General features: G+C 43.1%; 1 protein-coding gene across 4 annotated transcripts; it reads left to right on the top strand.

Annotated features, from left to right (window-relative positions):
• The first annotated feature begins 2,880 nt into the window (after positions 1 to 2,880).
• On the top strand, positions 2,881 to 116,718 carry KIZ (kizuna centrosomal protein). 4 transcript variants are annotated; one of them, XM_022594206.3, is made up of 14 exons: positions 2,881 to 3,093; positions 8,672 to 8,734; positions 12,161 to 12,323; positions 20,944 to 21,036; positions 45,706 to 46,351; positions 46,731 to 47,046; positions 72,745 to 72,858; positions 80,053 to 80,203; positions 88,112 to 88,277; positions 89,141 to 89,206; positions 100,285 to 100,386; positions 103,790 to 103,886; positions 114,801 to 114,844; positions 116,519 to 116,692. In XM_022594206.3, exons 1-14 carry the CDS (start codon positions 3,005 to 3,007, stop codon positions 116,623 to 116,625), a joined length of 2,217 nt encoding a protein of 738 aa, XP_022449914.2. In that variant the 5' UTR covers positions 2,881 to 3,004; the 3' UTR covers positions 116,626 to 116,692. The 4 variants fall into 4 exon arrangements, 3 of the variants coding, with proteins under 3 accessions (XP_022449914.2, XP_022449915.2, XP_089752640.1); XM_022594207.3 differs by lacking the exon at positions 72,745 to 72,858 and having other exon boundaries at positions 2,909 to 3,093; positions 116,519 to 116,687; XM_089896514.1 differs by lacking the exons at positions 2,881 to 3,093; positions 8,672 to 8,734; positions 12,161 to 12,323 and adding an exon at positions 34,736 to 34,814 and having other exon boundaries at positions 20,946 to 21,036; positions 116,519 to 116,718.
• The last annotated feature ends 26,295 nt before the right edge of the window (positions 116,719 to 143,013 follow it).

Consider the following 143,013-nt stretch of genomic DNA (forward strand, 5'->3'; position numbering starts at 1 on the left):
TGTGGTACTCTATCATGGCAGGCCTAGGAAACTAATATAATATCCAAGCAGTTATTGACTCATATACACAGAATTTAATCTTTAAATTGCAGGTGTTCACATTTTTGTAAAATGCTAATTTCAACATATTTCCAAAATCAATTTTCCATCCATTAATTCAACTGTTTTAGAGCTACAAAAACAGCAACTTCGTAGGGGTCACCCTAAGATCCATATGAGTACCGGGATGAAACATTGGCTTTTCTTGCTGTTTGCTTAATGGGGCTGTTAGGGACCTATCTTTGGAACTAGGCTCATTAATATTACACAAATGACCGGTTGTATGACCTTAGCCAAGTCCCTTGTCTGCCCTGAACTCTTTTCCTCCTCTAAAAAATACGAGAGTGAAGCTACATTCCTTAACTAACTTCCAGCTAAGATATTCTTTGGCTTAAAAGAAACCTGGCCCATCTAGGAAGACTTGATGGCCTGTGGTCCAGGTGAGCTGAAAGCAGAACTGCTTACAGAAATCAGCTCTGCTAATATAAGGGGATTTAAGAACAATGTTAAAGGAGAGTGCACCAGCAAATTAAATATTCAAAGTGAAGAACTCTGAATTTATTAAAAGCCTGTCACCATTGAGAACGCATAATTTTAGCATAAATACTCTAGAAATATTCATTTAATTTGCTAGGTGTTACTGTTAATAAATGGATCCTGCATCTAGATTGTCATATGTCATTAATAAATCAACCAAAGAATGCAAATTATAATTATTTTGAATTATCTAGTTACTGCTCAATTATATTTAATTTTAGACTCTCCTAAAATGGCCGAATAAAAATTTTGGATGCTAAATGACTGTCTTATCTGCTTACTCTGTGTATTTGCTGAAAATAATTAGTTATATTAATTGGGGATTTTTTTCCTTAAAAAACTAATATGGGTAGGGATGGTCCTAAATAAAATATCGCCATACATGCATTTTTTTGGCCAGGGTTGTAGTAAAATATTGTTTGCACTAAAATCAGTAAGCAAACCTTTGCTCACTACCATGGGATCAACTTGGTATAATATGACATAACAACTAAATAAAAGTAACATCAGTACTACCCTTAGATTCAGGCAAGAGGCCCTACCTGGGCTTCTATACGTTACAGAGCCTGTTCTGGACTTTGTCTGGCCATGCCACTCCATACAAGGCGAGGAGGCCCCAGGGCCAGGGGACATGCCTGCCTGGAGGTCTCACACACACACACACACACACACACACACACACACACACACGTCCTTCTAGGACACACTCCAGGTGTCCATCACCCAGACATCCCCTGGTCAAAGGGGCCTAAGCTCCTTTCCAAGGCCTTTAAAGACCTCTTTCCTGGGTCCTTCTTGCTAGGATGACCGTCACTGGTGTGCTTACCCTTCAGCCTGAGAAGTGGCCAAGAGGAGGCTGAGGTGGGGATGAGGACAGAGCTAGGACTTGTGGACTGGTATGGGGAGGGGGACACTGGGGTGGGGGCCGGTAAGGCTGGGTAAGGAGTCAGAAAACTAAATTCCCCTGTATGAATTCTCCTCTTTTATGAAGGCACATTGGTCAAGGTAGGAGGGACCATATTTTATCTACAATTTGTCATCTTGATTTTTAATTGTTTAATATTTTGACAGATGGCATGAGGGTCTCCATTCATCCTCTTGCCCTGGACCTAGCAAATGTGAAGAGAAGGCTGAGTAACATCATCATTTTACACTGCAGACCTTTGAATGGCCCATCTCTCTTGCTGATGATCTATTTCCCAGTTTGTCACACCTAGCACACAAGTAAGTGAAATTAATGACAAAGAAAAAACAAAAGAAGTGAAGAATAAGAGACTAAAGAAATTCTATAGTTTCTTTTTTCCTGCCCTGTGGGTTTCAGAATACAGTTACGGTTCTTCAGAAAGCTTTTCCCCCAAGTTGGTGATGATGATGATGATAAAAACTGATGCTTCTTCCTATGTGCTGGGACCCCTTCTAAACACCTACACACATTAATGAATCTCATCATTATAGAAACGACATAGGTGGGTCCTGTAGTAACAGCCTCCCAGTTTTACATACGAGGAACCCTGGGGCTAAAGAGGGTGATTTGTACGTGGTCACACAGCTGGGCAGTGGAAGAAGGGATTGGAGCTCAGGCAGCGGGCTCCAGAGTCCCTGATGAAGTATTGTACAGGGCGTTTGTCCACTGAGCTCTGTCTGCACAAATGTCAGCTTTGCAAGCAACTTGCTGGCAACTTCCCCCTCTTCACCAGCCAGCAATGTGATCTGTAGCCTTAGCCACAGCCTCAGGGTCAGCACGGGCTTTCAGCTAACGGGGTCTACTCTCAGGGTTGAGCATAGCTGCTTAGGACTGAGGATTTTGTCTTCTTCGTGTTTTGTTTTGCTTTTAAGCGCTGGTAAGAAAACAAACAGCACTGTGCCCAGCACTCAGCAAATACTGGTAAGAAGGGAAGGAAGGAGAGAATGCACCTGGTAAAGTTAAAGCAGTTTGATGCCAAAGACAAAAATGATCACGTGATTACTCCCGCCCAGCCTCCATCCTCTACCTAGGGGGCGGGGATCACGGGGTCGGCTTCAGACCTGGCCTTCAGAGAAGGGACCCGCCCGAAGGAGGGCCAGGGTCTCTCCCACGAGAACTCCGAACGGTTGGGGTAGAAGAAGACTCCAGCCTCGAAGCAAAGAGGCCTGGGCACTGAGTCGCAACGCCGCCTCTTCTTCGCCGGCGTGCACCCCGCCCTCTCCCACGGCGCCCTGCCCCTCCTAGCCGTCTGCCCCGCCTCCTCCCCGCCCCTCAAGGGCGCCACGACCCCAGGAAGTTGCCCCACCCCTCACGGCGCCGTGCCCCCGCCCCTCCGCGGCGCCCCGCCCCACCCCGTGCGGCGTCTGGGCGCAGCGTCTACCCGCGGTGCATGGTGGGGTCGTTGCTTTGGACAACTCGACCCTCGGCCGCCCGGAGGCTGTGAGGAGTGGTTGCGGCGGCGGAATGCACCAGGCCTCCGCGCCGTCCGCGCTCCTGGCGAGCCCCGACTACTACGAAAGGCTGGGCCGGCTGCAGCACGGGCTGCGGGACAGGTACGGTCTACCCGGGGCGGGGGCGGGGAGTCGGCCGGCCCGAGGGTCCGCCGGAGCCCTGGCCCCTGTTCCTTTCTGCTGCCCCCGCCCGCGGTTCCCCTGGGCCCGGGTCCAGTCCCGCGACGCCCCCCGCCCTCCCCCCTCCCCCCCCCCCTCCGCCTCGAGCTCCCGGAGGGGCCTGGAGGACGGAGTTTACCAAGAGACACCTCCTTATGGGCAGTATCCCGCGGGAGCGTGCGGCCGTGTCACTGAATGTGCCCAGAGGTGAGAGCGGGAGTCTCCTGCCTGTCACTCTCAATCCAGCCCGTGAATTTCTCTGGTCCCCTTCCACACGCCCCCTCCCCGGCTCTTCACATTCTCATCCCACCCTGACAGCTGCGCTGCATCAGTGATGACAGGTCCAGGAACGCAGGCGGGAGAGTGTGTGTGTTTGTCAAACATGTGCCCTGTTTAAATGAAGGAGGCTTTTTTGTGGGGCCAGATCTCCAGCGAAGGGATGACATTTCCAGCGGGAGAAGCCCAGCTTTCAGAGGGTTCATGATACCTTGATTAAGACATGAAAGATGAGAACCACTGAAGAACAGCTTGATCACATAAAGAGAGAAAATTATAAAGCAATTTACTATAAATAACTGCATAAAAGATAGGCTGTTGAAATTATTATTCAGTTGCTAAATTAATTGGAGTTGGAAATCTCATTAGTTGACAAGAAAGGAAATAGATTTTTGGATCTCTTGATAAACAAAACGTTTAATGAGTGTTAAAAGTTACAAAATCATTTTAGTGAAGAGAGCTGTGTGTGTGATGATTCTAAAATGACAATAATTACATGGAAGGTAAAGCCAGAAGTTACTGGTTTTGAAAAGGAATTATATTCAATCTATGCTAGAGTTAATTCTTGTTTAGTATTTATAGAGCATCTGCAAGAGGCCTCCTTAACCATTCTCACTGTATTTACCCCTGAACCCTTTTCTACATCCTGTTTTCTTTCTGTCATACCACTACTCACCCACCCACTCACCTCACCTCCAACTTAAAAAAAAAATCACTTCCTGCAGTGCCTTCATTAAGAGACAAGATAGTGCTCTGTGCTTTGGTACACTTACAGTGCTCTGTGTTCTGTTAAAAGAGTGGCTTAGTTACCCCAGGCCTTTAGTTATTTGTATTTCTTAACCCAAGTTCTAATTTTAAAATGTTACTGGTTCAAATGGCATTTTTTTAAAAAAACTAATTGTGAGTTATCATTTTTGTTTCCTGTGCTAGGAACACCTGGCTGTTTATAGTCCTTATGGTATAATTTCTGTGTAATGATTATTACTTTATGTCTAACATGTAATGCTTTCACTGTTAAGCAAGGTGAGGCTGTTGAAATTATATAAGGAATTTGAGTCAAATTTTACAGCCTATTCATGGTTCTGCATTTGGAGGTTTGTTTCATTTTTAAGTCAGTACAAATTTGTTACTGTGTGTATTCATTTTTCATTTTAAAAGTCCATAACTAGGGCTTCCCTGGTGACGCAGTGGTTGAGAGTCCACCTGCCGATGCAGGGGACTCGGGTTCGTGCCGTGGTCTGGGAAGATCCCACATGCCGCGGTGTGGCTGGGCCCGCGAGCCATGGCCGCTGAGCCTGCGCGTCCGGAGCCTGTGCTCCGCGACGGGAGAGGCCACAACAGTGAGAGGCCCACGTACCGCAAAAAAAAAAAAAGTCCATAACTAACTCTAATGCATAGTTAATAAGTACAGAGGCAAGTCACTTCGGATACAAAGAAAACTGCAGGACAGCTGTGGAAACCTAGGTTCTAGTCCACCAACAGTTGTGTGACCTTGAGCTGGTCATTCAGCTCCCCTGACCTGCCATCGTCACCAGAAATGAGGGGCCTTGAATATTATGTAAAGTAAGGCCACAGATTTTTTTTCTCTAGTAGAGCAATGAGCCTTAAAGTAAAAAAAAGTCTAAAGCTGTTAGTTTTGCAAAGCAGCAAGCAATGAATATTATCGTCTGTATCCCATCTGAGTATTTGTATGTACCTGTTCGTTTGTTTGACCAATCCCCGTGACCATAAGGACCTTTATCTCCTTAAAACTCTAGAGTCATTTTAAAGGCTGCAACCCCGGGTAGTCACAGCTGATTTGTCAGTCTGAAAATGTCCTGGGAATGGTAGAGAAAAACAACTTACCCTTTCTTAGTCCTCTTAGAGGTGGGTTATTGCAATGTTAGCTGGTCTAATAACTGGGCCTTCCCCTTGTAAGTGGTGTATTTCTAACCCAAATTGTCTTAGCCGTACTCACACATAGATGTAATTTTATATTCTGAATTTTTTCCTTTTTGTATACAGTGTTTTCTCTGCATCATGGCAAAAGCCAGTCACTGGATCTAAAACAGCCTGATGGAGTGACTTGTTACAGTGTGTTCAGTGCCACAAGCATGGTAGCAACATGAAAGTGGAATCAACTCTTACAATTATATAAAAACATCCCTTGAAAAGGCCCATTAACCAGCCCCAGTTTTTTCAATGCCAATATTGATTCAGAGTGAGATATCATAATAGTCCAGAAATTGATGCTGAGATATTAGTTGAGTAAAGCTGAAGATGGTATTGAGACAAAAATAGAATAATAAGCAGCTTACAAGGAGAAAACTAAACCCCGTGGCTATACTTTAAGGAGCACCCAGCTGTGTAAAACTTTGAAAGATCCAGGTCAGAGGTGCAGGTGATTGAAACCAGGGCCTATGGATACACATCTCAGGGCTGGGTGTTTAAAGATTCTGAAATAGAGATTTAAGATGCAGCAGTTCGGGCTTCCCTGGTGGCGCAGTGGTTGAGAGTCCGCCTGCCGATGCAGGGGACATGGGTTTGTGCCCCGGTCCGGGAAGATCCCACATGCCGCGGAGTGGCTGGGCCTGTGAGCCATGGCCGCTGAGCCTGCACGTCCAGAACCTGTGCGGAGAGGCCACAGCAGTGAGAGGCCCGCATACCAAAAAAAAAAAAAAAAAAAAAGATGCAGCAGTTCTAAGATGATCTTCCCAATAAGCCTTTCTCTGGCTTTTTTATTGGGGTAAATATCTTATTTTAAGTCTTGAATTTAAAATAGATATGAAAGTCAGTGTCAGGGGCACTGCAGCTTGGATGTGTTTAGACAATGGGCCTGTAAAGAAGAGTTAATGAGATCAGCATCATTTTGCCTGGAATTAGAAGGCCAAGAGGTGTTTGTGATTTTTCAGTGTTTGAAGGGTCGCAGTAGAGAAGTAAGACCAGTGGACATCTGTATGTACTGAAGACAGAGCAGGAACACGGAAGTTTTACATTCATTATTGAAAAGAACTTTCTGCTTGGGAGGTGATGGATTCCCATAAAGCTGGTGGTCCTTTTTCGTTCGAGGTCACGGGCAAATTTTTAAAATTATTTTGAAAAAAGTTCAAGCTTACAGAAAAGTTGCAAGAATAGGACAAAGACCTCTAATATTCCCCTCACCCAGATTCCTCAACTCCTTAACATTTTATTTCTTTTTCCCTTTCTGTTTGTCTCTCTGCCTGTCTATGTGAAAGCATGAGACTTCTTTGAACCATTTGAGAATTGCAGATATGATGTCCCTTACATGATCACTGTATAACCCTTCTAATCAGAAAACTAACATTGATATACCAATCCACAGGCCCCAGTCACAGTTCACCAACTGTCCTAACACTTTTTTCTTTTCTGGTCCAGGACCCACCTGTGAACCAGTGTTGCCATGTCTCTCCATTCTATCCCAGTCTGGAACCATTCCTCCATCCTACCCTGTCTTTCGTGTTCCTGACAGTTTCATAGAATAAAGCTCTCATCCCAGAGGGTGATCCTCAAGCTGGGTCCGTCTGATGGTTCCTCATGACCAGACAGTGATCATGTTTTCTTGGCAGGAATATCACAGAAGTGAATCATGACATCACGGGCAAGGTCACAACTGCATTTAAGGGTTTTTCTGTGCCCATAATTTAATGGCAAATTGCTTACACTGTCCAGTCAATGACTCTTCATTATCATATTGATCATGAAACCTTAGAAGGGGAATAAATATTTCTAACAGGGAAGCAGTTATACCACGTTTCCTTTACTTCTCTTCCAAGTCCAGTCTTCTTAATGAGAAAGTAAAGATCTGTGTGAAGCTACTAATTTAAAAATTTGTGATTCTGTAATCTTTTTCTTGTTTAAACATAGGTACACCCCAACCAAGGAATGGATTGTGTTCCCCAAGCAAAGACTAGGTGTTTGGATTTTGGACACCATTGTCCCTTTAAAAGAATTTTGGTTAAATAGTGGTTTCCATTCTAGATTACAATAAGCAGAAAAATTTACTAAACCTATAATATAGCTAACAGGGTTTTTTTTATAGGAAAAAATCGACTGAAGGAAAACAGAAGCTAATAATTAAGGGCTCCCAAGTGGACGTGGCCTCGGCCCTTTCCCTCAGGAGGCCAGCCTGAGCGCCCATCCTCCTCTGGACTCCTTTGATTCACAGTCTTTTGTTTTGTTTTGTTTTGTTTTTTTAGCATTTTTCTCTTAGACATTATGTGATTTCTCATTCAGCCTTGCTTAATTAATGTCAGCTTAGATTACCAGTTTGACTTCAGTTGAAGCTTGTACTTCGGTGGTCTTTGAGCAGAGCCATCTGTGGTTAAACCTCCAAGGACTCTTTTTGAGACTGGGATGGCTTGCTGTTCAGCAGTTTTACCCTCTAGCCCCTTGGTTTTGGCTGCTGCCACCTTTTCTGCTGTCCAGTTTCGCCTGCTTCTTGCCCAGGCTGGGTGTGCAGGTGGGCATGTCAGCTCTGTTCTCTAGCTTCCTGCCAGCACTTACCTGAACATCACAAGCTGTCTCTACTGGCGGTACCTCCGGGGACTAGCAGTCAGTGACGAATCATGGCGATGTTATCAAGTTATAAAAGGAAATGCCTTCAGTTCCAAGTAGTGGTGTCAGGGGACCTGGTCTCCCCCAAATGTGAGTAAGGCCAAGTCTGCTTCTCAGAGATCTCTTCCTAACTCAGCCACATGGCCCTGCCCAGGCCTGTCTGGTTGAGAGCAGAGCGAGCCCCCAGCCTTCAGTCCAGGATGGATTTATGGAAGCCTTGTGTGTGGAACCCCCATTGTTCTCAGAGATGCTGGCCATGTTGTATTTTGCATATTTATCTTGTTTATTGTCTGCCCTTCCCCCTTGAATGTCACTGCCTGAGGGCAGGGACCTTGGTTGGCTCATTTACCAGGTCAGTCTTCACCTAGAGCAGAGCCTGGCTCACCACTGCACTCAATAAATAACTCTTGCTGAATGAATGAACCTGCTTCCCAGCCTTTTCTCACTACGTTTCCCCATTTACTTTGAGAATCTTGTTCTTTTTGCTTCATATTGGTGTCCTTTTTGCCTTTTAGACTTCCCTAGTGACTGCTAAGTACTTCTGTGTCTTGAGTTCCAAATGCAGCTGGCATTTTCTGCTTCTCAGAGAGACCAGAGAAGCATTCTCACGAAGGAGATCGTGTTCTAGATCTGCCTGCCTGTTACCGATCAGTGTAATTTATTCATAAAATATATTCTTTCTGTATTATAGTGAAAAGAAGAGATTGGACCTGGAAGGGAAACTCTATGAATATAATCAATCTGATACATGCAGGTAAGATATGACAAAGTTTTAAAACCAATTTGCCTATATTAATCAAAATTTAACCCTAATATCAATATGTTACAAATACCATAGTTGTAGTCCTGTTGCCATTCCTTATTTCTAATGTGTAATCGTTTCAAGTCAACACTGCAATTTAATACAATCACTATTAAGTGTAAGAATAAATTTGATGAAAGTATAAGATAAAAATTATTGTATTTTCATTATTTGATAATTTGTGTTATTTCAGGAATCTTTTGCTTAAAAAGCTTAAGAATAAGACACATTATAGTCTTACTTATCTTTTTGGTCACAATTTAAACACATTGAATCAGTGAATGATTGAGTCATAATTATTACAGCTGACCTTTCAACAAACTGTTGTAGGCAGGGTTACGTGGTGTCTCATTTGTTCATGGGTGTATGACAATGACTGTTAAAATTATTCTGAGCAGTGGATAATATACATATTATCCTTTTTAGGTTACTTACTCTAACATTAAGAGCAAACTCTTAATATTTTTAATTATATTTTAAGGAAACTGAACTTTATCCTTAAGCCAAATATATGGTGTAACCTCCAATATTACTCATAGGAAAGTTTTCTGGCTGTGATAGAGTTAAGTTTGTGACGTATCCACTTCACAGCACGAGTGAGAAATGAAAACATCTCATCCAGAAGAGAGAGAAACCAAGAATACTTTAAAACCAAAGCACCCATCAGGTCCATTTTTCCTCATCTCCAAAATTATTCTTTCGCTTTGCTTAGTGTCCATACTTCCAAAGCTACCAGAGTAGACAGCCATGTGTTTCTAGCGGCTCCAAAAGAGACAGGGAGAGTCAGCAAGACAGTGGAAGAAATAGCAGTGATGTGGATGCCGTGGCCTCAGAAGTGGGCCCTAAGTCTGAGAGGATCGTGGCAGTTGCCATATTTCTAGCCCCTGACTACAGGGACAGAAGACAGGGCATAGACTCTTCCTACAGCCTGTTCCCAGGTGGCTTCCCGGCATAACGGTGGTAGGCTGGGTGAGATGAGAGACCAGTGGGAATCTTCACCAAGCTTCGGCTGGCTGAATTTGTTCCCCTCTCTCACCCTCTTGTTTCCTGGAAGACAGAGGGTATGGTTTACTAAAAATATGCTTTCTTTGCCCATAGGATAAAATCCAAACCATCTAACATGGCTGCCTCAACCTGATTCCCCCAGAAGGCAGAGTCTGAGACAAGGGTTAGTGTGTAGGTGGTCGTTTATTTTAGGAAGTGGTCACATAAAGGGCTGGGAAGAATGGAGTAGGAGCTGGTAACTGCTGTGGGCACCTGTGGCTCCATCTCTCTGCTCCTCCCAAGCATCCATTCAAGGGAAGGAAGAGGGGGGCTCTTTACCTTTCGGTTCCTGACCCCCGTTGGTCAGGGCCATCTCAGGAGGTGTTAACTCCTCCGCACCTCCAGGCTTTCCCTGCTGCAAATTCAGAAAAGCAGCCCCGGGAAAGCAAGATACCATGGGCGGCAGATGCAGGTGCTGCCAGGTTGCTGCAGCCGTGGCTGCAGGAAGAAAAGCTAGGCCAGGAGGAGGTGAGGTGGTGCGGTGGTATACCAGAGCTTCTATTATCTGTCCCGGTTTAGTTTCCATCATTACTATCTCTTGCCAGCCTCTCCCTAAAATTCTTCATGGACTGAATCCTCGGTTTCTGGAACGTGACAAGGTCTTGTATAGTGAAGCAGGTAGACTTTCTTGCCAGGTGCCTCTGTTTAGTCTCAGCCTTGCCAGCACTTAGCCAGGCAACCATGGGACAGTAACTTCAGTATTCTGTGCCTCTGTTTCTTCATCTGTCAAATGGGGATGGAGATAGTTATGAGAACTTAATAGAGCCTTAAAGCAGGGTCTGACCCAGAGTAAGAGTCAATAATTTATTGTTCCTGACCATTTTTTGTCAGTATCACTGTTACTCTTATTTATTGCCTCTGAGCTTTCCAACATGCTCTTTCCTCTGCCGGAATGTTTTCCCCTCATCTTCTCTCTCTTGCTTTCCCCAATTTTGGGTTAACTGTTAATTCATCCTTCATATCTCAGCTGAAAATTAATTTCCACTGGGAAGGCCTCCTGGGCCCCTTCAGCTAGGTCACATTGCCCAGTCTTTAAGAGTCCCTTGCCGTTTCCCTCATAGCAGCCATCACACTATATTGTGTGTATCTAAGTTTTGTTACCCTGTTGTCCCAAGCTGCATGGCTTTTGTATGCAGAGTGCTGACTGTATGAATGACTGCATGGAGGGCTGGATGATTTGATGCGGTCAGCTTCGAGGGTTAACGTGAGGGCAGGAGTGAAGCTAGACTTTGGGTGGAGAAGGCTTGGTTCCTATTGTACCTACTCCAGGGGGACTCTGGTCGCAGCCAGCAGCCTCCCCAGGTGCCTGTGTGGGAAAGTATGTCGGGTTCCACCTCTGTTACCGTCACTTGTGTCGAAAACGGCAGGCATGGGCAGCAATACACCCAGTCCTGAGTTTTTTGTTCAGAAGGAAAAATGGGGACAGCCAACCAAGATCAAAGCACAGAATTATTAGCACGATAAAGAGTTTCTTGAAAATTATTGGCTTAGAGGTGGGAGTTTAAGGTCTATTGTTGTTTAATTTTTAACATCTCCAGCGTCTCTGCAAATCTGATTTTGAGGGTGAACATTTTTGTAGTTTGCAACTTATTTTCGCTTGATGAGAGAATGTTGAATAATTAATTGAGCCAACAGTGGAAATGCTACATACCAGGTGTTCTTATGACTTAAATACTTGTGAAGATGAAAGAGCTGAGAGGAGCAGTGTTGGTAATGAGGGGAGAGGGGCTGCACAGTTCTAGCCGCCCGCTGTGTCTTTTGGATGAGAGTCTCCAAAGGTTTCTTCACAATTTGAGTAGAGTGACAATCCATATATTGTTATAAAATATTTTCATAATACAGTATGTTATTGCAGTTTCTAAAAAAAATTTTAAATACCTAAATGAGAACTTTTGGGGCATTTTAAATTTCAAAATTTCTTAATGTTTGTGGATTGTGGTGCATAGTTTGATTCTATTTCTGTATGAGCAGGTAGTTTTGAAATTGTCACATAAAAGAATGCCATTGGGCTGTTCATCTGAAAAGGGCCACCTAGGCACGGCTCTTGACACCACACTTAATTTTGAGAAAGAAATCCATATAAATCTTTATGTGTGAGTGGTGTAATGTGGTCTGGTATCCATTTCTCAGGAGAGTTATGCCTAGAGGTGATACCTCAGTGATGCTGCATTAATTTCTTCTCTAAAAATGCACATGCATCCTATCCTTTAGGCTGCAGCGTTTGGGTAAAATATCTTAGAATACATTGTCTCATTAACAATTTTGTTAAATTCTCCTCCTTAGAGTTGTTCAAGTCTAACTCCATCGTTTAAAAATCTGCTTTTATTCTTATAGAGTTAAGCTGAAGTATTTAAAACTAAAGAAATACCTGAAGGAGATATGTGAATCAGAAAAGAAGGCTCGTACTCGAAACCAAGAATATTTAAAGCGGCTTGAGCAGGTCCAGGCTCACGTTGGACACTTTACCACAAGTTCAGAGAAGCTGCAAGAACTGAAGGTGACATTTTGTACTGTTTTCTTTTGTCCTTTTTAGCTAAGATTGGGACTAGTGAGTAGTAAGTTTCTGGTCCGTGGCAGTCACTGATGTTCAGTTGTTCACCCGTAAGTTAACTGTCAGTTTTCTCTGGGAATTACTTACCATGTGACCAGATTTTGATCAGAGAACCGGAGATTGCATTTTCTCAGATTTCTACTTTAGTTGAGGAATTACTGGAACATCTATACTTTGTTACTCTACACAGGTAGTTAAACGGGCACGGCCTCTGGCCACACCTGACCTGGCGCCTGGCACATGGGATCTCTTGGCCTCAGGACTGAATTTGAGCAACATCAGGTTCCCTGTGGAGCCTGCTTCCTTCTTCAGAGATTCTTTTTCTGTGGCCTGAGCCCCACTGTTCTGGGCAGGCCGGGTGTCAGGGGGAGACTGGGGGGAAGAACTGGCCCAAGGACTTCACCCTCATGCCCGTCGACTCTGCGAGCCAGAACAGCCACGCCTTCCCTGCCCTCTCTGACCCTGGCCCCCACTCCCTTAGGCTGCCTGGCAACCTTCTGCTCTACAAACTGTGTCAAGCATGGAGGGCTAGGCCTTGTTTCTCACCATTTGTGCTGCTCAAGGCTTTTGCCCAACTTAACCCACCTGCGTACTGGTTACCGGAGAAGTTGGCTTCAGCACTTCCCTTCCTTTTTTTTCCTCTCACAGTTTTCCCCTAGCCGTGTATAATACAGATTTTAAGTACACAGGAAAAGAATTATTATAATGAACATTCATGCTGTGGTCTGAATGTTTGTGTCTCCCTGCCCAAATTCATATGTTGAAATCCTAACCTCCAAAAGTGATGTTATTAGTGGATGGGGCCTTTGAGAGGTGCTTAAATCACGAGGGTGGAGCTCTCATGAGCAGGATTAGTGCCTTGTAACAGAGGCTCCAGGGCACTCCTGGCCCCTTCCACCAGGTGAGGACACAGTGAGAAGGTGGTAGCTCTGAACCAGGAGGGGTCTGTCTCCAGAAGGCAGCCGTGCTGACATCTTGATCTTGGACTTCCAGCCTCCACAACTGTGAGCAATACGTATCAGTTGTTTATAAGGCACCCAGCCAGTGCAGTTTTATTACAGCAGCCTAAATGGACTAAGACAGCTCATGATCTAACCAGATGCAACAGTTGTAAATATTTTGCTATATTTGCTTTGCCTGTGTCTGTGTATGTATATTTTTTCCTGAGCCATTGAAAGTATGCAGCAGAACCCATGACATTTCTCCCCTAAATACTTGAGTGTGGATCCCTTAAGAACAAGAACAGTCTCCTCCATAATCATACCATTATCACACCAAAGAAAATTACTAATGATTCCATAATATTATTTAGTATTCAGCCAATATTTCAGTTTCCACAGTTCCCTTCAGAAGTCTGTTTTTCCAGACCAGGAGCCAACTAGGGTACACATTACATTTGTTATTGTGTCTTTTTTAGTCTCTTAATCTAATTTGATTTCCTACCAGTCTTGTTTTGTTTTGTTTTGTTTTTTTAAATGATACTGGCTTTTTGAAGAAGCCAGGCCAGTTGCTTGTAGAATGACTTACATTCTGAATTTGACTGGTTATTTTAACTTGTGTAGCATCCCCTGTGTTTCCTGTAAACTGGAAATTTGGTCTCTAGACTAGCACTGCCCAGTAGAACTTTGTGGTGATGGGAACCTTCTGTCTCGGTACTGATGCCATCTAATACAGTAGCCACTAGCCGTACATGGCTCCTGAGCACTTAAAATGTAGCTTGTGACACTGAGGACTGAGTTTTTGTGTTAAATTTAGTTAATTAAATTTAAATAGTCACAGCTGAGGTTATACATTCTACTGCATCCCGTCAGGAGGCTCATGAGCCATGATGTCAGGTGGTCTTGTTTGAGCCAGGCTGAGTTTGATGCCTTTGTTAACATGGTGACTTCTAGGCCTCTCTATTGTAAGGTACCTTTTTTCCCTTTGTAAATTAGTAAATAATCTGTGGAGTGGTGGCTTGACATCTTGGGAATACCTTGTTCCTCAATAGCCTTTTTTGCCTAGTGGTTTTAGAATCCATTAATGATGCCTGAATCAGTTATAGTGGAGGTTGTGAAATGGTGATTTTCTAATTTGATCTCGTCTTTTACATTTGTTAGCTGGCGTTCTTCTTTTTCTCCCTCTCTCTGTCTAAATGTCACTCTGGGCTTGTGAATCTTTATTTAGTCATTGTATTATCAATTACTGTAATTATTCTTTTGTTGCTTACATTCTCCCAAATTTTGCCAGTGAGAGTCTCTTCCAGTTGGCTCCTGTGTCCTTTTGACAAGATGTTCCAGGTTTACCTTATACTTCCCTGCCTCAGACTTGGAATTAGCTTCTTATCTGAGGAGCTGTGGTTCCTTTGGGTGGGAAGGGGTATTTAGAAACCAAGATCTGGAGGCTAGATGTGCTCAAGCAATAGTGAGTCTTAGCTACAGCACTCCAGGTTTTTCCTCCTAGTGTTCAAGTAGAATGCTTAAGGCTCAAAAAGCAATTGTTATCAACATTGTAAACCTCTTTTCTTTTCAGAGTTCAAAGAGAAAATAAAAGTGGTGGACAAAGCAGGGAATTTCTTCTCAGTGGAATAAAGGAAATAATAGAAGTTTTCCTCTTATTTTCATATTGATGCTTTACTTAATTATTGATTTCTCATTATAACCAAATGTGAGAGGGAGGAATTTGAAAGGAAGTATCATCCTTTGTAAATATTTTAATATTGAGAGCATTTGTTGTGTATAGTATAATGTGTTAAAAAAAAAAAAAACTTGTCTCATGAGCTACTAAAGAATATCAGCATAGGGGACCATTTTCAAGAAAAGAATGATAAACTGTATTTCTGGTTTACAGATAAACTGTAAAGCTTTATTCATAAATATCATTTAAAAATGACACAGATATTCCTTTTTGAATTTTGGAGAAGGAATGCCTTTTAAAAAATCTGCTGATGGCATAAAAGGGCAGGTCATGTAGCTGCAGTTGGGAAACATACGTGTTCTGTGGAAAACTGTACATTGGCTGTGAACCAGCCAGTGATGCCGGTGACACCACCAACTCAGCAAGCTGTGCCGTGAGTGGAGTGTCCAAGCAGTGGGGGTCGTCGTGTTTCTTCCTGCCTCTTCCTTTGTGCCACGGCCAGTTGTGGCCTTAGGAATACCAGAGCCACTTGTCTCCCTTAATCCCACCCCACTCCCATGTCACATCTTCAGCTCATGGAAGTCTTAGGAGAGAGGTATTCTGGTCAGCACCTACGTGGTGTATTTGCCACACACCCCAGAATGCCTGGGGCGTTTTCCCTTGACTAGAGTATAGTTAGTGTGAATGAACTTCTAACTGGTGGAAGTCCAGAAAGTGAAACAAGGTGAAGCATTGTGAGAGAAGTGGGGATTTTGCCCAAATTATATTAAGTGAATTTCTCCCTCTTTGTAAGACGAGGCCCACTTAATTGTAGAATGTTAAAATCTTTTAAAATGGGCTGAAAAACTTTTTGAAAAGCCATTTCAACTGATTTTATGAATTATACTACTTTATTTGGGGTCCTATAATAATTTTCAGGGCTTTATAAGGATAGTGATATATCATGTAGTTTTGTAAATACAGTTTTGTGGCCATATTGCTACTTGTCAGATGGATAAAGAGGGTGAATAAACTCAGTTCACGAATATAAATAGGAGAATCACCGGTGCTGTGAAGAGGATGCCCCTCTCTCCCTCTTCTTGCCCCCTCACCGCCTCTCCCCACCCCGCCCACTTCACCTCTGTTTCCCCTCCCTCCTCACACTCCCCACCTTGGCAGCTTTAGTGGAAGGGCCCAGCTGGTACTTAGAGCAGTTTTCCTCAGGTGCCCTTTGCTCTTGTCTCAGGTTGGCTTTTCTCTGAAGCTGACCCTGAGACAAGGGTTCGGATGTAAGTGGCTTATTTGGGAAGTGCAAGGATGCTGGGAGGCAAGTGGGGAGCTGAGACAGCGAAGGACAAGTGGCCGGATGGGGGTATTAAGTCAACTACCACAGTCGGCACCTGGAGCTTAATTCCGCAGGGGAACTCCACCAAATGGTTCAGAGCATTTGGGAGATGCATAGCCGGGCTCCTGAGCATCACTGATTGAGGACTGCTGGGGGAAGGGCACAGGTGTGGGGAGCTCATTAACCGTGTGCTCCTGTAGGCAGAGCAGCCTCCCCAGGCTCTGAGGGGCCTTAAGCACAGAGACAGGGGTACTGGAACTTAGGAGCACTGAGAAAGGTCCCATGGCCACGTGTGGAGCATTGCCAGCATCTGCTTTGGCCTCCTGCATTCAAGTGCTGGGCTTGGGGCTGGCATGTCAGGGCTCAGGGAGGGTCCCTGGCCGGGAGCGGGTCATCATCTGGTCATGTCTCCCCTCTGCCTGAAATCCTTGAGTGCGCAGCCTTCTCGGGATAAAGCCCAGGCGCTGATCTCTGCCTGCCAACTACCCACAGCTTCAGCCTTCTGACCACACACAAGTTCTGTTCTCTCTCTGTCCCTCTCACACAGCTATACGGATGTGCACATTTTCTCTCCCCACCCTGTCCCCTTCCACCCTCTCCCTCCATCCCCACCCCTCGCTCCTGTCTCCCCTGCTCCCCTATCCCAGTCTTCCTCCTGCCATCTCCCCTCCCCTCCTCCACACCTCCATGTCTTCCCCTCTCTCTCCCACCGCATGTCTTCGCACCATGCCTCCACATCTTTATCTCCCACACATGCACGTCTGCACTCTCTGCTACACACGTGCTGAATGGTTTGTAATTCCTTGAATGCGCCACACTCTGTCCTACGTCCTTCGACTCGGAGGACATAGAGGAGACCTTGCTCCCTCTATGCTGCTGTAGGTCTATGTCATATGATCTACATAAGCACCTCCTTCACGGTACTGTCATTGTTGCGTGTCTTTTTCCCCACCTCACCGTGAGTTCCTTGTCTTACTATTTCAGTGCTCTCAGTGGCACATAGTAAGTGCTCAGTAAGCACTGACTGAAAAGTAATTCTTCCATATTCTTGTTTTCTCTTATGGACCGTAAACAACTATGTGAGGATGAACGTGTGTGATTGGATCCATGGCAAACCACCCAGGAGCATTTGTGTTTGATAGCAGAGGCATTTTGAAGACATAATGTCATTATTTAAAGATGTGATCTTGTTGAAAATTCAGTCATCAGGTTACATGTGCCTATAGGGCATAAAATTTGAAGAGAACAAATCTTTTGAGCTCTCATACAATTCCTGCTAAGCACTGTGACAGCCACTGTGGGCAGAGCATGACCTTCTGGCTCCTGAAGACAAAGTCTGTAGCAAACCCCATTTTTTTGCCTGTTAATATGTCCTAGTTGAATAAATAAATATTCCTCCGTATCTTTTGGTAAAAGTTCCACATTTAAGAGGAAGCCCATATACTGGAAAAAAATAGGAGAGGGAAAAACAAAAAGACTGTGAATCTCTCATATTCATCTGAGAGTCACATTAGTTTATTTAACTCTCTGTAGCCATCCTTCAACTGTAATGTGCAGAGGCCAGGCCAGCTGATCTTCAATGTCAATTCAGCTCTGCAGCTGAGAATTACTGTACAATTTCAAAGACCAGTGAAAAAAGGAAGCTTATGAAAAAGGTAATAGTGGCACTTTCAGGCAAGTGGTTATGTGACGAGGGAAAACTGAAGGAATGTAGGTGAGAATACAGGAGAAAAGAAGGAAACAATGAAAACTGGGGCACATTGTGAGTATGGAGAGATCCCAGACATGCCAGGACCTCCAACTCCTCTTCCCACGACCCCAGATTACCGTCAGCAGATTTCATTAGTTGAGCTGAAATGAATCACCTGTGCAGAGTAAGGAAGTGAGTAGGAAAGGCCTCCTAAATTTAGGTGGGCAACAGCAAATCCAGTGCTGTGAAGCAGTACAGGACAGGAAGTTCCTGATTGGGAGATGAGAGGATTGTCCTTAGAGAGGCTCTAGGCCAGCAGATGCTACTGAGGCGTGAGTCGTTTGGCCTCTGAAGCAGCAGCTCTGACTGTGAGGAATCTAGGCCACGTGGCAAGAAGGGAACAGGGACCTCAGTCTGCACCCAAGAGAAAGGATGCAGTGCAAGCCCTCCTGTATTGTGGAGATAGAAGAGGCCCATGGGACCTGATTCAGAGACGAAATAGGGAATAAGACGTGAAAGACTGATGGTCAGAGAAATAGATGTACATGAGGACACATATTCTACTGCTTCATCAGGCATTTTTAGCTGGAAAGTCTTGGAGAGATTCATCTGTGCAATGTTTCCCAAACTTTAAAAAAAAAAAAAAAACAACCTTTTAAACATAGTATAACCCTTTGTTTAAATGCAGATAAAGGAGGAAGTAGAAATGGGGAGCCCTGTGGGTTGAGAGTCCCTGCTCTCCAGTGTTCAGGAGGTGGATTGGATGTATAATAACCAAGTACTGTATGTATAAATAAAAGGCAAAGAAGGAGAGCAAAGACAGTTGTAGGTGCAAACCCACGGTCCTAGGTCATGCAGAGTTACAGTTTGTGTCGATTATCAGTTTATCATAGTAACTTGTAAAATTTCGAATACATTGTATAGTGTTTATTTGCATCATTAATTTGGAAGAGTAGCTACAGTTCAGATGTTTCATATGCATTGAGAACAATCTGCATTGGACTTTTTTTTTTTTTTAATTTTTTTTTTGCAGCACGTGGCTCTTCATTGCGGTGAGTGGGCTTCTCTCTAGCTGTGGCATGCGGGCTTCAGAGTGCGAGGGCTCAGTAGTTGTGGTGCTCAGGCTTAGTTGCCCCGCGGCATATGGGATCTTAGTAGCCCCACCAGGGATCAAACCAGCATCCCCTGTATTGCAAGACAGATTCTCAACCACTGGATCACCAGGGAGGTCACCCTGCATTGGACCCTTGAAGATAGTTTCCCTGCTGTTCTTTATGAAGTCCTGAAGCAGTTAGCACTTTTTTGCTTCAGTAAAATGAATTGAATAATACTCTTATATTTCCATGAGAAAGTGCTCTGTCTTTTGGAGTTGTGGCTCTGAAATGATCCCATAATGAGGAAATCAGGTACAATGCCTGTTGCATGTTTATAACTGATCTCAAAGAGCATAAGAAAACATTTGTAGCCACAGGAACAAAGAATTTTTGTTTAAGGTTTATTATTTAATAAACCTCTGTTTACTTTGTTTGTCTATTTTGTACATCACCCCTCATCTCTTTTTAAAGGTATTTTCTCTTGGAATCTGTAGAGTGTGCCTGTATAAAGCTCTTGGGGTTAAAAATTAAATATCTGTTGAGTTCAAAGGAGTAGATATAGCACAGAGAGATGTAAATTGTATTTTCTTAATTGCCTTCTTTCTTTATCTTTTCTTGGCTTGTTTTGCCATTTTTACTGGCCTTATGAAACGTTGATTTAATTAGGTCTCTATTTATATCATTACTGCCAATCTACTGTGTTAATAGCATTCTGATAGAGAAAAAAGAAATCCCTGCTTAACATATTAAAAATGGGGCAGCATATAATACCTTTTAAGATAGTTTGAGGGAGACAAGTCAATTTTGGTTATTGTCTGTTCACTTCTTGTGTGTCAAAACAAAAGTTTGGGCCTATTTTATCTTCAGACTGAGAACTAAGAAAACAGTTTTCTAATTTGGTTATCTTATAGGTGTGTTTCCAATTGCAGTACATCACTGCCTCATTTAGAAAATGTTCTGATACTTATCTGTGATGGACCACAAGCAGAGACTTTTTAAGGCTTTACTTAGTAACATATGAATCAAAGTGCTTTTTATGCGTTGCTTTTAAGAAAAAGTCGTTTTATGATGGAATCACTTTCATCAATTATAGTGTGGTAATGACACAGACATCTTTATGAGTTATTAGCATGAGAGCAAACTTGATGCCTGTGGTACTGATCATTGACATCTACAGTGTATTTGTATCCATAAAAAATGGAGTTTGCAGGGGACACGGGTTCGTGCCCTGGTCCGGGAAGATCCCACATGCCGCGGAGCAGCTAGGCCCATGAGCCATGGCCGCCGAGCCTGCACGTCTGGAGCCTGTGCTCCACAACGGGAGAGGCCACAACACTGAGAGACCCGCGTACCGGAAAAAAAAAATGGAGTTTGTTTCCAGTTGATGATCTAGCAAATAATATACTCAGTTGCTATGACAAGTAGGACCATGATATTATGTGGATACCATACAGATAAGAAATCAGTAGGATTGCTTTCTCTTCCTTTTTTTAGGGCAGAACTTTTCAGAAGAAGCACCGTCAAATGTGTAACTTTCATGATAAAGTAACTGGATTTTTCATGATAGCTTAATATATCAAGGTTTTATTTCCTAGATTGATGAAGGACTAAGTGAAAATCCATCAAATGTTATTTTATTTAAAACATGTAACATGTTATAGAATTCAGCTTTTGATGTGTTATTTGTGAAATTGTCTGTTTTCTAAGATAAATTGAATTTCTCAGCAGTATCAGTTTTTACTTTCTCTTTACTGTTCCTTTTATGCTGTAAAGTCTGAAAAATATAAATAGGTGCTAGTTGTCGTAATATCCTCCACAAAATCAAACTTTGTTTATATTTAGATTGAATATGAGACTCAAATTAAGAAGATGCGGCTACTCTCAAAAGATAGCCTGGGAAAAAAAGGTGAACTGAAAGATGAAGACAGAGAAAAGGTAATAAATTAAAATGATAAACTTTCTGTTAACGGAGGATTTTTGGCGTGTTCATCTTTTAGGATACTGTTGTAAATAAAATCGTCTTATTACAAAGATCTTTTTGATTAAACTTTAAGTGATTATTTAAAGACATTTGCTTATAGAGTATTGCTTTAATGTATAATTCAATTAAATTTGCTGAAAGGCAGTCACTGTGGCTGTAAGAGATAGATTCCAAAGAAAACCTCAGTGTTGTTAGTAGGTGAAATTTTGTTTTTCTAAATAATGCTTTGTAGCTGCCTTTTTCTTAGTTCCAGAAATGTTTTAAATGAGAAGTAAATGAAATGTGGCATTTTGCTTCTTTCCTTTGTATACGTAATTTTGTACATTTTAACCTTTTCATAGATAAAGTGGAAAGAAAGGATTGCATATCTCAGCAACAGACAAAATGAATGGCAAGGAATACTTAAATAAATTCTGCTATGTATCTGCCGTAATGCAGGCTTCTAATCCTCCCGCCTATCTCCATATAAATGATGCTGCTCAAGACCATAGATGTTTTCTTCACTAAAAGCAGGAAAGCTCTTTTAGATGAAATGTCTAAAAACATCTTGTAATAACTTGGAGCATGCTGGCAAGAGTAGTCACTTGTGACTATGTGTGAAACCCCCTCAGCCAGTCGATATTGTAATAAGCAAAAATGGGAGCATCACTCCATTATTCAGAGAAGCCAACAGCGTGCTTCCTCCTTAGGCTGCAGCATTCATTAAGAAAAGCTTACTGGGCTGAAAGCTGGAAACAGATGATAACGGGATATGATTTTCATATTTAATGCTTTCCTTGGAAGAGTATGTGTGCTACAGATTGATAGAAGAATCAACTGCTACTTTACTAAAAGACTTTCAGGTTTGCCCTATAGCTACCGATGGAATCATTCAGCCAAGAAATTAACTTTTTCTCCTTTTACCTGTTTTATATATCTGCTAAGCAGGCTGCCGGGCTGCCAGTAAATGTTATTATGCAGTTAACTGTTTGGTATTTAAGACTCTTATCAGAAAAGAAACAGAGGCCACACTATTTTGTTTTTATAGTAGGAGCAAGGTTTTAGTTTTTCTTTTTTCCGTGCATTAACAGGCATTAATCTGAGTTTATAGGAAGTTTTAGTTTTCCTTCCCAGAGATTAAAAAGTTAAAAAACCTAGAACTTTAGAGCGTTCTTTAAACTGTAAGATACAAAACACCAAGCCCCAGCAACCCTGACCTATATAAAAAGGCCTTTAATGATAAATGATTTCTCTGCCATTAGATGTATACCAAATGTGGTATGATGTGATAGACTTCTGAGACATTCAGGCAGTTTTTCTGTTTGACGTTTGGTCATGAAATAATTGACGTGTTTTTTAATCTATAATCTAGTTTGTTCTTTCTGTGCTGTTCCTGATAGACACCTTGTTAGTATGACAGTGTCAATGGTACTTAAATAAAACAGGAGACTTTTTTTAATATTTGCACTACTGATTCCTTACCTTACATATAGTTATATAGTTTCCTTTTAAGTCATATTTAAAATTAGGGCAAGAGACATATAGCTGACAGCTCCTTAAAATGTTACATAGAATAACTAGAAGTGTTTCCTTTTTACTGGAATGTGTCATCTCCTTAAAAACTTTGACTTTTGACTGTATGTAAGACTCAATTAGGTAACGTTTTGAGACATAGCTTGCCTTTTTCAATTTCCCATTGATGTTCTATCAATTAAAAGGTAAAAATATTTCAGCAGAACCCTGAATTAGTTAACACTTATTATACACTAAACCAGAACAATTCCTTACCGTATGGGGTATGTTTTATCTTTCAGCAGTCACATGAGTTAGTCTCTGTGCCCAGAGCGCTGGTCTCCAGGGACTGGCCAGAGCACGGTGGTTGAATTCAGTAGATCGTTGCTGAGTGAGTGCTCTGTTTGAGAAGCTGCAGCAGGTCCCTCTAGGAATGCCACGATGCTTGTCCTTGAGGCGCTTCCCACAAAGCGATGTTCTTTCTGAGGCCTGGGATAGTGTGTGCTGAGTCCCAGCTACATGGAGAAAGAAAGTTTGCTTCCTCTGCAATGAGTCCTCCACGGCCTAGGGGAGAAGGTGGTGTGTGAGCTGGCGTGAAGGGTGGGGAGGGTGCCAGTCACTGGGTATTTGATAGACATTCTTGGGTCTGAAGATGTTGTGAGTGAAGGAGTGGAAGCAGGAAGCCCGGCGAGAAGCCATCAGTCTGGCTAAAGGCGAACATTCTTGCAGGGAAGTGGGAGAAAATGAGCTTGGAAAGGGGCATCGTGGAACTCAGTCCAAGGCTCGAGGATTGAAAATTTCCCCCTGGAATCAGTGCGTGTGCACGTGCATGATGGGGCAGGTGAAGCAAGGACTGGGGCTCAGAGCAGTTACATCACAGGTGCAGGAAGGCAGGGCTGGCAGTGCTATGCAGGATGCCCTGGAGGAAGGAGCTCATGGGGCGAGAAAACCTGGGTTCATTCAGATGCAAGGAATGAACTGAGGGCCTGAGTTGGGGTGGCCATTGAGATGGAGAATGCCAGCGAAGGGGAGAGGAGCTGTCTAATGATAATTCTGAGTTATGAAAAGATAGCTTTAAAAAGTGGTTGTGCAACTTTCAACCAGAAGCAGCAGCTTGAATGCGCCACTAAGAAGAATGATCAGGTAGTAGTTGTCTATTTTTTCAATGTAGAACTTTAGCTCGGTTTTATAATAGGAGTCCAGTGTTTTCATGCATCCAGTTGCTGCTCTTCAGAGTCATGTGTTCTCTGAAGAGAAGTAATCATTGATCTGTTCATCCCTCAAGCTTGTTTCTAATATTAGTCTACTTAGTAAACTCTTATGTTGTTGTTGTTAATAGACAGAAAAGACAAAGTTCTGGTCCCCATTTGACTCCTCACAAATTTTACTATAATATAGTAATCCTTCTCTATTATACGTTGCCATTTTTTATTTGGGGGTGAACCCTCGTTCCATTGGTCTCTAGGCATGTTCTTCTTGTTGCCCAGCTTTTTTGTATCAGCAGTGACTAGAGCATACACATAAAGACACATCAAAACATATGCACCCAGGAGAGGTGGAGATGGCATTAGTGAATGAGAGCATAAACCTTGAGGTGGGATTTGTGAAGTTTCTTTGAACTGTTACACTGTGAAATATGTCCTACTAAAAGCAGAAGTGAGCTGGATACTTCACAGAAAGATTATACTCTGTCAGGGCTGGAGAATGTGGAGGACCAGAGAATTCCATCACAGGGCTAAAGGCTGGTTGGGGAGTTCCACTTCCTCTGTTGTAAACCTCCCTGCAAGGGTCACGTGGAGAATGACTGTGCAGCTTGTTACTTCAGCTTCTAATCCTAATATTAACAGTGGGGAACAGTGACTGCACACGTATTTTGTCAGGGGCAGCATTAAGCACTTCATATTCATCAACTCATTTAATCCTGTCAGCAATCCTGGAAGTAGATATTATCGTATCCTCATTTTAGAGGAAGGCTCAAAGAAGTTGGTTAACTTGCCCAAGACTACACTGCTAGGCAGAGCCCAAACTCAAACCCAGACCATGTGGCTTTAGCGTCCATGTTATTAGCCATGTTGCTACACTGCCTTCCAAGGTAGTATGGGTGAAATGCTCCTCGAAAGTTGGGAGAAATTCCTGGTCAAATAAAAACAGCCTAGCCATATCATGTGAAATATTTCAGTTATTCATTTAGATGCTGCATTTTCACCTAACCTTGGGAGAGAGTGAAATGGTCTCCCTTGGTGGTATAATAGTCCAGCTGAATCAAGTGAGATCTGATTTTGCACTGGTTTAATTGAGTAAGAAATTAGACATACACTTCAGATTCATTATTGGGGATTTTTTTTTTTTTCAAAAAAAGCTGTGGTTTAGTAACACAATTTGAGTTTAACTCATTCAGTTTTGAGTATTGTGGCATAAGAGATGGGCACTGGAATCCTCGTATTTGGGTTTGGATCCTGTGACCGAGAGCAAATTGTCCGACCTTGTAAGTCTTGCTGGAATGAGTATAATAACAGTGGTTGATTTGAGGGTTTAAAAAGGTAATGAATAGAAGTCTGCTTGACACCTGGTAAGTGCTTGGCACGTGTTCAGTGATCCTCTTGCCCCTGTCCCCACTGTCACTGTCGTCAGCCATCTTCCTTCTCCACTGGGGTGGCCGTATGAGGGTGTCCCTGGCTTTCTACCACTTACCTATGGGAGTGGGGACAGAGAGGCTACCTACCAATTAGGAAACGAGAAGTAAAGCCCTTGGTGGTAGCAACTCATAATAGATGATTTTAGTATGGTTACAATACAGAATAACTTACAGGACACACCTTTGAAGCCTGAATTTAATGGACCCATTTAAAAATTTAGGTAGTTCTAACCTCTATTGGATTTAGTGGCCAGTAACATCTCCTCTTGGCCTCAGTTGTGAAAATTTGGTTGAGTCTCGAATCTATCCCATTGGCAAAATGAAGAGTTAAAAATCACATTGTCATGGTGTCTTAGTCGGCCTGGGCTGCCATAACAAAATAGCACATTCTGGGTAGCTTAAACAACAAATTTATCTTCTCATGTTTCGGGGGGCTGGACGTCTTAAGATCTAGGTGCCAGCTGGGGTGGTTTCTGGTGAGAGCTCTCTTTGGTTTGCAGACGACTGTCCTCTCTCTGGGTCCTCGTGTGTCCTTTTCTCTGTGCACGTGTGTGGAGAGAGGCAGATCTCGGGTCTTTTCCTCTTCTAAGAACATCAGTCTGTTGGATTAATAGACCTCACTGAACCTTAGTTACCTCCTTCCAAGCCCCATTTCCAAATATAGTCACGTTGGGGGAGGGCTTCAACATAAGAATTTGGAGGGGGCACAATTCAGTTTATAACACGCAATAAAGTAAAATAATTCCTTCAGGATTGTTATATGTAAATTTTTATTAAGGGATTTTTGGAAATCTTCTCAATGTGACTTAAGGGCTTGTAGAAACTAAGAGCAGTAATTGTACTGTGTGAAAAGCTGGAAATTGGGTTTGACAGCTCCATTTTAACATTCTGCATTTATCTTGTTACTTACCAGTTCCCTCGTCTGTGGGGGAAAAATAATAAGAAAAGATAAAATTACTGCAGTATTCTGTAAAACATGAATAACATAAATATATTTTTCAAAGTACAATAATACTCAAGATCTACCTGCTTTGAAAACTGTAAGCAGTTATTATTAACTGAGACGCCATTACAGTAGTTCTTAACTTGCTGCTGGATCCATCAGCATGTCCTCTCCCCTTTCTGCCAGTAAAGATGAACTCCTGATTTTAAAAATATTTTCAACTGTATTCATTTGCTTTGCTATCACTTTCCCCAGCTCCCAATATGTTTTCAATTTATTTAAACTAAAAAAAGTTTTACCCATTTCTTTCATCTCCCACCCCCAGCCTCTGGCAATCATCAGTCTGTTCTCTGTATCTATGAACCTGGTTTGTGTGTGTTTGTTTTAGATTCCAAATGTAAGAGAGATCATATGGTATTTGTGTGACTTATTTCACTTAGCATAAGCATAATGTCTCAAAGTCCATCCATGGTGTTGCAGATGGCAGGATTTTCTTTTTCATAGCTGAATAATATGCCATTGTATATTTTTACCACTTCTTTATCCATTCAGCCATCATTGGACACTTAGTTTGCTTCCATACCTTGGCTGTTGTAAATAATGCTGTAGTGTACATCGGGGTGCAGATATCTTTTCAAGATAGTGTTTTCATTTTATTCAGTTAAATACCCAGAAGTGGAATTGCTGGCTCATATGATAGTTCTATTTTTAATTTTTTGAGGAGTCTTTATACTGTTTTCATAGTGGCTTCACCTGTTTACATTCCCACCAACAGTGCACACGGGTTCCCTTTTCTCCACCTCCTCATCAACACTTGTTATTTCTTGTTTTTTGATAATAGTCATTCTAACGTGTGAGGTGATATCTAATTGTGGTTTTGAGTTGCATTTCCTTGATGATTAGTGAAGTTGAGCATGTTTTCATGTACTTTTTGGCCACCTCTGTCTTCTTTGGAAAAGTGTCTATTCAGATTTTTCTGCCCATTTTTTAATCAGATAATTTTTTGCTCTTGAGTTGTATGAGTTCTTTATGTATTTTGGATATTGGTCCCTTATCAGATATATCATTTGCAAATCTTTCCTGCCATTCAGTAGGTTACCTTTTTGTTGATGGTTTCCTTTTCTGTGCAGAAGCTTTTTAGTTTGATCTGGTCTCACTTGTTTATTTTTGCTTTTGTTGCTTTTGCTTTTGGTATCAGATTCAAAAATCATAGCCAAGGACTTATGTCAAGGAGTTTACCACCTATGTTTTCTTCTAGGAGTTTTATGATTTTGTAAAACATTCAAGTCTTTAATTCATTTTGAGTTAATTTTTGTATATGGTGTTAGATGGTGATCTAGTTTCATTCTTTTGCATGTGGCTGTCTAGTTTTCCCAGCACCATTTATTGAAGAGGCTTTTTTTTCTACTGTATATTCTTGGCTCCTTTATTGTAAATTAATTGACCATATGTGTGGGTTTATTTCTGCGGTCTCTGTTCTGTTCCACTGATCTATGTGTTTGTTTTTATGCCAATACCATACTGTTGTAATTACTGTAGCTTTGTAATATATTTCAAAATAAAAGAGCATGATGCCGCCAGCTTTGCTCTTCTTTCTCAAGATTGCTTTGGTTATTTGGGCCTTTTGCATTTCCATACAAATTTTAAGATTGTTTTGTTTCTGTGAAAAATTTCATTTGAATTTTAATAGGGATTACATTGAATCTGTAGATTGCTTTGAGTAGTATGGACATTTTAACAATATTAATTCTTCTAATCCATGAGCACAGAATATCTTTCCATTTATTTGTATCTTCTTCAGTTTTTTTCATTAATGTCTTATAGTTTTTAGTATATAGTCTTTCACTTCCTTGGTTATATTTATTCGTAGGTATTTCTTATGCAGTTATGAATGGGATTGTTAATTTCCCTTTCTGATATTTCATTATTCATGTATAGAAACTCAACACTTTTGCATATTGATTTTGTTTTCTGTAACGTTACTGAATTGGTTTATCAGTTCTAACAGTTTTTTGATTGAGTCTTGAAGGGTTTTCTATATATAATACATATCATATGCAAATAGTGACAATTTTACTTGTTCCTTTCCAGTGTGGATGCCTTTTATTCCTTTTCCTTGCCTAATTGCACTGGCTAAGACTTCCAATACTATATTGAATAAAAATGGAAAGAGTGGGAATCCTTGTCTTGTTCCTATCTTAGAGGAAACGCTTTCATTTTCACCATTGAGTATGATGTTAGCTATGGGCTTGCCCTATATGGCTTTTATTATGTCGAGGTGTGTTCTCTCTATACCTGCTTTATTGATACTTTTATCATGAATGGATGTTGAATTTTGTCAAATATTTTTTCTACATCTATTGAGATGATCATATGATATTTATCCTTCATTTTCTTAATGTGGTATATCACATTTACAGATTTGCAGATACTGAACCATCCTGTACCCCTGGAATAAATTCCACTTGATTGTGGTATATGATCCTTTTAATATATTGTCAGAAATTCCCTGTCCAGTGGTTAGGACTTGGTGCTTTCACTGCTGTGGCCTGGGTTTAAGCCCTAGTCAGGGAACTAAGATTCCACAAGCCGTGTGGCACAGCAACAACAACAAAAAATATTGTTGAATTCAGTTTGCTAATATTTTTTAGGAGTTTTGCATCTATGTTGATCAAGAATATTGGCCTGTAATTTTCTTTTCTTGTGGCATCTTTGGTTTTAGCATCAGGGTAATACTGACCTCATAAAATGAGTTTGGAAGAGTTACCTCCTTTTCCGTTTTTTTGGAGAAGTTTGAGAAGGATTGGTATGTATGCTTCTTTGAATGTTTGGTAGAATTCACTAGTGAAGCCTTCTGGTCCTGGACTTTCGTTTATTGAGAAGTTTTTGATTACTGATTCTACCTCATTACTAGTAACTTATCTGTTCAGATTTTTTTGAATTTATCCACTTCTTGTTGGTTGTCCAGTTTGTTGGCATATAGTTGTTTATGGTAGTCTTATGATCCTTTATATTTCTGTGGTATCAGTGGTAACATCTCCTCTCCAATATTTTTTAAGAGGTACAGATGGATAACTGTGACAGGAAAAGGAAGAAATGAACTAAAACCTTGGATTACAGATTTACCTCAAACACTTAACTACAGAAAGTAATAGGAAGGTATAGAAAGGTTGATCATTATGTCAGATCCTTAAACACTGACACATACTCCTTCCTTTGGCAATAACAGCTGTCTCTCAAAAACTTTTCAATTCCTAATATTATACCACTGTCAATAATAATGTGAAACACAGCATTTTTCTCTTCAGCTTCCCTGGCTCAGAAGCTGCTTTGAGAAGACACATAATAATATTCAGAATTTTAAGGTTAAAGACCACCCTATTTCCTGTTGCTAAGCAAACGAAATGACAGACTATTCTTTAAAAAAAGAGACAGCTGTCTGAGCCATTTCAAACGTAGCATTGCCTTATAGCGAGCAGCAATTAGTTTTTGCAGGTTTCTTGTAGTTTTGCAGGTTTCTTTTTTGTTATGCAAGTTTAAATAATTGCTGGTGGGAATGTAAAATGGCGTAGCCACTTTGGAAAACAGTTCATGGTTCCTCACAATGTTACCATTGTGTATCAATGTACTCACAACATAGTTACCATATGACCCCAAAACTCCACACTCAAGAGAGCTGAAGACATATGCCCACACAAAATCTTGTACACAGATGTTCATGGCAGCAGTGTTCTTAACAGCTGAAAAGTGGAAACATCTCAAATGTCCATCATCTGACAAATGGATAAACAAAATATGGTATATCCATGCAATGGAATATTATTCAGCCATTAAAGAGAATGAAATACTTATATTTGATACAATATGGAGACACCCTGAAAATGTTATGCCAAGTAAAAGAAGCCACAAAAAATACTGGAAAACAAACTAATGGTTATCAGTGGGGAGAGGGAAGGGGGAGGGGCAGTATGCATTACTGTGCCAATTAAATGTGGACTGTGGAATGGAAAATACATCAATGTTAAATTTCCTGATTTTGGTCATTGAACTCTGCTCGTGAAAGAGAATGTCTCTGTGCTTAGGAAGTACACACTGAAGTGTTCAGGGGGAGGGGGCAGGGTGTCTCCAAGTTAGCCTCAGATGGTTCAGGAGAAAATGGTGTGTATGTATATACACATACACATATGCATGTGTGTAGGCGGGGAGAGAATGATAAAACAAATCAGGCAAACCATAAACAATTTACTTATTGGTTTATTATAGACACTAATATGTAATGTTTTCATTAATTAGTGTATTACTAGAGCTTGTTGAGGACCAGAGTTCCGTATTCTAAAAAGTCTGGCAAAATTGGCATTTAACTATTTCCCGTCACAGAGAGCTGTAGCTTCTGTTTTCAGGAAGTACTCTTTGTTAACAGTGCCATCTTGAAGTGGTCACTGTTTTTGCTTTCTGCAGTTCTGTAAGCATTTAAATCGTGGGTACATGCTATTTTTGTTGATTGTGCAGGTTACCATTTAGATTTTGTTGTTTCTCTCCAGTTCTTGGCCCTGGGAATGGGCCTGGAGTCTTTTGCTTCTCTTAGTGGGTCAGAGGAGTTAGAGAGGAACTGATTGAAAGGAATAACTCAGGGGCACTTCCTTTGTCCTTCCCCAGGGGGCTTTCTCATCTCTAAGGCCTGCCTACCCTTTGACTTCATATCTTGGCCTTAAGCAGACCAACAAAGAGACAGGTACTTAGGGCTGCGGTGTACTCCCTGTTCTGAGTTAGTTCATTAATACTCCCTAAATCGGTCTTGAAAGTGAAAAATCAAAGGCCTCAAACTCATAAGTCAGATCACTGATTGGCCTCAAGTCTTCACTAAATGACCACTATTGCGTATATACTCTGAGTCCCCTTCAGCATACGGCCAGCTGAAGCTCTCCACAGTAACCCATCACTTGGAGCCCTCTATTTAAATAACTTTTTGTTTGAGTACAGGAAAAATGAAAGTAGTTGTTAGATTAGGGTAGTGGTAATTGGTGATTTTTGCCTGTTTTAAGACTTCTTTGTTACTGATAATAGGTCACATATTATGTCACAAACACTGTTTATACTGATGGATCAGAATGTTGATTAATATAATTTTGCTGTTTAAACCATGTGGTATAATGAAAAATTCTTAATAATGACATAATGGCCTCTTTGGACAGTGGTATCCTATAAGGCAGTCTTGACGGAGCAACTTCTGTTCTAGGAGGCTGTCCTACTCACATGTGTGCAGAGAGTCATACACTCAGGGATAATTATTGCACATGGTTTGGAAGGGTAGGTGGTGGGAAGCAAACCAAGGTCCATGAAAATAAGACTCGTTAAATAATTTATGGTACATCTATAGGAAAGGTTAATACACAGCTCTTAAAATTACAATGTAGTCAGTTTCCAGTCCAACGGGTAAGAAACTTGGAAGTCACCACTCCATCCTTACAAGTAAAAAGCTGAACAAGCCGAAAATCAACATCTCTTCTTAGATCTGACAGAGAAGTGAGGTCACAGGGCAATATGCTGTCCCGAGGTCCCAGGGCAATATGCTGTCTCTCTCTGGAGAGACCAAGAGATGACTAGAGAGAGCGACAGCTTCCCAGAGCAGAGCTGACGCCTCTGCAGGACTCAGTGCCAGACAGAGAAACAGGAACTGTGACTGACAAGGTTCAGTGTGGGCAGATCCACGAGAGAAACTCTGGGGGACCCAGCCGCAGGGGCCCCCCACACTTTTGTGAGTTTTACCCCTAGTTCTCCCAGGTCCTCACAGTGACTGTCAGGGAGGGGAAGGGGGAGAGGAGCCAGAACGCTCTGTTATTAACAAGGTCTGCCCTCAGGAGAAGCTGTTTAGCCAGAGCTTGACTGACCTGAGGGAAGGAAAAACCCAGCTCCAGAAGGTGCTAGCCTCCTGCGTGGAGGAACGGAAATAATTCCAGCCCCTTCTAGCCTTGAACCTAAAACTGCTCTAAAAATAATGTCTTTTTAAAAGTCCATTGAGTGTAGATATATGGATTTATTTCTGGACTCTCAGTTCTGTTCCATTGATCTGTATGTCTATTTTTATGCTAGTGCAGTCTAAATTACCCCTGGTTTTGTAGTAAGTTTTGAAATTGGGAAGTGTGCATCTTCCAGCTTTCCGCTTCTTTAGAAAATTGTTTTGGCTATTCTGGGTTCCTTTATTTCCATATAAATTTTAGTATTAGCTTGCCAATTTCTACAAAAAAGCCTGCTGGGATTTTGCTGGAGTTTGTATTAACTGTGTAAATCAATTTGGGAGTATTGCCATCTCAACAATTTTAAGTCTCGTGTTGCTTGAACACAGAATGCTGATCTTGTTTGCCTTTCATTTCTTTTTCTTGCCTTACTGCCCTGGCTAGAATCTGTAGTATGGTGTTAAATAGAAGTGTTAAGAGCAGACATTCTTGTGTTAACTCTGATCTGAGGGAAGGAAAGCTTCCAGTCTTTTACCATTGACTGTGATGTTAGCTATGGGTTTTTCATAGATGCACTTTATCAGGTTAGGGAGTTCCCTTCTAGTCCTAGTTTGCTGAGTTTTTTAAAATCATAAACACATGTTGTATTTTGTCTAATGCTTTTCCTGTGTTTGTGGAGATAATAATTTGGGTTTTTTATTTGTTCTTTATTCTATTAACATGATGTATTATATCACTTAACTTTCATATGTTAAACTAACTTTGCATTCCTGGGAAAAATCCTACTTGGTCATGGGATATAATCCCTTGTATATTATGCTGAATTTGGTTTGCTAACATTTTGTTGAGAATTTTTACAACTATATTCATAAGAAGTGTTGGTCTGTAGTTTTCTTTCTTGTGATGTCTTTGTCTTGTTTTGGTATTATGGCTGGCCTCATAGAATAAGTTGTGAAATGGTTTTTCCTCGCCTGTTTTTGGAAGAGTTTGTAAAGGATTGGTATTAATTCTGAAGGATTGGTATTAATCCTTCTTTAAATGTCTGGTAGAGTTCACCAGTGAAGCCTTCTAGTCCTGGGCTTTTCTTTGTGGGAAATTTTTTGATTACTAATTCAATTGCTTAACTTGTTTTAGGCCTATTCAGATTTTCTGTTTCTTCTTGGGTGAGTTTTGGTAGTTGTGTCTTTCTAAGAATTTGTCCAATTTGTCTAGGTTGTCTAATTTGTTGGCAAACAATTATTCATAATATTCCCTTAGTTTTTTATATCTGTAAGGTTGGTAACAAAGTACCAATTTCATTTCTGATTTTAGTAATTTGTCTTGTTTTTTCCTTGGTCAGTCTAGCTAAAGGTATGTCAATCTGTGAATCTTTTCAATGAATCAGCATTTGGTTTTGTCGATTGTCTCCAGCTTTTCTATTTTCTAATTCATTTATTTCTGCTTTAATCTTATTAGTACCTTCCTTTTGCTTGCTTTGGATTTAATTTGCTCTTCTTTTTCTACTTTCTTAGCATGAAAGTGTAGGTTATTGATTTGAGTTCTTTCTTCTTTCTAATAAGCTTTTCCAGCTCTGAATTTCCTTCTAAATATTTCTTCCCATAGGCTTTAGGATCTTGTGTTTTCCTTTTCATTTATCTCAAACTGTTTTCTAATTTCCCTGGTCACTTTTTCTTTGACCCATTAATTATTTAGGAGTTTCTTATTTAATTTCTACATATTTGTGAATTTGCCAAATTTCCTTCTTTTATTGATTTCTAATTTCATTCCATTGTCATCAGAGAACTTTTATTTTAATCTGTTTAAATTTATTGAGACTTGATTTATTGCCTAACATATGGTCTGTCTTGTAGAATGTTCCATGTACATTTAAGAAGAATATATATTCTGTGTATTCTACTGTTGGTAGGTGGAGTCTTCTTTATATGTCTGTTAGGTCTAGTTGGTTTATAGTTGGTTCAAGTCCTCTGTTTCCTTATTGGTCTTCTATTTAGTTATTTTAACCATTATTGAATGTAGAGTATTTAAGTCTCCAACTATTATTGTTGGGTTTTGCTTCAGATAGGACTTTGTTGTTAGATATACTTACATGTTTCTAATTGTTATATCTTTTTTACAGATTGACCCTTTTATCATTGTAAAATGTCCTGTGTCTAGTTACAGTTTTGAGTCTTAAAATCTATTGTGTCTGATTAACATAGCCACTTCGGCTTTCTTTCAGTACTGTTTGCATAGTATATTTTTTTTCCATGGGGCTCTCTTGATATATCTTTTCCCTTTCCTATGCTTTCAACCTGTTTGTGTCTTTGAATCTAAAATGAGTCTCATTAGACAGCATATAGTTGGATCATATTTTAAATCCATTCTGCCAGTCTCTGGCTTTAATTATAGTATTTAATCCATTTAAAATTAATGTAATTACTAAAAAGGTAGGATTTGCATCTGCCATTTTGCTCTTTGTTTTCTATATACTGTAAGTTCCCTACATACGAACCTTCAAGTTTTGAACTTTCAAAGATGCAAACGTGTGTTCCATCAGCGTCAGGCATGAGTGAAATTGCAGCTTGCCCTCCGTCTCCTATTGCTGGCGATCCTTCAGCTCTACTAACTCCCACCTCCTCTCCCTCCTCCAGTCAGTAACTCTTCTTGCCTGTTCGCTCGATGCCAGCCCCTGTGTGCCAGCTGTTGTACTGGACTACTGTACTTTTCAAGGTACTGCACTGTCAGATTAAAAATGTTTTCTTGTTTTCTCCTATATGATTTAAAAGACAAGACTAGAGTTACATGAAAAATATATTTATGCTTTTATATGTACCAACATAGTTAAATACATATTTACCAGTGTAGTTACCCTAACTAGTGCTATTTATTTCTTAATGCAGACTTGAGTTACTGTGTAGTGTCCTTTCATTTCAGCCTGAAGGACTCCTTGTAGTATTCCATATAGGGAAAGTATGGTTGTGACAAATTCTGTTTTTGTTTAGTGAGGAACGCCTTAATTTCGCCTTTTTTTTTTTTTTTTTTTTGGCAGTGCTGCACTGCATGTGGGATCTTAGTTGCCCGACCAGTGCCCCCTGCAGTGGAAGTGCAGAGTCTTAACCACTGGACCACCAGGGGAGTTCCTCTCATTCGTTTTTGAAGTAACATTTTGGTGGCTGTAGAATTCTTGGCTGATAATCTTTTTCTTTCAGTGCTTTGACTGTGTTATCTTACTGCCTACTGGCCTCCACAGTTTCTGATGATAAGTCACCTGTTACTCTTATTGAGGATCCTTTTTATGTAAGGAGTCACTTCTCTGTTTTTGCTTTCAAGATTCTCTCTTTTTGGCTTTCAGTAGTTTGATTATGATATGTCTAGGTGAGGATCTCTTTGAATTTATTACACTTGGACTTCGTTGAGCTTCATTATATTTGGGGGAGATTTCTTCAAAATTATAGTGTCTTTCTTTTTCTTCCCCTTCTGAGACTTTCATTATGCATATGTTGGTATGCTTAGTGGTATCCCACAGGTCTCTAAGGTTCTGTTCATTGCTCATTATTTTTTCTTTCTTTTCCTCAATGTAGATAATCATAATTGATATGTATTTAAGTATGTTGATTCCTTCTTCTACCTGTTCATATCTGCTGCTGAGCCCCTCTAGTGAATTTTTCATTCTGGTGACTGTACTTTTCAACTGCAGAATTTCTGTTTGGTTCTGTCTTTTAAATAATTTCTATCTCTTTATTAATCATCTCTATTTGGACATTTTTCCCATACTTTCCCTTAGTTCTTTTAGACATGATTTCCTTTAGTTCTTTGAACACGTTTAAAATAGCTAATTTAAAGCCTTTGTGTAGTAAGTCCAACATTTGGGCTTCCTCAGGGATAATTTCTTTAATTTTTATTCTTAAAAATTTTTTTAGAATTGAAGTATAGTTGATTTACAATATTGTGTTGATTTCTGCTGTACGGCAAAGTGATTCAGTTATACATATATACATTCTTTTTTATATTCTTTTCCATTATGGTTTATTACAGGATACTGAATATAGTTCCCTGTGCTATAAGTAGGTCCTTGTTGTTTATCCATTCTATATATACTAGTTTGCATCTACTAATCCCAAACTCCCACTCCATCCCTCCCCCACCTTCCCTCTGCCTTTGCAACCACAAGTCTATTCTCTATATCTGTGAGTCTGTTCCTGTTTCATAGGTAGTTTCATTTGTGTCATATTTTAGATTTCACATGTAAGTGAGACTATGTGATATTTGTCTTTGTCTGATTTACTTCACTTAGTATGATAATTTCTAGGTTCATCCATGTTGCTGCAAATGGCATTATTTTGTTGTTTTTTATGGCTGAGTAGTATTCCACTGTATATATGTACCACATATTCTTTACCCATTCATCTGTCAGTGGACATTTAGATGGTTTCCATGTCTTGGCTATTGTGAACAGTGCTGCTATGAACACAGGGGTGCATGTGTCATTTTGAATTATAGTTTTATCTAGATATATGCCCAGGAGTGGGATTGCTGGATCATATGGTAATTCTATTTTTAATTTTCTGAGGAACCTCCACACTGTTTTCCATAGTGGCTACACCAACTTACCTTCCCACCAACAGTGTAGGAGGGTTCCCTTTTCTCCACACCCTCTCCAGCATTTGTTATTTGTAGACTTTTTAATGATGGCCATTCTGACTGGTGTGAGGTGGTACCTCATTGTAGTTTTGATTTGCATTTCTCTAATAATTGGCGATATTGAGCATCTTTTCATATGCCTATTGGCCATCGGTATTTCTTCTTTGGAAAAATGTCTGTTTAGGTCTTCTGCCCATTTTTGGATTGGGTTTGGTTTTTTTGTTGAGTTGTATGAGCTGTTTGTATATTTTGGAAATTAAGTCCTTGTCAGTCGCATCATTTGCAAATATTTTCTCCCATTCCATTGGTTGTCTTTTCATTTTGTTTATGGTTTCCTTATGGCTGTGCAAAAGCTTGTTAGTTTGATTAGGTCCCATTTGTTTATTTTTGTTTTTATTTCTATTGCCTGGGGAGAGTGACCTAAGAAAACATTGGTAGGATTTATGTCAGAGAATGTTTTGCCTGTGTTTTCTTCTAGGAGTTTTATGGTGTCATGTCTTAATGTTTAAGTCTTTAAGCCGTTTTGAGTTTATTTTTGTGTATGGTGTGAGAGTGTGTTCTAACTTCATTGATTTACATGCGGCTGTCCAACTTTTCCAACACCACTTGCTTTTTCCCATTGTATATTCTTGTCTCCTGTGTTGAAGATTAATTGACTAGGTGTGTGGGTTTATTTCTAGGCTCTGTATTCTGTTAGATTGATCCATGTGTCCGTTTTTGTGCCAATACCAGGCCATTTTGATTACCGTAGCTTCGTAGCATTGTCTGAAGCCTGGGAGGGTTATGTCTCCTGCTTTGTCCTTTTTCCTCAGGATTTCAGGGATAGTTTCTATTGACTGCTTTTTTTCCTCCTGTGTATGGATCATACCTTCTTGTTTCTTTTAACATCTCATAATTTTTTGTTAACTTTTGGACATTTTAAATAATAAAATGAACGTCAAATTTACCCCTTCCTAGAGTTTATTGTTTTGTTTGCTTGCTTAGTGATTTTCTGAATTGTGTAAAGTCTGTATTCTTTGTCATGTGTGGTCACTGAAGTTTCTGTTCAGTTAGCTTAGTAACCAGCTAATGATTAGACAGAGCTTTCTTCAAATGCCTGAAACCTGTAATTCTCACAGTCTTTACCAAGGGGCTTTGGCACTCATCCAGGCAGTTTCCAGCTCCACCTTAGCCTTCATGTCAGTGCTTGCCCAGAGCTTACCTTGAAAGGTAAGCCTGAGGTGACAGCTTAGGCCCTTCTCAGGACTTCTCTTTTTTTTTTTTTAACATCTTTATTGGAGTATAATTGTTTTACAATGTTGTGTTAGTTTCTGCTGTATAACAAAGCGAATCAGCTATACGTACACATGTATCCCATCCCTCTTGTGTCTCCCTCCCAACCTCCCTATCCCACCCCTCTGGGTGGTCACAAAGCACTGAGCTAATCTTCCTGTGCTATGCAGCTGCTTCCCACTAGCTATCTATTTTACATTTGGTAGTGTATATATGCCCATGCCACTCTCTCACTTCGTCCCGGCTTACCCTTCCCCCTCCCCGTGTCCTCAAGTCCATTCTCTACATCTGTGTCTTTATTCCTCTCCTGCCCCTAGGTTCATGAGAACCTTTTTTTTTTTTTTTCTTAGATTCCATATATATGTGTTAGCATATGGTATTTGTTTTTCTCTTTCTGACTTACTTCATTCTGTATGATAGACTCTGGGTCCATCCACCTCACTACAAATAACTCAATTTTGTTTCTTTTTATGGCTGAGTAATATTCCATTGTATTTATGTGCCACATCTTCTTTATCCATTCATCTGTCGATGGACATTTAGGTTGCTTCCATGTCCTGGCTATTGTAAATACTGCTGCCATGAACATTGTGGTACATGACTCTTTTTGAATTATGGTTATCTCAGGGTATATGTCCAGTAGTGGGATTGCTAGGTCGTATGGTAGTTCTATTTTTAGTTTCTTAAGGAACCTCCATATTGTTCTCCATAGTGGCTGCACCAATTTACGTTCCCACCAACACTGCAAGAGGGTTCCCTTTTCTTCACACCCTCTCCAACATTTATTGTTTGTAGATTTTTTGATGGTGGCCATTCTGACCGGTGTGAGGTGATACCTCAGTGTAGTTTTGATTTGCATTTCTCTAATGATTAGTGATGTTGAGCATCCTTTCATGTGTCTGTTGGCAATCTGTATATCTTCTTTGGAGAAAGGTCTATTTAGGTCTTCTGCCCATTTTTGGATTGGGTTGTTTGTTTTTTTGACATTGAGCTGCATGAACTTTTTATATAATTTGGAGATTAATCCTTTGTATGTTGATTTGTTTGCAAATATTTTCTCCCATTCTGAGGGTTGGCTTTTCGTCTTGTTTAGGGTTTCCTTTGCTGTGCAAAAGCTTTTAAGTTTCATTAGGTCCCATTTGTTTTTTTTTTGTTTTTATTTCCATTTCTCTAGGAGGTGGGTCAAAAAGGATCTTGCTGTGATTTATGTCATAGAGTGTTCTGCCTATGTTTTCCTCTAAGAGTTTTATAGTGTCTGGCCTTGCATTTAGGGCTTTAATCCATTTTGAGTTTATTTTTGTGTATGGTATTATGGGGTGTTGTAATTTCATTCTTCCACATGTAGCTGTCCAGTTTTCCCAGCACCACTTACTGAAGAGGCTGTCTTTTCTTCGCTGTATATTCTTGCCTTCTTTATCAAAGATAAGGTGACCATATGTGCGTGGGTTTACCTCTGGGCTTTCTATCCTGTTCCATTGATCTGTATTTCTGTTTTTGTGCCAGTACCATACTGTCTTGATTACTGTAGCTTTGTAGTATAGTCTGAAGTCAAAGAACCTGAGTGCTCCAGCTCCGTTTTTCTTCCTCAGGATTGCTTTGGCTATTTGTGGTCTTTTGTGTTTCCATACAAATTGTGAAATTTTTTGTTCTACTTCTGTGAAAAATGGTAGTTTGATAGGGATTGCCTTGAATCTGTAGATTGCTTTGTGTAGTATAGTCATTTTCACAATGTTGATTCTTCCAATCCAAGAACATAGTATATCTCTCTGTTTGTATCATCTTTAATTTCTTTCATCACTGTCTTATAGTTTTGTGCATACCGGTCTTTTGTCTCCTTAGGTAGGTTTATTCCTAGGTATTTATTCTTTTTGTTGCAGTGGTAAATGGGAGTATTTCTTTAATTTCTCTTTCAGATATTTCAGATATCATTCCTTTCAGATATCATTAGTGTATAGGAATGCAAGAGATTTCTGTGCATTAATTTTGTATCCTGCTACTTTATCAAATTCATTGATTAGCTCTAGTAGTTTTCTGGTAGCATCTTAGCATCTTTAGGATTCTCTATGTATAGTATCATGTCATCTGCAAACAGTGACAGTTTTACTTTTTCTTTTCCAATTTGGATTCCTTTTATTTCTTTTTCTTCTCTGATTGCTGTGGCTAAAACTTCCAAAATTATGTTGAATAATAGTGGTGAATGTGGGCAACCTTGTCTTGTTTCTGATCTTAGTGAAAATGGTTTCAGTTTTTCACCATTGAGAACGATATTGGCTGTGGGTTTGTCATATATGGCCTTTATTATGTTGAGGTACGTTCCATCTATGCCTACTTTCTCAAGAGCTTTTATCATAAATGGGTGTTGAATTTTGTTGAAAGCTTTTTGTGCATCTATTGAGATTATCATACAGTTTTTATCCTTCAGTTTGTTAATGTGGTGTATATACATTGATTGATTTGCATATATTGAAGAATTCTTGTGTTCCTGGGATAAACCCCACTTGATCATGGTGTATGACCCTTTTAATGTGCTGTTGGATTCTGTTTGCTAGTGTTTTGTTGAGGATTTTTGCATCTGTGTTCATCAGTGATATTGGCCTATAGTTTTCCTTTTTTGTGACATATTCGTCTGGTTTTGGTATCAGGGAGATGGTGGCCTCATAGAATGAGTTTGGGAGTGTTCCTACCTCTTCTATATTTTGGAAGAGTTTGAGAAGGATAGGTGTTAGTTTTTCTCTAAATGTTTGATAGAATTTGCCTGTGAAGCCATCTGGTCCTGGGGTTCTGTTTGTTGGAAGATTTTTAATCACAGTTTAAATTTCAGTGCTTGTGATTGGTCTGTTTATATTTTCTATTTCTTCCTGGTTCAGTCTCAGAAGGTTGTGCTTTTCTAAGAGTTTGTTCATTTCTTCCAGGTTGTCCATTTTATTGGCATATAGTTGCTTATAGTAATCTCCAATGATCTTTTGTATTTCTGCAGTGTCAGTTGTTCTCCTTTTTCTTTTCTAACTGTTGATTTGAGTCTTCTCCCTTTTTTTCTTGATGAGTCTGGCTAATGGTTTATCAATTGTGTTTATCTTCTCAGAGAACCAGCTTTTAGCTTTGTTGATCCTTGCTCTTGTTTCCTTCATTTCCTTTTATTTCTGATCTGATCTTTATGATTTGTTTCCTTCTGCTAACTTTGGGGTGTTTTTTGCTCTTCTCTCTCTAACTGCTTTAGGTGTAAGGTTAGATTGTTTATTTGAGATGTTTCTTGTTTCTTGAGGTAGGATTGTATTGCTATAAACTTCCCTCTTAGAACTGCTTTTGCTGCATCCCATAGGTTTTGGGTCATCATGTTTTCATTGTCATTTGTTTCTATGTATTTTTTGATTTCCTCTTTGATTTCTTCAGTGATCTCTTGGTTATTTAGTAGTGTATTGTTTAGCCTCCATGTGTTTGCTTTTTTTTCACAGATTTTTTCCTGTAATTGATATCTAGTCATAGCATTGTGGTCGGAAAAGATACTTGATACAATTTCTATTTTCTTAAATTTACCAAGGCTTGATTTGTGACCCAAGATATGATGTATCCTGGAGAATGTTCCATGAGCACTTCAAAACAAAGTATATTCTGTTGTTTTGGGATGGAATGTCCTATATCAGTTAAGTCCATCTTGTTTAGTGTGGCATTTAAAACTTATGTTTCCTTATTTATTTTCATTTTGGATGATCTGTCCATTGGTGAAAGTGGGGTGTTAAAGTCCCCTACTATTTTTGCGTTACTGTCAATTTCCCCTTTTATGGCTGTTAGCATTTACCTTATGTATTGAGGTGCTCCTGTGTTGGGTGCATAAATATTTACAATTGTTATATCTTCTTCTTGGATCGATCCCTTAATCATTATGTACTGTCCTTCTTTGTCTCTTGTAATAGTCTTTGTTTTAAAGTCTATTTTGTCTGATATGAGAATTGCTACTGCAGCCTTCTTTTGATTTCTGTTTGCATGGAATATCTTTTTCCATCCCCTCACTTTCAGTCTGTATGTGCCCTAGGTCTGAAGTGGGTCTCTTGCAGACAGCATATATATATGGGTCTTGTTTCTGTATCCATTCAGCCAGTCTGTGTCTTTTGGTTGAAGCATTTAATCCATTTACATTTAAGGTAACTATCGATATGTATGTTCCTATTACCATTTTCTTAATTGTTTTGGGTTTGTTATTGTAGGTCTTTTCCTTCTCTTGTGTTTCCTGCCTAGAGAAGTTCCTTTAGCATTTGTTGTAAAGCTGGTTTGGCGGTGCTGAATTCTCAACATTTGCTTGTCTGTACAGCTTTTAATTTCTCCATCAAATCTGTATGAGATCCTTGCTGTGTAGAGTAATCTTGGTTGTAGGTTTTTGTCTTTCATCACTTTAAATATGTCCTGCCAGTCCCTTCTGGTTTGCAGAGTTTCTGCTGAAAGATCAGCTGTTAACCTTATGGGGATTCCCTTGTGTGTTATTTGTTGTTTTTCCCTTGCTGCTTTTAATATTTTTTCTTTGTATTTAATTTTTGATTGTTTGATTAATATGTGGCTTGGCATGTTTCTCCTTGGATTTATCCTGTATGGGACTCTCTGCTTCCTGTACTTGATTGACTATTTCCTTTCCCATATTAGGGAAGTTTTCAACCATAATCTCTTCAAATGTTTTCTCATTCCCTTTCTTTTTCTCTTCTTCTTCTGGGACCCCTATAAGTTGAATGTTGGTGCATGTAATGTTGTCCCAGAGGTCTCTGAGACTGTCCTCAATTCTTTTCATTCTTTATTCTTTATTCTGCTCTGTGGTAGTTATTTCCGCTATTTTATCTTCCAGGTCACTTATCCGTTCTTCTGCCCCAGTTATTCTGTTGTTGATTCCTTATAGAGAATTTTTAGTTTCATTTATTGTGTTGTTCATCATTGTTTGCTCTTTCGTTCTTCTGTGTCCTTGTTAAACGTTTCTTGTATTTTTTCCATTGTATTTCCAAGAGTTCGGATCATCTTTACTATCTTTACTCTGAATCATTTTTCAGGTAGACTGCCTGTTTCCTCTTCACTTGTTTGGTCTGGTGGGGTTTTTACCTTACTCCTTCATCTGCTGTATACTTCTCTGTCGTCTTATTTTGCTTAACTTACTGTGTTTGGGGTCTCCTTTTCTCAGGCTGTGGGTCCATAGTTCCTGTTGTTTTTGGTGTCTGCCCCCAGTGGCTAAGGTTGGTTCAGTAGGTTGTGTAGGCTTCCTGGTGGAGGAGACTTGTGCCTGTGTTCTGGTGGATGAGGCTGATTCTTATCTTTCTGGTGGTCAGGACCGCATCCGGTTGTGTGTTTTGGAGGATCTGTGAACTTATTATGATTTTAGGCGGCCTCTCTGCTAATGGGTGGGGCTATGTTCCTGTCTTGCTAATTGTTTGGCATGGGGTATCCAGCACTGGAGCTTGCTGGTAGTTAAGTGGAGCTGGGTCTTAGCGTTGAGATGGAGATCTCTGGGAGAGCTCTCACCGATTGATATTACGTGGGGCTGGGAGGTCTCTGGTGGTCCAGTGTCCTAAACTTGGCTCTCCCACCTCAGAGGCTCAGGCCTGACACCCGGCCTGAGCACCGAGACCCTGTCAGCCACATGGATGCTGTTCATTAAAAGTTCATTAAGTAAGTCAGACAAAGACAGATATCATATGATGTCACTTATATGTGGAATCTCAATGACCTGGATGCCGGAGTCCCATGGTTCTGGAGTCGTCCTCAGGAGTCTCGCACACGCCACGTATCAAGCAAACCTCAATCCTCTTGGACGCCTGACCCCCACAAAACTTCGAGTGACAGTGAGGTGGGGCGTCTCCCAGAAGCATGGTCAGGTGGCGGGAAACTGGGTCCGGCACCGAAGTGCTGGTGTGGAACCGCCACGGCCGGAGCCGGACAGCCCGGGCAGCAAACTGCACTGCGCATGCCCAGGCCGCAAATCTCTCTCCTTCCAGAACCAGCGCCCCCTCAGGACTTTTAGTGAGCATGCCCACAGTCTAGGTTTCCAGGAATATGCTGGAGCTTTTCAAAGCCCCCTGTGGACAGCTCATTCACCAACTTTTCCTTTTAAGTTATTTTAGTTAGCCGATTGTTTGCCCAACTGTTATCCACTGCCGTAGGCAGCCTTGATGTTAAACATTTGCCTCTGCTTATTTTTGAAAAATAACCCCCAGGGAAAGTCAGCTCCAAGTCAGGTCAAATAAAGACAGTCTTATGAGGGTGGTCTTCCAGGGAGCTACTAGACAGGTCAAATAATGTCAGTTCTCTGGGAATGGGGCTTTGAAAGAGTTCCAGTCCTTTTCTACTCCTTTCAGTCTCTATAAGGGTGCTGGTTTACAGGCTGTGATTACAGGCTGCTGATTTTCAAGGTTACCGCAGACTGGAGGAGGGGGAAATGCGAATAGGGCAAGTTAAAACACTGTGAAGTACTGCTGTTCCTGCCAAGATTCAGTTACTTTTCTTGAATAAATGTTCCTCAGATTGCTGCAAGCCTTTGGTTAATTTCCAGAGTTCTGAAAAGTTATTCTGAAGATGTTTTCCACTGTTATTGTTTCTTTTACAGAGCATTTTGAGAGGTCCTTATTCCGCCATTTCTCTGACATCCCTTTTCATTTGTTTTTGCTTCAAAGTTGTTTGTTTTATCTTTAGAAATAGAAGAGACAGTATGTTTGAAGGGAAGTAAGACCTAGATTCTGTTTCAGCTATGTGAATGATATTTTCTCTGAAAATTTTGGCCTCAGTTTTTCCATCTGCAGAGGAGGGGTGCAGATGCATCTCCCCATCAACCTATAGTGCTCTGTGGACTAAATGCTATTATGTATGTGGAGGTGCTTTGGTCCCTTTGGAAGAAAAACACTTAACTTCTTCAAGGCTTTATGATTGTTACTTCCAGTTCTGCTTCCCATTGTGTGTCCTTGATCAAGCCGCTGAACCAGTTGCTTCTGTTTCTCTTTCCCATCCCACCCTCGTCCCCTTCTCTCTCTCTTTTTAAGGAAGAGACAGTGCTCATACTCCCCATAGACATGCCAGTGAATTTAAATTGCTTTAAATGTCTTTAAAATTACTTGAAGTTGTTCAGAAAAAAACTGCTATTATTTTCAATTTGACAGGAAATTAGATTATTTTGCACATATGCGTTATATTTTAATGCAGCCTTGAATATGTGATTGTTGGAAGTTTTTTAATATTACCCACACTACTAGAAATAGAGTTTTGAAACCCCCAATAGTCCTTTATATGCCCCCGGTTTTTTTGTTCAAGTACCTCTCTAGCTTCATCAAATCCACTTCTCTGTGGAAAGTGGTTAGAACTCAAAGTTTATTTTTTTAATTGTGGTAAAATATAAGTAACAGAAAATTTACCATTTTAACCATGTTTGAGTGTACAGTTCAGTGGCATTAAATACATTCACATAGCTGTACAATGCAATGTATGTATCTCTTTTTTAAAAATACAGATTCCATAGTTCCCTGACCGTATTTGCTTTGTGAACCAATATTGTTATTACAATTAAATAGTGTGGACTGTACTGTTTTTTGGTCATTCATTTTGTAGGAAGCCATGAGTTTTATAGAACATGGTAGGTGTTGCTTTCATTGGTCCTGCTTCCTGACCTAATTTCATTTCTGAAAACAACCTAAATAACCTCATTGTTCATACACAACCTGTTTAACTTTCATGTCTTTTGGTGGTGCAGGTTGTAATGCCGGCAGAAATTAACTCAGGGACCGCCGCGTCAAGAGGATTGTATCAACCAGCAACAATCTTTATGGGCCGCCAAGTGTCAGCCGTCTCAGGCGTTGGAGATTTCAGTACAGAGCAGAAATCTCCCCAACCCACAAAGAACTTTTCAATTCCTGACCCACATTCACACCAACAGACAGCCCGGAGCAGTAATGTGACAGACAGCTATGTAGTACAAATTCATAGTGACACACAGTGCTTAAATAAGTCTGACAGAATAGATGGAAAGACATCTCTTCAGATGGGTGAGAAAACGACAGTCACAGCCAGCGCGTTGTCTGAGGAGGAACAAACTCATTGCTTGGAGATAGGAAGCAACGCACGTCAGGGCAAGAGTAATTTATCTGAAGGCAGAAAGTCTGCCGAACTCCATTCCCCATTACAGGAGAGATTAAGTCCAGAGAACAGAACCACTGATTTAAAGTGTGACAGTTCCAGCAGATCAGAGGGATCAGAGGGAGAAATACTGACACGGGAGCATATTGAAGTCGAGGAAGAAAGAGCCAGGCCGCCAGTCTCTCTGCCATCAGGCTCAGAATACAGTGCATCTGAAATCGAGTGTTCTCAAGAGAAGCATCCTGCCTGGGAAGCTTCCTCAGGTGGGGTGAGAGGCTGAAATGGTTTGCTGATTTTTGTTGGTATTTAGTTTTTTGGGTGGTGATGGTCTTATGTAAGAATACAAAATACTGTCTAATTGTATCTGTCAAAAAACAAAGTAGTGACTTTGCCAACAAATTCCATTCTAATGAGTTCTTAACTAGGTACATGGAAATATTTTTGCGAGCAAATTCTCTGATTTTTAAACCCACTGTGATACTTTAAAAATATTTTTCATGGGTCTTAAAATACTGTAGTTCGCTGTGGATTGTTTATACACATCTCTAACAGATGAGCAGCTCTGCTCTGGGAGGTAGGACGTCTCACCCCTGCTGCCGCCTGAAGTCAGTGATCAGTACTCTGTTCACGTCCCCGTTACAGATCGTCCTCCTCGCCGGGACCCAGAGGCACAGGAGCCCTGCAGAAAAATGTGGGAAGAGCAGGAGGAGGAGAGTGACAGCAGCAGCAGTGACCTCACAGTTTCTGTAAGTGAAGAGGATCTGATTTTAAGGAGTCCAGAACCACAGCCAAATCCAGGTGACACGGTGGAGGAAGAAGACGGAATAGAGGCCTTAAATTTAATTCACTCCAAGCAAGAAAGAGATGCCCCATCCACTGAAAAACATAATTGTATTTTGCAAACCCTAAGCTCTCCAGATTCAAAAAAGGAATCCTCCACTAACTCGCCAGCAAGAGAGTAAGCCATTCAATTTTTTTCATTGTTCTGTTTTTAGTTATAGACATTTTTAGAGACCATTCCACTGGGGGTATATTATTGAACACTCAGCCATGAATGTATAAGTTCCTTAAGTCTCATAAATAGTCTTTTAGATAAGGACTAATTTCTTTTCTTCTTTTCTTTTTTTTTTTTATGAAATAGCTTTAAAAGCCTGAATATCATTGAAATCATGGTGATTGGCAGTTTATAATTATATCTAAAGAATCCCTGGTTAATTCATAAGTCATTCCCCCTACCCACCATCCTTTTGGAAAATCAGTCATTTTGGAGTTGTAGTAACACAGGTGACAAACACTTAAACTTCCTAGGAATTCAGCTTTTGAGACTAAGAACTTTGTATCTAATTAATTTGCTTAATCCTTCTATCCCTTGCCAGAGTGTCATTTTCGTCATACAATTAAATATGCATTAATAAGTTTTTGTAATTATATATCTAAGGCAGCTTTCATTTTCTGAATGTAAAAGTGAGGACATTGGAGTCTTTAAGGGTAAATAGGAACATCGGTGTTATATGTTTTGAACACTTACAATATCCAAGTCATAAAAGCTCATATATGATTTTTTTACTGTTGATCGGAGATAGTGGAATTGTAGAAAACATGGAAACCGTTGAGAACCAATTCTGCAATAAAAGTAGCACAAATAGCATCCAATCTCTTAGGGATACAAGGAACTTAAGTACACAATCCGAGGTAGAGCTCGCTGTTTAAAATGAGGATACCAAGGCCAGGGGCATAGGAGTGGCACATAGGCCATGGGGGCAGGCCCTCCACACAGCCCCGCCGACCCCACCCCACCCCCAGAATGTTGTTACACTATGATACCATCTGTCTCTCTCTTTCCAACAGTCCCAGCAGCAGTGAAAAGCCAGGCGGGTGTTCTTGTATGCATAGGTTCACGTTCTCTTTAAAGCACCATTGAACCTTTTAATATATTGCCTCTTACCACTCATTACCTACTTACGGTGAAAAGTTTAATTTATAGTCTGATTGCCTCCAAACTGATGTTCAAGACATACTTACTAAGAGCATCCAAATACAAAGTATTTGCGCTGTGGATGGAAGAACCAACATGGTTCTTGTCCTTGGGAGACTGGCTTTATTGCAGAGGCAAGCCAGATGGGTTTTTCTAGTAATAATACTTCTCTCTCATCGAGGAAATAGGGGTATTACATACTATTAATACATCATTAGAAACTTTATTACTAAAAAGAGAATGTTTCTATTTTAGGTTTGTATTTGCAGACTTCTTTTTATAGTTCATTGGACAAGTTCATTGGACAAGTTAGTATTTTGGTAGGCTAACTGGAGGACTAGTGTCCTTACCCAGGACTCAGTCCTTTTCTGAGATGAAAAAAGTTGAGTGTATAGAATTAAGAACCTCCTATCTCCTATTCTCCTATGTGAATGACTGTTTCCTGTGACCCTAAAACAAAGCTCCTTGAAGTGTTGGGATATAGTTTTCCAAAAGTTGTTGGAAAATAGGGGCATTTGGGGAATTTTTGAAAGTTTGTTTTAATAGAATGCCCCCAGAATGAAAGGTCAGTCAGCAGTGGTGGTTTTCTGTGTCCGTGTTACCAAATTTGAGGCTGTTGATTTTCTGTGGTGAAAGTCCTCCCCAGGCATAGATCGATGCTGGTTTTAAATGGTGTTGGCTAGCTTGCCGACTCCCCACTGCTCTTGAGGGGCCTGCATTCTTTTCTTTCCTCTCTAGCATTTGCTCTTCTTCTTTGCTTAGAGGGTTGATTATTAACCTGAGCCTGTGACTTCATACTTACAGAGTACCACTCTGACCTCAGAGGTTCTCAGTTTACTTTAGGATCTGTTGAGGGCCTGGAGAGAAATTACTAGAAGGGATTTTAGTTAACAGAGGTGAAGCGGTGGGACAAAGGAAGACACACAGAAGGATTTCAACAGGAAACTGGAACGTCTGATTTGATGAGAGTGATGATGATGACTTCAGACACACCTGGGAGATACTGCAGTCTGGTTCCAGGACACAGTAAGAGTCTCATGAGAAGGCAAGTCACACGAATATTTTGGTTCCCCAGTGCGTCCATGTTGTGGCATGTTTCAGAACTTCATTTATTTTTATGGCTGAATCATAGTCCAATGTATGGATAAACCACATTTTGTTTATCCACTCATCTGTTGATGGACACTGGGGTTGCTTCCACCTTTAAAAGCCAAGTGACTTTGAGAAGCTTCATGGCCTGCTCCCATGGCTACCTCCAGATGTTGAGCATGTGATTCATGTACGTGAGCTGACCCTCCATTGCAAGCTGCAATTAACTCTTCTCAGAAGAACACTTACTACAATGAAGCTGCACAAAAGAAATGTTGAAAAGGAGGCCCTTGAATCTTTTATTTTCTTAAGGAGTGAGTAGTTTGCTACAAATGTCGGTACAAAGCCCCATGACTTAAAACACGAGACATTTATTATTTGTCATGTGACAGGTGGTTGGCCCAGTGTCAGTTGGGGCCACAGGGATAACTTGGCCACTTGTCCCTCATCTGGGAGATTAGTCCAGCCTCAGTCACCTGGTAGAGGTAGCAGAGTTCCCAAGACAGCAAGAGGGCAAGGCCAGTGCACAGATGCTTCTTCAGTGTCTGCTTGCATCATGTTTGCTAATGTCCCATTGGCTAAAAACATTCACAGGGCCCAGCACAGTGTCAGAAGGTAGATAAAGACAGCCCATCTCTTGATGAGGTGAGTGGCAGAGTTGCGTTGCAAAGGATGTGTATCCAGGGATGAGAAGTTTGTCGTCATTTTTTGTAACCCACCACTGTACTTTAGGACAAATTCAAATAAAGATAAGCTTGATGTGAGTCCAAAGGGTCAGGAAAGGTTTTATACAGGTGTTGATGCAGCATCTTAAAGGATGTACAGGTTTGAATAAGGAGGAGGAGGGAAAGGGGTGGATTAGGTCTGAAGGAAGAGTGCAACTAGGAACGCAGGTACAGAGAACACAAGGGGGAAGGGGGCAGGCAGAGGGTGTGGCTGAAGGCTTATCCATGAGGGGTTGTCAGAGTGGAGGTTTGAAATGTCTCCTGGGACATGGTTGAGAAAGGCCTTGAGTATCCAGTTAACGTATTTAGAGTTATCTCTATGTTTTGCAGAATTGTTGAAGGCTGTTTTGAGAGAAGGGGGTAGTATGGTGAATCACTTGATTTAGGAGAATTAATCTGATGTTAGTTTCATCAGGATGACTTACCCATGAGGTAGCCAGAATTCTGAGATGGCCCCCGAAATTCCTGCCCCTGGTGTACACCTGTATGATCCCCTCGCCTTGAGTGTGGGCAGGACAGTGAGGGTGATGGAACTGCCTGCCGTGATTAGGATGTCATATGACAGAGATGAAGAATTTTGCAGATAATCAAAAGGACTTATCCAGATTGGACCTGATGTAAGTGGATCAGGCTTTAAAAAGAACGGGCTCAGAGATTCAAAGCAGCTGAGCTATTCTCCTGTTTACCTGCCATCTTGTGGAGGCCACGTGGCAAGAAGTGGTGTGCAGCATCTGGGAGCTGAGGGCCTCAGTCCTTCCGTCATAAGGAACTGAACTCTGCCAGATACCAGTGAACCCAGAAGAGGACCCTGAGTCTTAGATGAGATTGCATCCCAGCCGACACCTTGATTTCAGCCTCGTGACACTGAGTGGAGACCCCACTAACCCATACCCAGACCCCAGACCCCTGGGAACTGTGAGATAAATTTGTGTTACATGCTAAATTTGTGGTAATTTGTTATGTAGCAATAGGAGATTAATACAGTTGAACTGGAATCAAGGATTATAACTCTGCAAGGATTGTATGGGTAGAAGTCGCTACACATAACAGGCTGAATCAGATGTGTTCAGGGTCCAGTGTGGGAGCGCATGATGACGGGGTTGGAGTGAGCAGCCCAGCAGCCAGAATAACCTGTGCTTTCCCTTCCCTGTACCCTCACCATCTGAGCAGGTGCCTTTTCACACAGGGCCCCATGCAGGTGAGCAGGGATGGAAGGGGGTAGACAGGTAGGGACCTAGAAAAGTGGGTGTGCACATCTGTATTAACCAACAAGCTGTTTCTCACGCAAACATTATTTCTCTGGTTCTTTCTCTAGTGAATGAAGCAATGTATTGAGAGTTTTTTGTTTTGCTCTGTTTGTTTACAAATGCGTAATGTCATAGATCCACCTTTGCAATGTCATCCAAAGTAGTTTTACTGTCTAAAAATTCCCTTTGCTCCATCTACTCATCTCTCTTTCCTCCCCATCACCCAGACCTCTGGTAAACACTGATTTTTTTATTGTCTCTGTAGTTTACCTTTTCCAAATGTCATGTACTTGGAGTTAGACAGCATGTGGCCTTTTCAGATCGACTTCTTTCACTAAGCAGTATGCATTTTAGATTCCGTCCTGTCTTTTCATGGCCCGATAGCTCATTTCTTTTCAGTGCTGAATAGTATTCCATTATCTGGATATACCACAGTTTATCCATTCACCTACTGAAGAACATCTCTGTGGCTGCCACATTTGGGCAGTTATGAATAAAGCTGCTGTAGACATCCATGTGGAGGTTTTTGTGTAGACATAGGGTTTCAACTCATTTGGGTAGATATACCGAGAAGCGCAATTGCTGGAGTGTATGGTAGACTATGTTTAGCTTTGTAAGAAACCCCCAAATTGTCTTCCATAGAGGCTGTACCATTTTTATTCTCATGAACAATGAATGAGAGTTCTTGTTGCTGTACATCCTTGTCAGCATTTGGTGTTGTCGGTTTTCTCGATTTTAGCCATCCTAATAGGTATGTGATGATATCTCGTTGTTTTCACTTGCAATTCCCTGATGACATATGATGTTGAGCATCTTTTCATGTACTTATTTACCGTTCATATATCTTCTTTGGTGAGATGTCTGTTCACATCTTTTGCCTATTTTTTAATTGGGTTCTTATTTTTATTATTGAGGGTTTTTAAAAAATAAATTTATTTATTTATTTTTATTTTTGGCTGCGTTGGGTCTTTGTTGCTGCACACGGGCTTTTCTCTAGTTGCAGCGAGCAGGGGCTACTCTTTGTTGCGGTGCATGGACTTCTCATTGGGTGGCTTCCCTTGTTGCAGAGCACGGGCTCCAGGCACGTGGGCTTCAGTAGTTGTGGCACTTGGGCTCAGTAGTTGTGGCTCACGGGCTCTAGAGTGCAGGCTCAGTAGTTGTGGTACATGGGCTTAGTTGCTCCATGGCATGTGGGATCTTCCCAGACCAAGACTCGAACCCGTGTCCCCTGCATTGGCAGGTGGATTCTTAACCACTGCGCCACCAGGGAAGCCCTTATTGTTGAGTTTTAAGAGCTCTTTGTATATTTCAGATACAGGTCCTTTATCAGAGAGATAATGTGATTTTCAAATATTTCCTCCCAGTCTGCAGCTTGTCTTTCCATTTTCTTGACAGTGTCTTTTTCAGAACAGAAGATTTTGTTTTTGTTTTATTTCTTTTTTTAAGCCACTCTAGGGGTGGCTGGCACCAGCAGCAAGTTCCACCACTGCTGCCGGTATGAGCTACTCAAGGCACCAACCAGCCATCTTGAGAGCCCCAGAAGTTTTCATTTTAATAAAGTCCAGTTTATCAATTTTGTCCTTGCATTGTGTATTTGTTATTGTATCTAAAAATCATCACCAAATCCAAGGTCACCTAGGTTTCCTCTTATGTTATCTTCTAGAAATATTATAGTTTGGCATTTTACATTTAGATCTGTGATCATTTTGGTTAATTTTTGTGAAAGATATAAGGTCAGTGTCTAGATTTATTTTTTTTCATGTGGATATGTGGATATCTTTTTGTTCCAGTACCATCTGTTGAAAAGACTGTCCTTTCTCCATTGAATTGTCTTTGCTCCTTCATAAAAGAACAGTTGACTATATTTGTGTGCGTCTATTTCTGGGCTCTGTATTCTGTTCCATTATCTATTTGTCTGTTTCTTCACCAATACCATACTGTCTTGATTATGGCTGCTTTATAGTAAATCTTGAAGTTGTGAAATGTCAGGTCTCTGACTTCATTTTTCTTCAGTGCTGCATTGGCTGCTCTGAGTCTTTTGACCTTCCCTATAAATTTTAGAATCTATTTGTCACTGTCACCCCAAAAAAAATAACTTGCTGGAATTTTGACTGAAATTGTGTTGAATCCATAGATCAAGTTGGGAAGCGCTGACATCTTAACAGTGTTGAGTATTCCTATGCATGAAATTGGAATATCTCTCCATTTATTTAGATGTTGATTTCTTTCATCAGTTTTGCAGTTTTCTTCTTGCAGTTCTTGTACATATATTGTTAGACTTATTCTTAAGTACTTCTTTTTTTGGTGCTAATGTAAATGGTATTTTGTTTTTAATTTTAAATCTCAATTATTCATTGCTGCTGTATAGGAAAGGAATTGACTTTTGTATATTAACCTTATATCCTGCAACATTGCTATAATCATTGATTAGTTCCAGGGTTTTGGAGTTTTTTGGTTGATTCTTTGGCATTTTCCACATAGACAAGCATGTCATCTTTGATTAAAGACAGTTTTATTTCTCTTTTAATCGATGTCTTGTATTTCCTTTTTCGGTCTTATTGTATTAGTTAGGACTTCTAGTACAGTGTTGAGTAGTAGTGGTGAGAAAGGACATTCTTGCCTTGTTCTTGATGTTATAGGGAAAGAATCTTGTTCTTCCCCATTAAGCATAATGTTAGCTGTAGGTTTTTTGTAGATGTTCTTTATCAAGTTGAGGAAGTTCCCCTCTGTTCCAGGTCTGAGAGTTTTTTATCATGAATGAATGTTGACTTTTTCTTATGCTTTTTCTATACCTAATGATAATGATCATCGATTTTTCTTCTTTAGCCTGTTGTGATGGATTTCATTCATTAATTTTCAAATGTTGAATCAGCCTTCCATGCCTGGGATAAAATTCATTTGGTCATGGTGTATAATTTTTTTATACATTGATGGAGTCAGCTTGCAAATATTTTGTTAAGGATTTTTGCATCTATGTTCATGAGAGATACTGATCTGTAGTTTTCCTTTCTTCTGATGTCTTTGTTTTGGGTATAAACGTAATGCTAGCTTTATAAAATGAGTTAGGAAGTATTCCCTCTGCTTCTGTCCTCTGAAAGAGATTGTAGAGAATTGGCAGTATATTTTCTTCTTGAAATATTCAGTAGAATTCACCAGTGAACCCAACTGGACCTTGTGCTTTGTTTTGGAAGATTATTATTGATTCAGTTTCCTTAACATACATGGTTCTACTCATATTACCTACATCTGTTTGTGTGAGATTTGGTAGATTGTATCCTTCAAGAAATTGGTCCATTTCATCTAAGTTAAGAAATTTGTGAGCATAGAGTTCTTATTACTCCTTTATTATCCTTTTAATGTCCATGGGATCAATAATGATAGTCTCTTATTTCTAATATCTGTGTCTTCTCTCTTTTTTTCTTGGTTAGCCTGGTGTTACAGACTGAATTTGTTTGTGTCCCCAAAATTTATATGTTGAAGCCCCAGTTCCCAAGTGACTATATTTATAGATAAGATCTGTGAAGAGGCGATAAAAAGTTAAATGAAGTCATAAGGGTGAGGCCCTAATCCTGTAGAGGTGGTGCCCTTGTAAGAAGAGGAAGAGACACCAGAGCTCTCTCTTCCTTCTGTGCTATGTGAGGACACAGAAGGGGGCCAATCTGCAAGTCTCACCAGGGACCAAATCAGTCAGCACCTTGACCTTGGACTTCCCTGCCTCCAGAATTATGAAAAATAAATTCCTGTTGTTTAACACAGTTTGTGGTATTTTGTTATGGCAGCCTGAGCAGACAAATACACCTGACTAGAGGTTTATTCATTTTGGTTTGTTGTTTTGTTTCTTCTTTAAATAACCAGCTTTTTGCTTTATTGATTTTCTTTTTTGTTCTCTTGTTTTCAATTTCATTGGTTTCTGCTCTAAATTTTATTATTTCTCCTGCTTGCTTTGGATTTAACTTGCTCTTTTTTCTCGTTTCCTAGGGTAGAAGCTTTGATTATTTATTTTAGATCTTCTAAAGCATGCATTTAATGTTACAAATTTCCCTGTAAGCACTGTTTTCACTGCATCTCATAAATTTTGATAAATTGTATTTTCATTTTCATTCAATTCAAAATACTTTAAAATTTCTCTTAAGACTTCTTCTTGACCAGTGTGTTATCTAGAAGTGTGTTGTTTAATCTCCAAATATTTTTAGATTTCCTGTTATCTTTCTGTTATTGATCTTATTGTGATCTGAGAGGATACTTTCTATGACTTGTTCTTTTAACTTTGTTGAGGTGTGTGTTTTATGGCCCAGAATGTGGTTTATCTTGGCAAATGTTCCATGTGAGCTTGAGAATAATGTGTATTTTGCTGTTGTTGGATGAAGTGTCCTATATATGTCAGTTAGATCAAGTTGATTAATGGTGCTCTCCAGTTCAGCTGTATCCTTGCTGACTGTTAACCTGCTAGATACATCAGTTACTGGTATAGGTGAGTTGAAGTATTCAATTGTAAGAGTGGATTTATCTTTTTCTTCTTGCAGTTCTGCCAGTTTTTGCTTATGTATTTTGATGCTCTGTTGTTGCATACATACACATTAAGGATTTCTTTGATATTCCTAGGTGTGCTGTTTTGGGTGTTTATCCTGCTTGGTGTTCTCTGAACTCCTGGATCTGTGGTTTGGAAAGTTCTCAGCCATTATTTCTTCACATATTCCTTCTGCTCCTTTCTCTCTTTTTTCTTCTAGTATTCCCATTACTTTTGTAAGTTTTGTAAGAGATTTCCAAACTGTCTACCAAAGTGGCTGTAGCGTTTTGCATTCTTACCAGCAGTGAATGGGAGTTCTTGTCGCTCCACATCCTCACCACCATTTGGTGTTATCAGTGTTCTGGATTTGGGCCATTCTTAGCGTTGTGCAGTGGTATTTCATTGTTTTATGTATGTATGTATGTATGTATGTCTGGCTGTGCTATGTGGCTTGTGGGATCTTAGTTCCCAGACCAGGGATCGAACCCATGCCTCCTGCAGTGGAAGCATGGAGTCTTAACCACCAGACCGCCAGGGATTTCCCCTCATTGTTGTTTTAATTTGCATTTCCCTGATGACATAGGATGTGGAACATTGTTACATATGCTTATTTACTGTACGTACATCTTCTTTGGTGAGATCTCTCTTAAGGTCTTTGGCCCAGTTTTAGTTGAGCTGTTATTTTTCTTATTGTTGAATTTTAAGAGTTCTTTATATATTTTGGATAACAGTCCTTTATCAAATGTGTCTTCTGCAAATATTTTCTCCCAGTATGTGGGTTGTCTTCTCATTCTCTTGGCGTTATCTTTTGTAGAGTATGAGTTTTTCCTTTTAATCAAGTCCAGCTTATCAATTAATTCTTTCACGGATCCATGCCTTTGGTGTTGTATCTAAAAAGTCATCGCCATATCCAAAGTCATTTAGGTTTTCTCTTATGTTAACTTCTAGGAGTTTTATAGTTTTGTGTTTTATGTTTAGAACTGTGAACCGTTTTGAGTAAATTTTTGTGAAGGGTATAATGTCTGTGTTTGGATTCTTTTTTTTTTTTTTGCATGTGGATGTCCACTTGTTACAGCATGTTGATGAAAAGTTAACTTTTGTGGGGGTGGTTATCTTTCATTTGAAGATATTATTTTTTTATTGAGATATAATTGACATATAACTTCATATTAGTCTCAGGTGTACAACATAATGATTTGATATTGGTATACATTGCAAAATGATCATCACAGTAAGGCTAGTAACATCCAACACCACACATAGTTAAAAATTTTTTTTATTGTGAAAATTTTAAGGATTTACTCTCTTAACAACCTTCAAATATATACTACAATATTATTAACTATAGTCACCATGCTCTATGTTACATCCCCAGAACTTATTTTATAACTGGAAGTTTGTACACTGTACTGCCTTCACCCATTTGGCCTCCTCCCACCCTTTGCCCACCTCTGGCAACCACCAAACCACCAATCTGTTTTCTGTATCTATTAATTGAGTTTTTTTTTAGATTCTACATATAAGTGAGATCATACAGCATTTGTCTTTCCCTGACTGATTTATTTCACTTAGCATAATGCCCTCAAAGTCCATCCATGTTGTCACAAATTGCAGGATTTCCTTCTTTTTTATGGCTGAATAATATTCCATTGTAAATATATAGCACAATTTCTTTATCCACTCATCCATCACTGGACACTTAGGTTGCTTCCATATCTTGACTATTGCAAATGATGCTTCAGTGAACCTGGGGGTGTGTATATCTCTTCAAGTTAGTGTTTTCATTTCCTTCAGATAAATACCCAGAACTCGAATTGCTGGCTCATATGGTAGTTCTATTTTTAATTTTTTGAGGAACCTCCATACTGTTTTCCATAGTGGCTGCACCAATTTACATACCCACCAACAGTGCACAAGGGTTCCCTTTTCTCTCCCTTTTCTCCTTGCCAACACTTGTTACTTCTTTTCTTTTTCTTTTTCTTTTTTTTTTTTTTGCGGTATGTGGGCCTCTCACTGTTGTGGCCTCTCCCGTTGCGGAGCACAGGCTCCAGACGCGCAGGCTCAGTGGCCATGGCTCACGGGCCCAGCCACTCCGCGGCATGTGGGATCTTCCCGGACCGGGGCACGAACCCGTGTCCCCTGCATTGGCAGGCGGACTCTCAACCACTGCGCCACCAGGGAAGCCCTTCTTTTCTTTTTGATGATAGCAGTTTTAACGTGTAAGATGATATCTCATTGTGGTTTTTATTGCATTTCCCTGATGATCAGTGATGTTGAGAACTTTTTCATGTACTTGTTGGCTGTCTGTATATCTTCTTTGGAAGGATGTCTATTCAGACCCTCTGCCCGTTTTTAATCAGATTGTTTGGGTTTTTTGCCGTTAAGTTGTATGAGTTCTTTATATATTTTGGATATTGACCCCTTATCAGACAAATGATATGCACATATTTTCTCCCATTCAGTAGGTTGCCTTTGTATTTTGTTGCTGGCTTCCGTTGCTGTGTAGGATTTTTTTAGTTTGATATCGTCCCACTTGTCTATTTTTGCTTTTGTTGCCTGTGCTTTTGCTGTCATATCCAAGATATCTTTGCTAAGACCAGTATCAGGTAGTTTTTCTCCTGTGTTTTCTTCTAGTTCTATAGCTTCAGGTCTTACATTTAAGTCTTTAATCCATTTTGAGTTGATTTTTGTATGGTGTAATATAAGGGTCCAACTTTGTTCTTTTGCATGTAGCTATCCAGTTTTCCAACACCATTTGTGGAAGAGGTTGTCTTTTCCCCACAGTGTATTTTCCCCATCGTGACATTCTTGTCGAAGATCATTTGGCTGTATGTGCATGGCTTTATTCTGTTCCATTTGTCTATGTCTGTATTTATGCCAGTACCATGCTGTTTTGATTACTGTAGCTTTGTAATATGTTATAAAACAAGAAAGTGAGTCCTCCTGCTTTGTTCTTTTTTCTCAATATTATTTTGGCTATTCAGAGTCCTTTGTGATTCCAAATGACTTTTAGGATTGTTTGCTATTTTTCTGTAAAAAAATGCCACTGGGATGTTGAGGGATTGCATTGAATCTGTAGATCATGTTGGGTAGTATATACATTTTAACAGCATTAAGTCTTCAAACCCATGAACACAAGTTGTCTTTCCATTTATTTGTGTTTAATTTCTTTCAACAGTGTTTTGTAGTTTTCAATGTGCAACTTGCCTCCTTGGTTAAGTTTATTTTTAAGTATTTTGTTCCTGTTTTTTTTTTTTTTTAACAACGTAACAGGAGTAACAGTTTTTAAAAAAATATTTATTTATTTATTTGGCTGCATTGGGTCTTAGTTGTGACATGCGGGATCTTTAGTTGCGACATGCAGGATCTAGTTCCCTGACCAGGGATCGAACCCGGGGCCCCCTGCATTGGGAGCACGGAGTCTTAACTGCTGGACCACAAGGGAAGTCCCTATTTTGTTCTTTTATGCTATTATAAATGGGATTATTTTCTTAATTTCCCCTTTAGATTGTTCATTGTATAGAAATGCAGCTGATTTTTTGTGTGTTGACTTTGTATCCTGGAACTCTACTGAATCATCATAGTATAAATGCGTTTTAAAGCCATGGGCCCTGAGAGGACCATTAGGAAGTAAGCATACATAGGAAAGCAGCCCAAGGCCTGACTCCACAGTCAAGGTCAGGAAGATCAGAAGGAACCAGAAAAGGAGTCTGGGAGGAGTCTGCGGTGAAGAGTGAGGAGAACTGAGGGCCAGGCTTGTGCTATAGATGCCAAGTAGAGTGTTTTAAGTGGAGTTTAGAGAGATTAAATAACCTTCCTAGGGCACACAGCTGGCTGGAGGTGCAGGTGACGTCCAGCCTGGAGGGCACATGCCAGAATTCATGCTCCTAATTTCTGCGCTCTGCCATGCAAATCACAACCATGACGGTGGTGGTGTTCCCTTCAGTAGTGCCAACTCTGTGCCAGATACTGTTGTGAGAGCTTTATTTATAATAACCCATTTATTCCTATCACCATCGTCATCTTATAGAGGCGGAAACTGAGAAACAGAGAGGTTGTTCAGAGTCACAAAGTGGCTCAGTGTGCTTTGAACTCAGCCGTCTGGGTCCAGAGTCTGCATTCTTAACTGTCTGTCAGTTATTCTCTCCACTGCCTACGTAACTGGAGTGTCATCAAGGGTAATATTTCGTAAGGTTGAATAAGGAAGCTTAAGAAACAAAATAGATTCTTTAATTAGAAAAAGAAAAGAAAACCAAGCAGCGGCAGTTTGACCTTTGGCTCTGTGCATATTGATTTTTGTGCCTTCCAGCCTCAAATAAGCTGATGAAGTGCTATGTACCTTTCTTCCAGCTTGAACAAAGTACTTGCCGAGTTGCTTTGTTCTTTCTCCCCCTGGAGCATGCCTGAAAGCTAAATGTAATACTGCCTTTTAAGTTAAGTCAAATGAAAGCCTTGGTTTCTCAAGGTCCTAAAAATGCGATCACATAGATTGAATCTCATCCAGTGATTTTAATTTAGCCCCTCTCAGAAGTTAAATATAGGAAGGAAATTCTTGCATCTGAGAAAGACTTGCTGGTGGAAATCATGTTGCCTGGAGTAATAGGTTACAACCAAATTCTTTAGAATTTACCCAGCGTTCACTTTTAGAGGAGCTGGAAGCACACTGATAAATGCAGTGTTCCTTCTGATGTGATGGCACCTTCAGATATCTGTTCTCAGTTGTTTTTTTTCTTCACTGTTGCTTGTTTTTCCTGGACATGACCTCTGCCCCTCAGTACAGGTGCTCCCCTGAGCTTTTTCTTGCCACTCCACATATTCTGGCTTTTGTTCTCAAAGTAAGGCTGTGCAATACACTGCTGGAAAAAATAACCCCGTGCTGGGGTGGGGGTGGGGTGCGCAGTGCATCCCCTTCACGTTCAACCTGGCACTTCATTCTCCAGTCTTGCCTGTGCCTCTCCTGTTAGCTTATCTGTTTTGATCTGAAAAATCTGAGACTTTTCTTATGTTTGTTTTGGTTTAAATTTTTAAAGTCCATAACCAGGTTTTCAAGAGGGCAGTAATCCTGAGACCTGATTGTCAGCAGAGTAGGCAGTAATTACAGCCATTATCACCTGGTGTGTATACAGATATTAAAAGAACTCTCCATTGGCCAGCCTCAGCCTGGTGTCCCACCTTTGTCAGCCATCTCATCACAGGCTGCTGGCCTCAGTCAGAAGAGGTGACCTGGAGCGAAGGCAGTGTGGGGAATGCTGAGAAGCACTTGCAAAGGTTACAAAAGAGCTGCTTTCACCAGCAAGACAGGTCTGCTGATGAAAATTTCCTCCATTTTTGTTTGATTACTTATTCCAGTTCTTAAATGCTTATATGTATATTCAGGTTTTCATGTATTTTGAGTCAGTTTTGAAAATCTATAGTGTACTAGAAAGAGATCCATTTTCTAAGTTTTCAAATTTGTGGGCATATTTTATATTTTAGAATTTCTACTGTGTCAATAATTATGTCCCCTTTTTTCTTTGCTCTTTTTTGGAATGACTTTTATATATATAAAATATATGAGTTTCAGGAAGAAACCTAAAGAGTATTTACATTTGCTCCTGGCAGCGTCTTGGGCAGAAGCAGTCCTGGGTTACTTTCATCCAGGTCTGAGGATTGAGATGGATTGAAGCCAGGCTTTGGTCCCTCTGAGGGCCAGACTGTATCTGTTTCACCCTTATCTGTAGGAAGTAGCCCTATGAGTTTCCAGTTCCAAGTGTGGATGATTTATTAGGGTTGCCCTTCCTTGGTGGACCTGGACTTGAGTTCTTATTCTCTTGCTCTCTGAGGTCATCCAAAGCTCCACTCAGCTTCTCACACTTATTAGCTACCTTTTCAGAAATTGGCACATGCCCTTCAAAGAAAAGGTGCCCCCAAATGTTAGGCTCATCTCTCTGAATTTCCTTTTTCTCTAGATTTTGATCCTGTAGTTCTTTCCTACTTTATCTCTCTAATGTTATCAAAGACATATTTATATATATATATATTTGGTCTTAATGCAAGGATTAGCTTGCATTACCAACAAGAAGCTGAACTCCTTATCTTAGGTACTTTTTAAGATAACTGTTATTACTGAAGGATAGCATGCATGCAGAAAAGTGAACAAATCTTGAATATGCTGCTCGACTAATTATGACAGGTGAATACGTGGTCACCCCGCCCAGGCAAGAAACAGCATGAGCACCCAAGCCTCCCCCTCCTTCCCCACCATGTCACCTGCTCCCGTCTCCCTCTCAGTTACTTCTGCTTGGCCGCTGCTTCCTTTCTGAAGACCTAGGAAACCAGATCTCATTTGGCCGCTTTCACTTTTAATTATGAAACGCATAGTTTTGGCCACGTCATTTCTAATTTGGTTTGCCCTTTACCTTTTAAATCTGTTCCTGGAACGGCTTTCTCCCCTTGCATGTCATCTTTCTTCCCTTGTGACGAGCCCTCTCGAGTCTGTTAACAATTTGTCCCTTCAGATTGTACACAATACTTTCTTGTTTTCCTGTGTGTGATTTCTAGAAAGCCTTCCAAACTGATGACCATGTGCTGACACGTAGAATATGCTATTTCAGGATGTGGTTGTGTTTTATACACATTTATGAACAATTACCCAGAATATGAACCTGTTGCCTTATTTTATTTCTCATATCAGGCTAGCCCTGCCCCTGATTTCCTTTCTTGAACTAGAAACAATCACAAGAAACAAATCAGGAATTGTTTGGTTTGGAATGTTCTCTTGATCTCTCCTTGCTCTAGACATATTGTGAAATTGCAGGAACAATGGCAGAGCCATGACCTATTGTGACTGTGATCTTGGATCTCCTTTTGGCCGGTATCACCATTGACTAATCGAACTTGACTTCTCAGTTCTCATTTATCACCTTCATCAGATTCACTTTTTCGGCACAAGCACCGGGTACAGTGGCTGGCATATGTTGGCATCTGATAATTAATTAGTTCGTGGTGATCTGATGTGATGGTTCCGGAAGTCAGGATTCAGGGATGTCCATGAGGTGAGACAGGAATGGCCAACCTTTTTTTTAAGTTAGAAATGAACTTGGCTTCTGTCTCTCCCACTTCTGACTCTTTTGGCAGTTTGGTAGATTTAATTTCTAGCATCGAAGAATCAGAATCCTGATAAAATGGGTGTTTTATTTTAGTTGGTCCTTTTCATTGAGAAATGGTGGGTATTGTGCCGTGTAAGCATAGCTTGTGCTTCACATCAGCATGTGAGGTCCCCAGTGAGGCCCCAGAACTCAGAGTTCACCCAGGAAATAATCATCCAAATGGGTGTGATAAGTTTTCCTTAAAAATGGGATACCTTCCAGAAACAAGGTAATCAGAGCTGAAAATGTATCATAAAGGAAAACCCTAGTCTGAGCAGCTGTGGGGGACTCTCTGAAGCCAGGATGTGTGAGCAGCGGGAACGAGGTCTGCCTGCAGCAGGAAGGGAATGCCAGAGGCAGAACTGGGTAGTTGTGTGTTCATCGCCGCTCTGGGGAGAGAAGCGCTGGGTCCAGGGCTGGACAGCTCTGAAGATGTCTGGGGTGGGACAGTGGTGTTTTCCACACTCCACCTTGACCTACCTGAAATCTTTAATATCTCTTTAGGGTTAGGCTTGGGTTGTTCTATAAACTTAATATGGTAATATTTGTAACAGTGCTAAGAACCTCTGTCATCTTTGAGTGGGGAGGGGGGCAGCTGCCTGTTTCATGGCCCCAGAGCTCCCTCTCCTGTTGCTCTCCCAGCATGTCGACAAGGTGGCCTCTTACTCCCCTCCTCACTCCAAGTGGAAAGATGCTTTTTGCTGCCCTGATAGTCCCCGTTCAGCTCCATTCAGAGCTCACTTCCAGAGTTTGTCCTCAGGGCAGAAAGGCCCGCACCCACTGCAGTCCCCTCTGCTCACCCTGAAGTGGACCTGGGGACCCCCTTCCAGGTGGGCTGCCCAATTTGGAGGTTCGCGTGCTTGGGCCCAGCAGTGGGGCCTTTACCTCCACGGCTCTGACCGCACCATGTGGCCACGCCCTGCACAGTCCCTGGGGCCAGGGCAGCACCCACTGGCTCTACCCAGGCCCACACTTCACCGTGAGCCCTGTCCAAGTTGGGTGGATGACGATGGGGAGGGGTCCTCAGAGCAAAACTGGGATCTGTTTCCGGTCATCGGGTGGCAAACATCAACACTTCCCTCCTCTCTGTTTTGTTGCCGTTTTATTCCTCCTCTTTGGTTCCTCATGGCTCAGCTTCCCTGTTCGTAATCCCCTTAACTGATATTTCCCACCTTTGAAGAACAGTCTTTGAGCCATTGATGATAGGCTTCTGGAAAAACCAAATTCATTTTAAGGTGGGATTAGAGAAGGCACATTGGAGCTTGAGACCTGAGTGGAAGGCTTCCCTTCAGGGGAGCTTTGCAGGGAGGGTGTGCAGGTAGGCCAAGCAGATAAGACAACCAAAAACCCAAAGCAAAACAAAAAGTGAGCCCTTGATATGTTTTCTTGTACTTTTACAGTTGATCTCACCATTTTCAGTCCCTGCTGGGCGACTTACCTTAACCTCCAGGAGAGCCGTGAGGAGGAGTCCTGAACCCCCATCTTCTACGGCTTCCAACTAATTCTCATTCTTTTCTCACTGCTCTCCCTCGTCAGGGTAATTTGTTTTAATTTGCTTGTCATTTTGATGGACTTGTGTGTCTAAATCTGCTGCTTAAAGCAATGCTAGACTAGTTTTCTCCATGGCAGTGATGCTCAGACATATTCCACTGGCATTACCCTGCAGTGAGTAAAGTGGTCTTTTTCAAGTTTGTAGAAAATGAATCTTTGTAATTTTGAGAACTTTCTCAAAATCATTTCCCTAAAACTTTGGTACCTGCTATAGCTTGCCTACTAGGAGATAACAAAATGAGCGAGAGTGCCAAATGACTAAAGACGAAAAACATGGAAGCAGCTGATTTTGTTAGCTTTGACAGATTGGCTTTTTATCATGGATATATGTTTGATTTTTATATTGTATATATATATTCATCGTCCACTTGTAAAAGTTTTTCAGATTTGTGTGATGAAACGAAGTACATTAGTACACTCTGGTGTTTTGCAGAAAGTTCTGTGAACTCCAGGTGTTCTGCCACCTTAAACACTGAAAAGCACTACTTTCCAGCACCATCGAATCCCTAAACGAAATTTTTATGGTATTGAATCATGGCACTGATGGTCCTTACTGATCAGCTGAAATACACATTACAAGGACATATGCTGTCCATGGTTGTTTGGAGCATTATTACATCTGTAATCACGAGCACACTTGGAATTGGTTTCCACTGTTTTGAAAAGTGCACTTACCTGGAATTAGGGATGTGCTTGTCTGACATCCCCTGAACCCCTACACTGACTAGAGAAGCCTTTTCACCTGGTTCCCAGCGTCTACCCAGGAGGGCCAGTTAACTTGGATTGTTTCCCTACTTGCATCCTGCCTGCGTCTCCTCCACAGTTAATCCATTTGTTCATTCACAATGATGATTTGGTATCGTCCACTTTCTTGTTTCTTCTTTTTGTCTTTGGCATCGCTTAAGCAGCTTCTTGGGTGAGTGAGCATTGAATAATAAAGTGACTCAGCTTCTTCATGGTAATACAGTATTGCCTCTCTGAAGGGCCCGGCAGCAAGTGGGCACCGTCTTTTCCTGCAGTCCTGTGTTTGATTTCTACTGACTCCTACAGCAGAGGGCAAGCGTTAATAGCCAAGTGTTCAGTCTCTTTCCTGCAGGTCCCTCCCTGGGTGCTGCGGCTGCCATTTCAGTGGCATCATTGAGGTGGACCCAGAACACTGAGGCAGTGACTGCCCTGGACCCCACTCCCATTCATCAGACTTAATTGGCCTTGAAGGAGTCTCATATGTCCCTTCTAGGTGAGAAGCGACGTAAACACTAAATTATTTCAGGGTCTGAATGTTGCCCGAGCCTCAGCAACCCATCCACCAGTGCATCATGCCTTCTGGTCTCCCTCCGGCGGTGGTGCCACGCTGGCCCAGCCTGAGCCTCCTGGTCTCCTCTCCTACAGACGCACCCCTGCACACAGACACGCACACGCACACACAGACACGCACACACAGACACACACACACAGACACACGCGCGCGTGCGCGCGCACATACACGTTTGGAGACAAACGTGTACCAGCACGGCGAAAGTCTGATGTTTGGTTTTAGGGTCCTCCATCGGTCATTAAGCCCCAGCAAAGATGGTTCTACCCTGACGGTAAAAGATACCCCTTTACCAAAAGCACCTTCTCGCGTTTAATTATAGAACCAATGATGATGTCTAATAAAAGAATTTTTTTTTACTATGTTCATAGTATTTTTTAAACTTTTCCAAAATACACGGCCTGATTGTATTAAATTTTTGAAAGGCATCAGGCTGTCTGATAATAAGTCATTCACCCTGCATGTTCATTTTGGCAGCAGAGATTTAAAGCCCGGTCACTTTAGGTAACTGGCTCCATAAATCTGTTGTATGCACCTCAGGTTGGAGAGCGCAGCCAGCACCCTAATGACGACACCCCTCTGGTGACATGTCAGGGACTTAACAGAAACCCAAGGAGCAAATGTTTCCAGCCTTCATCCTCCCAGCAGGGTGGATTTTTATCAACCTGGGTGTTACGTTTGGGACACACAGAGATTCTTGGCTACTAAGAACTCGTTCTGGGTTCAGGCGGGTTCTTTCTTTTGAAGGCTGGAGGGGAGCACCAGTCAGAAAGGGGGCCTTCCAGCACCTCATTAAGGAACTTAAAATCAGGTGGTCAGGGAGAGGGAGTAGTTCTGAGAATTGAAGTGGGGCAGAATAAGGAGATCTGTTTGGAGGCCAGCGAGGGGGAAAAGGCAGGGGTTTTGCTTGTGCAGCCTCTGCTGCTTTAAATAAAGAGCATGCTCGCCAGCCCGGGTGCCCCGCACGGCAAGCCCTCGATCCCAGCTGTCATCGCCCTCACGCGGCCTCCAGGTGAAGAGAAGGAGCCCTTGTTTCCCGGGTGAAGAGAGGAGTCTTGTTCGTGACCCCTGGCCCGCGGCCGCCGCAGACCCCCGCCCCCGCCGCTGGCCTTTGTGCTGCCGCCCCCTCCTCCCCTCCCTCCGGCTTTGTGCTCCCTTTGAGTGCCCCCCCCGGAAGGGACCACCCAGGGGGTTGCACAATGGGGGCCGAGGTAGCCACGAAAACATAGGTTTCCTAAGACAGCCCATGAAAAGAAAAATACTGTTTAACTATGTACATGTTTGTCCTTTCTACAACCGTTTTGTGTGGCCAACAAAACCCTACGTCCAGACCCTGCCTCGGCCGCACCTACAGCTGTTCTGGCCACCGGGCGTCAGACTTGGGATCCTTGCTCCCAGTTCCTGTTCCCAGGGTGCTAATTCTTCATGCCGGTTACGTTGACGTGTTTGGATTGATGGTCAGGAAGTTTGATAGCAAAGCAAACAAATTACGCTGGCCTGATGAAACTGTTTATCAGTCGTCCTCAGAGTTGGTGGCTTGGCGTGGCTCCTGGGTGAAATGTGTCTGTAAGACTACCCAACAAAAGCTGGCAGCCCAGAATTCAGTTCTCAATAGCCATTTACACCTCGGTAAAAGGATTAGCGCTGGCCGATTGCTACCCTGTTTAAATCTTAATTTGCATCTTTATGGAGGTAGGGCTTTCTTCGGGCCTCTCTGCTTCTGGGTTGTGTTTGTGTACCTGTGGGTGGGGTGCCACTAGAGGTTTTCTCTTATTGGCAAAGGTGCTAAATTGCTTCAGGAGGACCAGTAAGCTACACAAATTGAATTAGCGGCTTTGGTTTTGACTGACAACAGTCGGCTTTGGTTCATTAGTTATATTTTGCAGCAGTTGTGGGCTTTGAGCATTAGGTATGTGAATGCATTCTGTTACTTCTGTTTAAGAACCTCATGGATCTTAGGAGAATTTTTAAATGTTCATTGTAATCAACAAATTTCCGTGGGAATTAAATGCAGAAAACAAGGCCTGGGATCTGATAAAATGATAGTTTTTAAATCATCTTTTCTATCCAGACCATGTGTTCTTAGTGAAAAGATCAAAGCCACTTATGTTTCAAAAGGAAGGTAGGACTGAAGCCATGAGTTTCCAGGCGGGGTTTCTGCGACCTCCGGAATCGGATGCAGACAGTCCATAGGGGTTGTCCCCTTCCCACCCTCACGTGTGGGTTATTCCTCAGTGACAGGCTCACCATCCACGGCCACCTCTGCGAGTGATGCCTGTTTGTTGTTGCTTGTTCTGAAATACAGTTTCCTCCCTAAAACTTTGTTCTGGATGTAACCAACTCCTTTCTGATTCTTCAGTTTCGTTAAAAGGACAGTAAACGTAATTCATAAAACTTTTAACAAGTAACACTATACTATGTAAATTAGGTAAGCAAACTTGTCACTACCTGGAGTTGGGGACCACACCATGCTGACTGCTGTCTCCTGGAGAAAAGGAAGCCCGAAAGTCAAGCTTGCATCGCTGCAGCTGAAGCGCATCTGTGCTGAGTCCCCCAAAAACAACACCCACGGGCATGTGTGAAAGTCATATGCTACAGTTAAGGAAAAGTTTATTTTCTGTTTGCTAAGAAGTCATTCTCAGCTTGTGATAGTGAAAGAAAAAGCATAACACCTTTTCTCCCTTACTTTAAACAAAAAATTCTACCTTAATTTGAGTGCTCACATTAGCCTGACATGGAATTGCTTTCTTGTAAATTATGTCCTAAATTCTGTGTGACTGAAAAATGAAGCTTTCTTAGGAAGTAATTACTTTAAATTTAGCCAAAACCTTAGAAAGTAATTACTTTATGGACTTCCCTGGTGGCGCAGTGGTTAAGAATCCTTGCCTGCCAATGCGGGGAACACGGGTTCGAGCCCCGGTCCAGGAAGATCCCACATACCGCGGAGCAACTAAGCCCGTGTGCCACAACTACTGAGCCTGCGCTCTAGAGCCCGCAAGCCACAACTACTGAGCCCTTGTGCCACAACTACTGAAGCCTGTGCACCCTAGAGCCCGTGCTCCACAACAAGAGAAGCCACCGCAGTGAGAAACCCACGTACCACAACAAAGAGTAGCCCCCACTCCACGCAACTAGAGAAAGCCTGTGTGCAGCAATGAAGACCCAACGCAGCCAAAAGTAAATAAATAAATAATTTTTTTAAAAAAAGTAATTACTTTAAATTTAGCCAAAAACTAATTTTATTTATTGTATACTTAACTATTATTGAATAAAATAAAATATTTTAAAGTGCCGTTTGTGTTTCTAGCAATTGCTTGTCATCCAGCAGGTTTGTCCACTTGCCGGACTTCACAGAAAACGACCGGATGGTAGGGCCCAGTGCCTTGGTGCCAGGCCACATATTCCCCCCGGGGAGACTGGACATGGGCTGTCAGGCCATTGCCCTCCCAGCTGAAGTATTTTGGTAGGAATGCAAATAGAAGACATGAAATTGGGGTCTTGAATTCTGAAATAGTATTTTCATAACACATAGTCTTTAATCTTTAGCTCAGTACACTGTGTGAATTATTTAAGAGTTATTTTCAGCAAAGGATTGATGGATATTTTGCAAACTAAAGTCTATCCCATGGGGAGATAACTGCTAGAAATCTCAACACAGACCAACTCATCAAGGTTCGGAGTTAATCTGGCATCGGCCGTAGCTCCATGGGGACAGCGCTTGCGGCCGTCTAATTGATCACTGTCTTGTTGATCACTCCTTGCGGAGCCCTGGAAGCCCCAGACTGGTGTGACACCAACATGTAAAAACAGGCTGTGACAACAGGCGTGTCATGAATTCCCTAATCTGTTTTTAAATCTTGGCCTGTCATTCAACACACAGTGTCTTTAAGTGTGTCTTCAGCATTCTGTGAAATCACAAGTCCAGTTGCTGTTCTCAGCAGGCTTCTGGTCATGTTGAGAAGACTTGGCAGACAGGGCATAACTGGAGAGCAGTACAGAGTAGGATGCTGTCTGCGTTGTGCTAGAGGAATTCAGGGATGAGAAAGATCCCTGCAAAGGAGGCAGTCGGAGAAGCTCCCAGACAGATGTGGGGGGAGCTGGTCTAAGCAGACCTGATGTTTGGACCAATCAGACTAGGAAAGAACGAAGGCGTTTGGCGTGTGATGGAGCACTGGCCCCACCGTGGTGGTATCGGGTTGGGGGGGTGGGCGCGGATGCTGGCATCAGGGAGCATTGTCTGTAGGGGGTTTATAACAATAATCAAACCGCTGATCAGCTTTCTCTTCTCATCTTTCCTGAGAATGGCAGAGATAAAATGCTCATCCCTGGAGGGAGGCTGCCCCCACCCCTCCTTAGCACAGCAGCATTAACCAGTGTCTGCCGAGTTCCCTGCTGTACGTGGGTTTGGGAGGAGGTGCGGAAGCCACAGCCCTTGCTCGGGGTTTACCACCTGGTCGGGAAGTGTGTCTAGAGGCATCGTAAGCTGGAGACCCCAAGCCTGCAGAGGGCCCCTGTTTGTCAAGCACAGTATTTAACTTTCTTTTGAATAGTTGCCCCATTTTAAAATTTGGGAGATGGCATATAAAACTAAAACTAGTAATTGTGAATTTCCAGATTCTCAAAAACTGGAAAGATGGAGCCTCACTGAGACACACATTCCTCAGTGGAAGCCTAGGGCGACTGGCCGTTTGAGGTTGGCGTATGCCCCAGCTTTTAGCATCCTCAGCCCACCAGCCATGGGTGCTTGGGTCCTCCCACACTGCGCTCACACCTGCGAGCTCCTCCCCGGCCACCCAGAGCACAGGGTCAGTCCCCTGGCCAGTCTGTCCCTCACCAACCCCATCGAGGCACAGCTGCCAGGAAACCCGCCATGGCTCCAGAATCCACAAGGTTTATCTCTGTTGCCTCACCAGAGTTTTATACCGAATTTTATTCCCCTTTACTATTCCGTCACCACCAACTGCAGCCACCACCTGGCCAGACTCATCTCGTTGCTGGTCCCCACACCTCTCTCACCCTGGCATTTCCCGTCGCCTTTGCCTTGTGGCTCCTTGGCTTCAGCTATCATCTCTCCTCCATCTGCATCCTGCCCAGCAGAAGGTCCTACTCCCACTTCCTGATTGTCTTCCCCTTGTGCGCTCCTTTACTGCTCTGAAATTGGCTTATCTTCCTCTTCTTAAGGGCAGGTCTTGATCTCCGGTGGCCTCAGCCTGCAGCGGCTTGAACAGGGTTTTGGTTCCCAGCCAGAGATTGAGGTCGGGTCACAGCAGTGAGAGTGCTGAATCCTAGCCACTAGATCAGTGGTCAGTGACAAGGCCCTGGCCCTTCAGCTTTGCAGAAAAGAATTCCCACAAAGACAGAAGGTAGTGAAACAAGTAAAGTGTTTATTAGGAGGAAAAAGGGTACAGTACGTGTGGACTCTCAGAGAGAGAGTCGTGCCCTTGTGGTAGTTTGAATCACTTATGTGGGGCATTTCTTCCGGGTTTCTTTTGGCCAGTCATTTTGATTTGCCTGATTCTGAGTCCATATTTGGTATATCTCAGGGTCCCGCCATGTGCATGCGCATCTCTCAGCCAAGATGGATGCCAGCGAAGAGACCTATGGGTAGGTTGGCATCACTCCCCTTTTGACCTCCAAGGAGCTTTCTAGTTGGGCAGATCTCTTTGACTTCGAGAATGAGAAGTATGTGGTCTTTTATCTGGGCAGGGCCCAGCCTCTTCTCTCGATTGTCCTGCTATTTTCATCTTGGAGTATCATCCACAGGGAACAAACTCCAGCTGTTTACCCTGTGGGGGGGGCCCATCTATCTCCTGCCTCAGTCTCATTCTGTGAATTGGTTGGCGACAAGATAAAGCCTTCCAGGGAGAATCAGGACCCAGATTTTGCCTTAGGAAAAGCAGGTATCCATAGGTGCTGTAAGTCCCACTGGCCAGGAGTCCAGGAGGTGTGGGGCAGCAGAGCTCAGGAGTGAAGGACCCAACAGGGTCTGGCCCATAGGGATGAAGACTCCAGGCTTAGCGTTTAGACAGGAGCTCGGGACTTGGCAAGGAGCTGGAGTGCCGACAGGGTGGTCCGGAGTCGAGAACAGGGCTTGAATCTGGGGGCCCATTTCTATTTCCTGCCCAGGGTGGAAACCTGCTCCAGAGTGGGGGTGGGCCCGTACCTCCAGTGTACAGGAGGAGCAGGTCTTTTTCATCCTTGCATCATCAGGCGCATGGCCATTGCATAGATCTAGTAACTTAACCAACCTTTGCACTAATTACAAATTAGTAGTACTTTGCTAATGAACATTGGTTTATAAGTTGCTTCATTTTCCTTTTGGGGTACGTATTGAATCTTCCCAACTACACATGTGATCAGTTCCTTTAAAGGAGAAATACTGTTTTGTCTTTGATAGCTTCTCCCATAGCTTTTTAGAATCATGCAAACAGACATTTTTTTTTAAAGGAAGTTATTACCCAATCTCTTTGGAGGCTGTTGTGGCCCTATGACAGACCTAACCTAAAACAGTGGCCAAATTGTTAACACTCCACCAGTCCCCCCGTGGACTGCAAATAGATGATGAGGGCTAAATCCCTCTTTCCACTCCTTCCTGTTCTTACTAAGAATAAAGAAAATGTTGCAGTGGGATCTGAATGGAGAAATAATAGTCATTTTTCTGCATTCAGAAATAGAGGATGTAACCTGTACTTCAGCCAGCAGTTTTCAATTTCTTAGCAGTGACAATTTAAGTAAATTTCATGTAAGTTGAGGAGCTCTAACTTTGTTATGATTGACAATGTAAAATTAGCCTTTTCTACTGTTGAGATTATCTGGCATTCCTATCAGTCAGGTGGCATGTGGAATGAGATTGCACAGCTGTGGATTTGAACATCATTAAAGTCTTCAAAGGGTTAAAAGCTACTTCCTCTGATGGATTTAAAACTGCCACATACACACAAACAAGTTTTTCAAACCACCCCGTTTTACATCTTTGTCGAGAGACAGTCTGGTTGCTGCGTTTTTATGTCTAGATTATATTACAGATATATTTCAATAAACCATGAGGAACCACCATAGATTCTAGAAGCTGGCCGTCTGTGCTTAAATAAACATCTCCTGCAGTACCTGTTTTATTTTATAGGCTGTGTAATCACAGTGACATTCTGAGAAAAGACCTTGACGCCTGTGAAGCAGCTGTCCTTCACCAGATCCCCAGACTCTCCCCTGGGGGTGGCAGCAACGAAAAGCAAGTCAGGTATGACTGTCGTCAAGTTGCTGCTGTGGTGGGTCGGCCCTTGTTCCCAGATAAGGGTCTCGAAACACTGGTCCACATGATCAGCACTGTGCTGGGCACTTGCAGCATCAATTTAACTGTGGCTTCACCATCTCCTTTGTGAATGTATCTGTTTTTCATTGTTAATTGGATGTATCTACTCAACCTCTGCCCATAGCAACATTTTTAGGCTTACTTGGGGGGAGGGAAGGTGGGTAGGCTTTGTCTGACATGTTAGCGTACCTTGGTGAACGCCCAGGTTATCCAGCAAAGCCACCATCTAGAGGGATGTCCTTAGCAGGTCCAAACCCCAGATAGGTTCCTAAATTTCCAAGGTCATGCTAGTGATACAGACCCCTAAGTACGTTCCTGCACCAACAGCATCGACATGCCCTGGGAGCTTGTTAGAAATGCACGTTCTCGGGTCCCACCCCAGATCCACTGAATCAGGAGTCTGGAGGTGGGGCCCAGCCATGCAGGGTTTGAATGAGTGTTAAACTCTGCTTCCTCAAGTTCGAGAGCAGCGCTCGGAGGATGTGCCTTAAATGGCTAGAAAGCTGGGGTGAGCGAGTGGGGGCTAATCATTTGCAGGGTGGTTGGTGCATACGAACCATGATTCTTGTACGTCCTTCCTAAATCAGATAGAAATCGATCCTTCCACCCACCTTCTCGGCACTCTAGGTGTCTTCTCATGCATGGCCTCAGAAGCTTCGTGGCATCTGGGCTTAATTGAATTCGCAAAATTACAGTTGTGTAGTATGTGTAATAGTTTGTCCAGTGCTGGCCCCTGGTAGGTGCTTGATTCATGGTACGTGAATGTTACCAGTGTCCTAACCCCGATTTGTATTCTGGGGACTGACTACGTTTCCTCTTTATGAAGTAGGTCCCCACCATTTTGCAGCAGAGAACAAATGACGGCTCAGGTGTGGTCAGCCATCTGAAAGGGCCTTGACTGGCCAGGAGAGCCAGAGGGGCTTCGGGTCTGGTTGTCTAACATCCGGCCTCGTCTTCTCTCCCTTCTACATGCCACAGAGGCACTTTTATGTAATGATATAAACAGGAAGGGTAACATGATTTTCGGAGTAGAATTCAGCATAAATCCAGTGTGTATTGGGTCCCATCAGGGTGTGAGGAGAAGTCAGGGTAATGGCCTCTAAAAGGACCTTGTTACAAGAAAACTTGGCTAATCTCAGGGCTCCATTCCACAGACCACAAGGTGAGGTTCACAAGTCCTGACTGTGTTTACATTCCCTTCTGCATCATGCTGTGATCTCCAGACTACAGAGAATGCTAGACATGACCATCCTGGATCAGTAGCTTTTCAACTTAACAGCAGTAAAGGGCAGTGCACGAAAATCCTCTTCCATGTTTTTTATCATGTGAAGTGACAAAAGGCAGTCTTTAAAATACCCTTTACAGGGGTGTGAAAGAAGCTGGCTGGGGAGGAGTCTGTGGTCATTTGGTGATTGTGTACTGTAAGGCTCTTCAGCTGGAGCCCGGCTTCTTTCTCACTGCATTGTGTGTCTGTTGATATACTATTTGGCATAAACCACAGTTGTGGTATGTCGCATAAAAAGCATATTATGCATTTATAATTCTCTTTGCAAACTGAGTTGTTAGACTAAATGATTCATCGTGTGACTCTCTTAACCTGGGCTGCCAAACTGTGACTGTGGGTGATAAGATATGATATCTCCATCAACTACACCAATGTTTGTTATAGTTTCTCAACATGCATAAATAGAGCATTGGTTTCCATTATGAGAAGTTGCATTTTTACATGACTGTTGATCTACAGTTATGTATAAATCAGCCTTCCAGAAGAAATGATCCTTCTTTATGACCAACACAAATTTTAAAATTAATATCTGGAGCCTTCGGAACTGTTTCTTTGCCACAAGATAAAGAAGTCAGGAATGGTTCCATTATAATGTCACTGTTGTGTTCTGTTACAATTAGAATTACCCCTTGTCGTGACTGAGGATGCTGTTCAGTGCACACTGATTGTCACTGGTTCCCTCTCTAGCCTCGGAAAAAGGCCCAGGTGCCTACCTGACCTTTGAGAGACAAGCAGTCAGGTCTTAGCTGCCAGTCCTTTCTCACAGGCTTTATTTCTTTATTTTTTTATGCTCCTTATATTTTATTTTACTATTTTTAATTGGGGTATAGTTGTTTTACAATGTTGTATTAGTTTCTACTGCACAGCAAAGTGAAGTAGCATTCCCTGTGCCATACAGCAGGCCCTCATTAGCTATCCATTCCTTACACATTAGTGTATATATGTTAATCCCAACCTCCCAGTTCATCCCACCTCCCCTTCCCCCCTTGGTGTACATACGTTTGTTCCCTACATCTGTTTCTGTTTCTGCCTTGCACACTGGTTCATCTGTATCATTTTTCTAGATTCCACATATATGCGTTAATATGCGATATTTGTTTTTCTCCTTCTGACTTACTGTACTCTGTATGGCAGTCTCTAGGTCCATCCACATCTCTACAAATGACCCCATTTCATTCCTTTTTATGGCTGAGTAATATTCCATTGTATATATGTACCACATCTTCTTTATCCATCAAAATGGATTAAAGACCTAAATGTAAGATGGGGCACTGTAAAACTCTTAGAGGAAAACATAGGGAGAACACTCTTTGACATAAATCACAGCAAGATCTTTTTTGACCCACCTTCTAGACTAATGGAAATAAAAACAAAAATAAACAAATGGGACCTAATGAAACTTCAAACCTTTTGCACAGCAAAGGAAACCATAAACAAGACGAAACACAACCCTCGGAATGGTGGGAGGAGATATTTGCAAATGAATCAACGGACAAAGGATTAACCTCCAAAATATATAAACAGCTCATGCAGCTCAGTATCAAAAAAACAAACAACCCAGTCAGAAAATGGGCAGAAGACGTAAACAGACGTTTCTCCAAAGAAGACGTACAGATGGCCAAGAGGCATATGAAAAGATGCTCAACATCTTTATTAATTATTAGAGAAACGCAAATCAAAACTACAATGAGGTATCACCTCACACTGGTCAGAATAACATCATCAAAAAATCTACAAATAATAAATGCTGGAGAGGGTGTGGAGAAAACGGAACCCTCTTGTACTGTTGGTGGGAATGTAAATTGATACAGCCACTATGGAGAACAGTATGGAGGTTCCTTAAAAAACTAAAAATAGAAGTACCGTATGACCCAGCAATCTCACTCCTGGGCATATACCCAGGGTAAACCATAATTCAAAAAGACACATGCACCCCAGTGTTCATTGCGGCACTATTTACAATAGTCTCACAGGCTTTAATCCCGGCGTCACGCTCCCCCTGCCCCCTGTGTGCTCCCACCTCCTGTGCCCCTTAGCACCCAGGAGCTGTTGCTAGGTATTCCCCGAAGTGAAGTATTCCCTTCTGCCTTGTGATATCCCTTGGACTGAAACAGCTTGGTCATTCCGGAAGCACAGACTTGGAGAGAATGATACTTTTGTTCCTTAATTGTTAATGACATTGATGTCACAGAATTCTAAGCCGGGCAGAATGGGAAGGCTCTGACAGCTTATGGACTCCTGCAGGCCTGTGAATAGAGCCATGTTTGGTGTGGTCGTGGCCCTGCTTGAGCCCCTGACCAAACCTTGGCAGGCGACATCTGTCTCTTTGCTTTAATCCCATCTGGAAAATGGGACACCTGCCCCATAGCGTACTCTGAAAGATAGTGTGAAGATTTCTGAATTCTCTATCACAGGATGAAGCATCTTAAAAATGAACAAAACCATTCCTATCATCATTATTATTAATTTTTGTTATATCAAGGATTAAATGTTGAAAGTCCTTCATACGAAAGGTTTACTATTATTAGGTGGAGGACCAAGTCATTATTTTAGACAATTATGAGTTTTTAAAATATGATTCATGTCACTTGGGGCAGTTGATTTTAAAACTTTGTTCATATTGCCTCCTGGAGAATATATTTTAACACAAAAGTGATTACTTAATCACTTTATCTTATATGAAAACCGTGATGAGACCACCCATGAGTTTATGTTTGTCCAGGTGCAATTAATTGTCTCTGTCAGTGGCTACTTTCAGATGGAGTCACCCAATTGTACTCTCAAGCTAATGCTGAACAATTGAGTCAGCTTTATAGTGTTTGGAGTATAGTATGTAGAAATCTATTTTATTCTGCTTATGCTCAGAATAAAATTCAAGGTACTTATTACTTTGTCTGCATTTAAAACTATTGTCAAATTACCAATCTGTTGTAAATCATTTGTAGTTAGGAAATGCTGGTACATTTGCTTAAATTGCAGTTTTCTCATTGGAAACCATTCCAAGTATATGAAGTTAATTATAGACTATTTAGAGTCTATTGCTTTACTTATCTTTAATTAGAGGAGTATATAATTTAGCTGACATCACACTTTGTTTTTTCCGTGTGACATTGATACTGTAAAGTTTCTGAAGTGAAGTGGACGAAAGAGGAAAAAACTTCTTTAAGTCCTTTGTACCGCTATGTAGATGTTCTGATTCTGTATGTTTGTGTAGAACCAGGGACGGGACTCCACACAAGGCCAGCCATGGCCCAAGCCCTCCTTGTTGCCAGGTGTTGGTTTAGCTGTTCAGAAGTCACAGGTTCTAGTGCTCAATCTCCTCCAGAAGCTTATTTGCTTTTTGACCCCATAGGTTTCGTTCTTTTGTGAAGCAGGTATAATAATTATAGGAAACCTTAGCTACTTCTTTCACTCCAGGACCCAAAGGATGGTTACAGTTGGCAGAGGTGTTAGTAACCCGAGTCTTGCCTTGGCTTTGCTTCTGCAGAAATCATGTGTATCAGTCACCAGAGAGACTGGTCTCTGATAATTCATTCCATCCCAATTAACTAGTTTAACTCATCCTCATTAAACTTGTTTTCAAATTTAATTCATCCTAACTAAACATTCTTTCAGGCTAAAAACACAGTTGATTTACTCATTATGAGAAATATACCTGCTGACTGGACTAGGGTTTGCTGATGGCCTGTGAGCGCATTTTCCTAGGAGGGAAATAAATCTATTGCAAACCCAAGTACAGATTCAAAGGTTGCTTCATTCACATAGAACAGAACAGAAAAGAGGAACTGGGGGCTTTATGACGTCACTGGGATCTAGACATCACCAGGAGAGGCAAGTTGCTGAAGGGGCTTTCTACCAAACCAGCCTGGAACCTTGGAATCATTTGGGGAAGTGTTTAAATAAGTTCCAAGATTCCAATGATGCATCATCCTACTTTATAATCAAGTCTTGGGAAAAACTAGGGTTAGGTCAGGCAAAGGTTATAACAATTAAGATTTATTTTAAAAGGTTCTGGATTGTACCTAGACTAACTTTTTTCACATTTTATTATGAAAATTTCCAAACACACAGAAAAGTAAAAAGAACTGTACACCCACATACCCACCACCCAGATTCTACCATTGACATTTTATTACACTCCCAAATCTGTCTCTCTCCATTTCCCATCCATCCATCCATCAGTTCCAATCTGTTATTTGTCTGCATTTCCAAGTAAGTTGCAGATATTAGTACACTGTTTTTTAGCTTATACTTTGAAATTTTTAAACATCCACAAAAGTAGATATGAGTATAATGAAATCCCATGTACCCTCACCCAGATCCACAGTTGTCAACATTTTGTCAGTCTTATTTTATCTCCTTCCCTCACCCACACTTTTTTCTTGAGTAGTTTAAAACAGACAACATTTTTCTCTCACAAATACTTATATCTCTAACAAGGATTAAATACATTACCATTTAAGAAGATTCTTTATTACCTAGTCCTTGTCAGTTTGCTTTGGCTTTCTCTAAAAAAGTCTGTCTGTATTTGCTGTGTTTGAATCAGGATCCAAATGATTTCCCTGTAAACTGGTGGTTGGACCTGGGTCCAGGATTACATTCCAGGCGGGTTATTCTGGCAGAATGACATCCAAGGCAGTGCTGGTCCTTCTTACTCCACCTCCTAAGGCAGCAGGTGTCTACTCGTCCCACCGTTTGTGCTGCCAAGGCTGGGCCGTGGGCTCGAGCGTTGGCAGATGGATGCCTCTGATATAAAGCTTCCATTACGCAATTTTCTCAAAGTTAGGATCCTTTCCTAGATGCATTTCATTCACTTGGACTTAGAAAATGGTGACTTTTCTAACTCAGTTCTTTCTTCTGCATTTATTAGTTGGAAAAACTTTTCCCATCAACTACTTGGTAACTCTGAAATTTTTTTTTCAACCACAGAGGCAGGGTAAATGCTTGATTCTATCCCTTTACTTAACCAGTTTCCAGAATAATGAGTTGTTGCCCTAGCAGCATCCAAAGGTTGGGTTGTTTATATTTTTGTGGTAAAAACACACATAAACATAAAGTTTACCATCTTAACCGTTTTAAGTGTACAGTTCAGTAGCGTTAAGTACATCCACATTGGTGTGCAGCAGATCTCTAGAACTTGTCATCTCACAAAACTGGAGCTCTGTGCCCGCTAAACTAGCCCCTATTCCCCCCTCCCCCAGCCCTCGGCAGCCACCACACTACTCTCTGTCTGTGAATTTGACTACCCTCAGCGTCTTATGTAAGTGGGATCGTACCGGATCTGCCTTTCTGTGACTGGCTTATATCACTTAGCAGAATGTCTGTAGATTCATCTGTGTTGTGGCCTGTGAATCCAAAGGTTTTTATTATTTTTAAAATTTTATTTACTTATTTATTTTTCAAACGAACTCATGTATTTTTATATATTTGCTGTGTATCAGTCTGCGGTAGTCATTATCCTTTTGGTTCTCAAGCTGTCCTGTCCTTGGCCAGTGGAAGCCCCTTCAAGGGAACCCTCAAGGCCTTTGCACACAGCTCAGAAGTCTGAGAACTTCCTTACTTCCTGGAACGACAAGGTGCTCCAGGCTCATCTGGTGCATTTCCTGCCCCAGACCTGGAATATAATGCATTTTCCTAAGTGGGCCTTGTTCCTTTTAGTACTGCATCTAAGTACTGGACTCTGGAAATTCCCTTAGCCCAGAATATATTAGGTTCCAGACTCTTCTGGATAAACTGTCTAATACTAGCTTGATTATGGGGGCCTTTAACAATGTGGGAGGTTCTTAAGTCACCCAGCGCGGCACACGTCTAATGAGTCTCCTGTTTCTGTTTCATAGGTTTGAACAAGCACCAGCCTCAGGTTTATGGAGGACACCATCGGGTCAGTGTGTTACCACCTTGAAAAGACATGATAATTCTATCCAAGAAGAGGTGGTCGCGAAGCTGTCTGAAGTTTTCCCAGTCAAAAACGTGGACCGGAGGACAAGGGTTAGTAATTTTTATTTTTTAAAATAAGTTTCAACATGTACAAGTTAGTCATTTGAGGAAATAGTTACATTCTTAACAATGATTAACATATTTGAAAAAAATGATAAGTTGTAAGTGAGGTTTTTTGGTTGGTTGGTTGGTTGGTTGAACTGTCTGATCTCAGGCCTTTTGCACAGTGTTATATGTAGGCATCTCAAGTCCTTACATAAAGTTAACCCAGGTCCTGGAGGTAACCTAATTAAACATAGCTACCACAACATTTGCCCAGGGAATTTAGGAGCATCTTGTAGAATTCTGGTTTTCTTTCTCCGCTCCATCCTTTAAAAATACTGTATGGTCGTTTATGTCAACTCCGCAAATATGTACTAATCCACTTCTGTGGATTAGGCTGCAGCCCAGATCCACTGGAGGGAAAGAGAGAAATCCCACGTGGTCCCTCCTTCAGGGGAATGGCATAATGGGATGCCTGCAGTAAGAACACGGCAGAGGGTATGGACCCTCAGGAAAGGGAGCCAGGCCATCTGGAGAAACAGGGCGGGAGCCGAGGGGTGTGCGAGGTGACCCTTAAAAGACAGGCAGGATTTTGACAGGCTCAGAGGGCAGGGCGATGGGCAAGGGCTGTTAGGAGCCCAAGAACAGACCAAGAAAGCCCACACTTTTCCAGGAAACGGAGCTGTTCTCTGTGGCTGGGGAGTGGACTGCATCTGGGGACGGGGATGAGAAGCTCTAGGGATCACCGCCCACTGTGCAGGGTCTGGCCCAGCTCGGGAGCCGGTGTTCACGGGTTCAGCAGAGTTTGGAAAGCCGCAGAGCCCCTTGAGCCAGGCTGCAGGAGGGCCTGCAGGGCCTCAGGGAATTTAGCCTGCATGGATGGGAGGGGGACGGCCAAGGACGAACCCTGCCATGGCTCAGCCAGGACAGTTGGGGGCTGACTGATGACCTGTCACTAGGGAGAGCGTGAGATGCTGGACACGAGCTGATGGAGCCCGTTCCTGGGGAAACATGGGGAGTGCGGGGTGGGGGGTGGAAGACCAGGTCCAGAGCGGCCGCCCCATAGACATGGCCTTTCTTCTCCTGAGCTTAATGTCTTGTTTGCCTTGTTTCCAAGTATGTTTTTTCTTTCTTTTTTTTTTTTTTTTTTCTTGGCCATGCTGCGTGGCTTGTGGGATTTTAGTTCCCCAACCAGGGATTGAACCCAGGCCCTCGGCAGTGAGAGTGCAGAGTCCCAACCACTGGACTGCCAGGGAATTCCCTCCAAGTATGTTTTTTTATCCTTATACATAATATAGTGTTCTCAGGCTTTTTGATCATTTTACAGTTTTTATTTTTATTATGCACAATGTTCAGGATTCCGCATGTGCCCCCGCTGGAGGCAAACCTTTCCCCTCTGTCCCAAAGCCACAGCCTGTGCTGCCATGCAGTCCAGAGCCTCTGCATCACCCTCCAGCCTTCCCAAACCCCCCTTTCCTGCCCCCTTAATTAAAAGAGAGTAAAAGGACTTTTTGTTTTTAAGCATTTCAAACATACGTACATGGAGTGATACAGTGACGCCATTGACCCACACTTGCACATGTGTTACCCCTGCACCATGTTGTTTCGGACTCCCTCGCCCTCCTCCTCCTTCCCTCCCCCTGCCCTTTCTCTGCTCTCCCTCCTCGCCTCCTTCCTCCCCACTTCCCTCCTTCTGGAGTAAATTATTGCAGGTATAGATACAGCCCCTGGGCACCCCTCACAGTTCCTGCCCTTTTCAAAGGTAACCTTGTGTGCATCCTTCCTGCACACATTTTCATTTTACTGCATTGCGTGTGACTCAGTAAATAACCCTTAGTTTTGTTTTGTTTTGTTTGAGGTATGGTACCATTTGTGTGAATGTTCTTAAAGAAAGAACAGTATTCTTTAGGAGGAACAGAACCTGTGCTTTTTAGATCCGTTCCATACCTATTGATAAATGTAGATCCTAAAAAGGATTTTGTTTTCAGGTTTTATTATCCATCGTATTTAGTACTGTTTTGTAACGACATCGTTTTCCATTCTTGTTCACTGCAGCTACCCCAAATCTCAGCCATGTCAAGGGTGAAATAAGTATTGGTCTCCTGCCATTTGCCATCTCATCGTCTTTTTTTTTTTCCTAAAGGTGTTGTTTATATCAGGAAAACATATTCCAAGTTCCAGATGACCAGTTCACTCATAATTTTTCAAATAACAGCTCCATCATTAATGGGAAGGGGGCTTCCCAATTAACAGTTTATGAGTCAAATGATATTCTTCCTCCCCTAGTAGGTTTCTTGTTCCTTTTTAAATCATCTTAGTGACAGCCATAAAAATTACTAATAAATGAATGACAAAATCCATCCTTAAGGGACTTCCCTGGCAGTCCAGTGGTTAAGACTCCATGCTTCCAACTGCAGGGGGCACGGGTTCAATCCCTGGTTGGGGAACTAAGATCCCGCATGCTGTGGCACGGCCAAAAAAAAAAATCCTTCCTTAAAAATAGAAGCAAGCAATCAGTTTCTCAAATAGGTTGCGACTGAAAAAATGCACGGCCCTAAAGACTAACGTTACCAGTATGATGTGGGCAGGGGCAAGCCTTACAGACGTGAGAACAAAATGCTTTTCTGGGCTCTAGGACTGTTAGATTCACAAATCGTTTTATGATTAGCATAGTCAAGTGTCTTTGAGTTGTTTTCCTGTATTCGAACAATATATACATTTAGTAAATAGTATGGGTTCAATGTTTCTCTGTAGATAAAATCTTAAAAGTAGGAGATTTTCAAAATTTAAGGAAGCACTACTAGACATCACTTGGTTAAGAGTCTAATGAAGCTCAGAAATACTTACTTTGATCTCTTGGGTAAATGGCTAATTAAACAGCCACATGTAAATGATGTTTACCTGTGGGTCCCTTGCTGTCAGCTGGAGTCAACCCGTCTCCTGAGTAAATACATCATTAAAGCTGCTGAAATTTGGATTATGTCCCCCTGAGACCAGATAAGATCCACAGCACCCGCATAACCTATTAGGCAATTACATAATTGAGCTGCATGCTTTTAAATCAGGAAAATTTGTAATTATGTGAAAAAAAAAAATGAGTTGGGTGCTTCATTAAAATACAAAGTACCTTAATACTGCTTTTCTCCCAAGTGAAGCCTGCTTCCACCCAGGGGGACCTCTGCAGGCAAAGCAGCCCAGCCTGCCGGAGTCACTTGCAGAGCAGGTGGGAACGGCCACAGAAACCCCTGCCCCTCTCCTGAAATGAGGGACTGGTGTTCTGTTCTTCTCTCTTGAATACTCGTTCACTGGCTCATATGAATACTTCCCCTTTCTTTTCAGTGCTACATCGATGAAATCCCCTTCCTCTCCTGTAACTCAGATAAGACTTAAGTAATGATACTCGCGTTTCTCTAACACTGAAAAATTACTTCCGGTGTGCAGGAGGAAGGTTCTTGAGGAAGGGTCAGTTAATCTGTGTATGAGGGGAAACATCCATGCTGTCAACATCTGTGGTGTTTCATTCTCTTGTTCTTCTGTGTCTGCATTAACAGCACTGGTTTACATATGGAAGGTAATTTTATTTTATTAAGTGCTTTCACGTTCATTTTCTCTTTGTAGCACCCGTTGCAGAAACCGTATTCTTCTAGAGCTAGCATATGTTTTCTTTAAAAAAGTAACAGGGAAAAAAACAAACTTGGAATATTAAGGTAAACAAAAAGAAGAAAGTTGCCTGTTATCCAACTGTCCACATAGAACCCTGTTGACACTGCGATGTATGGTCTTTAATATTTAACATATTGACAAACGTGGGTTATACTGTTTGTGTGCACGGGCTCCATGTTCCCCACTTGTCACAGGTGAACTTTCTTTCATGCCGTCGCGTGTTCTACATCCTTTCTAACGGCTGCACAGAGACCCCTGTGTGGCTCTTCCACTGTCTCTTTAACCAGGCTCCTGGTGTTAAACATTTTAAGTTGTTTTTAATTTTTCCTCTAGTAAAAAGGTTTCAAAGAATATCTGAGCAGTTCAGTTTTTTACAGATTCCCATGCGGTTTCCTGAGAATGATTTCCTAAATGTAGATCTGTTAGGTCAAAGGGTATGTGCGTCTCTCAGGCTTTTGCTCTGCACTGTCAGATCTCACCCTGGAAGGGTCATCACTTACCAGGAATGGATGAAAATATCCTTTCTCTGAGCTCTTTATGAAACTGGATACTATCAATTTTTTTTTTTTGAGCACCAAATTGAGAAGTGCCAAGGAGGTCAAATTGCGGTCACATTTTTCTCCCACCTATTTGTTAGCCATCTGTATTTCTTATTTTATATTGGTAATTTGCCAGTTCACGTTCTTTGCTCATTTTTCTATTAGGTTAGTAATATTTTTCCTTACTGACTTTTAAGAACTCATATATGAATTTGTATTATTTGCTACAATATTTTGAGCAGTTTGATTTTCACCTTTCATTTTTCTTAATGGTGTTTGGATACAAAGCCTTTTCCATTAATATCTTCATTTATCTATTTATGCATGTGAATTTCACAATTGATAAGTTTCTAGATGTAAATTGAGTCAACCTAGATGACTCTTAGGGTTCTAGGCCTAGCAAGATCCATATTTAGACAGAACTTTGAGAAAATGAGCCAATTAATCCTAGGTGTCCTGCTGAGCGTAACTCATAGGACAGTTTTTCTTTCGTAAGATCTGAAATACGGAGGTGTCGCTCTCAGTCATCCTGTAAGTATTGTGTGCCTTGGCGCTGAATTTCTAAGCGCTTTCTCCTGACTCCTGGGAACGTTAGAAAAGTGAGGGACTAGTTCGTTGGTGTTGACTTAGGCTGCAGACTGCTAAGAACGATGAGGCAGTCTCCAGCACCACCACCACTACCACCACCACTGGGCTTCAAATGTATGAGATGAGAGCGAGCCTTTACTACCTAACAAATAAGTTGGAACCCAAGCACGGGCCATTCATAAGCACCATCAGAAGGTCCATCTTTGGTGGCATTTTTCAGATAGAGAGCCCCACTTTGCAGAGCCCTTCAGTCACAGGTGGGACGTGCAGGGCAGCTTGCTCACTCTTTGCGCTTTAGTTCTTTCGCCGGTCACACTGCAAACTCCTTCCGTTTGGGGCCTTCCTTAGAAACGCACCTTTTCAAAGATCTGCAAACAGTACATCTTGAGAATGTATCACAGATGTTTTTCCTGACTCTGCATAAGTTGTTTTTGATGGGCCCTTTGAATGGACCTTCCTACCGTTCCTTGTCTCAGGCTGACTTTTGTTTCTGTCCCATATTGTCATTATTTCCTGCTTGTTAGGGACTTAACTTGTGAATTCCTCTGCGGATGACCCGCTGGGCAGATCTACCGCCATCTCTGTTGGCTTCATGGTCCAGCAGAGTCAAACCAACCATTCTCATGCTGTAATTTGACCATCCATCAAAAACCCTTATAGATATAAAATACTCATCTCTGACAAGTTACCTCTAGAATTAGTAAGAGAAATCCTAGAGATATGAGTATTAAGTAGTGAAGATAAATGGGATAAAATATACGAAATAAATGAAAACCTGCAGTGTGCCCTGCACTTACTCACCATGGTGCAAAAAGAAGGCTCAGTATAGAGCTGGTGACACTGGTGGTATTCTTCGCAAGCTTACAAGGCTTGTTAGAAGGATGTTTGCAGTATCATTATAGCACTTTAGTCTGTGTTCTTTTGAAGCCCAGGTGGAACCCAGCTAAAGCAAAAGAAGTTCTTACATGAAAGGGACGTGCAAAACAGTGATGTTGATTGTGTGTCATCATGGAGGGACTAGTGAGAAGTAATCCGAGTTATTGAAAATCTAGGACAATCTCCATTGTCTGCAAATTCTACAGTATAAAGTGTAGAAAGCCTCAACAGTCCTTTAACAACTTTATTCTTAAACTGTGGGTTAAGACAGTGGCTATTGTGAAGTCATGCCAAGAAATTATTAGTTACAGCTATTGCGTAAGATAATATGAGGAAGAAATACATACTTGAGGCAGTCTCAGAAAGTTTGGATTATTTTAAATATCAGAAAAAGAAAATTATAGTTTTAACTACAGAGATTAAGCCAATTCTTTTTGTCCATCTTCTAAAATGCTTTCCATATATCCAGAATTATTGGGTGCACAGAATAGGAGCTTACTCTCTGTGGGGACAGACAGACTAGATCAGGATGGGCAGAGATCTTGAAATGAGACATGCTTGGATGGTCCAGAGAGCATCCTGATGGTTGCGAGATGGCAGCTCCTGTCCTTCTGGACAGATTCTAGAAGCAAGTGCAGTGCCATGGTTTACATGGGCAGCTGGGACTGGGCACTATGGCAGCCAGTGATGGGAACCAGCCCTGGCCCGAGCTTCAAGGGAGGATGGTACACCTGAATGCCAGTCGGCAGAAACAGGGCTCCTGTTCAGTTCATTCCAGAGTTATCCCAGTTGGAGTAAAATCCAAGGCCCACTTTATACAAATGTAGGAAAAGCTCCTGGTTACAAGAACTGGACAGACAGGTCTCGGCTGCAAGGCTAACTTGACACCAGGTCTTTTGGCCAAGGAGACTAGAACTCCTTAAGTCCCCTTCAGTCCACTTCTGGCCCCTCGGATAAGCCATGGGTCCTGGAGGCCAGCTGGTCCTAAGGCGGGCCGAAGGCAAGAGCCTTGCAGGGATGTCAAGGCTGATGACAGTGGCCTCGGCCAGACTCATAAGGCTCAATCTTCAAGGTTTGGCCTCGGCGATTCTTCACATCCTTTCATGTTGATGACAAGGAAAGAGTATGATATTCCCCTTTGTTCACTAGATGTTTGCATTGTTACCGTTTCACTCTTGCATGGAAGATGACCAGGGAGCCTCTGCCCAGCTCCTCCTTCCCTTTCACTTGAGGGTCTCAGGTCCATTCCCCACACAGTGGGTCGGACCCTGCCCCGTGTTTACTACTGTCATCAGGTACCAGGGAGAGGTCGGCGCCACCACCTAGTGTTCCTCTCCCACCGCCGGGGCAGGCTTCCACTTCCGAGTAGGGGGAGAGAGAGGCTTGTGCTCTGGCAGCGGGACAGCGGCACCAATGGTTGTTCAGCTCTGGTCACCAGTATATTTTTATTTCTTGGGGGAGGAGTGCTGACCTGGAAATGCACTGGCATGAGTATTAACCTATCCTATTAAGTGCCACTTTTTCTCTGCCTCTCACGTTGGCTGTGGTAAAATCCCTGCCCACCTCCCTGCCCAGGACACTTCTGGCAATGTCGACAGTTCAGTGCCCTGTGAAAGCAGATAGGCCATGTGGCAGCTGAGTTTCCCCAAGCTCCCCGGCAGGCTTAGTGGCAAAGTACAGTGTCTTTATCCTTCGTTGAAGGTTATGATTTCCAATAAGGTCGGCTCTCTTTTTGCTTTAGTGTATCCTCCTCCGCCCCCAAGTTTTTCCACAATCTTCCCATTGAGGGGAAGTTCAGGGGTCATTTCTTGAAGAATGGGGATACCGTAAGGTCACATTTTTCCAGATCTCCTTCTCAGTCCAAACCAACTCTGTCCTCACGTGCCTGAAAAACAGGATTCGTGCAGTGAAAGAGTAGATCTTGGGTAAACCACCCAGGTTAACAGAGGTGGTCACGTCTCATATACATACTTCCCAAGTAGAAAAACATTGCTTACATAAGATTCAGTCCTCAAAAAATGTCTTCTTGTGAGTGTAAGTTGTTGTAAAGAATTAAATTACGCTGGAAAATAATCAGGTGTTATTTTATCTTGAAGGCATTTTAATTTCAGTTAAATGTCAGGAGACAAATTAAATCCTAAGTAAAGCTTAACCTAAAATAACATTTGAAGGCTGGGTCTTTGAGACCAAGGGGAATGTGACTCACCACGGCTTGTTTTCATTTCTTTGTGCTTTCTTTTATGCACCGTAGGCAACAGCATTATTGAAAAAAGGCCTCACAGGAGAGCATAAGGATAGGTCGGCTGCTCACAGCAGTGAATCATCTTGCAGCTTGCCATCCACTCTGAATGACAACAGTGGAATGAAGAACGGAAAGCCTGCTCTGTGGCTCAGCTGTGTTCTTACAAGGGAACGAGGTTGCTATTGTTAAGGGTCTGTCCACAGCGAAACTGCGTTCAGAATCAATGTGACACCCTCTTTCTCAAAGTGTGCCCATAAAATAAAGCTTCTAAGGAATACCTGTGATTCAATATACATGACATGTTACTTGTTTTATACCACCTTCCAGAAATAGGTGTTTCAAGACTGGGAAACCTAATCGTAGGTCTGCAGTTCTGCCGAATTTCCAATAAAATATGTTTTTGTAAGTTATGAAATCTTAACAAAATTAACAATTGATAATATATACTTTTTGATCATCCCACAAAGATGAAGATGATTCCATTAAAATGATACCGTAAAGAACTGAAGTTTTTGATATCACCTAATAGAATTTACTCAAAATTATTAAACATTCTTTTAAATTATAATAGAACCTTATAAAAGTCTAAACAGATGATTAAGAATCAATGAATTCATGACCCCAAAATTTAATAAGCAATTTTTAGTATCTAGAAATTGTGATTATTTTAGTGTTACTGTTAAGCCGTGCCAGTAAACCGCTATAATGGCATTTCCAAGATAGCTGTGAGTTGCTCAGGATATTGTCAGAAGTTGATAATGTGCACAGGACCTGAGGCCCACTTATGTTAAGCCCCACACAAGTCTGATAGATGTAAGGTTAAATTGTTTTGCATGAAAGCAGCATAGAGATACCTTAGCTTTCGAATAGGTTTCCTTTAGTAACAGTGTATTTCAGATGAGATAAACTAACCAAGAAAAGAAGATGGGAAGGCAATGCAAATAAAAGGAATGGCAGTTAAAAAACCAAACAGACAAAGGCCTATTCCATCCATATAACCTTGAAATACATTTTTATTATCATATGTTTGATTTTTAGAAGTTTCCAGTGGCTGCGGAGACGAGAGCGCAGAAGAAAGCATGGCAGCGAGGATGCCAGTCACAGGTAAGGTCGTGGCTGCCTGAGGGCCTCAGATTCAACTTCCTTATATAACCAGAACATTTCAGGTTGGTGGTTGTGGACTCTGCGAAGAGCAAGTGCATTCCACTACCACGTGCTGCAGCAAGGGATCAATCCTGAGAGCATGAGGTGTGAGCTTAGGTTAACATAAAGGAAGGTAGAAAATAACCCTGTCTGCTGAGTCCTTCAGAATTGTTACATGTTTACACGTGTGAGTGTCCCACCCCCCCATGAGCCTTTCAGCACCTGCGTCTGTGTGATAAGGTCAGCCCCCATGGGGAACACCAGTCATTCTATGGCCAACTACAGATGTTTCTGATTTCCCTCTTTTCTTTCCTGTAATAATTGAATGTATCATTATACTGTAATAAGAGCAGGAAAAAAACCAGTGCTGGACAAGAAGCTTGCTTGTGCCTCAGTTACAAAGCCCATCTGATCATTTAAAAATTTTAGCAGTAAAGTTTCATTAAGATCTGTTAAGATTTCTGCACATATGTTAGGTCTGTTTAGGTGAAATCTAAATGTCATTACTTATTTTAGTTTTAGAATATCAATAGCAGCAATTAGTATTCTGAACAGAGTTCTTATTTGTCGTACATCTAAATTTACTAGTACCTTATTTTGTAAAGTGGTGTGCTACTTCATTATAAATTCAAAGGTCTGACCTTAAATATTTATGCAAGTAAACACACCATTGCACGGAGGTACTGAGGCATGCATCTGCATATGTGTTAGTTTTGTTGTTTATAAGCAGAAGAGAATGGTTTCCTTTATGGCAATATGATTCATGGCCTGATGATTACTTTTAAACCCATGTATCTAGAATGAACTCTGATTTTGAAAAAGGAGTTTATAGTAGAGCAATTACTGTATATATTCTGCATCAGATAATATTTCACTCCAAAATACAGAGGTTTTCTTTTCTTTTAAACATTTTCCCTGGTGATGCGTTTATTGCATTTTTTTTCTTCATTTTGAGAAAACTCTGATAGAATTCCCTGTTTATTTTTTTATTAGCAGAGTTAATAGAAGTGTAGATGATCCCAAACTGCAGATATCCAAGAAGTCATTTGAATGCTTTCCTTTTGCATCTACCTTTGAGTGCAGGATCTCTAATGACCTCTGAATTTGTTTCAGTTAGAATCCTAAGGGCTTGTTGGGGAGGAACCAGGAAGTGACCTCATTGCCTATTCTTCCTCATCTGTTCAGTATCAGTCAGTGACTGTCCCCAAATTAATACAGATGTAGTCTTCCCATGGGACTTTTTAACTGAGGTACTGTTGACATGCAACGTTACATCCGTGTCAGGTGCACGAGGTAATGGTTCACGGTTTGTAGACGTTGCAAGATGATCAGCGCAGTCAGCCTCGTTAATCTCCGTCACCACATGTAGTTACAATTGTTTTTCTTGTAATAAGAACTTCTAAGGTTTACGCTCTCAGCAACATTCAGATATGCGGTACCACAGTGTTAACTGTAGTCACAGTGCTGTACATTCCATCCCCAGGACTTACTGATTTTATAACCGGAAGTTTGTACCCTTTGACCCCCGTCACCTGTATCACTCACCCCCTACCCCCCCACCAGTAATCTCCAGTCTGTTCTCTGTATATCTCAGAATTTCTTCTTAAGAGAGGAGATAGTCAAGTACCAGGGTTTCAAGTCTTTCTTCTCTTCACGTGGGAAGAGGTGTGATGTACTTAGAAGTAATACGGACTATTTGCCATGAAGGTTTTTTTAAAGAAATTGTCATTGATCCATCAGTAGTTCACAGTTTAAAAAATGCTTTGTGCCTGTTATAGGCCAAAGCAGAAGGCATATAAAATAACCTGGGGGATGTGAAAAAAGCTTTCCGAAGCATTTTCTTAGTGGGAGCCTTGCCGTTCTGCGCCCTGCCACCACACCCCTCCTCTTCGGCACGTCCCGCCAAGTTCCTGCCAGAGGCCTTGTGCATCTCTGCTTTGCATATTCCATGGTCTCTGCGTATTCCTTGGTTGCGTCTGTCGTTGCAGCTCCTTTGATCTCCAAGTTCTTGACCTAAATCTCTTTACTAAATGTTTGTGTCTTTTGCCATGATTATTTGGAGATTTGGCCTTTGGTGAAGTAAGGCAGGTGTATCGTTTGATTTAAGATAACGGAGGCCACCTCCTCCTTTGTAATAGTTCTGTTGAGGCTCTCCTGTCTATGTGGGCCACAGTCCTTCTGGAATATTCCAAAGAGAAGGAACATTTGTGAGGCTGCCCACTGGGAGCTGAGGAGATGTGGTGGTGGATCCTGGGCTTTGGCATCAGCCGTTGTTGTCAGCTCTTTACTTCCTGCTCTGTTTCTTCACCCGTCTGAGCCCCTGACCTGGGCTACTTTAGTGTAACTAAACCCAGGCGATGTCAGGATTGAAAGTGACTTGTTAAAGCTGCTTCCTGCATCAACAACCAGCAGGTTACAGTAGTAACTTTGGACAGTTCGGAAGTGCTCATCCTCAGGGTGGGTGCTTCTGTGTGATTCTGCCTTATAGCCATCTCCCAAGGGATGTGGTAGAGCGAGGTCACAGGGAAATCAGGGTCCGGCACAGGAAATTGGGCAGAAGTTCTGAAGTTACACCGTTTTCAGAATGATGAGGGTCCTGGGAAAGTTTAACCTGAGAAGGGCACAAAAGCTATTCTTAAATATTTGCGGGGCTGCCAGATTTACCGAATATAGTCATAGAGTGTAACTCGGGAGCCCTGTTAGTGAGTGTTGCAGCAAAGGAATCCACACCCAGTAACGGCAGAACTCTCTAGCCTTTTTAGTCGGGTGTCTTCCAGGCATGAGGTTCTGTGCCAGGGCTTGAACCGTGGCAGGAACCTGCTCTCTAGAGGGGCTCCGTGGAAGGGTTCTTGCTTCTGGGAGCAATGACATTGCTTCTAATGCTAAGCCTGTGATTCTCATTCCGTAGTGAAGGGATCAAATGAGCCGACGTTCTCATTCATTTCCCTTCTTATTGCATATCCCCACCACTTAAAAGAGTTTGCTGTCACTCTGAAGGCATCGGCCTTGTTAGTCACTGTCATGGGGAATGTGAGTTTCACACTAGTTCCTGTCATCTGTGCGGAGACTTACGTACACACCCTCCTGCACACACACCCACGCACACAACCACAGCCTGTGATCTGCTTGTTGACACAGGCTACCCCTTCCTTTAGTCTGGTTGTTCACACTAAAGAATCCAGGTCAAAATCAAAGATTAATGTGATTATCTATGAGTGTGTGGTTTTCTTTATTTAAGAATAATATATAATTTGCATATATGTTACACCTTTACTTGGGCTGAGTCCAGGGAATACCAGGGACAGCCAAAGACCAGGTCCCTGCCCTCCTAAGCCTCCATCGTCTCTAACCTTCACAGGAGCCCTGTAGGTAAGCAAATCGTTCTACACATGGTCCGGCATACTTGGAAAGATTGAGAGCCCTGTTGAGGGCCATATAGCCAATGTGTCAGATCTTGAATTACACTCAAATTTCAGGAATTAAGCCCTGAAGTCCTTCCATCCCACCATGCAGCCTCTTTTGTTTTATGAGAGGCGCCTGCATCACGGCATCTGGACCAGTTAAACATCGGTTTGTATCTTAACAAAAGATGAGCCCTGCAAGGACGATTTTGAGAGTGATGATGAGCAAAGCCTGGAGAGGTGGGCAGCTCTTGAGGATTTCTGAGTGTGGACTGTCCTGGGGTGGCCCTTGTAAAGCGGAGTGAGTCTGTACCCCTAGGCGAGCCTGAGACCACGAAGCGGGTACAGGACAGTCAGGTCAGTGTTTCCCTGGAGCACTTAGGCCAGAATTGAAGCCATGCTTGTCTAGATTATGAGAGAAAGTCTCCCTCTGAACTACTCATACCCCCAAAGTAAAATTTCCCACATTGGTAATTTTATTGGTATTTATACTAAATTTACCTTTGAGGAGGATTTGGTGAGTTTTAATTTTAGTAAATGATGCAGCTTATGCTAAGTGTCATAAAAACCCAGCCCCGACACAGTATCTGGCACACAATGGGCACTCATTTCATCAAACGAATGAATAAAAATGAAAGTACTAAGGAGTTTCCTTAAGCGCTTGTTGATTTAGGCCAGAACACCGTCTCTTTCCATCAGTCACTCCACCGGTACTTTCCCACCCACGTGCCCATCCTGGCAAAACTCATCTCCTTAAGCTCCATGTGAAAAGGGCTCTCAGCTTTTATCTCAAGAGGATTAAGCCTCTAAGAATGTCCATTCAGCCTCTCATTCTTTTGACACCAATTCTCTTGGTCAAGCTGTGTTGAAAGTGGTTGCCTGACTATGCCATTTCTCACTGATATTCTTTGGCAAGCTGAAATATTCCAGGTCAGACTGAGGTACGTCCATTTAGAAGCTCTGTGGGAGGTCAGCCTAGATTTGCAGGGTGCTCCTGGGGCTGTGGGCAGGGCTTCCCCAAACATCATGGCTTGAGTTTTGCATCAGATTGGGAAAAGGCTGGGAATACACGATGGCCGCATTGTCACCGGTGGCTAGATTTATCCTGGGAGAGAAAACTGCAGTGACAACTGAGGACTGTGGAGTCCAGTGGCAAAGCACTTCTGCTCCTCAGGCTTTCCTGAGACTGCGCCTCACCATTTCTGTCCCGGAAATGCACAGTCAGTCAGGATGCCTTACCTGCTGTGCCTGGGGAAGGGAGCCCAGGGAAGCACTGTGTGCCGCTGGGTTGGCCCTGGCCCCGTCTCTGTGGCAGGGGTCCAGCTGCTCATGACAGCAGAGAACTCCTCACGCAGGACGTTGCAGGCTGGTGGGGCCTGTTTAACGTGGTCATAGAGGAATGGAAGGCGCCTTTCTGAAGAGCTCTTGATTGGGTGCTTTCAAGGAGATGAACTCAGAAGTGCCTGAGAAATTCTCTTCAGTGGTTACACAGCAGAATCCCATGTGGAGCTTTAAAACAGACCCACACCCCAGCCACACCCTGGACCGGGTGCCCCAGAACCTCCAGGCCTGAGCCCCAGGCATCAGTCTTGTGTACCACACCAGGTGACTCCCCGGGTTTGAGAACCATGGAGCAGGGGATCTCAAAGCCGAAAGAGCCCTTGTAGGTCATAGTGTGAAACACCCTTATTTTATGCAAGAGACTTGAGTGGAGAGAGGGGAGAGGTTGGGCTTTAGATATTTCAGTACAATCAGGGGTCAGGGAGGGTATGATTTCCCTAGGGCTGCTGTGGCAAAGTGCCACGAGCTTAGAACCAGAGAAATGTTTTCTCTCACAGTTGTGGATGCTAGAAGTCCAAAATCAAAGTGGCAGCAGGGCCCTCTGAAGGCTCCGAGGAGCATCCTTCCTGGCCTGTGGCAGCCTCTGGTGGCTCCTGGTTTGTGGCAGCACGACTCCAGTCTCTGCCTTCGTCCTCACGTTGCCGCCGCCTGTGTCTCTGTGTCCTCTTCCCAGCAGGACAGCAGTCATTGGATTTAGAGCCCAGTGTAAATCCAGGATGAGTTCATCTTGAGATCCTTAGCTAATTACATCTGCAAAGATCCTGTTTACAGATAAGGTCACATGCTGAGGTTCTGGATGGTCGTGAATTTGGGGTACAGGGGGTGGGGAGGGATTTCTTTGTATTTCACACTGCCGGCTTCTGGTTCGTCATGTACAGTGATTGTTCCTGGCCCTGCTATAAATGATGATGAGGAGGAGGAGGATATTACTGTCTTTATTTCCAAATCTTCTCATTTTATAAATCACTGAGTACAAATTGCTAGAAAGTTGCTTTTAAAGACTATTTAATTATGCCATTAAGATACAGCTTCCTGATCAAAATTACTCAAAAGTTAAAGATTCCATGACCTTGAGAGTTGAAATTTCACCTCCCATGGCTGAGCAGTGTTACATGGTTATGAATTTTCATGTGAAGTAGTATCAGCAAAACTGTTTCAGTTCAGTTTTTGAACATTCATTAAAGGTCAGTTACAAGCCTGGCACTTACTTGCAGGTGTAATTGTTGAATTGCCCCATAGAAATTCAGAATGTGATGGAAACATCTATTTCCTGAAGCATCTCCAGGCAGCTCATCTGAACGGGGAGCGTTTCCCTTCTCCGTGCATCTGCCCTCCCTGTGTGAGGACGGAGGAAACCTGGACAAGAGGCTCCCAGGCCCAGGATTGCTGGTAGAGTCGTGGTTACCGCAGAAAGTCTAGATATGAAAAGTAATTCCGGTTATAGAGCCAGCCTGTGTGCCTCTCACGTTCACCTAGACGTGTGGCTCTTTTTTTTTTTTTAATTTATTTATTTTTGGCTGCGTTGGGTCTTTGTTGCTGCGCGCAGGCTTTCTCTAGTTGCGGTGCGCAGGCTTCTCATTGCGGTGGCTTCTCGTGTTGTGGAGCACGGGCTCTAGGCGCGTGGGCTTCAGTAGTTGTGGCACATGGGCTCAGTAGTTGTGGCTCACGGCCTCAGTAGCTGTGGCACACGGACTTAGTTGCTCTGCAGCATGTGGGATCTTCCCAGACCAGGGATCGAACCCGTGTCCCTTATATTGGCAGGTGGATTCTTAACCACTGCGCCACCAGGGAAGTCCCGTGTGGCATTTTTTTTTTTAATTCCTAAACATAAGATGAGTCTTCTGTATTTTCAGAATTGTGAAAGCACCCTTAGCCTAATAGTTTCTTGTTTTAATTTGAGTAGATTGCTAGACAAGTGATTTCTGGGTTTTAAGTAATAGTATTTACCTTTAGAATTAATTTTAGAGTTACATCCCACAATTTTTGTTTTATTTTGCAAAGACAACTGGGTTTGCTCCATCAGCAACACATCTAGTGCAGTGTGAATGAAAAATTGGCATGGGTGCAGAAATACATGAAAAGCGTTAGCCCTGGGAAACTCGTGGGCAGAAACTATTTTTCGAATTTAAGTTTAGAATTTCTGCATGCTTCCTACAGGAATCAGTTATCCTTCCTGACTCAGAGATGCCCAGTTCTTTGTCGGTTCAGGGTTGCTTTTCTAGCTGTAGTATGGCATTGTTTGCATCTCCTTTTGTTATTCCCTCTCTTCTTTTCTTCACCAGGGATTTCTGCGAAAGCCAGGCCAGCCAGGCCGAGCCTCTGCCTTGGAGACGGAGACACCCCTCAGAGGCTGGGGAAACACGTGTTTATCTGGCTCTTGTAATGGGTTGTTAAAAGCACTTGTTCGCCAGATATTTTCTTTTTCTTTTTATTTGGTAGATTTAGAAGTATTTTAGCAGGTGTACATTTGCATATAAAAGAGAATGAAAGATAAGAAGTTGAGGCTTTTTCTTTCTCTCCTCAGCATCATCGCTCTCCTGCCTCCCTTTATTCAGCACATTTTCATTTTCTTTCTCTGTTCCCATTTTCTAGACAAAATGCATATCAAAAAGAAAAAAAAATCTCGGTGATCCATCACCACTTGGCAGGAAGATAGGTGATGGGGTTCAGCCAGCTTGTGTAACAGAGTAAGGAAAAATGTATTTCTCTTGTTGTGTCGTCAGTCTGGAATTGATAGCTAAGGGTAGATTTTCACCCCTGGACCCCTTGCCTTATTTTGTATTTTCAGCCGCAGTAGTTTCTACTTTTGAAACTCAGTCTTGACGCAGCTTTGAATGTGTAATGGAAGCCTGACTGAGCAGCCCAGAGCTGGAAACTTGCGCCTGCGTGTACACTACTTCTGTGTGCGCCAGAGCATCTAGTTGAAAATCATTGTATTCTTAGAAATGCTTGTTTTATCTAATTGTTTGCACTACTCAGTTTTTTTCTGAGGGTTTGACATTACTAACGGGAGGAAGTATTTCTCTGGAGTTCTGAGTCACAGGCTACAAAGTGAAGCCTTAAGGGGCCACCCAGTCCTCAAATTTGCAGACTTATGGTGTCCCTGCAGTTAAGACACAGGTCTTTTCACCTTGGAAATATTGAGATATTACCCTCGTCCCGACCTTGTTTACAGCAGGCCAACTGGAACCTCCAGCTTTATTCCTTTCGCTCCCCTGTCTGTTCACTCATTCATTTAACAACTGAATTTGCAGGGCTACGCCATGCGGCTTTCAGCCACTTGATTCCTCACTGCCCTTCTTCCTTCCAGAAAAGTCTGGGCCTGAAGTGCCACAGACTTCAACTCTGTGGCTTTGCTTTATGCCGTTGGTGTCCTGGCCAAGTCTTCTAGGCTGTTCCAGGAGAATGTCTGAATTGTTTGAGCAAAAAGTATACTCTTGCTTCCAAAAATTCTGGAATCTGGTCCGTTTGATACAGCGCCCTAGCAATCTCCAGACAGCTGTTGCAGCCTCCTTGATCCTATGTCCCGGGCTATGTCAGCTCTTTTAGCGGAGAAAGCTATCCTTAACATCTAGCTTGTATCCCTTGGCTGAAGTTTTTCTCTTGAGTGTTCTTGTGCCACATTCAGTGGACACAGAAAAAATTGCTCACCGCTGTCTAGTTTCAAGGTTGCAAGTATGTTCTGTGTGGCCTGTGCAGTGTTTTAATTTTTTTTTAAGCCAGAAATCTGGCAAGACTAGGCCCGCTTTCCCGGCTGGCAGCAGTCGGCCGTGGCCACAGAACAGCTGTCCCCTCCGGACAGGGCGTGAGCTCTCCCGCCCCTCCTACCGCTCCCATCTGGCCAGAGTCACGTGTGTGGTCCTGCCGGGCCCCAGAGAGTGTCTGCACTGACAGTCCTGCCCTGTCCTCTCTGCTGCAGAATCTGTGTACTTGAACCCCTCTTCCCTTGTTTCTCCACAGGCTGTGTAGCCTGTAACCTCTCCTGATCATTTTTTTAACCAAACCTTGATTTTGTTTTTCCTTTCTGGGTCATCTCTCAGTTCTTCGTCTGCTGTTTTGTGCAGCTCTTCTGACTAAAGTAACAGTGAATAAGGGTATCCGGTGCTGTGGGAGAACGACTCCAGTCCTGAGCGTCTGCTCCAACCCCTCCGGCTGCTTTGGGGTCGCTGGTCCTGCCTCAGTTAGTGTTTGTTCCTCCAAGGGAGTGCACGTAATCCTTTCACCTTTTAAACCTCACTCTGCGCTGAAACCATTAGAGGAAGCGTGCACTGGAGGTGGGGGAAGGCGATGTGCCCGGCGGTCCTCAGCTGGATCGTGCCAACCCTTGATTACTCGGGTCAGGGCCGCCACATCCCACATAAAAACTGTCCGGACGGCCGCCAGTGACTCTGCTTGGAGAAGGACCACAGGAGGTTTAAGGATCAAGTGCCCGTGAGGAGCCGGGCGTGGGAAGGGGGGGGGTGGGGGCTCTGGCTGCGTGGGCGGGAGAGATGAGCTTTCTCCCTCCAAACTGTTGTACCGTTGAAAGCAGACTGAGGCAGCCTGGACGGGCAGCCCAGTGAGAGAGTCCGAGTCCTTCGAGAAGGACGGGCAGGCCCCAGTGTGGGAGACATGTGGAGCTGATTTCCGAGCGCTAGGATGGCCCCTGGGCGGGGGTGACTCGCTGCCCGGTCCTCCCTTCCAGGCTCACACCAGAGATGAGATACATTCCGTCTTGTATTTGGACAGAATACTTAATCCCCCACCCCCAATCTGAAATCACCTCACAGCTACTAACCTGATATTTTGCACAAAAATCCTCTCCTGAAAATAAATAGCACATGTTTTCTTGGTTTCTGAGAAGCCTGAGAGCTGGCTTACTGGAGTCAAATGATTTCCCTTCAGATGGTGGACAGCAGAGCCCAGCTCCAGCTTCCAGCCACCAGGAGCCTTTGTTCATCAAGAAGCAGCTCTCCTTTCTCTCTTTCTCTCCCCTCTTTCCCCGCTTTCTTCCTTCATTTCTCTTTAAAAAAATTTCTTTCTATCTTTTGCTATCTTTTCCTTGACCAAATAAGTTTCACTGAATGCAGAAATAGCACATGGTCATTAAAATCTGGACTTGTATCCTAAAAGCTGAAAGTCTTTTTGGCTGATCTTTATAAAATAAAAACAAAACCGCATTTTCATCTGTTTTACAGTGATTCTTTACCTTTTTAGAATTCAGACACTCCACCTTTGATTTTATTAATACCTTACCCCCTCAACAGATTACCTGACAATGAATGTGAGGTGATAAGGTTGTTAGGATTAATCGGAGAGTGTTATGATGCACTCCTGTCGAGCCACCCTGGGACACTGGGATTAACCTACAGCAAGAAACACTTTGTATCCCAGGCCACTTCCCCCCACACACACAGATGTTACACAAAACAATACTTTCCCCTCGTGCGTGTACTGCATCTGGTGTTTTCTTTATTAAAGTTTTCAAACTATCAGTGCTAGTTCCAATGGACACTGATTTCACAGTCCAGCAATGTTAAAAAATGTTGCCTTAGGATTTATTATTTTCAGAGTTAAGAGTCCCTGATCTGTGCATATTTTAATTACATAGCATTTACTACTCAAAAATATGATGCTCATTTTAAATACTTATTTTTTATCTTGACTGATTCTCAGTAGGGCAAGGTAAGTTATATTTTTCTCCTTCAGCATGATGGTAGTTTTAACCAGTAATAACGGGCCTTGTAGTTCAGTTCTTAAACTGAACCAGCAAGCACAGGAATGCAGCCTATGGCCAGCCCCTGGAGCTGACAGGGGAATCCTTTAGTTAGTGGCCATGTTGAGAGTGTGGCCATGGGTGCTGTTTTGCTGTGTCTCTGCTAAAACTCTAACTCTGCATCCTCTGCTTCACCCAGGAGTCTTTGAGACCTGAGGCAATGGGGAAGCTTGTGTCCCTCAGTTCCTTCACGGGACCCTTATTTAGTATCCTTCCCAACAGTCTTCCCCACTTTAACTTAGAGCAGGGCTAAGGGCTCTGTTGATTGTTTCCTTTGACACATAAAAGTTTTTAAGTTTGCTGTAGTCCTGTTTGCCTTTATTAAGTGTGCTTTTGGTGTTGTATCCAAGAAATCACTGCCAAATGTGATATCCTAAAGCTTTTCTCCTGCGTTTTCTGCTAGGAACTTAATAGTTTTAGGTCTTATATTTAAGTCTTTAATCCTTTCTGAGTTGATTTTTGTGTATGATGTAAGGTAAGGGCCCAAATTCATTCTTTTGCCTGTGGGTATCTTGTTACCTGGGACTTTTTCTCATATATAGAAACGAAAGCCTACCAGATGCTGAAACAGTCTACCCTTCAGGACAGTGCACACCAAGCTGAAGATGGATTCCAGAAGGCCGAGGCCTCTGCATCACTGTCAGGTAAGCAGGGCGGACAAGCCAGTATCTGGGAGATCCAGGGCTACGGCCAGGGCTGTGTACAGGGAAGTGTTATGATGTGCTCCTGTCGGAGGTTTCTGGAGTTTGCTTTGTAACAGGTTGTCACCATCTCAGAATGAGCCAGTACTTTTTGAGTCCTTAATGAACAGGAGTTTGGAAGAAGCTTCCCTCCAGGGTGTGTGCTGGCGATGGCCTTACAGGCCCTTGGGTTCTGCCTGACGTGTCACAATGGTACCTTGTCGCTAAGCACCACAGACACCCCAAATTCTTTCCCTTCCCACCTTTTCCCAGTTTGTTAATCAGTAGTGGGGAGTGTCATCTGGGCTACCTCCCTTGCCTGAATGATGGGGGATTTGGGGTTCTTCAAATGAAAAGACTGTAAATCCCAGTAAGAGCTCAATTTTAAGCTTAAATGTAGTTCCTTCAATTTAGGATTTTTGTTTCAATTGTAATCTTCTTAGTTTTCTTATACGTTATTATCGTATTTTTATTATTTTTCAGTTGTTTTTACTTTATCACACTTTTTTCCTTTTTTTTTTTTTTTTTGGTATAAGTCACCTCAACTCCCTTTGTGAAAGTAAACGGATTAATAACAGAAGGAAGTATACTTTAACGACTTGCTTTTTTTTTTTTCTTTTTTTTGGGGGGCTGTCCTGCGTAGCTTGTGGGATCTTAGTTCCCCAAACAGGGATCAAACCCAGGCCCACAGCAGTGAAAGCACCGAGTCCTAACCACTGGACTGTCAGGGAACTCCCTCTAATTTTTTTTTATTATTATTGATTAATTTATTTTTGGCTGTGTTGGGTCTTTGTTGCTGCACGCGGACTTTCTCTAGTTGCGGCGAGCAGGGGCAACTCTTCATTGCAGTGTGTGGGCTTCTCATTGCAGTGGCTTCTCTTTGTTGCAGAGCACGGTCTCTAGGACCGTGGGCTTCAGTAGTTTTGGCTCGCAGGCTCAGTAGTTGTGGCGCACGTGCTTAGTTGCTCTGCGGCATGTAGGATCTTCCCGGACCAGGGCTCGAACCCATGTCCCCTGCGTTGGCAGGAGGATTCTTAACCACTGTGCCACCAGGGAAGTCCCCGCTCTAGTTTTTATATAAACCACCACGCTGGGATTTTACCTATCAGAATGAATTTCTCCTATTAGAATGAATTTCACCTATCAGAATGATTTCACCTATCAGAATGATTTCTTAATATCACATAATTCCCAGTCCGTATTCAGATTTCTCAATTGTCTCAAAGGTGTCTTCATCAGACAGACATTTTTTTGAGGGAGATATTTATGGTACATCAGACTTAGCTGTCTGTCTTTGGAAAGCTATTTCCTAGATAATATTAGTGTTAGAATTAGTTACTGCAAAATTCAGTTATTTGGGTTGTTGTGAGGATTCAGTGAGCCAGTGCAGGTTAAATGCCCAACACAGTGCCTGGTAGAGAAAAGCCCCCGGGGAGGGCTGGCCATGTTGGTGGTGGTGGTGATTTGAACTCCGCAAACATGAGACATTGTAGTTTGTTGAGGTATAAACAGGCTTCTGCCCCAGTGGAGGTCTGCATCACTGTAGAAAGATACAGCCCTATTCACTGTTTGCTTTTCATCACTTTCTTCACATTTGAATCACAGAACCAGAATCCAGAGGGATCTCAGAAAGTATTTATCCAACCCCCTCCCTCATTTTACAAATTACCCAAGAGAGTAATGCCTCTTTTGGAGCATTACAACCCATTAGCAGGCATACGTGGTTTGGAAGGTAACTCTACAGATGTGATTTTGGTAAGTATATTTTGAATGGCTAATAGGACAGGCTCAAACAATGAGTAAATTTGACATAAGTTGTAGTCCCTTGGATGTGTATCAAAAATTATAGTGCTATTAATATGCTAATGATTGGGCTTCCCTGGTGGCGCAGTGGTTGAGAGTCCGCCTGCTGATGCAGGGGACACGGGTTCGTGCCCCCGTCTGGGAAGATCTCACATGCCGCGGAGCGGCTGGGCCCGTGACCCATGGCCGCTGAGCCTGCGCGTCTGGAGCCTGTGCTCCGCGACGGGAGAGGCCACAACAGTGAGAGGCCCGCGTACCGCAAAAAAATAAAAAATAAAAAAATATGCTAATGATTAACATACGAGTTTGTTCATATGACGTGATCCACACAACACGGGTTGTACAGCCAAGCACCCCTCGATTCGGTTCCCATCCTCCACACTCAAAATCATAGCGTGTGCTTTGTAAGACATTGGGATCCTCGAAGTGCTCCTGGTAGTGTTGGCTGGCATTGAAGTTAGATGCTGGCTCTGGAGTTTATTGTGCATTCAGTCACACATCACGTTTCCATTCTCGCCCTCACCCTGACCCTAGGGACTTCTCTGAGCTCCCACGAGAAGCAGGCGGTGGGTGGGAGGGCCACGTGCCCGGTGTGGAACGTCACACACTGTCACACACTGAACGCAGAGCCACCCCAGATATAACCATGGATGAGGAGGCACGTGGCTCATCTCCTGTGTCAGGCGCCAGATCTCTTGTCTCCACACCTGTCTCTAAGGAAGCCACTTTGTTTTCATGTCTGAAAAGACCTGGTCCCCTTAAGCGGGTGCAGACCCTGTAGGGACCGAACATGGACACATTGTTAAGAGAACCACTTTGCTTCAGAGGTTATGAGCAGGCACGCAGGTTACAGGTTAGGAATGCAGTAGGTGCCTTTCGAGGCGATGCTTATGCACCCTCTATCCGCGATCTAGTTTGACTGCCAGTTAAGAATCAGACTTGTAGCAGAAACGTCCAAGGTGAGGATGCCCAGGAGGCAGAGGTCAGGGATCGCCCGCAAGCTGGGAGCACTGTGGGGTGGTCTGGTTCCCCAGGCTCCAGGGAAAGGGGGTGGACTGTGCATCTTCCCCATCAGCCCTTTCAGGCTAGTTAAGGAGTAGCCTCGATGGTTTTCAGTGGACGTTCATTCTCCTCCGTGAGAGGGAAAAAGAGAGGATTTGGCAGAGGGGCTTAAAGGCGGGTGGGCGGTAATGTCATCCAGAGGTGTCAGTTGCTTCTGAGACTGGCTCCCAGTTCCTGTTAGCTCGGTGAGCCAGCGCTGCCCCCGTGTTACAACAACTCGAATTATCCAGAGCTTAGTGCCACGGTGGAGACCCATGTGCTCACACACACATCATGGCCATTTAAAATGGTGCTCTTTGAATGATTTTACTTTTTACGTACTCTGTGTAACTATCACGGGAAGCCGCCCCCTTCCTTTCCGTGTCATTCCCTGCCTCAGAAGCCCCTCGCTTTCTGTGAACAGCTCTTCCTCTGTTGATGTTTGTTTTACAAGTTATCGTGAGGCCGCTTCTGCATTCACTGCGTTGGCCACGCTCACTCTCCACGCTTGTGCTTGTCACAGGTTTGAATATTGGCAGCGGTACATTCAAGACAAAGACAACTCACAAGATCTCTTCAGAAGCGAGTTTCTCGTCTAGCGAAGGCAGTCCTTTGTCAAGGTAAAGTCGTGCAAGCCGTTCTGAATAGCGGCAGCAAGACGGGAGGTGTCACTCCTCAGGGAATTGAGCGCTGGCTGCAGATGATTTTGCTGTGACTCGATGGAAGGTTAGGGTTGAGGTTTCTGTTTATCTGAGATGACAGTGGAAACTTTAGTCTACCTTTGAAAATATTTGCGCCAGAGCCAAGTATTGTTTTGCAGCTGTTGTTTCCTTGGTTTAAGACTCAATTGACACCTCAGTGAACCACAAATTAGCGTCTACAGCTGCTCGCAGTAGGGCTGCTTAGAAACCACACAATGGAGGGTGTCGGAGAGGGCAGAGAGAAAGAGCCAGGCCTTAAAAGAAATAAAGTGGCCTGTTTCTTCTTTCTGAGACCGCAGAGATATATACAAGCAATTGCTGGATATTTGTTTTTGTATTCCTCTTTTTTACCAAGTATTTGGGCTGGACTATTCTTTCCCTCTCTGATACCTTCTTGCTTATTTTCAAATGTGAAAATTTATCTTTTCACATTTGTTAAACTGTAGCACTCCTTGTAAGTTTTTGGAGCAGTGATAAGTGAGTCGTGTGCTAGATGTGTCATCAACATAAAATACTGGTCGTGCAATGGCACTGAGTCACTTAGGAAGAATTTGTGGATGGGAGTAGAAGCAGTTGTCTGATACATACCTACCTTTCCGCTTTGGGCTAAATAGCATTTAAAACAACACAAGCTTGCCTTTTGTAATAACATTTCCCCTCAAAAGATGTCCTGTAAATGATTGCATTACATTCGAATTAACTGCTCGCCCTGATGAAATTTTAAAACAGGAACTTTACGTTTGTAATGTCCCGTAAGATAAAATTATTTGTTCAGAAATGTGGTATTTTTACAGTGAAAAAAAATCTCATTTTCATTTCTATTTTGAAAAACACTACAGTATTTTTAGGACCTGGATATATTTAAATGAGACTGGTTTTCTGATATTAAGTTCTTTTAGAAACCTGGTGTGTTCAATTTTAGGGAATCCACTCATTTAATTTTTAGAAATTATTATCTTTAATATCTTTCATCTCTGTTTTTGAAGGAAGTGAGAGATAATGAATTATGGGACAGGAAGAGTATTAAAGTATTATATTTTTATGATTATATTATAAATTCAAGTTCTGGGTCTCCTGAAAGAAATTTTAAAAGATAATAAATTCTACAGGTAGTTTTTAGGGTTTAATGGCACCATTTGGCTTAATAATACATCCCTTTAGGTTTTCAAGATTGTTAGAAGTGTTTATTTTCTTTATATTTTAGAGGCACTAAAAAAGCCAATTCTTCTTAAACTTTTTTATATATATATATATGTGTGTGTGTGTGTGTATATATATTCTTGGAGTAATGTTTAAACACATTTAGAAAGCAGTTGGATTCTGTAGAACATTTTCTCAGTCTGATCATTTGACATTTCACATCTTGCATCTATATTTCATTATAAAATCAAACTCCTTTCCCTTTCAGTTTTAGGCAGGAGCCTTTTGTTATTACTGTTGTTTCTGCATGAAATTAATTTCCTAAATTATAAGTAATCACATCATCCCCTTTCCGGAAAAATAAAAGAGGCCTTCAGGGGACCCTTGGGTTCTCGACAGTTGATAATAATCCAGAGATGAAAGTTCTGGGCATGGAGTGTGTGGGTTTGGCGCGCTGTTTGCCATGGTTGGTTCTTGTGCTGGGTTTGGTGTTCATACGCCGCCTTAGGCTTTTGAGAGCCCCGGGCTTGCTGTTTGTGCCTGGATTCACTGAAATTTCTTAGAGGCTTACATTTAAGGATCCCACTTACTGCAGTCACTCCTCGTGCTTTATTGCTTTTACAAGTGGTCTCGAAACCCAGTACTTGAGAATAAACGTAACAGTGCAGTGCTGCTGTAGCACTTTTAAAAATTCTTCTTTGCTCTATTTTGTCAGTGAGCTGATGAGCAACCTCAAAAAAAAAAAAAAAAAAAAAAGACCCTGCTGGACCTTAAAAAAAAAAAAAAATGGCTTCCTCTGATGTCCTAGAGACAATAATTATGATGTGCTAGTTAAGCCCAAACTACAGCTGAGGGATTTTACTTTAAAGCAGCGGCTTGGGCGCAAAAATGCATTTATAGCTCTTTGTCTGCACCTCATTATGTGTGGGCCTGATTCATTAAGTAATTGGTTTGCAGTTGTTTACATGAGTATTAAGGCCTTCCTTTCAGCCGCCTTTGAGAGATACATTGTGCAAATGTTGCCTGTGATGAATGCAGAATGAGGACCAGAGGGTCCGTCCTATTGGCTAAACAGTGCACTCTGTTGAAAAGCCAGAGAAAGGGATTGGGTGCTGCTTTGCATAGCAATGACTTTCTTAATAAGCGTTACAGATTAATACACACAAGCTATAAAAGATGCAAAGAGATACTCTTAGCACATTTATCCATGCTCATTTCATTGTGATGGTGGTGGGGTCCCCGTGCTTTCATATTCCGTTTTCCAGAGCAGCGGCTTCAGTGCATGAGCCGTAATAGAATCCGATGTTTATTGTATTATAAACCACGGGCAAGTAGGCAGATAGGCAACAGTTTATTATTAAAGATTCTTTCAGTGTAAATCTTTTTCTACCATTGTATTTGCCTCAGCAAAATGATTTTGTGGTTGAGTGGGGATGAAAGGCATAATGTACGAAGGAGTGAGTCCTAATAGGAAGCTGTTCTCTGAGTAAAGACCACTTGTTCCCTTTTGTTGAGAGGTGCATGCCAGAGCTTCCTCTCCTCTGCAAACACTGTCTCGCCCCACCTTCCCCAGGAAGTTGTTTTCACTCTCCCGGATCCATTTAGTCAACAGAGAGCGTATTTTAACCGCCTGCCATGTAACTGTGGTTTACTGCTTGGATTGAGATAACGTTTTACCAAAAGAAAAAGATGTGTGCTTGCAACATAATTGCCTGGGGAAAAGGTAGCAGAAGTCACCCAGCTACCGCACCCTGGCAGGGCCGCTGGTGGCATTTGGTGCCAGCCCTGCAGCCATGGAAGTGGCCAGCGGAGGGCACCAGGCGGCAGCTGCTGCTCTGGTGCGGCCGTCCTGTCTCTTCTTGCCTGATCCTGTGCCGCTTCCCCTGGGATGATAAGGTGATCACAAGGAACGAGTAGTCCAGAGGAATAAGAGTGAGGTTTTTCTGGAAGTCCTTTATGTTCTGGTATAAAAGCCCCGGTCTCTGTCTCTGGTTTAGCAAAGCTAAATTCTCCATAAATTCTACCAAAGTAGCAGCTCCCTAAACATTCCACGTTTCTTGTCATAAGCCCGCCTACTTTATTTTTTCCACACAGCACGAAAGAACAGTCTTTGCTTGATTGGCTGAAGGGAAGGAGTAAAGAAGTTGACCCCTAAAAAATGGCATCTGCTGCAGGGCCCCTGGTTGACCATCAGAGGGCACTCAGACTTTGTCAAATTAAAGCTGTCTCAGACCGGTCTGCCTCTTAACACTTAAAATTGAGGATTTACAGGGATTTGTTGGCACACTGATTGGGAATTTTTATTTTCTTTCCGAATATTTTTTTTTTTTTTGCCTTGTGCTTTTCAGAAACACGTCTTTTTTTGAGGAAAATTCTAGCTGAAGATGCTGTGTGAGACATTTTAATACTGATTTTAGCTTAGTCAAAATCATTAAACTTACAGAATTCAGAGTGTAGAGACCACATCTTCTCATAAGTTAGTTATTCTTTTCAGGCTTATGGTAAGACTCTAGAACTGCAAGGGCTCTTCCCTCTGGGGCCCTTCCTCATCGCCCCCGACACCATAGGCCATGCTCTTGGTAGGACCCTCAAAAGCTCATTGCCAAACTTGACGGACGTGGCCTCAAAGCCACAAAAAGTTGATTATGTTTGTTAATGGGCTGTAGATATTTTTTTCTTTCAAAAATATGTTACTGACCATGAGGTTGAGAGTCTGTGTTACTAACCTTAGAACATCCCGCGGCTCTGAGGAGCTCCTGTGGCCCACCTCCCTGGGTCCCTGTGCTCACCCGACAGCCTCCGTCACCCCTCACAGAGCACGCTGCCTCCTGAGCCCTGGTGTGACTTAATGATGAGTCTCCTAGGAACCATAGGTTTTCCATGCCTCACTTTTGTCTCTACTTGCTGGCCCCACAAAGCAAACCTGAATCCTGGCAGACATCCTTGCCACCTAATTTTGTACTTATGTTGACCGTGTAGCCTATTTCTAGCGATATTATTAGCCTTTTGTTAATATAAAATGAATAGTTGAGGGACTTCCCTGGTGGTCCAGTGGTAAAGAATCTGCCTTCCAATCCAGGGGACGCGGGTTCGATCCCTGGCCGGGGAACGAAGATCCCACATGCCGCAGGGCAGCTAAGCCCACACGCCACGACTACTGAGCTCGCACACTGCAACGGAAAATCCCGCATGTTGCAACTAAGACCTGACACAGCCAAAACTAAAAACAAAATAAAAATTAAAAAAATTTTAAAAATTTAATGAATAGTCAACACTTAATTTTGACTCTTTCTCTAGTACCCATGTCAGCAGGATCACATCCTAGGTGTTCACTAGGTGCTGTGCTTAGAATAAAGCCTGCTGTTAAGACCCCAGCAGACCATAACTTCTTATGTGTAGCAAGGATGAGAGCAAAAGTGATTTTGATGAGAGTTGTCCTTACCTGTCTGTCCTAATCCCTTATCAATAGCAAGGGAATTTATAAACAGCATCGAAAACTGAGATGGTTTGATGGACAGACAGAGAAGACATGTGACAGAGCCAGTGTGGCAAAATGTCGACAGGGAGCATCTCACTGGTGGGCACATGGTGGTCACTGTGCAGAGCGGGAGGTGCCACACCTCCCAGGACACTGCGCAGAGACGGTGCCCCGTGAATGAGACCAGCAGAGCATGCTCACGCCTTAATTTAATCAGTTATCTGTGGTGTCTTACCTGAAAGTGGTTTGTTTGGAAATAGGACCTCCAGACTAATTGTAAAGTTCTAGGGAAAAAACTAAAACTCTGCTCTCTTGGATTCCAGGAGTCGCCCACGAGCAGGCCGGGGAGGGTGGGCTCCCTGGCTTGCTGCCGGGCTTCAGGTGGTGGCAGCGCTTTATGAAGGCCTCGGCAGCCCTGGCCCTGGGCCTCTTCCTGGTTCTGTGCAGCCTGCAGGCTGAGAGAGGTTTTATGTTTTTTAATGGTTGGGAAAAATCCAAAGAAGAATAATGCTGCACGATACCTGAAAGTTATATGAAATTCAAGTTGCAGTGTCTCTGAGTGACGTTTGCTTGTAACAAAGCCACATCCGCTAGTTCACATATTGTCCGTGGCTGTTTTCGTGCAGCAGAATAGTTATGACAGAGACCACAACACCTGAACCACTTACTCACTGGCTCTCTACAGCTCACCTTCGCTGCCTCTGCCTTACACAATGGAGGTGTGACGTCCACGCTGTCAGGGAAGGTCAGGCAGTCGGAGTCCAAGCACATCTAATAGAGCACAGGGACCATGCCCCGTGGCTTATAACCTGAACTCTCGCATCCTTATGCTTTCAGAAGTGCGTTTGGTTTGGGTTCTCTCTCATTTATGATAATAGCTAAACAAGTTGGCTCTGTCTACTCCGAGATCTCACACCATCCGCTTTGGCCTTAACTTAGCTTCAGACATTAGGTGTGACCTGGAGAAAGAAATATTGACCCTACAAGTCGATGTGTAATAAAAATCAACCTCGCACTGCAGTGTCACATCGACTAGCAGAGATGATTTCCCAAAGGGAAAAATACTTCCCCTAAGGGGTGAGGATGGCATCGGAAACACCTGGAAGCATTTTCCACCTTCCTCAGGGTTGAACACATGCGTTTAGTTCTGAAACATGTTTCTGGGAAGACACTTGAACAACCTGATCTGAACTCAGATAGAAGTAAAAACATGCAAATTAAATAATCTAATATCAAATGTTGATCACGTGCCTTTAGGCAAGGTCCTATGCTTAGGCTCATCTATTCCTTCCACACATATCACTGAGCACCTACTAAGTGCAGAGCACCGGGTACCCCGGGGACTGAAACTGGTACGGTGGCAGCTCTCGTAGAGCTGACAGCCTAAGGGCAGTCACATGTCAGTTAGTGACAGAAATGGCTGTGAAGTAGCAAATTCAGTGAGGACTTGGGGGTTGAGGGTGGGGTGTGGGGGAGGCTACAGCAGGAGGCCCAACGAAGTCTGGGCATCAACCTTGGAGGCACTGTTCAGGGTTTAGTTCTTTTGCCAAAAGCAATAGGAAGGCACTGAAGAGTTTTCAGCAAGGAGGCAGAGGGGTCAGATTTGTGTTTCGAAAGCTCACCCTTGCTGCCGAGTGGAAAGTGGGTTGGAGGGGACAAGGTGGATGTGGTGTCACCAGTTAGGAGGCTGTTAGAAGGTCCAGGCAAGAGGTGCTGGTTTGGTCAACCAGGCGGTGGCAGTGCATAGGGGACGGGTGAGGACACTTGGAAGTGCTGGGAGGTAAACTTGGCAGGACCTAGGGGCTGATTGGGTGTGGGAGGGCAGAGGAATGGTGAGGGGTTGGGAGGGACTCGAGGCTTGGGGTGCCGTTAGCTGAGACAGGAGAAGGGCCCAGGTTTGGTGGAGGAGCTTGAGTTTGGCTGTGGATGGACATGTTGGCCGTGAGACTCTTTGGAGGCAGCCAAGTTGGAGCCAGCAGGTGAGCCCAGGACATGCATATGGAGCTCAGAGCAGGGGCCAGGCTGTAAGGACCTGGCATGTGCTCGCCTGCCTCTGTGCCCTTGCCTTGGGCCTGGCCTGGAAATCCTTTCCAGCTCTCACAGTAGAGTCCAGGGAGTGCATTGCTTCCTCTGGGATCCTGCAGCCACACCACCACCCGCCCCATCATCCACCTGTTCTCTCAGTCCTCCTGCCTGCCTTCTGCCTGCGGTGCTCCTGCCGTCTCCCCACAACCCCACGTGGCTCTTACTGTTTGAACGTCAGCTGGCAAACTAGTCTCTCTGCATCTTTACAGCATTGTTATGTCTGCCTACCCACCCTGCACTGAGCCTGGTGTCCTCATGAAGTGGGACCTGGATAGAGAGTAGACACAACCCACAATTGTGTTTTGTGTGTGTGTGTGTGTGTGTGGGTGTGCATGCACTCTTACAGAAGGTGGACTCAGGTTTACACTGTCAGCAGCCACCTGACTGGCGGCCTCCATGACAGTCAGCACTGGCTGTGGGGCCGTCCACTCTTCATGGAGAAATGGCATAGGCCACTAGTTGGTCACATCAGATAAACAGGCACTCACCAAGGAAAGCTGAAAGTGTTTCCTCTAAGATCAGGAACAAGACAAGGATGCCCACTCTTGCCACTTTTATTTAACATAGTATTGGAAATCCCAGCCACAGCAATCAGACAAGAAAAAGAAATAAAAGGAATCCAAATTGTAAAGGAAGAAGTAAAACTGTCACTCTTTGCAGACGACATAGTACTATACATAGAAAACCCTAAAGATGCCACCAGAAAACTACTAGAACGCATCAGTGAATTCAGTAAAGTTGAAGGATACAAAATTAATATACTGAAATTTGTTGCATTTCTATACAATAACAATGAACTATCAGAAATTAAGAAAACAATCCCATTTACCATTACATCAAAAATTATAAAATGCCTAGGAATAAACCTACCTAAGGAGATAAAAGACCTGTACTCAGAAAACTGTAAGATACTGATGAAAGAAATTGAAGACAATACAAGCATATGGAAAGATATACTGTGTTCATGAATTGGAAGAATTAATATTGTTAAAATGACCATAGTACCCAAGGCAATCTACAGGTTCAGTGCAATCTCTATCAAAATACCAAGGGCATTTTTCACAGAAATAGAACAAATAATTTTGAAATTCGTATGGGAACACAGAAGATCCCGAATAACCAAAACAATCTTGAGAAAGAAGAACAGAGCTGGAGGAATCACACTCCCTAACTACAAAGCTACAGTCATCAAAACAGTACATTACTGGCGTAAAAACAGACACATAGATCAATGGAACCGAATAGAGAGCCCAGAAATAAACCCACACATTTATGGTCAGTTAATCTATAGCAAAGGAGGCAAGAATATACAATGGAGAAAAGACCAGTCTTTTCAACAAGTGGTGCTGGAAAAGCTGGACAACCACATGTAAAACAATGAAATTAGAACATTCTCTAACATATACAAAAATAAACTCAAAATGGATTAAAGACCTCAATGTTAAGACCGGATACTATAAAACTGCAGCAGAAAACAGGCAGAACACGCTTTGACATAAATCGTAGCAATATTTTTTTGGATCTGTCTCCTAAAGCAAAGGAAATAAAAGCAAAAATAAACAAATGGAACCTAATTAAACTTAAAGCTTTTGTACAGCAAAGGAAACCATTGACAACATGAAAAGACAGCCTACAGACTGGGAGAAAATATTTGCTAATGATATGACTGATTAGCAGTTAATATCCAAAATATATAAACAGCTCATACAACTCAGTATCAACAAAACAACCTGATTAAAAAATGGGCAGAAGACCTGAATAGACATTTTTCAAATTTATTGAAGAAGACATAGAGATGGCCAACAAGCTCATGGAAAGATGCTCCACATTGCTAATTATTAGAGAAATGCAAATCAAAACCACAATGAGGTATCACCTCACACCGGTTAGAATGGCCATCATTAAGAAGACCATGAATAACAAGTATTGGCGAGGAGAAAAGGGAACCCTCCATACACAGTTGGTGGGAATGTAAATTGGTGCAGCCACTGTAGAAAACTGTATGGAGGTCTCTCAAAAAACTAAAAATAGAATTACCATATGACCCAGCAGTTCCACTCCTGGGGTATGTATCTGAAAGAAATGAAAACACTATTTGAAAAGACACATGCACCCCAGTGTTCATAGCAGCACTGTTTACAACAGCTAAGGTATGGGAGCAACCTAAGTGCCCATTAACAGATGAATGGATAAAGAAGATGTGGTGCATATATACACAATAGAATATTCCTCAGCCATAAAAAAGAATGAAATTTTGTCATTTGCAGCAACATGGGTGGGCTTAGAGGGTATTACACTAAGTGAAATAAGTCAGAGAAAGACAAATGCTGTATGATATCACTTATATGTGGAACCTAAAAAATACAACGAACTAGTGAGTGTCATAGAAAAAGAAACAGACTCACAGATATAGAGAACACTAATAAGGACCTACTGTATAGCACAGGGAACCCTACTCAATACTCTAATGTAATGACTATATGCGAAAAGAATCTAAAAAGGAATGGGTATATGTGTATGTATAACTGATTCACCTTGCTGTACAGCAGAAACTAACACAACGTTATAAATCAACTATACTCCAATAAAAATTAAAAAAAAAAAAACAGAGAACAAACTAGTGGTTACCAGTGCAGGGGGCTGGGGGGTGGGCGAGACAGGGGGAAGGGATTAAGAGGTACGGATACATTGTTCAACACAGGGAGTACAGCCAGTATTTTACAGTAACTATAAACGGAGTATAGCCTTTAAAAATTGTGAATCACCATGTTGTATACCTGTAACTTATATAATATTGCACATCAACTATATTTCAATCAAAACGAAGAAACAGCCACCAAGTTTAAAGGGAGCACTGACAGAGCACAGACTGCCTAGAAAATTATGCCTTCATGGAGCTTGTTTTACTGGAAAAAAAAATGTAAATTATGGCAGCTATGGCAAAAGGCAGATTTTCAAACCATAGGTTAGCCAGACTTGAGCCAAAGTGACAGAGATGTGTTCCCAGGGTTTCTTGCATCAGGAGGGCCAGGGTCCTGCCGAGAGAGCAGCAGTGCTGCTGCAGGATGTGTCCTCGTCTTTTCTCAGCGCTCTTCCCACCTAAAGGCTGGAATCTGCCTTCACGGAGTAATCTGCAAATGTAAATGGGAGGGAAAACTTCAACGGGAGTATGAGAAAAACATCAAAATGTCAAGCCATACACAAGTGACTGTTTCTTTTTTAACATCTCGTTGACCATTTAGGATGAACTTTAAAGAATTTAAGTGTAATAAGAAACTGGAATGGTGCTCCGAGAGGGCACTTCCATGCGCATGACAATTGTGAAAGCTCTGGAGAAGGTGACGCAGATGGACACAGTCTCCCGCAGAGCCAGTTTCTCGGTCCAGTGGGTTTAGTAAGCGAGTCACCCGGTGTTAGATGCGTCCCTGGACACTTGCACTTTCGTGTGTGTGACACACAGAAACCTAAACACAGGTGACAGGATTCTTGCATTTTTCTCTACCACTGAGTTAATACCCTTAATTAAGCAAACAGTTTATTCTGAACTCCTTGTTAAGCAGTTGAGAATCGTATCGCTGGCTTGACAAAGGTAAGTGTTGTAACCTCCTGGCCGACTTCTCCCTGTTCCTCAGACCCTCTGCTTTCAGCTTAGCTGGCAGCGCTGCGCTTTGCCTGCTCGGTGCGTGCCAGGACCTGCCTCCTGCCCTGGCGGCCTCCCCAGTGAGCACCCAGCGTGCGGCCCAATGTGCCCAGGACCCTCCCACCAGAGCATCCGCAGGGCTTTTTGCTTTTAAAACTGCATGGCACAGGGAGATCAGCTCGGTGCTTTGTGACCACCTAGAGGGGTGGGATAGGGAGGGTGGGAGGGAGGGAGATGCAAGAGGGAAGAGATATGGGAACATATGTATATGTATAACTGATTCACTTTGTTATAAAGCAGAAACTAACACACCATTGTAAAGCAATTAAACTCCAATAAAGATGTTAAAAAAAAAATCTTGGGGAGTAAATGTAAACCTTCTGGCCTCCCAGTGAGTAATGTGTGCTTCTTCCCTAATGCGCTCCTTGTAAAACTATTAGTCTGATTGTCTTTATTTTTTCAGGACTTAGGTTCTTTCTTTATTTTCCAGGCATGAAAACAAAAAGAAACTAGCTACCAATTTAAAGTCTAAAGGTAAGAGAAATAACCAGAGACCAGACTCTCATTTTGTGTTTTAGCTAAAAGGGTGGTTTGTGACGTGTGGTGTCAGGCACGCCTCGGGGCGGGCGGAGGCGCCTGCCTGTGCTCACGGGCCCTGCAGCTCTCCTGGGGGAGAACTGGGGGCCTCTGAGAACACGGGTGCCAGGGTCCGTGGTGCCCAGCGCTTTGATCTGCAGGTATGACTTTGCAGGGCATCCTGGCCTCCCCCCCCGCGCCCCCCCACTGCCATGTCTTCCACATGAAACGTCCTCACCTCTGTCCCCGTCCTCACTGCCACTGCCCGCAGGCACCCGCTGCTCTGACCTGAGGGCTCCTGCGGTAGCCCTCCCCCGCCCCTCCCCCGCCCTGGCCTCTGAATCCTCATCCAGACGCCTGCCTGCTGGGGAAGCAGGGCCAGCACCCCCGCCACCTGCAGGGTAGAGTCTGGAACGTCCCCTTGTGGTCTGGCCCGGCCCCTGCTCCCAGCCCTGTTCCTCTGAGGTCGCGTCCTCTCCTCGGTGGATCCAGCCGCAGCCAGCTTTCCCTGTGCTCTACCCTCGTACCTCTGTGCCTTCGCTCACACCCTTCCTTCTCTGTGACATTTCTGCTAGGGAGCTCCTATGTATCCCTCAACACCCTCCTTCCACACTGGCAGTGGCGTATCCCCTGCCGAGCTTGGGCCGCCCCTACTCCTGCCTCTGAAACCCTGTTCCCAGCCGGTCCGGTGGGACTTGGGGCTTGAGCATCCTCTGTCGCCGTGATCGGGCCATGTACTTACCCTCTCAGCCTCGGTAAGACACGTGTTTGTACTCACCTCGCCAGGCTGGTGCGAGGATTAGATGGGGTCACATCTCAGGAGTCATCGCAGCGGTGGCAGGCTGTGCCTTGTAGATACGGGGGTCGCAGGGGTGGTCAGTGTCGCAGGCGGTGGGCCCACCACACCCTGGCACTCCAGGCCGAGCCTGCAGCCTCCCTGTCGGGCAGCTTGCGGCTCCACCCGGGGGATTTTCTCTGGCCACAGGAGCCAGGAGCTCCAGGGAGTCGACGCCTGGTTGAGAATAACCCCCAGCCACTGAAGGGTGGGAGTTGGTGGATAAATAACCCCACTTCCTTGCTGGCTTTTGGGGCCATCTGAGGAGCGTTCTGTGGTCTCTCTGAGGCCCCGGCAGGACTGACCCCAGCGGTCCACTGCCAGCCCTGCTCCTGGTTAACACCCTCTCCGCCCCCCATCCTGCCCAGGGTCACCTCCCAAATGAACTGCGTGTACCCACGCCCTCGTCTCAGTGCAGACCTCACTGCTGTTCCTCCACCGTGTCCCTGTGCTGAGGAACAGAGGGAGCTCACGGCGAGGAGCAGTCAGGCAAGCTGTTACCGGGCCTGGTAGAGCACCCAGCCGCCCTGCCCCCATGTTCACCCTGGTTACAGATTCCCATCCTACAGTGGAGAGTTGGGCAGAAGGGAGGAGCAAGTGTTCTGCCATGAGTTCCCATCGCAGCACGAGGAGCACGCAGAAGTGAGTCGTTGCTGCAACACTGGCCTGCGGCCCGGGCCTGTCCGCTCAGGTGCACCACGCAGGGCCCCCAGGAGGCTCTTTGCGGGCCACGGCTGATTAAGCCGAGCTAATCAGACTGCAGAGATGCTGAACGGCTGTCTGGTTTTCTCTTCCAGCCTTCTGGGGCGAGTCTGACGACAGTAACTCAGAGATCGAAGCTGCCTTACGTCCTAGAAACCATAACACGTCCACCGATGATTTTGATGATTTTTATGACTTATAAGCTGTAACATCTGTTAGAAATAAAGTCTTTAAACAAACTAAACCCCTGTGTTCAGATGTGATGTTCAAAATAAACGTGTCCCTTTAAGTTTTCTAATTGTTTAATATGACAAGTTGGGACCATATTGTTATTCCAGTGAAATTTCATGACGTAACTACGAAATGGCATATTTGCTTTTACGTGTTATCAAAAAGCACAGTGATGAATACAATGCCCATCAAAATCCAGGTGGTTTCTTTGTAGAAATTGGCAAGCTAATTCTAAAATTCATATGGAAATTCAGGGGACCCAGAATAGCCAAAACAGTCTTGAAAAAGTTGGAGGACTCGCACTTCGCAGTTTTGCAACTTACTAAAATGCTGCGGTAATTAAGACAGTGTGGTACTGCATGAAATATTGATTTATATGTAATCTAGAATTGATGATCCAGAAATAAACTCTCACATTTATGGTCAGTTAATTTTCAGTAATGGTGCCAAGACCATTCAGTGGGGAAAGAATGGTATTTTTAACAGATGATGCTGGGATGACTGGACAGCCTCACGCAAAAGAATGCAGTTGGATCCCTACCTCACACTGTGTACAAACAGTAACCCAAAATGGGTCAAGGACCTCAGTGTAAGAGCTGAACAATCAAACTCTGAGAAGGAAACACAGGGGTAAAAACCCTTGTGACCTCGAATTAGGCAGTGGTTTCTTAGATAGTAAGACACCCAAAGCACTAACAACAGAGAAAAACACTCGTCAAGGTCATAAAAATACAGAACAGTCACAGATCAGAGGAGACAAAGGGGATGTGACAACTCAGTGAAATGGTGGGACCCTGGGTTGGATCCTTGAACCAGAAAAAAGGACATTAATGGAAAATTTGGTGAAATCCAAATAAAGTCTAGAGTTTAGTTGATAGTAATGTCCAGTGTTGGTTTCTAAGTTCTGACAAATGCACCACAGAAATGTGAGATAAGAGGAATGTACCATTAGGGGAAACTGAAACTGGGTGAAAGGTACATAAGAGCTCTCTGCATTATCTTTGCAAGTTCTGCAGTGACATTTGGGCGATACTCTTCCAAGCCTTTTCTATGTATATAAACCTTGTAAAAATTCCTGTAAACATTTCTAATTTTAATTCTAAATCTTACCAGGTTTAAATGATTTATATACCCACTAAAAAAACAAAAGAAGCCCTTCAGTCAGGACGCTCACTAGATATTGCCGGTGATGCTGATGGAGTATACAGAGTCCTGCCTCTGAACAGCCTCTCCTAGAGACCACATGCTGTGACCACTGGTGGTCAGAAGGAAGCCTGGTGCTGGCCTTCAGCACTAACGTGTCTTACACTGAATCGTGGTAGGTAGGGCAGGCCTGGGCCCCAGCGCTGTTAGCAGGCAGAACTTTCCAGCTAAACTTTAATGCATTTTTTTTCTTTTCAGTTACTTTCTGTTTATCTCCGGTGACCCTGGTTTAAAATGTAAAGAAGTGATATAAATTTTCCTTTTCAAATACATTTTAGGGGAAAGGAGATAACTGACTTTTAAAAAATAGACAAAGAGGGGATTTCCTGGTGGCGCAGTGGTTAAGAATCCGCCTGCCAAGGCAGGAGACATGGGTTCGAGCCCTGGTCCTGGAAGATCCCACGTGCCGCAGAGCAAATAAGCCAGTGCGCTACCACTACTGAGCCTGTGCTCTAGAGCCCGCGAGCCATAACTACTGCACCCTGTGCGCCTAGAGCCTGTGCTCTGCAACGAGAGAAGCCACCACAATGAGAAGCCCGTGCACCACACTAGAGAAAGCCCACGCGCAGCAACGAAGACCCAACACAGCCAAAAATAAATAAAATTTACATTAAAAAAATAAGTATATACAAAGAAAATGATAGTACAAGTGATAGGAGGGCAAGGCTGGCCGGCTGGAGCTAGGAGCTCTGCTCTGCTCACCTATGACTCCCTCATCTATTTTGGGGTCTCCGGTGGGGTTGAGCTCTTGGGGAGGCTGTGCACTGGGCCCATGGCTTGTCTTGTTTCCCAGGTAAGAGCAAAGTCACAGCCTAAGTTAATAAACTGTGTTTTCCTTTACTCTCAGACGACTACCATGCTCACAAGACCTCTGACACCGGATGTGGGGTTTTTTCCCCATCTCAACCCATGCTCTGACACCAGCCGCTTGTCCTGTGATTCAGTTCCGTTCGGACAGTAACTGGAGTTAGTGCGGTCCCCACAGGTTCACAGCTCAGTCCCATAAGGCTAACTCCCACTTCAGATGCCAGTCACAGGTCCCAGATTCCCTAAACCTTCGTCTGACTGGTCTGTAAGGTGGGGTCCTCACAGCCCCTCCTTGAGTTTGATAATTTGCTAGAATGGCTCATAGGACCTACTGAAACCCTTCCTTACATTTACCGGTTTATGATGAAGGCTAGGGCACATCCAGATGGAAAGATGCATGGAGTGGGGTCTGGGGAAAGGGCACGGAGCTCCCTTGTCCCCGCCGGTGCACCCCCCTCCTGGCACCGCCATGTGTTTGTTGAGCAACCCGGAAGCTCTGCGAATCCTTGGTGCTTTTATGGTGGCTTCATCAGGTAGGCATGATGAGGTAGGATTATTAACTCCACCTCCAGCCCCTCTCTGCTCTCCACACAAGGGGAGCAGGAGGCTGAAAGTCCCAAGCTTCTAATCATGGCTTGGTTTTTCGAGTGACCAGTCCCACTCCTGAAGCTCTTCAGGACTGCCCCCTTCCCACCCGCCACCCAAGTCATCTCATTAAAAAAAAAAAAAAGATTCATTTACCCATGAAATTCCAAGGGTTTTAGGAGCTTTGTGTCAGGAACCGGGGGCATGTTTCACAATCCATTTTTCTCACACTAGTCTTTCAACTTATAAATCAAACTGTGAGGTTGGTTAATGTGATGAAATCAATCCCTGGAACCCACAGTGTTAAGGATACAACTCTAGATCTGGGGTAACCACCATCCCAGCTCTACCAACTGAAGTTCAGGTACAGCTTGATCAAGCCTTTCCTGACGCTTCCTGTGTGCCAGGCTCTAGGGGACCAGTCATTGGGAGTACAGAGCTGGATCTGACATAGTCACCGAACTCGGGCGCCCTCGCTCCAACAAGGGTGACAAAGCCTGAAGCACAGCACGTCGTGCATGGTCCCTAACGGGAGATGCCTTTGTCCCCGAAGTTCTGAGGAATGAAGAAACCATTCCTCCTGCGGCTGAGTTGGGGACCTTTCACGTGGGAGGTGACATTTGCACGAAACCTGGTGGAGCTAGGGGAACAAGGAGACTCCAGGCAGAGAAATGACCCCCACAAGGCCCAGAGGCACAACAGAACTTGTGCAAATGAAACAGTCCTCACGGGAGGCTAATGCAAGACACACGTGCAGCAAGGGTGAGGGCTGGAGGGGCGCCCGAGAGAAAGTGGGGCCGCAGATTGGGAGTGAGGGGGAAGCTACAAGGTGTGTGTGGTTGACGGGCTATACGGTTGTCCCCAAAGAAGATCCAGACGCTGGAGCAGAGCGTTCAAACCAGTGAGAGTTTTGATATAAGAGCAACTTCAAAAATCAGCAGTATGGTGACACACCAGGAAAGCCAGTTTGAAAAAAAAAATTTTTTTTTTTGGCTATGTCACACGGCATGTGGGATCTTAGCTCCCCGACCAGGGATCGAATCCGCGCCCCCTGCGGAGTCCTAACTACTGAACCACCAAGGAAGTCCTGAAAATAATTTTTTTAAAGATGCCATTTACAGTAATAAAAATTACATGTCAAAAATCTTTTAAAATTTTAAGAAATTAGTGAAGGACAAAATTTTAAACATCCATTGACAGCAGAGAACTACATGTTCATGGATGGGAAGATTCCATCTTAAAAGCACAAGTTCCGTCCAGATTCATCCAAAAAGTCAATGCTATTTCAATCAAAATCCCGACAGGTCATTTCTGGAAGTTGACCAGCTGCTCCTTAAACTCGGAAGGAATTTAAAGGTCCAAAATGGCCAAGACAGTTCTGAAGAATAAAGAAGAGAAGGTCTTCCCATAGCAAATGTCAAGATTTATTATAAAAATCGTACTTAGGCCTGTGGTCCCGGATCAAAGGTAGAAACTTGGAGCAGAATAGATAGAGGCCACAAAAAAATCCCAGGCGTGAGAGCTGGGTACAGACAGATGTTTGAGAAATCAGTGAGGCGATAACAGACTTTTCAGTGCATGATGCTGGACCAGTTGGCAATCCACTTGGCAAAACACAAAATTAAATGTGTTATTTGGCAATCATAAAGTATTTATTTTGCTTCGATTTACCTCTCAGTGGATAGTGGCATCTGTAGTGACTCTTTGTCAGTTCCCGAGGGAAGCACGCCCCACACCCGCACCTCGAGCCTCGCCCTCCCCTGGTCGGGAGCGGCCTCGCCCCTGCTGAGACTGAGGTCGAAGCTCCCAGTCCTCCTTCCATTGTCATCTCTTAATATCTGGCATCTTCTCTCTAGATTAAAGTCCCTTCTCCTTCCCTCGCTGCCTTATTCTCTCCCACCATTCATTCATTCATTCATTAATGGTACATTTGAAGCCCTCCCACTTTCCCTAGTACATTTTTCTTTTCCTTTCTTTTTCTTTTATCTGGCCACAGTGTGCGCTTGTGGGATTTTAGTGCCCCAACCAGGGATCGAACCCGGGCCTTCGGCAGTGAGAGCACAGAGTCCTAACCACTGGACCACCAGGGAATTCCCTTTTCTATTTTTTTATTGTGGTGAAATATACATAAGATTTACCATCTTAACCTTTTTTTTTTTTGAAGTACGCGGGCCTCTCACTGCTGTGGCCTCTCGCGTTGCAGAGCAGAGGCTCCGGACGCGCAGGCTCAGCGGCCATGGCTCACGGGCCCAGCCGCTCCGCGGCATGTGGGATCTTCCCAGACCGGGGCACGAACCCGCGTCCCCTGCACCGGCAGGCGGATTCTCAACCACTGCGCCACCAGGAAAGCCCCATCTTAACCATTTTTTAAACGTACAGTTCATTGGCATTTAATACATTCATAATGGTGTGCAACTGTCACCACCATTTATCTCCATAACTCATTTCATCTTGTAAAACTGAAACTCCGTTCCCATGACACAATAACCCCCTATCCTCCCCTCCCCCCAGCCCTGGCACCCACCATTCTACTCTCTGTCTCTGTGATTTTGACTAGTCTAAGTACCTCATATAAGTGGAATCATGCAGTATGCCTTTTTGTGACTGGCTTAGTTCATTCAGTGTAATGTCCTTGGGGTTCATTCACGCTGTAGCGTGTGCCAGAACGCCCTCTTTTTTAAGGCTGAATAATATTCCATTGTATGTATGTGCCATACTTTGTGAATAAGGCTGCTGTGAACATGAGCATAAAAAATATCTCTTGGAGGGCTTCCCTGGTGGCGCAGTGGTTGAGAGTCCGCCTGCCGATGCAGGGGACACGGTTTCGTGCCCTGGTCCGGGAAGATCCCACATGCCGCGGAGCGGCTGGGCCCGTGAGCCATGGCCGCTGAGCCTGCGCATCCGGAGCCTGTGCTCCGCAACGGGAGAGGCCACAACAGTGAGAGGCCCGTGTACCACAAAAAAAAAAAAAAAAATCTCTTGGAGACCCTGCTTTCCATTCTTTCGGGTATGTACCCAGAAGTGGAATTGCTAGATCATACGGTAATTCTATTTTAAAATTTTTGAGGAACTGCCATACTGTTTTCCACAGTGGCTGCACCATTTTACACTCCCACCAACTGTGCACAAGTGTTCGAATTTCTCCACATCCTCATCAACACTTGTTATTTTCTGGTGTTTTTTGATAGCAGCCATCCTACTGGGTGTGAGGTGGTAAAACTTCTACATCAAGCTTAACACAAAGAAAATTCCAGCTAGAATAAAGAACTAAATGTGAAAAGGAAAACTTTAAAACTCTTAAAGAAAAAAATAATAGGCAAATGTCTTTATGACTTCCAAGCAAGGAAGAACTGCTTAACCGACACGGAAAATGCACAAACCCATAAAGGAAAATATTGATAAATATTACATTGAAATTAAAATTTTCTGTATGACAAAATGCAAAGACAAATCATGGGCTAGAAAGTGACGTTTGTAAGATACATGTCCATCAAAGCTCTGTAGCTAGAATATATAAAGAACCACGTATCAACAAGAAAAATGTAACTCAGAAAAATGAACAAAGGATCAGAATGAGAAATTCATAGAAAAAGTAACCCAAGTGATCAGTAAACATGAAAAAGTACTCAAACTTACCAGGAAAGCAAACAAAGAAAAGTACAATTAGGTGCCTTTTCATACCCAGCAGACGAGCCAAGATTGGCAGGCAGATCACTCTTGAGTGTCGGGAAGGATACCAGGGAAGGGTGACTTTTGCACACTTTGAAGAGCATGTTTATAATATCAAGCAAGGTTGCAGATGGCGTGTCATATCCTGTGACCCTATGTTTCCATCTCTAAATACATACTTCACAGTCACGCTGTCCTATACGGTAATCACCAGCATCGTGTGACTCTTGAAATGTGGCTCATCCAAACTGAGAACTTTGTTTCGGATTTGAAGACTTTAGGAAAGAAATACTGGACTTCCCTGGTGGCACAGTGGTTAAGAATCCGCCTGCCAATGCAGGGTACACGGATTCAATCCCTGATCCGGGAAGATCCCACATGCCGCGGAGCAACTAAGCCTGTGCACCACAACTACTGAGCCTGCGCTCTACAGCCCACGAGCTACAACTACTGAGCCCGCGTGCTGCAACTACTGAAGCCAGCGCACCCAGAGCCTGTGCTCCGCAACAGGAGAAGCCACCACAATAAGCCCGTGCACTGCAACGAATAGCCCCTGCTCGCTACAACTAGAAAAAGCCCGCACACAGCAACGAAGACCCAACGCAGCCAAAAATAAATAAATTAATTTTTTTTAAAAAAAAGAAATACTGTAAGGTGTTTCATTAACATATTGGATATATGTTGAAATGGATATATTGGCTATGTTGGGTTAAAATATGTTATTAAAATGAATTTCATCAATTTCTTTTTATATTTTTTAACGTGGCTACTAGAACATTTTATGTTACATATATAACTCTCATTTGGGGCTTTATGATATTTCTACTAACAAAGCTGCTGTGGAGAAACCCTCACTATCACACACAAAGAGACATGCTCAAAATGTTAACTGCCCTATTGTTTGAAATGGTAAAAATGGGGAAACATTAGTGCTCACCAACAGGAAAACGATGAGAAACACATATTGCTGGAGGATTTAGACAGTTAATAAAATATACGTAAAAGTGAAAAACACAAAACAATCCAGTGTGTTATTACAGGGAGGGAGGAAAGGGTTCAGCTAAAGTGAAAGTGTAAAACATGGATGGAAGGGATGTGTCACATCTTCCAGAGAGCGATTGGCCCTGGGAAGAACAGGACAATAGGACGAGCAGTGCATACAGAGAACATCGATGCACCGGGAACAGCTTATTCCTTTAGAATAAAAACCAAATATTCTAGGCAAATATGGCAAAGTGCAAACATTTGTCATATTTGTCCAATCTGGTTGCTTGCACCACATTATTTATGTTATGTTGTTCTCTACATGTTTGTGTGCTTAAAATAATTAATAATTTTTTAAAGAAACAGGTCGTGAAGAGTTTTGTATCCCATGCAGAGGGGTTTGGACTTTGTTCTTTTGGTCAATGTTCAGAAGCCCTTAAAGGGTTTTAAACAGGGGACGAGATTTCCATTTAGAGGGAGCGTTTTGGCAGCCTCGTTTTAGGCTCATCCAGGCCAGCTAATAAAAGTGAAGAAGAGTATTTCATTGCTTCTGGCACACACTGTTTCCCCATGTTTTAACAACTCTGAGATTGGGCTATGCCGTGTTGGCCAGTCAGCAGTCAGGGCGTGGGTGTCGCTGATGCATCAGTACTTGCAGAATGGGCGTCAGGAACCTGGATGAACATCCTGGATACGGTGGAGCGGCCTTAAATGCTGCCTCACCCTCGCTGCGCTGCTCGTGGTACTGAGACCGGTGATGCTGGTAAACCTCGGCATCAGTGACTCTGAATCAAAAAGTGATTTAGGGCTTCCCTGGTGGCGCAGTGGTTGAGAGTCCGCCTGCCGCTGCAGGGGACGTGGGTTCGTGCCCCGGTCCGGGAAGATCCCGCATGCCGCGGAGCAGCTGGGCCCGTGAGCCATGGCCGCTGAGCCTGCGCGTCCGGAGCCTGCGTGCCGCAGCGGGAGAGGCCACGGCAGGGAGAGGCCTGTGTACCGCAAAAAAAAAAAGTGATTTAGAAGGAGTAAGTTCTACACATGCGTGAGTTTTAGAAAAGCATTAACTTATTGATTCGGCCTATATTTTCCTTTTTATATATGCACAAGAGTGGAATGATTTTTCTTTTCATTAAAAAAAAATTTTTTTTTAAGTTCCCTGGTGGTCCAGTGGTTGGGACTCCACGCTTTCACTGCCGGGGGCCCAGGTTCAATCTCTCGTCAGGGAACTAAGATCCCATAAGCCTCGAGGCCAAAAAAAAATTTTTTTTAAACTTTTAATCGTGGTAAAATACACATAACATGAAATTTACCACCTTACCCATTTTTAAGTGTATGGTTCAGTGGCATTAAGGACATTCACCTTGCTGTGCAGCCGTCATCACTGTCCGTCTCCGGAACTCTTTTTGTCTTGTACAGCTGGGACTCTGTCCCCATTACGCAATAACTCCCGTTCCCGGACACCAGAACGAAACCAGTCTCCAAGTCCCACACAGGTCCGTCTGATTGGTAGGACCTCCCTAAATCACAGCTGAACTCTAGTCGAGGCTGGAGGGTACCGTTTTGAGCTCTGCAGGCTCTGCCACGCAGTGAGGCGCCCTGAAGGGGGCAGATGGAGGTGGGGACCACCCTGCCATCCGTCCTGTAGATGTCCACTGGTCCTGGTCCAGGGATACACTGGGGAAGGATTGTTCCAAACAGGGAAACCCGATCAGAGGCGAGTTCTGTGAGTTTGAACCACCAAAGTTGGCCTCACTGAACTCTGACCCTAGGGACTCATCCCTGTAATTCCCAAGGGCAGCCACTGCAGGGTCTCCCATCACAGTGGGACCTCGCACATCCTCCAGGACTAAACCTTACCAGGGCCAGTCCAGGCTGAAGACCTTATGCAGATAAGGCCCATCAAATCTCCCACGTTTGCTGCCCCTGGGACTTGGCTAGCCTTGAACTTTTCATCTCAGTGAATTGCTCTTCTAATGCATTTCCTTTTCCAATGGCCAGAGCGCCTCTCTGCCCTCCCAGACGTTCCCGTCAACACGCGGTCTGCGGCGCTCAGCTGGTGGTTGTGCTATTGACCCATGAGGTGTTGTTTACGCCCAATTCTCTATCGTGTCAGCCTGTGAGTTCCCTCCTCCTTTTCCTCAACAAAAAAACGAGGAAAGCAAAGAACCACAAATCCCTACAGCTTTTCTCCAATTCTCAAGATTTCATCCACTTTCAGTGTTCCTGTCACCAGCGGTTGTGTCGTCAGCAGAGTGCTTCGGGGACGATCGGATTTTGATATATCAAACTGGCAAAAACACATTAAAGGAGATCACAGTAATCCCAGCCCCAAATCCAAGCAGATAAGGGTTATATTACTCAAGAACGTACCCCGAGTGACAGAAACTGAACTTATCCAGTGGGAAGACTCATTAGCATTCAGCAGCCAGGATTTCAAGTCTCACCGCTTTGGGTAGTGGTTTTATATATTTATTTCAAAATCGTCTGGAAATCTCCGGCTCCTGGAGGTGGCTCCCTGTAAATCTTTTTGAAAAGACACAGTGTCGTCATTTGCTCTCCTCTGCTGATGTTTCCATTTCCTCAGGCCAGTCCAGCCTTTGGCACAAAGACTGTTTGACGACAGATGGCTCTGTGAGCTCCTGGTGAGGCCATATCTCACTTTTGGAATGCAAGTGATAACCGGGTTCCTCTAGAGCCTTATTTATTATACTGTTATTCCACACAAACTCATTCGATGTAAAACGTTCTGCCCGTCAACTTGAACCCGCTCTTCCCCAGCTGTCGTGCTGGCAGCTCAAAGATGGTGACAGATGACGCTGATGGACAGGACGCCTGCCATCTCCTGCTTTCCCAAATTAAAAGCCGGATGCTTCCCAGCTGAGGGGACGTGCTAGAGAAAAGAGCTAAGAAGGCATTCTGCGGCATCCTGCAGTTTAATCACCGTAGTAGTTTACTAAGTGGCGTTCACAGGGTCCCGTTGCCAGGCCTTCCTAGCACTTGTGAGTGTTAGGCCAACGGTGTGAAATCAACTGAAAGCAGACCACATCACTCCCTCCAGAGCCACGGGAATGCTGTCAGTCTTGCATCCTTGTCCCAATGTTTGCCAAGGACTAGTTCTTTCTCCCTTTTCAGAGGTGCCTGCATCCGGTCTCCAGCTCAAACATTTCTCATAGATGTTTTGGCAATAACATGTGAACGATTTATTCAATCACTCACTTAACAAAGGCACACAGAAAATATCTAATGGTATTATTTGCTGTTCTGTGGAAACACACCTAAAGGATTGGATAGACTGTCTGTGCATGGATTCAATCAGGACATTACCTTTGGGGGTGAGTCTCAGAGAACCAATAGGAGTTTGGCAAGTGGACGCTGGGAGCTCAGTAGTTCCAGGCATGCGTGTGCCAAGGGAGGTTCATGACCAGGTGATCATTTTTACCTGTGAGAAATTAGAATGTTCTTATAACAAGAGAGCTCATGTTAGGCTCTCATGTCTCACATTCTGAGCCAAGGTGACCTTGAACCTCAGCAAATCCCCTTGGTAGGATGTGGGAGAAGGAAGACTATTAAGGTACATCATAAGAATCAGGGGACAGGTGCCATGTTGGCACTGAGGACAGGCAGCAGAAAAGCCAAGACTATGATCCAATGAGAAGCTCATCCTCCACGCCTGGAGGACAAGAGTCCAAACAGGAGGAGAGAGGTTGCTGGGAAGGTGGTGGGGTGGGAAGCCCCAGGACTCTGTCTCCTCACCCAGACTACAACTGCACTGGCAGGATGTGGCTGTTGTAACTGCCTTTGAATTCTGGAGCCTATCCAAAGGCTTGCAACTTCCAGGGGAGGGTTTGGATGGTAAACTGCAGTTAATTCCAGCCAATTTCAGCTCCCAGCATAGTGGCTGATACCCACCCCCGACCCTTAGCCACATGGCAGGCAGCTATGCATGAGTTCCTGGAGCAGCTTATGGGCAGCTTTGGGGAGCCAGCGTGGGCAATAAGGATCTTGACCTCCAAAAATTGGGGCTCTGTGTTCTGATTACTGATTGCTGCTTCTGATCGTGGAGGTGCAGAAACATAGGCAGGTGGCCCATGTGGAACCTCTCCTCGGTGTTGCAAGCTCCTCCCCCTCCAGCTGAAGCAACTTCCAAGGGAATTAAAGGGCCAGCACCCATTTTTTCCACTTCCATTCATTTTTCTGCTTTTCCCTTTTGGGAGCCAGACATTTAAAGTCTAGGATTTTGAAAAGAAACCACAAATACAGGGGAATTTATAAAGTCAACACATAAGACCAGAGAAAGGTACATGCCCAAGGAAATATGCAGGTTTAAAAAAAGACCTGAGAAGATCGACGTTTATACCTCAGGCTTATCCCCACCAGAGACACAGCTTACAACAAGCAACAAAACAAAACCAAAATGCAGCAAATCCTGAGGAAGGGGGAGAATCTGATTTCCAGAGTTACTACATTACTAGATTCAAATGTCCAGTTTTCAACAAAAATTCACAAGGTGTACAGGAAAGAACAGCCTGTTCAAAGGAAGAAAGAACCTGACGGAAACCATCACTGAGAAAGACCAGATGGCAGAATTGCTAGATGACAAAGACAACTGTCTTAAAGATGCTCAAAGAACTAATGGAAGACATGGAGAAAGTCAAGAAAACAATGTATGAGCACAATGGAAATATCAAAAAAGAAACAAAAATTCTGGAGCTGAAAAGTGCAATAACTGAAATCAAAAATTCACTAGAGGGATTCAAAGGCATATTTGAGTAGCTAGAAGAAAAAAAAAATCAGTGAACTCGAAAATAGGACAATCTGAAATTATTGAGACTGAAGAACAGAAAAAAAAATTGAAGGAAAGTGAACAGAGCCTAAGGGACCTGTGGGACACCATAAACTGGACCAACACTGTGGGCATCCCAGAAAGAGGAGAGAGAGAGAGAGAAAGGGACAGAGAGATTATTTGAAGAAATAGTGGCCGAAATTTTCCCAAATTTGATGAATGACATGACTATAAACATTTAAGAAGCTCAGCAAACTCCAATAGGATGAACTCAAAGAGACCCACACCAAGACACATTATAATCAAGCTATAGAACAGCCAAGACAAAAGGAGAATCTTAAAAGCAGTAAGAGAAGAGTAATGCATCACATACAAGGGATCCTCAGTAAGATTATCAGCAGATTTCTCACCAGAAACTTTTGCCCAGAAGGCAGCGGGGCTGTTATATTCAAAGTAATGAAAGAAAAACTGTCAACCGAGGATCTTATACCCAGCAAAACTGTCCCTCAAAAGTGATGGAGAAATGAAGATATTCCCAGATAAACAAAAGCTGAGAAAGTTGGTTGCCGCTAGACCTTTCCTGCAAGGAATGCTAAAAGGAATCCTGCAGATTGAAATGAAAGGACATTAGACAGTAACTTGAAGCCATATGAGGAAATCAAGATCTCAGTAAAGATAAAGATGTGGGCAATTGTAAACACTAGTATTGTTTTAACCTTGGTTTATAACTCAATTTTTTATATTCTACATGATTGAAGAGACTACTACATTTTTTAAAATATTAGCTTAAAAGCTATTATTATAACTTTTGTTTGTAATTCCACATTTTGTCTTATACACAATGTAAGAAATTAATGCATAAAAAATTATTACTAGTTTATGTTTTGGACACACAACGTGTAAAGACATTTTTGTAACATCAATAACTGAAAGGGGTGGGGACAGAATTGTTTAGGAGCAGAGTTTTTTTTTTTTATGTTATTGAAGTTAAGTTGGCATAAATTCCAACTGGTGCTATCATGTTAGGATGTTAAATGTAATCCCTGTGGTAACCACAAAGAAAATAGCTACAGAATATACACAAGAGGAAATGAGAAGGAAATTAAAACATTTCACTGCAAAAAATCAACTCAACACAAAAGAAACCAGTAATGCAAGAAATGAGGCACCAAAAAAGCTATAAGGCATCTAGAAAAAAAAAGTTAAAATGATACAAGTAAGTCTCTCCTTATCAGTAATTATTTTAAATGTAAACAAATTTAACTCTACAATCAAAAGACAGAGATCAGCAGGATGGATTTTAAAAAACATGATCCAACCATATGCTGCGTACAAGAGACTCAATTTAGATTTAAAGACACAAATGGGTTGAAAGTGATAGGATGGAAGAAGATACTCCACGCAGAGAGCTATCAAAAGAGAGCAGGGGCGGCTATAAATAAGCTGGTCGCAAAAAGACAGACACTGTATGACTTCACCCATACGAGTTCCCTAGAGTAGTCAAATTCATAGAGATGGAAAGTAGAATGGTGGCTCCTGGGAGGTTGGGAGGAGAGGGAAAAGGGGAGTTAGTGTTTAATGTTTTAGTTTTGCAAGATGAAGAGTTCTGGAGATGGGACAGCGGTGATGGTTACACTGCAATATGAATGTACTTAACACCCCTAAAAATGGTGAAGATGGTACATTTTCTGTTATGTGTATTTTACCACAATTTTTTAAAGTGTTATTAAATTAAAAGAAAAAAACAACTAAATTGGAGTCATTACAGTCCTAATGTACCAAATGATAGTCTTTTTTTTTTTTTTTTAAGTGTGCACCATGGTCAGATAGGTTCAGGAAACACTTTATGTTAAACCTCCCACGCATATGAGCTTCTGAAATTCTTGGGGAGGTGCTGCATGAGGAAACCCTTGTTTGCCCTTTTTTTCATGGAGCAGTTTGATCTCTGCGCTTCAACAGCCCTGATGTAATCAAGGAGCCGAAGGTGTTTGAAACACAGCCATCTCTCACGTGCCCTGTTCCTGTGGTTGCTGGCTGGCCTGTAGGAAATTGCCGCTGGCCACAGCCCCACATCCCTGTGTGTGGTGAACTGTCCATCTAGTGGCCCCCAGTGACCCTCTCCCCCTGGTAGTTAAGTCTTTTGAATCTGGCCTGGCCCTGTGACCTGAGGCGGAATCCACACGGTGCCAGTTCCAGGCCTCAAGCCTAGGAAGGTCTGGCAGCTTGCACTTTGGCACTTTGAGGGAAGCCAGGGCCCGTGTCAGAAGTCTGGCTGCTCTGAGCCCACACTGAGCTGTGAGGGAGCCCACGCTGGCCTTATGGGCAGGACACGTGGACGAGAACTGAGGAACCCAGCCGACAGCAAGTTGTTCTGTCCAGCCTCCAGCCTTGTGAGCACCAGAGCTGGTGAGTCTGCGTGAAGCCAAGATGAGTTGCCTGCCCGAAGTCCACGTTGGGAGCAAATAAGCAATTGTTTTAAGCCTCTATGTTTGGGGCTGGTGGATTTGTGCAGCGATAGATACTCCAAACCGCATGTTTCCTGTCTGGCTGAGTGAGGTTGTGAGCCGCCCAGCTGGGGCTTCTCATTACCTTCATTCTCCCTTCCCCTGTGGTCCCCTCTTCTTCCCTGATGATCTAACCCTCCAGCCTGCATCTCTGAACAATAAGGCCATATCCTACCTAATCACAGTACTATTATCATATTTAAGACAACTAGCATTAATTCTGTAATGCCCTCCAATATATAGTCCCTATTCTAATTTCACCATTTGTGCCCCCAAAATTTCTCTTATAATGTTTTTTTTAACTCCAGGAGCCACCAAGGCTCCTGGTTTTCATAGACATGAAGAATTCTCGAAAGGTATTTCACTGGAGAAAAAGATGGTGACTAGAAGTCCTGCTGTGGTTATTACCTGGACCACTCTTTGCTCCTCTCCTGGTCCACCTCTTTCACAGGTTGTAGGTTTCAATGAGAGCCATTGCTAATTTGTGGTGACCACTGTTCTAAGCTAGTCCAGGTTAGTAAGAGCTTCCACATATAACATTTTCATTTATGCTCGCACATAAGCACCCAGCGTGCTCACTATTTGGTATATTGGCTTCTTCGTGGGTCTTCTCTCAGTTCTTATTTTATTTCTTGGTGGCTCATTGATTTCTCTGGATAGTAATTCCAAGCTGTGCATTTCCCTTGCGGGAACCTCTGGCTCCATCATGCTGTCTTCACTGCATCTTTTTTGGGTAGAGATGAATCATTCTGGAGGGGGTGCTTAGAAAGAGTGAGACCTGGGCATGGGAAGAGAGAGGAAGATAACATTTTTTTGTAGCAATGGTGTTAAGAGGGTGAAAGTAAGCAAACCCAGGGCTTTCCTGCCTCTGTTGGTGGACAAGGCAGTAGGACATCTCCAGAGACAGAGGGGAGTCCAGGATATAGGGGAGCTACCAACCCTAGTCCTGGCATTAAGCAAGATTTTTTGTGTGAAGAAACAGGTATATCCATAGTAATAATTCTCGGTTTGCACATTATCTTGCCCAAAGCCAAATAAATTCACAAGTTTCTTCTTGATATTGTGAGGAAGGATTCTGAAGTTTCCTGGGGCACTTACACTGCCCTCACACCATGTGGGGGAGTCAATATTTTATTCTAATAAATGTTTAAACATTTAAAAAATGTTTTACAAGGACTTTCAAAGGTTTATTGTGATCTCAGTCCTTTAAGGTGGAGTCCCTTCCTGCCCAGAGGGAAAGGGACAATGACCCTGTTTTAGCCAGTTCCTGCCTGCGACCCTCTTTCCCCAGGAAACCTCCAGAAAAAAGAATGCTGCAGGACCCCCACAGGCTATACCAGGACCTGGGAAGTCAGATGTCTTCCTGTTTCTTCCTACGGAGGCAGCTCTGCAAGAACTGGGAAAGGACAGATTGCTTCCCATCTTCTGCGTGGCCTCAGGGGAAGAACAACTGATTAAAAACGGAAGGTCAGGGCTTCCCTGGTGGCGCAGTGGTTGAGAGTCCGCCTGCCGATGCAGGGGACGCGGGTTCATACCCCGGTCCGGGAGGATCCCGCATGCCGCGGAGCGGCTGGGCCCGTGAGCCATGTCCGCTGAGCCTGCGCGTCCGGAGCCTGTGCTCCGCAACGGGAGAGGCCACAACAGTGAGAGGCCCGCGTACCGCAAAAAAAAAAAACCAAAAAAAAAGAAAAACGGAAGGTCAATATCACCCCTGCTGGGCAAACTTGAGATCTTTGAAGAGCCTCTCAGCTCAGCGGACACTCGAGCCCTGCTCAGACTGAGCAGAAAGAGACTCAGCTTTCCCCTTGGAGGCCCATCCTGGCCCGAGCTCATCATCAAATGTGGAGCGTTTTTTTAAAAATTTATTTATTTTATTATTTTTGGCTGCGTTGGGTCTTCGTTGCTGCACGCGGGCGGAATGTGGGATCTTCCCGGACCAGGACTCGAACCCGTGTTCCCTGCAGTGGCAGGCAGATTCTTAACCACTGCACCACCAGGGAAGCCTGCGGAGCGTTTTAATCTTTATGCTGCCCCTGCTGCCCTGGCCAGAAAAGCATTCATCACAGCGCCTTGCTCTATCATTTCCTTCAGAAGCCTAAAGTTCATGTCACTCCAAGCCTCTCTTGTCGGAAAGCGGGAGATGACGACATGACATTGGCCCCCCGTGAGTACAGAATAGCACACTGGGTCCCCATTCGCATGGCTCAGTTGCAAAGCTGGTCCGTGACCTTTCCTGACCCCTCCATCCTAACTCTGCATCCATTTGCCAAACACAACCGGCTCCTTTTTTAGGGCAGCAGAAAGCTTTATTCTGAGATTTTTAATAATGTCAAGTATTATAATAGCTGCAGTTTGGGGTCATGGCCATCTTTCCCCACCCTGGTAGTTACAGACAGGGGCTCTGGGGTGGCCACATTCCCATCATGGGGGTGGGGGGAGGGGAGGCTCCCTGGCCCGAGAGAGGCAGACCACAGGTCGGGGAGAAGCCCCCGTACCTTTGTCCCCAGCCACCAGCTCTCTTCCCCTGGCCTCTGCCGACCCTTCCCTCATGAGGCTGTCTGCCTGGGGTTCCCTGAGCTCTGTGCTCAGATTCCCCACCTCCTCACCCGTAAGGTGTGATAAGGAGAAAACCAATATCCCCTGGCGGGGACCTCAGCTGGGGCTGTCGGCCAGAATGGCTATGCCTGGCCTCTCCATGTGGCTGCTTGGCTTCCTCACAGCCTGGTGGATGGGTTGAGAGAGAGAGAGGGGGAGACAGGGCTCCAGGTTGAAGCTGTATTGCCTCAGAAGTCACATCCTGTCCCTTCTGCCACATTCCGTGCCTTGGAATCAAGTCACTGAGGCCAGTCCAAATTCAAAGGAAGGAAGTGATGAGAAGAGTGCTCTGGAATGTTCAGACACGTTTTAACTTTACCACACATCTGCACAATTGCCGAAACTCATTGGCTGAACATTTGAGAACCGTTCATCTTATGGTAGGTTGTGGTATTATGACTTACTATAAGAAACATATATTTGGTCTTCGTCCCAGTTCCTGGCACAGAGCTCCTGAAACCCCGGGAATTTCCCAGAGCTGATAGAGGTATCTTTTGTGATGTTAATGAGGATGGAGAACCAACCTTGATTAGATGATTGGAACTTTCAGTCCCACCCTCTGATTTCAGGGGAGGAGATAAGGTCTGGAAATGCAGTCAATGATCCGTCATGCCCACTAGATGAAGCCTGCAGAAGACCCCAAAGTACAAGTTCAGAGAACATCCGAGTTGATGAATATGTTGAAATTGGGGAGGGTGGTAGCACCCAGAGCTCCACGCCCTTTCCCCACCCTGTGCATCTCTTCCATCTGGTCCTTTCCTGAGTTGTGTTCTTTTACAACAAACCGGTAAGCTAGTAAGTAAAATGCTTCTCTGTATTCTATGAGCCACCCTAGCAAATTAGTCTAACCTGAGGAGGAGGTCATGGGAACCCCTGACCTCTGGCCAGTGGGTCAGAAGCACAGGTGACGATCAGACTTGCGAGGGGCATCTGAAGTGGGGGGAGGGGCAGTCTTGGGGGACTGAGCCCTCAGCCTGTGGGATCTGACACCATCTCCAGGTAGACAGTGTCAGAATTGAGTTGAATTGTGGGACACCCAGCTGGTGTCAGAACATTGCTTGATGGAGAATTGCAATTACACTTTGAAATTGGTGTCAGAAGCGTATATGTCAATTATACTCCAATTTTAAAAATGGAAACTTGGCTTTCCTTGACCCTAAAATAGAGGCCCCACCCCACTGTCACTCCCCACCCCTGTGCCCTGTTTTATTTTACTCCAGAGCACTTATCACAACCCAACAGTATTATACGTTGTTTCTTCACTTATTTGCCGTCTCTCTCCCACCCCACTCCCCATGCTAAGCAAGACTGTAGAATCTAGGAGGACGGGCAATTTTTGATGAACACCTAGCACCTGCAACAGAGGCTGGCACACAGATGCACAGTCAAGATTTGTCAAATTTACTGAAGGCATTCAAATGACTCCAGGGAGGGAAGCCCCACACAGCTGAAAACAAGTGGCAACAAGCTGTGTATGTCAACGTATTAAATACTGACCACAGATGACACAGGCATTCAGACAAGGAAAGTGGCGTCTAATGCTGACGGATAGAGCCGGAAGAATCCTCAGAGGTGACTGGTTTAGCAACTCGCTTTACAGGTGAGGGCAGTGAGGTCCCAAGAGGCGAGAGGATCGTTCAAGGCCACACAACAGTAGGTCTAGAGCCAGGTCTGTGACTTGGGTCACTAGGTAAAGTTAAAGCTCCAGGTGTCTATCCCTCTCTCCAATGCAGCATCTTTTAGGATCGTAGCATCCCTAGCCTGACAGTGCTGGCTGGCTGGGCAAAAATGAATGAGATTTTAGAAAGAGATTATGAATTGGACAGTAAAAGTCAGGCTCACATGCTGCAGGATCTCTGGGTACTAGACCGAGGGAAATGCATTCTTTGGAGTTTTATTTCATTTACCTTGGGTCGTGGGATCAGCTGCATGAAAAATACTACTGGTCTTTCGTATCATAAAAGCCTCTGTTTTTCCCGGCCATTGGCTAAAGTGCTCTCTGTAAAAGATAGAAGTTTCTAAGCCAGTTCTTCTTAAGCAAATGATCCCATGATAGAAAGATAGAAACACGTGACTGCCGTTCACGCACAGAAAAGCTTTTGGATTCTTCCCTGTTAACTTTCTGAGAGCACTAATTTAAGGTGCTCTCCCATGGTGCTGGACTAACTCCCACGTCGTGCAGCCAGAGGTCAAATCATGCCTCATCTCTGCACCACACAAGCATCCAATTCTATGTCTTAGTTCTTATTCAAGTTTCGTGAGTGATTCTATTTGAGTAACGTGTTAGGACAAAGAAACGCACTAGTCCAGGTGGAAGATTCATTTCAGAAAAGAACATGAGGATTTGCAGAACAGTGGGAATCAGGTTTAAAAAAATAGAAGAAAAAACGGCACGTGCACACTTGTTATACCAATGTATTTTCTCCTTCAAATTGACATTGTCTTAACAAGCACAAGGGGCCGCTGGAGATTTTGTAAATGCACGATTCTTCTCCCCTCCATCCCGTTTACCTGGCTTTACCTGGAAGAGACTGCATCTGAGCCCAGAAGACATTACAAATCCTTTTCATGATGATGCTTCCTTTTTTAAAAAATTAATTAATTTATTTTTGGCTGTGTTGGGTCTTTGTTGCTGCATGCAGGCTTTCTCTAGTTGCAGCGAGTGGGGGCTACTCTTCGTTGTGGTGCGCGGGCTGCTCATTGTGGTGGCTTCTCTTGTTGTGGAGCACGGGTTCTAGGTGCGTGGGCTTCAGCAGTTGCGGATGCAGGCTCTAGAGCACAGGCTCAGCAGTTGTGGCGCCCGGGCTTAGTTGCTCCGCGGCATGTGGGATCTTCCCAGACCAGGGATCGAACCCATGTCTGCTGCATTGGCAGGCGGATTCTTAACCACTGCACCACCAGGGAAGTCCCCATGAGGATGTTTCTAATAGCGATAGACATCATTGCAATTCAGCAGCACCAAATGGACACTTGAGGTTTATTTGCTTAAACAATGAATGAATAATGAGACAGGGTGGGCTGCTCATTTTTTCTTCCTCTTCGTAATTGTCATGAACTGTACATTCGTTTTCCCATTTGTGCTTCAGGTAAAATTGCATCAGCCCATGTGGTTACTTCAGGCTCCCTTAGAGCCGTCTGCTACTTCCCCCTTTTAGACTGCTGCAGTGACTCACACCCATCCTATAGAGACTCTACAAATGGTATCTCCCACTATGCTTTGTTCCTAGTAGATGCTCACTAAATGTTTGCAGACTGAATCTGTCAAGAGAATGCTCTCTGTACTCCCTTCCCTTCAAAAAGAGGATTTCTGAACCCCTAGAAACATGTTCGGAAGGTTTAGAGACAGACAAAATTTCGAGATTAATGATGTCTGTGAAGTTTGCCTTAAGAATGTGATGTCACACATATAAGTTGGTGCCTTACCCTGACCACACATAGACAACGAGGCAAAAAGGGGAGCTGGACTAGTGCAAATCCATGTGCTGGAAGTACTGTCACTTATGTTTGGCCAGTTGTGGATGAGCAAGTAGTTCAATGGTGTGTGAGTAAGTGAAGTAAGCATATACTAGGGTGGTGGAGAAGCAAAATAAGGGCAGATGGCAGAGGGCCAAAGATGCTAGTCTAAGGAGTATCAGTTCCATTCTATAGCAATCAGAGATCCTCCCAAGGTTTTTTTTTTTTTTTTTGCATTACGCGGGCCTCTCACTGTTGTGGCCGCTCCCGTTGCGGAGCATAGGCTCCGGAGGCGCAGGCTCAGCGGACATGGCTCACGGGCCCAGCCGCTCCGCGGCATGAGGGATCTTCCCGGACCGGGGCACGAACCCGTGTCCCCTGCATCGGCAGGCGGACTCTCAACCACTGCGCCACCAGGGAAGCCCCCTCCCAAGGTTTCTGACAATGACAAGAATGCTCATGGAGGCCATCCTTATAATCATCAAACGTCTGTTTAGGTAAAGATGGTACAACTATTTGTAAAACAGTTCGGCAGTTTCTTACAACATTAAACATATACCTACCAGCAGCCCTTATCCCCAGTATTTGCTTGCTCCAAAGAAATGAAAGTGTATTTGCAAACACACACAAAAAAACTTGTACATGGATGTTCACAGAAGCTTTATTCCAAAACACTGGAGACAACCCAAATATCCATCAACAGGGGAATGGACCAACAAATTGTGGTACATCTACACAGTGATAAACAAAGGACTGATTCACACAACATGGATGAATTTCAAAAACATTATACTGAGGAAAAGAAGTCAGACAAAAGACTATAAACAGTAGATTTCATTTATAGGAAACTCTCAAAAAAACTAATCTAATCTGTAGGGGCAAAATGCAGATTAAGAGTTGTCTGAAGCCAGGGGTGAGGAGGGAGTTGCCACCGCACGCACAGGAGCACAGGGAACTTTTGGGGTGATGGAATTGTTCTATAGCCTTGTTGTAGTGTTGGTTTCCCAAGTACGTCCATTTGTCAAAATTCATTGAACTTAAATGGAAGTATTTTAATGTATGTAAATTATACCTACACGAAGCTGGTTTAAAAAAAAAGAACTGTATTTGGGCAAAATGCCATACAAGGTAGAGGAAACAAGACAGACCTTCCTAAGGTGCTTGTCCTCTTGACTGAAGGTGAGTTGCAGCCTGTGACATAGAGGCCCCGCACTGCAGCACCATGGACAGCAGCGTGGGTGCCATGGCCCGGGAAGCATGTGGACAGAACGGAGAGGAGAGTGCGTGTGTGTGCGTGCGGGGGGGATGGGATCCCTGTGGCCTGGAGTTAATGCACGTCATTCTAGTGAAAATCTTACCTATCTGGCTCTTCCTTCAAGACTTGTTCCCAGTCCCACTTTCTCCATGAAGTCTTGCTTGACTCCCTGCCCATAACAGCCTTTTCTTCTTTCTCTCCCCTGAACTCTTAGAGTAAGTTCTGTTTAACTTGTTTGGAAGTAACCATGGCCTTTTTTTTTCCTTTTCTTGTACTGCTATTGAAATTGCTTATTGCTACTTAATTTTAAATGTGATTACACCTTATATCGTCTGCTACTGCAAGTCCCTGAAGAGAGAACCACAGCCTGGATCCCCCTTAGTTCCTACAGAGAAGTCGGGCAGTTTTTGTGGATGTTCTTGATTCATGTTGATTTTCAGTTCCAAAAACTGGACTCTGTTAACAATTTGGCATAAGGAAGAGACAGCTACAACTCTATCATAACTGAACTTAAGGACTATGTAGGGAGATAATGAGGTTTGTGAACCCCTCAGTAATTCATCTCCATTTCTACTTTATTAATTTATTTTTATTAATTTTTATTGGAGTATGGTTGCTTTACAATGTTGTGTTAGCCTCCACTGTACAACAAAGTGAATCAGCCATACACATACAGATATCCCCTCCCTTTTGGACCCATTTCTACTTTAACTGACAGACCATAATTTCTACCACAAAGCCAATACCCTCTTCAGGTGATGTCCTCTCTGTGGCAAACTGAAATCTAGTTGATATATTTCCCTGATGATTTCATATCTCCATGATTTTTTTTCAGTCACGAATTTCAGCCAGGGCAGTCACATTTGTATTCCAAGCCTGCCAACTCTGACCAGAAATCAGGTGTCCGCTTAAGACACACCTTGACAAGCGGATTAGATGTTCTAGTGAAAGGCAGATAAATGTCACTCATGTCACTATAAATAAAAGTCTGGGCCTGCTTATCAGCTTGTAGGGTTGAGGTCATACCTTCAACACTTCTTAGTGCTTCACACTTTATTATCCTTTAAAGGAGGCCTTTTCCATCCAGTTTCTCCATTTATATCCCCAAAGGGAATTATTACTGTTCAACTCCTTGAAACATATGCCTTCTGTCAACTTCCTGTCTTTTGCTTTAGGAGACAATACAACCTGTGGCTTTAAACAGAAATCTGCCAGAATCTTCTCAAATGTTGTATTATGGAATGAAATGGAGCAGGACCCTTCCATAGTGCTGACCTAGGACGTCTTATACCTGCTTTACAAGCGAATCACATTCTGGCAGGCTTTGACTGTTTGGGGTTACATTTCAGAGCACGGGATTTGTCATTGAAATCCACGTAATAACAAGTATGGATTTAGATTTGTGGCTTTGGTCAAATCCTGTTCTTTGAAACCGAACTGCATACAGCCAAAGTTTGCAAAAACGTCAGTCGCAGCCTGTATACACTGTATACACTCCAAAAGTATCTGAGGGATACAAGGCCTTGCAAAAAAAAAAAAGGATTTTTGTGGTTAGAGAAATTGCGAGATGGGGCATGCCAAAAGGCTCTAACGTGGCCACAGAAATGTAGTCTGCTTAACTCAGTTTAACCCAGAGCTCCTAAAGTCATGTGACTACAGATCCCCTTTCTCACATGCTTTGGGGGTACGATGCTCATTGTTTTATGTCTTTGGTCAATTTAAGGTGTGAGCACAGACTGAGAAAGTTTACAGGGAAATAAGCTTTCTGAATACATTTAGCAGTGTGTACAGATTGAGGCCTTAACAAATGCATCTTTCAGTTATCTCCATTTCTGCATTACCTTTCTGTACCTACATTTCTGAGCTGCATTCTTTTTTTTTTTTTTTTTCTGAGCTGCATTCTTAAGTTCAGTGAGGACAGGACTGCACAGGAACAAACATGTTTTCACCAACGTCGTGTTCATTTGTACCTGTGAATTACACCTGGTGATAATGATTGCACATTGTTTCGTGCTGCAAGGAGCGTTTAAGACAAGATCTGAATACATCAGAATCCTAGAAATTTGAAAAAGTAGCTTTGGATGGGTTCTAAGAGCAGAAACTTGTCGATTCCATTTCTGTTTCTGTGTCCTAAGACAGAGGTTCTCAAAGTTTTTGGTCTTGGGACTCCTTTATACTCTTCAAACTTATTGAGCACCCCAAAGAGCTTTTGTTCAGGTAATAATATCTGTCAATATTTACCATGTTAGAAATCAAACCTGAGAAAATTTAAAAATGCTTAGAATACTAAAATAAATAATTATTAATTGGGGCTTCCCTGGTGGTCAGTGGTAGAGTCCGCCTTCCAATGCAGAGGACGCTGGTTCGATCCCTGGTCAGGGAACTAAGATCCCATATGCTGCGGGGCAACTAAGCCCAGGCGCCGCAGCTACTGAGCTTGCAGCCTCAAGGAGAGAGCCCACGTGCCACAAACTACAGAGTCCACGTGCCACAATGAGAGAGAGAAAACACACACGCCACAACTAGAAAGAAGCCCGTGCGCTGCAACGAAAGATCCCATATGCCGCAACTAAGACCCGACGCAGCCAAAAAAGAAAGAAAATTATTAATTCACTTTAACAAAAAACCCATAACATGCTAACGTAAGTAACATATTTTAATAAAACAACTATTTTTCCCAAACGCCCCAAAATTAGTGAGAAGATTGGCATTTTTATATTTTTTGAAATTCTTCAGTGTCTGGCTTAATAGAAGACAACTGGGTTGCCACAGCTGCTTCTGATATTCAATCTGTTGCGCTATCACATCACATAGCCTCTGAACAATACACTTGGAGAATAAGAGTGAAGGGGGAAAATCACATCTTTTTTTTGGCCTCGCTGCTCGGCATGCGGGATCTTAGTTCCCGGACCAGGGATCGAACCCATGCCCCCTGCAGTGGAAGCACGGAGTCCTAACCACTGGACCACCAGGGAAGTCCCCAAAATCACATCTTAATATTACTATGAAAATAGTTTTAACCTCATGGACCCCCTGAACAGGTCTCTGGGATCTTAGGGGGTCCCCGGATCACATTTTGAGAACTACTGCTCTAAGAATTCAATTCAATAAAAATATTGACAATCTACTGGATGCCCACAACAAGATTAATAAAGACATGTCCCTGCTTCCAGGGAACTCACAGTGTCTCCTTCCACACACACCTCCTTTTTTCCCAATCCAATCTCACTGAGATTTCAAGACTCATTGTCATTCTACTTCCTCCTTATCATCTCTGATTTCCCCATTAGATGACTAGATCTCTATCTTTTTAAAATGTCTGTAGCAGTTATTGTCTGTGCAATTCATCTGGGATTTTTAATCATACACTGTGGTATGAGACTTGTTTACCGTAGGTCAAAATGCGACTTTATTATGCTGTGGTTGTATCTTGTCCTTGCTACTGATGGTAGGCTCTTTGAAAGCAATGATTTATTTTGCTAATGGTGCCCAACACAGGCAGGCAGCAGGGACTGTGGACCTTAAATACATTTTTAATAATTTGATTTGCAGCTTAATTAAAAAGTGTGGCAGAGATAAGGCGTGTTCACCAATCCTGTTTCCTGTTCCTATTCTTGAGCACTCCAAAAGACGGTATTTCCCAATCTTGTCTTCAGTTGGGTTGGGACCATGTGACTGGGATTTGGTCAAACGGATGCAAGTAGAAATTATGTAAGCCACCATCAAGCCTGGCCCTTCAGAACATCCAGGGCAGCCCTCCTGCCCTGTCTTCCTTTGGTAGTGGCTGTGGTGGTCATGTGTTGAGCTGGCAGAACCACAGGATGAAAGCAGCTGGATCCCTGAGTCACCCCGTGGAGGACAGCCCTGTAGGGTAGCTCAACCGCACATATGGTCAGCTGATGAGATTTCAGGCATTACCTATTACCACAGCAAAGCCTAGCTTATCCTTATATGTTAGAGGAAAGAGGATGTTCACAGATGAGATAGGAAACAATGTAAGACACAACACCATGTGTTATAAGTCAAGGAGTGCTATGGAAGGTGAGGGCAGGCAGGAGCCAGTCTGGGCTCATGTGCTGGGAGAGATTTCTGGAGAAGAGGGGGAAGAGGGACTACATAGGATATGAATTGGCAGAAGACTCTTTCCTTTGCGAAGGATAGGAACTTAGCCCAAAACATCTTAGGGCAAAAGGATCATTTGTTGGCTCATGGAATTAAAGGACAGGTTTACCAACCAAACTGTAAGAAGAGGGATTTAGCTGTACTCAAAGCCCACTGAAACCAGGGACTAAATCTGCTCCTCTCATTGCAGACTGGCAGTAAGTCCCATTCTTATCTTTTGGCTTTCAACCATCTGGGAGGGATTGCCTTACCATCCTTATGGCTTGAAGTTCAAAAATGCTGGGCAAAGGCTCTCAATGGCCAAGCTTGCCCAGCTACCCATCCCCGTACCAAAATGCTTGCGGCGTGTGTTCCTATAAGTTACTTCCGCAGGGAAGCCAGATATTGAGGAGGGGCTGTTTC

Source organism: Delphinapterus leucas, chromosome 15 (assembly GCF_059928025.1).
Source record: "Delphinapterus leucas isolate spDelLeu-1000000601 "Yukka" chromosome 15, BTC_Dleu_Yukka2, whole genome shotgun sequence".
NCBI classification, from domain to species: Eukaryota; Metazoa; Chordata; class Mammalia; order Artiodactyla; family Monodontidae; genus Delphinapterus; species Delphinapterus leucas.

Bases quoted from the DNA above. Each gene is read 5' to 3' on its own strand.
- KIZ (XM_022594206.3), top strand. From the start codon at position 3,005: ATGCACCAGGCCTCCGCGCCGTCCGCGCTCCTGGCGAGCCCCGACTAC. The intron at 89,207-100,284 runs GTAAGGTCGTGG...TCTCATATATAG, and splicing joins AGCGAGGATGCCAGTCACAG to AAACGAAAGCCTACCAGATG. The intron at 103,887-114,800 runs GTAAAGTCGTGC...TTTATTTTCCAG, and splicing joins GAAGGCAGTCCTTTGTCAAG to GCATGAAAACAAAAAGAAAC.